The following is a 144,179-nucleotide window of genomic DNA, read 5'->3' as shown; positions in this document are numbered from 1 at the left end:
CTCCACCACCACTACCTTCGACTTCTACTCCCGTAGCCCATCGGACACGTAAATCCGTTTCTAAACCACCCTTTCGACCCACCCAAAGTAGCATCACCGAAGAGTGGGTGACTTATTAAAACACCAACCAACACAAAAAATGGAAAAAGTCTTAGCCAGCATTTACTACGATCCCTCCCATCCTGCAGGTTACGCAGGAGTTCAAAAATTGTATCGTGCTGCCAAAAGTCGACTGAAAAGTCTCCGTTTACCTCAAGTGCAAGGATGGTTACAAAAACAAGCTACCTACACTTTACACAGACCCATTCGACGCAAGTTTGCCAGAAGTCGCACCCGAGTGGAAGGCATCGATCATCAATGGCAAGCCGATTTAGCCGATGTCTCTCATTTGGCCAGCTACAATCGTGGCTACAAATATTTGTTTTGCGTCATCGACGTCTTTTCCAAATTTGCCTGGGTCGTGCCCATGACTTCCAAATCCAGCAGCGAGTTAGTGCGAGCCCTGCAACGGGTGTTGAAACAAAGCGGTCGTCACCCTCTTCGATGGCAAACGGACAAAGGCACCGAATTTCTGAACCAAGCTTTCCAAAAAGAATTAAAGAAACGTGACATTCATTTTTTTACCACCGAGAATCCCGAAACCAAAGCCAGCATCGTGGAACGTTTTCAACGCACTTTGAAAGAACGCATGTGGAAATATTTTACGCATCACCACACTCTGAAGTACATCGACATCTTACCGCACCTGGTGCAAGCGTACAACCAATCTTACCATCGAAGCATCGGACGTGCCCCGTTAGAAGTGACTCCCGAGAACGAAGTGCTGGTGTTTGAGCGCCTGTTTGGTACGTCCCCAACGAGGGCTGTCCCCAAGAAAAGTGGAATGTTGGCCGTAGGAGATTGGGTGCGCATTGGCAAAACCAAACGCACTTTCGATAAAGGTTACTTAGCTAACTGGACGATCGAATTGTTTCGCGTCACTGGACGAGTGCATGGTCGACATCCTACCGTCTATAAATTGGAAGACATGAACGGAGAAGTGCTCAAAGGAACGTTTTATTTGCCCGAGTTACAACGTGTCACCAAAAAAGAAGACGACGTGTACGACATCGAAAGCATTCTCGAACGTAGAACCCGTAAAGTGGGCAAACGACGTGTCAAAGAAGTCAAAGTACGTTGGAAAGGATATCCACCCAGTTTTGATTCTTGGATCGACGCTTCGCAAGTCATCGACTAAAAAAGAAGTGACCATCATGCCCTTTCACACAGACGCAGCTACGTCGACCACTCCTTCACCCAGTTCTTCTGTGCAAGATTTACAAAAACAACCTTTGTGGGTGTGGTGCGGAGAACGTGTGCCTAAAACGCAAATCGTCTTTTTCTGCCAAATCTTCGTGGTGTATTGTGTCATCGGGGCAGCCATCGCCAATTTGAGTTTGCAACAAGGAGACAAACAATTGTGGACCATTTTATTGAGCAGTTGCATCGGTTACCTGCTTCCCAATCCCTCCCTGAAATTCTCTTCCAACGGGAACCTTGTGTCCAGTGACAGTGCCAGTCACCACTCCAACAACAACAACAACCCCATTTTGAGCGGAGACACGCCTCTGACGTCCAGTAACCCCTCGGACAGCCACAGAACTCTGGAATTATGAGTCACCAAAACCAATTTTACTTAACCTTACCCAGTGACAGTTCCATGGAGGTGTTTCCCCACAACACGTTGTGCTGTTACACGGCCAAATTACCTCAGGGCATCCCCTTAGATCACGAAGCCCATTGGGAAGTGGCTTTAGTGGAAATCATTCACCCGACCCAAGTCCTCAATGTCCTTCCCAATCAAAATTTTTTAGATGTGGAAGTTCATGAGGAGGAATTGCAACAGTTCTTGGATACCCATGTCAAATATGACAAGAAAACCCGTACACAAAATCAAAAGTACACCACCTATCACTTGTTCATTCCCCCAGGTTATTATTTTAGTGGTCAGCATTTGGTCAGCACCATAGCCACCAGGTTTAATGGCGTGTTTCTTAGAGCTTTGGAGCATGTCAACAAAAGTGTCACCATGGAGTACCACAAAGCAGCTCGTCGCTTCTCGATGAAATTTGAACGGAGTAAAATCATGTCCATTTTATTTTGTCCTGAATTGTTTGACATGTTGGGCGGAGACATGAACATGAGAATGGCCATGATGAAGAAAAACGAATTACCCATCGTTTACGACAACGAGTCTTTTAGCAAGTTATTTCGTACCCCAGTAGAACTGAATCAAGGACTGAATTTGATGTTCGTGTATTCCGATGTGGTGGAGTACAACGTGGTGGGACACACCTCTGTGCGATTACTGCGTGTCATTCCTTTCAAAGTGGATTCTGCCACGAACTCTGACGAGGAAGGTGGAAACACTTACCAGGTCCACCGCGAATTTGTCCATCCTCACTATTTGCCCGTCAGCAAATCGTATTTGGACACGGTCAACATTCCTATAAAAGGAGATTTGGGACAAAATAGTCCATTCACCAAAGGAAAAGTCACGGTGAAACTCCATTTTCGAAAACGGTTTTCTCACGACTCTTAAGTCATGTATCCAGTGTACCGAGGGGTTGCTCGACAGCGAGGACACGGTTTAGGAGATATGTTAAAATCGGCCTTTCCTTCGGTGGCCCCGGTGTTGAAACCGATGGTGACACGCGGATTGCACGCCTTGAAAGATGCGGCACTGACGCAAGGCAAAGAATTTCTCCAAAATGTCATCATCGACAAACAAAACCCTAAAGAAGCCTTCATGAAGGCAGGCAAAAATGTCTTGCTGCAAACGGGTAAAGACATTTTAGGCCGACGCGACACACCTATAAATGCCCTGCACGCTACCGAATCAGGCATTCAGCAAGGACAAGGCAGAAAGAGACGACGAAGAAAACACCCTTTCACCAGACTTCAAGCTAGAAAGGCCAAGAAAAGAAGAACCGTTCGAGACTTAGACGTTTTCGATTATTGAGACACAGAAAAAAAATGATGCACCGAGAGTTATGTGCTTGTTCCAAGTCGGAACTGGATCTGTTTGCCATGCCCCCCACCATGATGACGATGCAAGAATCCCAGTGGGTGGAATTTCATCCCGTCTCCTCATTGACCGATTCCGCTCCCATCGAGTTTGAAATCAAAGGACAGCCCGAAGATTACATCGATCTGAATAGCAGTTACCTATACTTGAAAGTGAAAGTGATCGAACCCAACGCTAACATAGACGCTGATGAAGCAGTAGCTCCCGTCAATAATTTCATGCATTCCTTGTTCAGCGAAGTGGACTTGTACTTGAATAACAAACTGGTCAGCAGCAGCATGGATACTTACCCTTATCGAGCCTACCTGGAAAATCTCTTGACGTACGGAAAAGAAGCCAAGAACACTCATCTGGATGCTTGCCTGGTATGGAAACCTGACCAAACGACTAGGTTCAACGGCATTACACTTGCTGGGGATGCTCAAAATTTATCGGGATTTGTAGAACGACAAAAGAAAATTGCTTGAAGTCGTAGTTTAGAACTAATGGATCGCTTGCATTTGGACATGTGGTTACAAGAAAAGTATTTGCTGAACGGGGTGGATATCCGCTTGAGACTGAATCGCAGTAGTGCTGCTTTCCATTTGATTGCTGCTCATGATGCCACTTACAAAACCAAAATCGAAGAAGCCAGACTATACGTGCGACGTGTGGAAGTGTTGCCTAAAGTAGGTAACGACATCAGTCAGACGTTGAGCAGAACGACCGCCAAGTATCCGATACATCGCGTGGAAGTGAAAACCTTCACCATTCCTGCTGGACAGCGATCCATGATCGAAGATCATCTGTTCCAAGGACAGTTACCCAAACGTTTGATTGTTGGTATCGTCAAGAATTCAGCTTTCAATGGAGCCTAGCATGAAAATCCTTTCTACTTTAATCATTACAATGTGTCCAAGATTGAAGTCAGTCGCGATGGCAAGACCTTGTGTACCCGACCCTTTGAGCCTAACTTTGGTGCCGCGAAGAATTATTTGAGATCGTACTTGTCCCTGTACGAAGCTGCCGGACAGTTAGGAACCAACACCAGTCACGGCATTACGTACGACGATTATGCAGGAGGCTACGCTTTGTGGGCTTTCGATTTCACTCCAGACCAAGGCAGCGACGAGGGACATTTCCACCCTATAAAATCCGGCCAAATTCGTGTGGAAATTCAGTTTGCGAGTCCACTGGATGCAGGGAACACAGTGAACGTCATCCTGTATGCAGAATTCGATAATACGATAGAAATCAACAGTTTGAGAGAAGTCATCCTAGATTACTAGAAACCATGGAAGACTTATCCCTCTTTACCTAGTAGAGAAACTTTGAAGATGAAATGTGAGGAAACTGTGGAAGAAGAATCCCAAGACAAAGACGAAGAAGATATCATGATGAAGTCAAGATGGCCAGAACAAGAAGCCCATTTAGTCTCCTGTTTTGCCAAACGCTTGGTCGAAAAAATGACGGAATTGATCAAGAAAAATTGTTATGGATGTCAAAACGATCATCCCAGTCAAATTCAACACGATAAATGCCTGATGTTGAGTCAAGAAGAAAAATTGGACGAGTATCTGGACGAGGCTTGGAGTCTCATCTCGGACGAAGACGTGTGGCACCAGTGGTATAACGACTTGCGTGAACATTCTTGTCCACCATTAACCACTCAAGAGATCCATCGTATCGAAGCTCTCCTGAATCAGAGTGAGGAGACGAAACGAAGAAACGGTTATTTGTCAGACATTTTCAAACAAAAAGTCAGGACCGAATTGACGACTTATCATTACCTGTGAAGAAAAAAGAACCACACAAATGGATACCTGGGAACTTTATTACCTTTTGAACCACAGTTCGTATACGGCTTCTTGGAATCCTGTCGTCTGTGTTAAAGATGAACTCCCTCATCGCAAACCTCAAGACCATCTAGCTTATGTGATCAACACGGACGACAGTCATCTCCCAGGAACCCACTGGGTAGCCGTCTACTTTCCTCAAGAAGGATGTGTGGAATATTTCGATTCGTACGGATTGCCCCCTTTGGAAGACGATATCATTGACTTTATGAGAAGAAATGCTCAGACCACCCGATTCAATAATGTGAAATTACAAGGCACAGATTCCTTGGTGTATGGACAGTACTGTGTGTATTTTCTGCATCATCGCAGCCTGGGCTATTCCTTAGAACATTTAGTGACTCATTTTGATCCTCGTTCTTCTTCAAGAAATGATGTGAAAGTAGATCGATGGTTTTGTGACCATTATGTTTATCTTTTGTCTCAAGCTAGGAAACGTAGTGTCCATCAATGGCCTAATGACTTCCAACAGTGGAAATCACAATTTCATTCACAACGTTGTCAGCCCTGTTTAAAGTAGAGTGTGAATTGAAGAAAAAATGTTTGTGATTTGAAAAAAATGTTTGATGTTATAGTGTTGGATTATTGTTAAAAATGTTAGAGTTGTTGTCATTAGTGTTAAGTGATTTCTGAATAAAAAAATGTTGTGTTTTGAAAAAAATGCCTTTGTCTTTTGTTTAGCTATAAGAATGTTTGATTGATGCTCTTTAATTTCTTACTATCCCTCTCATGACACTCATTGAACGTTGCGACTCGAAAACCGTGTGGGGGATGTTTTCCTTCACGTCCGCGCTTTGACTTTAAGAACCGGGGTTGTTTCCAGTCTAACCATCCATTGTCGACTCATCCTCCTACGAAGATGTGCTCCAAACTAGCAAAGCTCAACGAAGCCTAAGTGAATTTGCATAGGGTCAGACACAGTCTGATACCGAAGCCAGAAGAAATAGAGAATGTGAGAATGTTAAAAGTCACTGAAGAACTGATAGAAGAGCTCTTCAGAGAAGAAGTGAACAGGGAGAAAGAAGAATGGACAGAGAAGTACAGACTTCAGAGACAGCAGCAACAGCAGCAGCAACAACAACAACAACAACAGCAGCAACAACAACCTGAACCTGACAGAGGCTTTGTCGATTGTCGTATCGACACCAAAGAGTTCTTCTTCTCTTTCCGAACAAGCAGACCTATCGCCAGAAAGTCTATCCTCAGAGGACATCGCATTCTTAGAAACTAAAAGATTGCCATAGCAAAAAAAACACAAAAATCAGCCCTTTTCAGGGCTACCCCAATACTCTAGAAAAGAAATAAGCATCAATTTGCCAATGTGTGTAGGTAGAGTAGTGTGAATATAAACACTAATTCTTTTTTATAGTGTGAGGGTATGTGTTTGTGTATAGGATTGTGTGTTAGTAAGTGCTCACGTACGTTGGTATGGATAGTAGATTAAGATCATGTCTTTTTTAGGTGTTTGAGGTGTATATTTGGGGTTAGATTGGATTGCTTTGCGTATGTGGATAGTCTATTGAAGTGGTTAATAACAAAAAAAATTTAGAATAGTAATGGGTAGCATAAAAAGTGAGTGAGTGTTTCTTTTAGGTCCGCGCGTTGTTTTTTTTTTGGTCATGATCTAGGTAAGATCAATTTTATGTTTTAGGGGGATGTTTTCCATCACGTCCGCGCTTTCAGTATAAATTGAAACTCGCTCGGCAGTCTAGCTACCCTTGTTGATTGATCAACACCACCAGAAGAATGAACACCAGAATTGTGAAACTGCTAGAACTCCGGATGCACCTGGAATATGCCAGGCGCATAGTAAATGAACTATCCGCGGAAGCCATAGGAGAAGAGGCAAGAATAAATAAGGAAGAGGAGGAGAGAAGAGAGAGGGAAGAGGAGGAAAAGAAAGTAGAAGAGAGGATGACTTACAAGATACCAGAGACAGAGGATTGGGGTGCTGAAGCCAATCATCCCGCCTCTGCACTCCCAAGAAGAAAGGTGAAAGGAGACTGGGGAAAAAGATGCGTGTGTGGCGCCAGGCCAGGAAGGTGCCATCATTAGATAGGTGCATCTGGAGTTGAAAAAAAACCAACAGCCCTTTTCAGGGCTACTCAATACTCTAGAAAGGAAATAACTATAGATTTGCCAATGTGTGTGTAGGTAGTGTGAATATAAACACTAACTCTTTTTTTAATAATGCGAGTGTATGTGTTTGTGTGTTAGTGATTGTGTTTGTAACTGCTCACGTAAGTTTGTGTGAATAGTAGATTATGGGTTTCTTTATTGTTTCTTAGCGTATGTGGAGAGTATAGTTTGGGTTTTATTATATGAAATGAGAAAAGTGGGGATGTTTTCCTTCACGTCCGCTCGTTGTTTGGTCATGATCTAGCTAAGATCAATTTTATGTTTTAGGGGGATGTTTTCCTTCACGTCCGCGCTTTCACTATAAGAACCCACAAAGTTTGATGTTGGAACCATTCTAAGGAATAACTGAGACAAAATGACTCAAGTATCAGTTCTATTTAATCTATTGAGAGACATCTATTTTTGGATAATGGATGTAGAATATGTTGTAGGAAGAATAGAAGAGGAATGGAGGCATGGAGATATGAAAGACTTTGTAACCAGTCAAGTTCAAGGCCTAAAGACAGCAAGAGATATCATAGCAGGGATGACTGAAGAAGAAGTCAATAAGTCAACAGGCTTCATTAACCCACCTTACTTCAGAGTGGGAAGTTTGAAGGAAGCACTGGATCATGTCATCCAAGTCCGGTGCTTCCAAGAAAAGATATTGTACTGGACAGAGTGGAGGAATGTAAAATGGGGGTTGGACAAGGTGAAGAAAGGGGAAGATCTGATGAGAAAAGTAATGGAGGAAGAAGTAGAGAAGATTAAAGAGAAATGGAGGGAAGAAAGAAAAGATGTGGAAAACAAAAAGAAAAAGGAAGAGTTTGAGCGGCTTAACAACAATTGGATGAAAATCCAAAACAAGTTCCGAGCCATGGGTCACCCGGACTGGATGCCGGAAACAGAAAAGAAGAAGAAAGGAATGATGGAAAAAATAAGAGGATGGTGGAAGAAGTTAAGGAGTTAGAAGAAGAAGAAGAAAAACCCAAAGGCCCTTTTCAGGGCCACCCATATTTCGCGAAAAGAGAATGACTTTCCATTGCCTACCCCCTTTTTTTAAAAAAAAAATTTAAAAAAAAAAAAAAATCCCATATTTAATTCCCCTTGTCCCTAGACAGACCCAAACTCTATTGATCATGTTCAATTTCCCTTGTCCCTAGACAGACCCAAACTCTATTCCCGTGTAATGCTAATTCCCCTTGTCCCTAGAGTTGCCCACGATTTTTCTCCATGTTAAATTTACATAGTCCCCAGATTTGCCCAGGGGTGTCTGTAATGGTAATTCCCATTGTCCCTAGGGTGCCCCTATTAACTACTCACGATATGTCCTAGAAATGTTACACTACCACGGCAGACTTCACTTTTGAGTAAATTTATTGCCAATCTTGCTTCAGTGAATCTGTCAAAGAATTTCCGATTTGTCGCTAAATGTCCTTTCAATGTGTCATTCTAACTGATGACATCATCGATGGAAGAATCACAATTGTCCAGACCAGAGGTGATCATATTCATGAGACGTTAAAAAGTACTTGGCGAACCTTTCATCCCAAATGGCCGAAATTTCCTTTGCACGTTCCGTCAGTGGAATTTGAAAAAATCCTTTCAGAAGGTAAACCTTTGTAACATACTTCGCATTTCCGATTTTATCAATTCAGTCATCGATTCTTGGTAATGGAAATGAATCTGTTTTTGTCACTGTTCGCCTTCCTATAATCAATGCACATACGGAAAGTTTTATCTGGTTTAGGAACAAGTATACAGTCACATTTACTGTACTCAATGAAATCATTCTCCAGCAAATAGTTAATTTCGTTTCTCCAGTATTCCTGTTTGATAGCGTTCAACCTGTACGGGTGTTGTTTCACAGGTTTGAAATTTACGAATTCAACATCACGGAAAAATATTCTTAAATATTCACTGAGTGGGACAGGTACAACAAAATTAATTGCATGTTTAAACAAGCTATCTCTCTCAATATACTCCTTTAATATCTTTATGTGGCAAAGTTGTCTTTGTTTTCGCCTCCCATGAGTATTTATGATGTAATGTAAATCATTTACTTTCTTTTCAACTGTGTAGGGACCATAATATATGGCCTAAAGAGGATTTTGTGGCATGGGCAAGAGAGCCAGAACTTTATCACCAGGCTGAAAGCTCCATTCCTCTGAGTTTTTTTGCATACCTTAATTTCATTTTTGACTGAGTAGAGTGCAGATTCGCTCTTGAAACCTTACAAGCCTTTGACAACTTTTACCTAAAATTGGAAACATAATCGAGAAGATTAATTTCAGTATCTTCATCATAAAGAAGTTTCTCTTTCAACAACTGCAATGGTCTACGCACGGTGTAACCAAAATCCAGTTAAAACGGACTGAATCCAAAAGATTCTTGAACTGATTCCCTGACAGCAAACATTAGTAAATCCATGCCTTCATCCAAATCTTTACCCTTATCAAAACAATATGGGTGATTGGTAGAATATTTGAATTGATGGATGCTTAACTCATAATGACTTAATGGGTGCATTTTGATGACGTCACCAAATTTGAATATTCCTTTTAATCTGTTTTGCATCGACATTGCACATTAATTACAAATTTAACCATTCCTTGTCAATTTTTAAAACTTTCCAAAACCCTTGTTAACTCATTAACCCCTGGCACAGCGCATATGTGGCAGAGGGTGATATCCTAAAGCCGAGCTCTGTAGCGTCAAGGTCATGTGTGATACATTAAAGTGGGTGATATTATAGAAACGTAGACAGATGTCGCTCTACAATGATATCAAATAATCTGGACGTTTAAGTTGCACTACAAAATACTGAGGGGAAAAAATTCATTTTTGGACCCGTTTTTTCACCCAAAATTAGCCCGTGGTCGGAATACGATTTAATAAAATAACACACAGGTACTTCAGTTTCACTAATCGCCCTTTGAAACAAACAGGAGATCTCAGGATCTTTTTCCCGTTCGGGGACAAGTGGTTTTCGTGTGTCACCCTGATTAGAATAAAGAGAATGAGTAGTTAAAAGAGGATCACTGTTATCAATACCTTCTGATTGATCCAAACAAGTGACCTCAACAAAAGCCTGACGGATACATATGTCAGCTAAGGGGAATACGTTCCTGGTCAACATCATTCTCAAGAGCATTCTGTGCTATAGTTCTAATAACTGCACAAGCTGGGCATAAATCAGTGAATTTGTTTTCAATTGGATCGACTTTCCGATCCAAGCAAGGTTTGTCAGTTGCAAGTGGATTAACCACAGCCTTGTATCCAGCAAGGTCGTTGCCCAGTAATAAATGAATGCCATCAACAGGTAAAGAACACACTTTTCCGACTGTCACGGGTCCTGAGACTAAGTCTGATGACAATTTTACACAATGGAGAAGAACATTAACAAAGCCACACTCTACTCCCTGAATACGAACACTTTCCTTAGAAAAAGATTTTTCAGAAAAGGCAAAGTACCTGATAATGAAAGACTCTAAGAAGATCCTGTGTCCCTTACAATTTTAATATGGATAGAGTTGACCGAATCAACCAAGAGTGATATAGAACCCTTCGACATGAATGATTCAGAATTCTCCATAATAAAATCAGACTGGGGTTTATGTGACCCAACGAATGTATTGATTTCAATACACGACCGTGACCTTGATCTCAGAATTAAAAGCATTTGGCATAGGGCTGTCTTAATTCAGATTCTTTTTTCAATTTGTAGCAGTCATAAGTAACGCGTCCTTGCTTCGTGCCATAGGTACAAGTAGAAAGAGACATGAATGTTTTATCAGGCTTATCAGAAGTTTGATATTTAAAAGTTGTGCCAGATTGCGATTCTGAAGGGTATATATTAGGCTGAAATATTTTTCAGGCAGAAGACTACTGAATGGAAGATATGCCTACAAAAGGATTTTTTAAAGCTAAAGAATACTCGTCAGCAGCATTATTGTGATAATGAAAAGATTGTTAACGTAGTACAACATTCAGGACCATTGGCGCATTAGCACATTCGAGATTACAGGCACATCAACGAATTCATTCTCAGAAGTTTTTGGAACACCACTGGAATTATATTGGAAATCTATACATTTGGACCTGTGATAGAACGTTTAGGACTATTTGGTATTTCATTCACAAATTTGCAAGTTCATTTTAAACTTTCACATAGTATTCAAGGGAAATATTTTGAAAAAATTAGTATCATCGACGAGCCCTCAATTTTTTCGACCCTAATGCCTTAAACTAAGTAACTGAAAAAGTATAAACAACAAATTTGGCAAAATTGAACAAACAATTTATTTGCCTAAAATACAAAGTGAAAATTTAAAAGTAACCAACGACAGCGTTGATACATTTAACGAAACTACTGTTCAGGCACTGTCGTCTGCATCCCCGAAACTGGAAGGAGTGTGGAAAAAACATACCGTCCCCTGGTGGATCAAAGAATATAATCAGGCCATAAAGGAGGGAAAAAAGGCTCTAAATGAGTTCAGGGATACCAGCATTTCCAAAATGTCCTTGCTTACAAGGAAAAGGAGCAATAGTGAAAAACGCCATCTTTATAACAAAATAGAACCCATGAAAAGAGTTTTCCTCATCATTAAATCATGACGCAAATTCTAAACAAGTATGGTCTAAGATTTTACAAAATTAGGGACAAAGCCCCTTTTCCGGCCACAAAACTCTCCGGACTCACCACGGATGAGGAGAAAGCGAACAAATTAGACATACATTTTGCCAGAATGAGTAGTAATTCTAACCACAATGAGGAATTTCCAAAGATATATAAATAAAGTAGAGAAAGAACACTCCCAATTGTTAACTGATTTTTTAAAAAATCAATCAGTCCCCTTCCACTCATATAAAAGGGTCTAAAGCATCACATGGTTTTTACTGGTGCTCCAATCCTGAGTCAGTGGAAAAGCTTAAAGAAGACATCATCGAGGATGCTGGTAAATTTAACACTTTAGTTCTGCTCCAGCATATTCTGTAAAAGAGAATACTGTTAGCCGCCTCTGTGTATTCTTCCAAAACTTTACTGTGCATGAGTGGCGTAAAGCACTATATAGGGGAAAAAATATCTCGCCTGATGAGGATATGCTTGGCTGCTATGAAATTTACTTTTTCATAAAAAGATCTCACATAAAATACTGAACTTATGTTATTGGATATGTTGAATCTAATTTGGCAATAGGGAGATATACCGGCAGGATGGAAACCGGGAAATGATTCTGCGTAAATCACTTCGTACAGGCCAATCTCTTTCACTAACAATACTTGTGAAATCATGGAGACGATAATAAAGAATAGGTTGAGGCACCATCTTGAAAGCAAGAACTGATATCTCAAAATCAAAGCAGATTCCGCAACAAGCGATCTACGTTACATCAATTAAAACGCTTGGAATCAAGCAAAAGACTGGCTTTCACTGCAAGAAAAGGAAATGCGACCGTACCCTTATCGCAATCTTCCTTGACATTAAAAAGGCAAATGATCTTATACGGACAAAAAGCGTAATTAAAACATTTTGGTATTTAAAAAATGGCCGTATGTATAACCTCTTTCGGTAACCTCGTTAACTGCAATTTCTTTCCGAACTCTTTAGCGTAAGAAGGTTACGCTAGAAACATTTTTGGTAGGTATCGCCGCTGGTCGACATTCACTGATTGCAAAATAGAATGAAGTGAATGAAATTATCTTTCTCGCCATATGCAAACTTAAAATTATACGTCCTAAATAAAAGTGCAATAAAGTAATTAACGGATAATTGTAAGGCACAAGGGATACTATCATATATTAAAGAGTATGTGTAATAACCTGTGCTGATATTTGAATGTGAATTTATTTTTATGTAGAAGAAGATAATTTGGGAATAATAAGGAACACACAATTCATTGGCGATTCAAAAACAATAAAAATACAAGCATATAAAAACAAAACAAACGAATTACATTTAAACTGAATGTCGAAAGTTGCATTTTATTTAAGTAAGTGAAATATGGTCGTGTTCTTTATTATGCCAAACGCTTAGAATATACATCTGATGATGAAATCATTCACTAAACTTTCCTTAATTAAAACAAAATCATTTTAAAACAAAATAATTTCCACTGCATCCTTTGTTTCCATTGCCCTAAAGCTGTATAATATCATTAACTCCGGCAATGAACATTATTTAATGTTATAGTTTCCATTTCTATACGACGATTGCATTCTTTCTCAAAAGAGCACATTTCATACAATTATTACCGTCAGTTTTGAAAATTAGTTATACTTTCTTTTGTGCAGTTCAAAAATATGTATGCATTTGCTGATTGAAAACTTCTTTTGATTTCTTTTATAAGAAATAAAAACAACAAAAAATCGTATCCTTTGCAATTTTATTTCTATTGACGTTCCATTCCATTGGGTTCCAGTTTTCAGTGCGTATTTTAGTCATACCGATCTATAATCCACTGATCACGCTCCACAAGAGTTAGACCGTTTATCAAAGTTATATACAAACGGTGAACTGTATACTGTTTTGCCTGTGGACACTTCTACGACCTTTAGCTATCATAAGCTATCGGCATTTAAAGTGCCGGCCCCCCAGCCATCCGAATATTGTAAGTTTTTATCCCCCATAATGTATTTGTTTTGCTTTCTATAATGAATCAAAAGAATTTGGAAGAAAAAAGTATTTATTATTCTTGTTTAAGGGTTGCTCTTTGCTATTTGCATTTTATTATTTTCGGTGCGTCATGCCTACAAAGTCCCTTTGTTTACTTCCCGGTTTATTTCTTTATGACATGTACTTCCCTCCTCAGACACAAAGTCTTGTGGCTGGTTTATATGGACATAGTACACAATTAATTTTACTATATGTTCTCTACATTTGTTTCTCAGTACTGACCTTTCCACTGTGTGACAATCAATGCAAATGATATGTTAATCTAAAATACCTTCAAAGATGACTTCACGGTGAAGTTCTTGTCAAAGGTTGACCTGCTCTTTTTTTAGATGATTGACTGTCAACATAGAAGCATGTAAACAGAACACAGATTTCACTTCCGGATCATCACCAAGGCCTTATTACTCACTGTACACTGTCGCCAAAATACATACAGACAACAACACCCTGAGCTCATATTATCAAGAATAAACAGTTACCTTTAAATCCCTACCAAAAATGCATAAATAAAACTCTTCTGCCACCACCAAAATGAGAGAGGAAAAAATGTTCTAAAAATAGACTAGAACTACATTCGTGGGTACTGAACTGGAAGTGTTAATTGTGATGTAATTCCTGACAGGCTCCATGTTTTATGTCAATTTTAGTCAAACTTTTATATTTGCATGCTATACCTATTTCAACTTTATACATGAAGTCTTTTTGAATTTCCTTGCAAACAAAACATGTGACACCTGTCAGAAAGTATGCAGTGCTGGTGTTTCACAGGGTGCAAGTTCTGGTCCAAGTGCTCTTGAGAAACCAAAACTAAATTTGCTATATCTTCCTTAATTATAGGAATTTGTCAATGCAGTAAAAACCTAATTGTGATACAAGATAAGCCCTGTCTGAAAATATGTTTGAAAGTTACAAATGTTGATAAATTAAATTTTAATGGCAAATTAAATAAACATTTAAATTTTAAAAACTAAATTTTATTCAAAACTTAAATTTTTATACAAGTTTTAAAACACAGTTTGACAAATTTTAGACAGAAAAGTTGACTAATGAATGGTATTTAAAACAAATGGTAGTTTGGGTCTGTATAACTGATAACATTTTCCCCAGGGTTAATGAAGCATCATAGCTCATAGTGATCTTGGCAGCAAACCGCAATATGCCTGTCCAGATGCATATAGGTGTACACACTAAAGAAACACTGACAGGTGCTATGTTCCACATTTATTGTGTCAGGTACTTAGGCAGTTGTTTCCATAACTAATAGCACATTCAGATTTAAAGTTCTGATGGGACCACTACCATGTTTTATAGCAAAAATGCATTCCATTTCAATGTCGATAACAACAAAAGGTGGCAATGGGATAGGAAAATAGTTTCTAGGGAGGTTCTACCTTCCTGAAAAATGGTGCTGATCTCTCTCGTGAAAACCTAAGCCATGTCTTTGAGGTGCCATATATCAGTGTGGTGATTTGAACTAATCTTGGTCACTTATGGCAGTACACTGCACATGCCCTTATGAAACCATGCTATTACCACCAGACTACTGGAGAGCTTCCAAGCTGATCCAACTCTAACACTTTGTTCCAGATACCAGGCTAGACCTGAAAAGATAAAATATGTTTCACTTAATTCTAGAAAACAGTAAGATCTATGTAAATGAAGTTAAAATGTGTTAGATATGGTGATTTCAAATTAACATTAAGGTTGCAAGCATGGGGGAAAATATTAAACTTGACAGAGTGACACTCAGAAATGTGAAGCAATGGTCATGTATTAAAGTGATAAATTCATCCTAAAAATATATGAGGTTTCTAGAAGCACATTTAGCCATTTACAAGTTAAATAACTAATCAGGTAGACTATGTATAATAAAGTTTAAGGCAATGTTGGGGCGGTGAGGTTTGATCATTGGTGCAAACATTAGTACATACCAGTATACAGGAAAGTCAAGTGACAATGTACTAAATTAGAATATGTTACTATAAGCAATCTTATTCATGAGGGAAATAACAATTTCGGATATTGCAAGTGAATACAGCCAAATGTGGTCATACAAATCAACTATAGGTACCAATAAATCCTATATCATCAGCTAAATGTGAAATTCTGATCCCCAAAACTTGTAAACAAGGATGGAAATTTGCATATGTGGGACATAGACAATGTACTTGTTAAGATCAAATGTGCAAACATAATTCAAATGATCTATTTGAACATTTATATTGTATTTTTAAGAGTATTGGTTATCAATTATTAAGCTCATTGATTGAATGGAATCAGATATCAGCTGATGCTTCAATACCGCACTCTGTCAAAGTACTAAATTGAAATATGTCACCATACATAGGCATATTCATGATGAAAATAACATTTTGGGATATTTTCAGTGCACATAGCCATAAATGTGCCTTACAGATTCACTATAGGTACAATGTCAGCCTATATGATGTACTGAATGTGAACTTTTGATCCCAAACATTCTAAAATGGATGGATATTTGTACATGTGGGATATGTAACCATGTACAAAGCTAAATTCAAATAGTTTGTTTGAATACTTCTTATGTAATCTTTAGAGTGTCAGTTAACAAATAGTATTAGTAATTAATAATGCATAAAGCAAGATGGATCATTAGAATTCCCATAACATCATATAGGCCACAATGCTGCACTACACCAATCAATATCTTAACCCAACTGAACAATAAAATGGAATGCATTTTGTGTTCAACTTACATCATTTTGCTTTATTCTTACATTCAAGGGTAAATATACCTGGGGGCAAGCATATTTTATCCCTCTGACCTGTATTTCATTCTCAGACAGTTTAAAATGATTTAGTAGAGAACTTGAGTAGGTTCTAGTATAAAGTTTTCATCGCTGTCCTCTCACTAAATACCTTATAACTATGTTTATAAACAATTACTGAAGGCTATGCAAGCAGATGTGTGTTACTCAGAAAGTGACCCCATCATAAACACATAAATTAACTGCTTGGACCCCTAAAGGGTACTGAACTGGAAGTATTAATTGTGATGTAATTCCATATATAATGGTCGCTAAATTTTAGTGATCTTGGCCAAGGATCAAACTAATGCATTGTGTGTGTGTTATATGTGTATGCTATATTGTTTTAATCATGTTATATCGTGTTTGTGTTATGAGGTGTCAATTTATATATTGAATTTGTATTATATTATTTTATTTAGGTACAAAAAAGAAAAAAATGCTTTAAGATATAATAGTTATATAAAAGTATGTGTTGTGATGGTTGTCCGGCTTCGGTCAAGTTATTACTTTTTAAATAGTGACGAAACTGGAGTTTATATATATATATATATATATATATATATATATATATATATATATATATATATATATATATATATAATGTGAAATCATGGATGACATGTAACAAGCTACAGATTAATGATGATAAAACTGAGGCCATTTTGATCACAACACAAAGACTTTCTCAGTCACATCCTTTACCTCAAACAATAAATATCAGTAACACCAACATTAAATTCACACAGTCAATACGAAACCTATGTGTCACTCTGGACAGTACTCTTACGTTGCACCAGCATGTCATGAACATATGCAAGGCTGCATATCTTGAGCTGAGAGCATCAGCTCCATTCGCAAATATCTTTCAGTTGACGCCACTAAAACACTTGTATGTTGATTAGTACTTTCAAGACTGGACTATTGCAACTCATTTATGTCTGGTTCACTCAGTATCTACTTAAGAAACTTCAAAACGTTCAAACCACAGCTGTTCGGTTCATACTTAGAGTACCACGATCAGAGCACACCTCCCCGCTGCTCTGTACCCTACACTGGCTATCCATTCGATCCAGAATCAAACACAAAATTTGTTCTCTGTGCTACTTTTCACTGACGGACTCCAGTCCAACATACCTATCCGACCTCACCCATGTGTAAACACCAGCAAGATACTTACGCTCCTCTTCTGACAATCGTATACTCATTATCCCCACTGCGAAAACGAAGTCATATGGACAACGTTCTATTTTTTTAACAGGGCCCAGCAACCTGGAATGAATTGCCTACTGAACTGAGACACAAAGACACAGTGATCCCATTGAAGAGTGCTCTTAAAACTCACTTATTTCGACTGCAAGAACAAACTTAAAGACCAAATAATGTTTCCTACCTTAAATATTCTCAGCATCTTTTTTTATGTTTTCCAATTTCATAGTGTTTGTTTTTCTGTAATAATATCATTATATATGTTTGTTTTTTATGTTAGAGGTGTTGTCTAATGTTGTAAAGCGCTTAGAGCTTCTAAAGATTAGGCGCTTTACAAAGTCATTATTATTATTATTATTATATACACATGTATTTGGCCAGTCCTTTCTGTAATTGTACACTGTGAGTGTGGTTAGAAATCTCTTAGCACTGTATTATGTTAACGTTAGCAAATACAAAACACTTAACATAGATGGGTTCCTAAGCGATGATATCAGTTAACTTCTTAATTATCTAACGGACCTAGTAAATACCTGATGCGAGAGGGAGATAACTATATTACAAAAAGGGTTTGATGGAAATTGAATTTCCTTTCAGGTCGAAAAATCGAAACCAGAGTGGGGCAACACTTACTCTGAATTGCTTGAGCTAGAAAATGGTAACCCTCAAGGCAGTCTACTAAATCCCACCCTGTTCAATATAATGGTAAACAAACTAAATCGACTAGTCAACCCTACCTATATAGAGCTATCGCAATTAGCTGACGACTGCGGAATCATTCAATCTGAAACGCGGGAAACCCATCCAGTGCAACTGTGCTCAGACAATTGCAGGGCGGCATTGAGTGGGATTGGGAATTTGACAGATAGGTGGGGCTTCAAAGTCTGTCCCGGTCAAACAGTAGAAATAGTGTTTACACTTTTGTTTTGCTAAATAACACAAACAATGGAGCAGCAGAAGGGGTGAACAGACCTTTGCCTGAAAGGCGTCGAAACGTCGAAAATAAACCTTCCTACGAACGATTGAAAAATAAAAAGCGTCGACAGAGTTTAAAAAAGCGTCGACACTTTACTGAGAAAATCTCTGGAATTTTTCTAATTAATATTACTCCATTGTCGTTGGTGATTTTTTCTAGTTTATTATGCATGCTGTTTACGCAATTACGCCTTCGCTGAGGTCATCACCCCCTCTGCTGCTATTAATTTATGTAAATTTACCACCATACCAAGTTTGATGAATATTTCTCAACACGTTCTCGTTGTCGTTTCTCCTCATCTGTTTCATCTTTATTTGTTTCATCTTTATTTGTTTTATGTTTCAAGTAATATTCAAGTTCTGATGGTGGTTTTTCTATTTTTGGATTTATGTTTTTTCTTTTTTTGTAATATATCATTAAACTTCTGTATCGATCTCCACCGCAATTTTTGCAAATCTGATATGATCCTCTAACGCCGTTGTTACATCCAACACAACTTCGTGGACCAGCATGAGGGTTTTTCTTTATAAGATAATTATGTTTTTTGCAATATTCTCCACGACATTTTTTATCACATTTATTAGTGGTTCCTTGACGCAGCCACGCACAATTGTTCATTATATTAATCATATCTTTTTAATTCAGTTTAATTTTATCATCACCCCTTCTGCTGCTATAATTAAATCATTATGTTATAATAAAATGGTACATCCGGAATCTCATACTGCAAGAATAGCTCGAGAACGATTAGAAGCAATCAAAAAATTTCTTCCTGTTAGAGATTCATTTAGAAAAAATCTACAAGCGCAGCAAGAAGCACAAACTGAGTACGAAGAAGACACTAAAAAACTGTTTAAGCCCGTTACTGCAGCTACTGAGAAAGTTACAACAGTCATCAAGGAAGATCTTCTTCCGGTATCAAAACAAACAGCAGAACAAACCGAAAAAATAACAGCGAGAACTAAAAAAACAAAGAAGATTTTACGAGATCTTCCACCTGACATAGCCAGGGAAATAGCTGCAGCTCAGCCTCCACATGTCGGTGAAGAAATACTTGAAGGCATTGGAAAACTTCGTACTGAAGTCGCCGACGTGAGAAAAAAACATGCATCTGAATCCAAACCAGCAGGAGAAAACTTAGAATTGATTGCAAGATTTAACGAAGGAATTGTTGAAGATATTAGAAATACTGAAAAAGAAAAATTACCTGAAATGATATTATCTGGTATATTTAATAAATCTAGTATTTTAAAAACTGGTCATGAAAAAGTAAATGATGATAATTTTATTAAATGGATATATCGCGTATATTACAACAAAAAACAAGCTAGAGGTCCAGAATACGAAAGTCTTCATGAAGAAGTAAAAAGACTTTATAAAGAGAGAATGAAACAACTAAAACAGGAACAACTCTCTCAGTATCAACTTCATCCACCTCTGCAACAGATGGAACAACAACAGTCTTCTTTGCCGAAACTTAAAGAGAAGTATCTTAAAAGAGCAAAAAGATCCTTATCTAAAGACACAGAGACAACAGAGGAAAGAGATCCTGACGATGATCCTCCTGGCGCTGTAGGAAGTGGTTTTTTGACTGCATCAGGAGAAAATAATTTTGTTTGTCCTGATAATATCCTCAATGACGTGTCACGGTTAGAAGTTCTCATAGGGGGAAAACGTGCCGGAAATAATTCACCAGAAATAACCAATGAAGTAGCTGATATTTGTCGGCAATTATTTCAAGGTGGTATCATGGATATTGGCGTTTACCGAGAGCTTATTGATGAGCTCGTTGATGATTAGTCACCGCGATTAGATAAATGGTAAATAAAATAAGATGATCATACACAATAATCATCGTAAATCCGTATCGGTCAGAGCGGTGAACTCGCGATTACCAATCTACAGAGCTACTTACGGAGATGGACTTGGTGATGTTGTGCGGGGATTATTTACAAGGATAGCTCCAAAAGCAGCACCTATTGCAAAACAATTATCGATGAAAGCTATCGATATTGTTCGTGATAAAGCTCCTGGAGCAATTGTCAATGTTGCTGGTAAGGCATTCTCGGCGATCAAAGAAAGACTAGCACGATTATTGCGACGAAAACAACAACCACCAGTAAAACTGGCAAGTACTGAAATTATGCCCGCAGACGTGAGTAAAATAATAAATCAAGCTGCAAATCAAAAACTAGAAGCGTTAGCAGATCGGGGACTCGGTGAATCGGGAAATAATATTTCAAGTTTAATATCAGGAAGTGGAACTTCCCGAAGTGGAACTTCCCGAGGTGGAATTTTCCGAACGCGGTAATCAACGTGTTAGACGAAAATAATTATAATAAAATGTTCAAGCGCGTATCCGACACAGCATTTGACATGGAAGTACCTGTCCTTAAAGATGAATCGGTACGTGATTATCAGTTTTATTCTTATCACGCACGAACACCAGATCAACGTGGAAGAATTGAACTACAAGTTCATGACACAAGTAGATATTTTCTACCCGCTGAGGCTTTTATTGAGGTAGAAGGTACAATCATAAAAACGGATAATACTAATTACTTAGATCAAGTAAAAGTTGGTTTCGTCAACAACGGGATCATGGCATTATTTGATAGCGCCACGTATATGATTGATGGAAAAAATATTGAATCGATTGAGAAGGATGTAGACGTTGCTACAACAATAATAGGGCTGGCAAGAAGGTCTGATGATTATACAAGATCAGCAGGTCCCACAATGATGTTTGTGAAAGATAATTCTAATAACCCTGAAAGCGATCCGTATAATATAAGACGACCAAGAAATTTTGCCAATAACAATGATGCTGATGTGTGGCCGGTGGTTCATGGTTCTGGTGAAAATTTCAACTTGGGATTTGCAGCGCGTAGAAATATGTTGCTAGGAGACAATAAAAGATTTTCATGTACAATTCCACTATCGCATATTTTTGGATTTTGTAGGAATGTTAAAAAGGTTATTTTTGGAGCTAGACACACGGTTGTTCTTGTAAGAAAGGGTGATGATAATGATGCTCTGTGGAGACCCGCTGGTGATGCTGGTAAAGTAGTATTATCGAAACTTTCACTGTGGATGCCGGTAATGACTCCAACGATCGCAGAAGAACAGAAATTAATTTCTTTCATGGACACAGGTGGTAAATCCTTGTTGTCATGGTTAACAACAAACACAGATAGTATGCAAACTAACGTTAACGGTCAGTTTACATGGCATATAGCATCACAACAAGGTGTTTCTGCACCACGGCATATTTTTATTGCGTTTCAAAACCATAATCGTTTAGATAATCAAGTTCACTCTCACATGATATTTGACCAACTGGGTTTTACAAATATTTCCTTGCGGATAAACGGACAACAAGAACCAACAAAGAATATACAACTAAATTATGCACTAAATCACATAGGACGTGCATATCATCGTTTGATGTCATTCATGGGACATGATCAAAATGTAGATACTGGGTTGCAAATATCACAATATGATTTCAGGACGTTGTATCCGATTTATTATTTTTCACTGGAGCATCTTGATCTATCAAAACAATCTGTCGTTGATATACATCTTAAAGCAACATTAAATACAGGTGGTGTTGATTACAGAGCAATCGCGGTTATACTTAGCGATAAAGCCATGTTACTTGAAGGCGGTAGTGGTCGAATGAGGGTCGTTGATGCACCAGTGGAAAATCTTTAATTATTATTTGGAGCGTGGTAAGTATTTATCATAAAATGCCATATCATCACGTTAGTGTCAGTCTGACTCCTGGTCAGATTAAAAACCTTCAATCAAATTCAGCAAAAAACTGTGGAATGAAAATATCACTAAAGCGAGAACAGGTTACGGGTGGTCAAAATAAACTATCATTATCAGAACGCCAACTTAAACATTTCAATGGCGCTAAACAATCAAAAACAGGCGTCAAACTCAATCTCTCTGCGGGTGCGATTAAGGACTCAGTTAAAACCGGTGGTATTTTTCCACTTCTCGCGGCTATACCAGCATTAATAGCTGCTGTCGCGCCAGCCGTAGCAAAAGCAGCCGCGTTAGGTGCTGTTGCAACAGCTGCTGGAATGGCTCTAAAGAAAGCAACAGGGCAAGGATACAAAAAAAAGGGACGCGGCTTAAGATTGCCAGGATCTCGTTGGGGAAAGGGTCTGAGGCTTCCACGTTAGACGCTCCAGCATCAAATTTTGATTTACTTGATGCTGCTAAACGATTAAAAATAAAAAACTTTAGAGGTGTTTTCATGCGAGATCAATTACCAAAACAACCAAACAAACTCGAAACAGGTATTATTAATCTCGATGAACGTTCTGGACCTGGTACTCATTGGGTATCATACGCGGCTGATCCACGTGGAATCGTTTATTTTGATTCGTACGGGTTAGCTCCACCAGTTGAATTTATCAACTATGTCGCACCACTCCACGCAACAACCAGAGTTTGGTATTCAACGTTACCCACACAAACAATGACAGATCCGCCAATATGCGGCCGTGAAGTAATTAATGTACTTAACGCTATATCAAAATCATCCAAACCACCACATAAAGTCGTGCATGATTATACAAGCAACCGCTTCGTTGCGCATAAAGCGTTTTAAACAGCAGGTCTTATTATAATGGTTGATATTTATGGAAGATCTTCTTCACGCGTTAAGAGAAAATCCGGCGATGTTGATTTGTCAAAGTACGCGACTAAGGATGACCTCGCTGACGTTATGAACCTCGCTGGAGTTGACCCAGATGAGGTTGTTATTTTTCAAGATCGACATGGTAAACTAAAAACAAGCAATATCAAATGGAATGATATAATTCGACGAGTACTTGGTGCAGTTACGGATAATATTCCTGTGTTTACTGACAGCGGCAAAATCAGGGATTCAAGTATGTCACTTAAAACCATCAGAGATGAAATTGCAAAAAGTGTTGCTAATCGCGTAAAAAATACCGGTGACATAATGACAGGTGAACTTAGCATGAACGGAAATAAAATAGTAGTTTTAAGAGATCCAACATCCGACGAAGACGCAGCAACAAAAAAATACGTCGACACCGTAGACGGTAAATTATCCACGTTACGGGCCGAGTATGATGTTCACGCAGGCGCTTTTGGAAGATTTCGAAGAAATTTTCAAAAAACCGATGATGCCATAGATAAATTCTTCGGCACTCCGCACGCCATTGACATGAAACTCGTTGATATCAAAACTAACCTAGACACGATTAAACAAACACAGCAAGACATCGTAGCGGGGATTCCTGAGATCGTCAATAAAACCAGTCTGATTAAAATCCTAGCCGGAATAACTCCCGGACATATCACAAACATCGTATACACAGTATCATCGGGATTTGCAACATGGTCGCAGCAAAATAATACAATCAAATATGCCGCAACAGTCACTGGCGTGTACAGGTTGTCCGTGTTCAGTGCTGCGCGATTTGAGATCTTCACAACGTATCCATGGCGTCATTCCACCGACAGGTTTTCCGGGGTTGCATCTGTTATATTAAATAACGGAACTGAAGAAATATTTATTCTGGAAGCAGCTGATAAGAAATTAACCGCAACATCTTCCTGGTGGTGTTTGGAATTTGTAGCTGAAACACCTCAATTGGTTACTGCATAAAAATATATATGGACGGTGCACAATACAGATACAATCAAGCGCGTGAATGGCAGGCGGCGCTAAAAGATCAAGTCGATCAATATACAGTAAAAGTAAAAAAATATCGACGACGATTGGTTATCGTTGATGTGATTGTTTATTCAGTATCCGCTGTTGTTGCTGGAACCGGTGTTATATTATCAGCGTTGACAATGATGGCACCAGTAGCTGTAACTATTTGTATTTCAGCATCAACAACTATTGCAGGTGTGCTTAATATCATCGCAAAAAAAATATGTACTTGCACGAACGAAAAATTATCCTGTTACATAATAAAATTACACACAGCGACGGTAGCATACTCGAAATTATCCTCGTTGTTGTCAGCGAGTCTCAGTGATGGAATTATATCTGATTTCGAATTTTCAATGATGACCAAAATATACGACGAAGGTATCGGTATTAAAGATACGAGTATCAATAATGACGGAATTACTCCGGCAGATCGTGACTAACACAACCCCGCACAAGACAACGATGATCTCGGTAAGCTCGATTAATCCTGAATTTAATATCAATTTTCCAACTGCAATTCACGCTAATGAAATTGCACTAGCGCAATTACGGGTATATTACAGCTGGCCAAATATCAAATCAAAGTCATTTAATGGTACACCAGCAAATAATTCGCTCGTATTTGCTAATAAAAACAAACCCGATGGAACACCTGACTGGGTTGTTGTTGGAATACCCACTGGTAGTTATGAGGTCGAGGAGATCAATGATGAATTTCAACGTAGAATAAAATCAATAACAGGAAAGGAAGCAAAAATATCGATTAATATTCATGAGCCGACGCTGTCCTCGACGGTAGAGATATATTCTCCTGATTATGCCGTTGATATTTATCAATCTTCAATCAGATCCGTACTAGGTTGGCCTGATGTTTCCCCGGTACATGAAGGACCACCAGAACCAAAATTAATTGAATTTCTTACTGACGAAGCCAGGTTTATAACAACTCCAGAATACCGAGATTCGTATCCATGGGGGTGGGTGGGTAATTATTACATTTTTAGAGAGGGTAAAAGATATCCTTTACCACCGTTTTCTATCTATGATTTTGATGCAAAAATTTCAACTAATATCGTTTTTGAAAGACATTTCAGATTTCATGCTGACAGAATTAGAACTGAATACACAACTACATTAACGACACTAGCACAGTTGTTTAAAAACTATATCCTGGAGTATCCTAATGACGATCTAAGATATCAGATCATTGCAACGATACAACATTTAAATCAAATTGTATTAGATCTTAAATATTTTAATCGGACCATTATTGAGATAATAAATGCTCATGATTATATAGATACAAGAGAAAAAAATAATATCAAACAAGCATACACTGATCATTATAAAATAACTGAAGCTGAATTATTAGATTTTACACTACCAGGATTTGAAACCGGCGAATTGATAAGATCACTCAACGATCTTATCACGGAAAATTTTTCTGAAATACTCGATGCATGGAGAAAAATAGCCCACCAGCAACTGTTCTTAGATATAATAATGATCCACTCGGCGGTGGAAGACACGTATCTCCGGGAATCGTTAATATAACATCGACAATCGCGGTTAATCTAGTTTGTGACGTAATCGAAGGCAGTTATCAAATAGATCTTGGAAAATCAAATCAAGCTCAACAAGGCTATATTTTATATACATTTACACCACAAGTTCCCCCTGGGGATTTGATCGTGCAAGTACCAACCAATCCTGTTTATTTACGCACGCATAATCAGTATTTGTCACGAATAAATTTCAAACTCACAGACCACCTTAATCGCTTAATTGACCTACGTGGAGAAGAGCTTGTGATAAATTTATATGTAAAGTCTTAGATTTCTGACTTTTATCATAATGATAGATCTTTTATCAGAAATATTTTTATTTTATTTTATCAGAAATATTTTTATTTTATTTTATCAGAAATATTTTTATTTTATTTTATTTTATCCGAAATATTTCAACATTTTTAGTCAAATTTGTTATTTTTTCAGCTATTTTAGTCGATTTGTCAAGGAAAATTTGTCAAATTACAGTTTTTCGTTAGGTCAAACCTCAAGCGGTTTTCTAATTGATTTATCGATAAATCGTTAAAATCCTCATTTATTTTCGAAAATTACCAGAAAAATTAACGAAAATCGCATGAAAAATCTCATTTTTGAGCTAATTTTACTGTTTTTTAACGATTTATCGATAAATCAATTAGAAAACCGCTTGAGGTTTGACCTAACGAAAAACTGTAATTTGACAAATTTTCCTTGACAAATCGACTAAAAATGTTGAAATATTTTATTTTTTTCTGAAAATTTGATCATTTGACATAAATAAGAATCTTCGATTCTAAGTACCAACTAACACATCAAATTCAGAATAAATAATAATGATTCAGAAATAAATAATAATTCAGAATAAATCGAGTACCAACTAACCCATCAAAATTATAAATTTGATCATTTTACATAAATAAGAATCTTCGATTCTAAGTACCAACTAACCCATCGAGTTATAAATTTGATCATTTCATATAAATAAAAATCTTCGATTCTAAGTACCAACTAACCCATCGACTTATAAATAAATAATAATAATTCAGAAATAAATAATAATTCAGAAATAAATAATAATAATTCAGAAATAAATAATAATAATTCAGAAATAAATCTAAGTACCAACTAACCCATCGAGTTATAAATTTGATCGATTTGCATAAATAAGAATCTTCGATTCTAAGTACCAACTAACCCATCAAGTTATACATTTGATCGATTTGCATAAATAAGAATCTTCGATTCCAAGTACCAACTAGCCCATCAAGTTATACATTTGGTCATTTTACGTAAATAAATAATAATTCAGAATAAATAAATAATAATTCAGAAATAAATAATAATTCAGAAATAAATAATAATTCAGAAATAAATAATAATTCAGAATAAATAAATAATAATTCAGAAAAAATAATAAATCTAAGTACCAACTAACCCATCAGAATTGCAAATTTGATTGATTTGCATAAATCTAAGTACCAACTAACCCATCAGAATTACAAATTTGATTGATTTGCATAAATCTAAGTACCAACTAACCCATCAAAATTACAAATTTGATCTTTTCACATAAATCTAAGTACCAACTAACCCATCAGAATTACAAATTTGATTGATTTGCATAAATCTAAGTACCAACTAACCCATCAAAATTACAAAATAAATATAATTTCAGAAAAAATATAATTTCAGAAATAAATATAATTTCAGAAAAAATATAATTTCAGAAATAAATATAATTTCAGAAATAAATATAATTTCAGAAATAAATATAATCTCAGAAATAAATATAATCTCAGAAATAAATATAATTTCAGAAATAAATATAATCTCAGAAATAAATATAATCTCAGAAATAAATATAATCTGCATGTGGTCGGAGCGAGTTATTTTCACCAGAATTATTACTTTGGACGGGGTTGCTCGCTAACATAATTTTTCTCAATAGTCTTATGCGAGTACTAATTGTTTTCTTTTCCTCGTACTCGTGGGATAACAACGATCTAATTCTTTCTACGGCGGCAGAGAGAGGAATGAATTCCTTCACCTGATTATCTTCTACGGTAGCTAGCGACTGAAACATTGCCGCCTGAATCCGTTTCATGAGCTTGTATTCAGATGATAGTGTGTGTATTCCCTGGTTTTTTACGTTCTTGTAAAATCTCAAAATCAGAAACTATTTTTTCAGGATTTAGTTCATTAGATATATTAACTCCGTTTTCCTCTAGTATTTTGATAGCAACAGTTACATCATTGATATTTTCATGGTTCATTATTTAGTATATAAATCTTTAAAATAAAAAAAAATTATCCCTAGAACCCCTATCGAGTCTTTAGCGAGTTCGTCGGGATGTTTCAAGGACAACAATGAATGAAGAGCTCCTATCGAGTGTATTAGCGAGCTCAGATTATGAATGAAGAGCCCCTATCGAGTGTATTAGCGAGCTCAGATTATGCATTGGACGGCACAAACATATTACTTAATTAAGGAAATGAATATATACAATGATGGATATATATAATGAAATGGATATATACAATGAATGAAGGACGGTACAAACATATACGCTCAGCAAAATCCCACCCACAATAATTAATCCAGTGGGTGATACGAAAATATGTATCAACCACCAGTCAATATGATGGTTGAATTTTGCTGAGCGGGGGGTTTTTGCGGTTCCCCCATTATTATAAAAATCGCAATTATGCGCACCACCGACAAATTGTCAGCCATGGGGATTCGATCCTGGACCGCGAGCATCACAGTCCAATCCCATACTGATTGAGCTATCGAACCTTGTTACGAACATATGTTTCGGAAGTTAATATATAGCTAAGGAACCAATACAATTCTGAGTTCAAGAAATACGTTTTCACCAAACAAGTTAATTTATAAAAGCTGGATTATTTACTATACCATGCCATCTAACTGTTAGATGTTTTCATCCTTCCTATAATATAACTGTTAGATGTTTTCATCCTTCCTGTGACTATACGAGATTTTCAGTCCTCTCTGTAACTGTTCAATGGAGAAATATATTTACGAGATTTTCCACTCGTAAATCCGTGTCATAGTCAAGGGAGTATTTAGTTGCTAATATTACTCGAACCACACATACGCATAAATACACACGTACACAATCTCGCATTATATTTCTGCACTGAACAAGGAAAATGCAACTGATTTTTAATTCCAAATACTATATGCACGTATTTCTGTAATCGAGTAAATGCACGCAGGATCCCTGTGCTGTACTGTAGATCTAAAAATAACCCCACGATCGATACAGACTAGACGCTGGATTCTGCACTCAGTAAGCTGGAATATACATGCACATGTATTCTACGTGCTGCGCTGTTCTAAATATTTCACGAAAAGAACAGAAAAATACACGAACTGTACATTTTTGTAAGTTAGAAATCATAAACGGGTAGGCATCACAGACCTTGGATGTTGTATATGATTACCTCTCTTCATGAACCAAAAAATAAGTAGTATAATAATGATAATTTCTGACCCCCCAAAAATAGATCTTATTCGAAGTAGATGATAATTATTGATACTGAAAGGTGATTTTCTGTTTATATTTTTTCGAGAAAGCAGATCTGGTTATATTTTCTGCTACTTTTTGTACTGAAGACGGATTAATATCAAAGTATTTCGCAGCAGAACACATCGAACGAAATATAATTTCTTCGCTAGTTTCTCTGTTCGCAGAATTTACCACCCTTCTAGAAACTGTCTTACATCTTCCAGTATTACCACGTGCACAGTTTTCGCTATATGTAATAATCTGAAGGTTGGATAAATTATTGTTTTGAGTATCCCCGTCAGTATGATCGATCACAAGACCGTTTTTGATTACTCCAAAGAAACATTCGTAGATGAAACGATGACAATGATAATGTTTTCTCTTCCCAACAGTAAACATTAGATAACCAGCATTAGTAATATAACCAACCGGTTTTTTTTAACTTACAGTGTCTAATGACACCGTTAATATTTGATTCATAGTTTGTTATGACAGGATGTGGGACAAATTTATTTTGCTCCATTATAATAATGTTATTTGTTTAAATCATTGTTTGTCTGAAATCTTGATATATAATCCTCCACGGATTTTATAGCATTTTCACTATTATTATTTTTTTGGTCATAATATCTTTTAAGCTCTCTGTATCGTTTACCACCGCACTTTCCACATAATTCTGTTTTTCCTCGCACTCCAGCACCACATCGCAGACATGGTATTGGTCCTAAGCTTCCACGGTTAACGCACTGCATGTGTTGTCCGCAAAATTCCTTTTTGCAAGATTTATTACAACGAGTTAGTGAACCCACCATGAGCCATTTGCATTGAGACATTGTATACATATATTCTTTATTTAAATATTTGTTTGAAATATATGAACGAATTCGATAGATTATCCCGAATAAAACCCTTAAGTGGAAATAGATTTAATCTTGACAGAATATCTCCTGGCCTACCGATGAAATATTTGGTTGATCCGAAAAACAGAGGTCTGATTAATAAAATTCACGACGCCAAGAAGGAATTTCACACAGATGGTGCATCTCATGCCTGGTCAACGTTCAAGATTATACGCAACAAAAATATTATTAACGCTATGATGAACGACAAACGAGCAGCAATTATCATTAACTATCTTGATAATCGCAAGTATCTTTTCAGAATAAAATTCGTCGTGTTGACAGAAACAGATGATTGGATTATCCGTGACAAATATGATCCTGTCCACGGTAATAAAAAAACTGTCGTACTAAGTAGAAATTCCAAACCAGGTCTATTGACTGGCATTGACAAACCGTATTATGAACGAGCATATCCTGTGACCGCGGTTATTTATGGAATCTATGTGATAAATGAAAAACCCAGCGTTGATAAACTATCACCGATGAAACTTTCAAAAATAAATTGTGTGGCTGAACGAGTAACAGAACATTTTACCATTTCGACTCGTGGAAACGGTCTAACGGATAAAAGGCGTAAAATAATAAACACGTGGGGAGATATGGTTAAAGATACCGGTGCGTCTATCAAAGATGTAGCTGGGTTAGGAAAAATATTAAAATTTCCAATAACCGTAGCGACGATAACAGGGGAGATTTTGTATGAATCAAAATATAAATCAAAAGGAGCCTCAATTACAATTATTGATCATAACGCACACGCGTGGACTAACGCAGTAACAGTGTTTCCACGAAATCGAACTGTTAAATGTTATCCCGGAGGTATGTTTCATTTTATTAACGAAATAAGTAAAAACGATCCTGTGTCAGTATGGTTATTTCAGAGTTCTAACGACGAATCAGATATGAAATTTGATCAGTTTGTGAGACCAAATGGCGTTATTTATCGAACAAATCCTCTTCACGAAAAAATGAAAAATCTTGCACTGCAATATACTGATGACGCTGACGAATTATTGAGCAGCTGCTTTACTGTTCCGTCAGTTGCGGCTCATTTTGCTAGAAAGAAAAATTCGTGGAAACCAACTCGGTTTGATTTTCTCAATGACATAGTATCCAGTTGTGTCGAATATGGACACGGCGGATTGTGGAATACTAAATACGATCACAGAGATGTTATTTCAGTTGATATGGTTGCGTGTTATCCCGGAAGTTTTCTTGGATACGGAGATTGTTCTGTGTATTTTGAGCGATTCGGTCATCCGACGCACGAAATGACGCGAGTATCGATAAATGGACCATTACCGGATTTTGACCTAACTGGATTCGCTCGTATCGAATCATTCGAGTTTGCTATGGGACTTCATCCAATTTGTTATGTTTGGTTTGGAAAACATTTTTCAGAAAAAATGTCGACACCAATAGTACTATTACGGTATATGCTTGATTATACGATATTAACACCGTTGATTGTAAGTGAAGCAATTATATCATATCGAAAACAAACCGAGGTTTGGTTACCACATTCGGACGAAACCGATTCGAAGGATCTTAGTAGAAAAATAATTGGCAAGTTTACACAAGGAGCAGCATATGATCACAGACGACATTGTGCAAGATTGATCATGGACGATACTGAGTTAGATTTTATAATCGTTGATACAACGAACAAGAACACGTTTATAAGTCGAGAAACAGTTTTCTTGTCAAATGGAAATAAACTATGTACAATTGTGAGCTACATGGACGGTGAGTCACCTCAGTATACTCATTTAAGATCATCGATGCTCGCGTATGTTTCAATAAATCTATTATCGATGATAAATAAGGTTTCTACGCATGCCGTCAAAGTTGCTACTGATTCGTTTTATATAAATAAAAAACATTCAACACTGTTAGAAGGATTAAACACAGGCACTCATACATCGTGGGGTTCGTGGAGACTAAAAAATGAATATATGCTCGATTATTCCGAATCCGCTGATGTTGCGGTTAAGGATATTTACTGTAAAAAATGTCAAACGTTGACAACTTCGTTGTTACCATCGGTATACGATCCAATAACTAGACACAAAACGGTTTATCTAAATGGACCTAGAGGTTCTGGTAAAACCACTCGAGCTATCGAACTATTTCAGAATTCAGATATGATTGTACTAACACCTACACATAGACTAGCGAGAGAGATGAAACAACACGGTGTTAATTCCTGTACTTATCACAGCTTTTTTCGATGGAAGGGTGATGCATGGACATCTTTAAGGATGGGAGAGAAATACATTCCAAGGATCATAATATGGGATGAAATATGCACTGTACCGCTAGAAACATTAAAAACATTTCTTGATTGGTTGTTAACAAGAAATACTGCCGTGATAATGTTCGGCGATCATGGTCAACCACCACCTGTAGCTGGACCATCTCCACATGATTGGCTGAAAAATGTCGTTGACCACGCTGAAGAAGTATCTGATGATCATAGAGCACTTGATGCAGCGTTGAAGGAATTTAAAAAGTTAATCAGACTACAACCGAATAAAATTCAATGTGAAATAATGCGTGAAATAATTTCAGAAACACCCATGAAAGACTTTCTGCAAACGTGGCGACCAAACGATTTGACAGTTGCAAGCAGAAAGATAGTTCGTGATAAACTTCAACTGGAATTGTTTCAGTTACAACGAGAAAAGTTTCCAACGTTGTCAGTTCCGTTATGTTATCGACCAGCGGATACGCGACGGCAAAATATCGACGTTGATATACCAGGAAAGTCAAAGAGGAAACAGAATCTTGTATTGAATGATATTGTTGCAGTTGATGTTGATGTTGTTGAAGATGCTCTACGTGCTGATAAATCCCCGTGGACGCTTGGATACGCGATGACGATTCATTCATCTCAGGGATTCACTATTACTGATACAGTTGTTTGGATCGTTGATGATCACATCGAATGGTCGAACTTGGTTTATCTCGCAGTGTCTCGAGTTAGAAAAATATCTCAATTGAGACGAATCGTCATGGACTCGTCAGTGATTAGTGATGATGTTGTTGACGATGATATAATAAGAAAAAAATTATCTGGTTATGAACAGTGTGATAAAAAAAAAATAAACGCAATTTTGATCTTGATGTTGATTTTATTAATGCGCTGAAACAACAACAGAATAATCGTTGCGCAAGTTGTAATTGTATAATGCTATGGCGGTATCTGAAAAATGATCCAAGACAATTTACCGTAGATAGAAAAAATAACAATCTTGGTCATACACGAGAAAATATAATGTTGACCTGTCTTGAATGTAATCGACGTAGAGGCGCCAGCGCCTTGGGTGCTAGTTAAGTGATCGAAATCACCGAAGTGATTTTGGTGGTAATTGTGTGTTATCGGGAATTATCTGTAATTGTTCACGCACAAATCTACGTTGAGGAGCAGCCGAATCCAGTCTGTAGATTGCGGGTCTACCTGAGGATCTCGTCACGGTGGATATCTTATGTGTGGTAACGCTCCAAATAGGATCAGTTGCTCTTTTTTTTACCGCCTTCAAGTTCACCGGGCTCGTATAAATACCTAACAGTGATATTACCTAATAATGGTTGTGTTGAAAAATCACGTTGTTGTGTAGGTATGTGCGCGCTTGTAATTGCATTAATAGGTTTCATGTTGGTCGTTCGAGTAATCTCATTATTTAATGCAGCTATCACACTTGGTAATCTTGCCACCCACCATTCACGAGATCTCGTATCCTGAATAAATTCCTTCGCGTATTGATATCCAAATAACCGCTCAGCAAGTGTTCGATTAAATCGCTCAACAATTGCCTGATCACGATGAATTGCAGTATGTCCTCGTCGTATTTTGGTATTATGTTGTTTCATCAACGATGATACTGGACCAAGAAATTCCTTGCCAGGATCAACCTGTAGCAGCTGTGGCCATCGTAGACCACTTTGTGATCCACCACCTCGTTGATAAATTCGTTTAAACGCGTCGGCTACCTCAGTTGCTGTTTTAGTCGTTAACGGTTCTGCATCTTTATATCTACTTGCAACATCAACAACAGTTAGCGCGTATTTGTACGTTTTTCTACGTACAGTATCATGTGGTAAAAACAGAATATCAGCTTGATGAACCTCATTAGGAACACTGACACTAAAATGAGCATAATTTGCTTAGGACGTGGTAGATAAATTTGCCATATTGCCTGCCTGGATAACCACGCTTTAGCAGTAGAATGTTTAACCGCTGCTGCATCAGCGAGTTTACTAATTGCTGCTTTACCCTTCCAGTATCCAACTGGTGAATAATAAATCGATTCCATTTATATATTACCAGCCCCCAGCGCTAATTTACCTTTCATCGCGGATTTTACTAACCAATTAGCTAATTTTTCTTTGATATTATTATTTTTTATAGCATTTAACGCATGAATTAATTTCACATCTGCAATATGCCTATTTTGTAGATTTTTACTCTTATAAGCTACATCATGAACATGACAAGCTCGATCAATAGCGTTTATTGGTTCCTCGCCTGGTTTTGGTTGATCCTGATTATCAAGCCTGATATCGAGTCGAGTACCAGGACCGCAATAATTATATCCTGGTAGATGTTTTTCTCCTGGGTATTTAGCCCATGGAGTACCTGGAAACTTTGACATCAAATTAGCAATATCACCACCGCGCCTATTAGGTAAAAACGAAAATTTCTTTCTACCGCATATAGAACATTTTCCACCATATGCTATTTTTTTATTTTTTGTTAAAACCGTAGCTAAATCAGTAGTTGGAGTTTTAACTTTACAGCTTAAGCAATATAAATCCATAGATATTTTATACAACATGGATATAATTGATTTCTCAGCGACAAGAAGACAAGAACCTGTCAAGCACCATCCTGCGTTACCAAATTCCATCAGAATGATAATAATAGGACCATCTGGAAGTGGAAAGACACAGTTGTTACTTAATCTTATAATGAGATGGTTAAAATGGGATAAATTATATTTGGTAGCCCCGTCAGTTGATGATCAGCGATGTTATAATGTACTTAAGGATTTTAATGAAAACGCTAACGACGTTATCGAGTTTATAACCGATATTGATGAAGCACCATCAGTTGATTCCATAGACGGACTTATTAATAATTTAGTTGTATACGATGATGTGATGCTGGACAAACAATCAAACCTAGCCAGGATTTTTTCTCGAGGTAGACATAAAAATACCGACGTTATTTATGTTACTCAACGATACACACAAATACCAAAAGTGATCAGAGATAACTGTAATATTTTAGTTGTGTTTAATGGCGTAGACACACATACGTTGCGAAATATTCATCAAACCTGGTGCAGCGGTGACATGGATATAATTAAATTCAGAAATTTCTTTTTACGAGCGCAAGCTACTCCGCATGGGTTTATAACAATAAATTTACACGATCCTAGAACAAGATATCGTATTGGACTTGATAAAATATTTGGATAAATTAATAGCAGCAGAGGGGGTCATGACCTCAGCGAAGGCGTAATTGCGTAAACAGCATGCATAATAAACTAGAAAAAATCACCAATGACAATGGAGTAATATTAATTAGAAAAATTCCAGAGATTTTCTCAGTAAAGTGTCGACGCTTTTTTAAACTCTGTCGACGCTTTTTATTTTTCAATCGTTCGTAGGAAGGTTTATTTTCGACGTTTCGACGCCTTTCAGGCAAAGGTCTGTTCACCCCCTCTGCTGCTAATGGTTTAGTCTAACTACTTTACTGACTGGATTACAACTGACCAAAACAGAGGAAACACACACTAGTTTTTCACGCTGATGTTATCATAAGTCATATAGGGTTACAACTGGAGCTGACTTCAGGTGGCCTGTAACTGTCAGCTCTTTTGTAGTACAAAAAAATAAATTTTAATACCGTATATTACCACATAAACGACAGGCAAAATGAAAGAAATATCATCCAAAGCTGAATCTAAAATGAAGTAGAAGTGAAATTTGTTCCATTTCTTAGCGATGCTATTCTATGAGTACATAACCTAGAGTAACCATGTAAGATAGCTTATATTATTATTATGATACTTTCCACCAGGCGTCTCATGATATTCACAGAATACATTTCAGAAAGTAATACGTAGCAGGATTACGTCACAGGATTGTACGTCCCACTGCACTTCTCTCTATACTTCTCAGTATACGTATCAGGATAACGTCACAGTATACGTCTCAGGATAACGTCACAGTATACGTCTCAGGAGCTAGTTTCTCCCTTTGCTTTCAACGTTCCTCTCTCTATTCGCAACATTTGTTGGTCAGTTTCTTTCGACAACAGTCCCCTTTTGACAACAGTTCTTTTACGAGGAAATTTCTTGCAAATCCCATCGGAGTCCTACTTTTGGGCCCTCATCACAGAAAAGCTTAGACTGATTAAAAATTTCGATGTGGCGATATTAAAACCTAGGAAATTTAGTGCGGGAAACACGCCCAGCAGCAGAGAGGGTGAACAGACCACTTAGGGGAATGGTCACCCTTGTGTTTGACCAAAAAAAAATAGTGACCACTCATAGAGGTCAATTACCACGTCTACGATTATTGTTTGTCCCAAACAGAACCGTAGACGCCCCTCTCTGCTGCTATCAATATTGGGAATCATCATCTGAATCATGGGAATCTTCATCTGAATCATCTTTATTTGTTTCATCTTTATTTGTTCTATGTTTCAAGTAATATTCAAGTTCTGATGGTGGTTTTTCTATTTTGGGATTTATGTTCTTTCTTTTTCTGTAATAGTTCATCAAACTTCGATATCGATCTCCACCGCAATTTTTGCAAATCTGATATAATCCTCTAACACCGTTGTTACAACCAACACATCTTCGTGGACCAGCATGAGGGTTTTTCTTTATAAGATAATTATGTTTCTTGCAATATTCTCCACGGCACCTTTTGTTGCATTTATCTGTTGTTCCTTGACGCAGCCACGCACAGTTGTTCATTATATTAATGATATCTGTTTAATTAAATTTAATTTTATCATCACCCCTGTTACCCAAATATTTTATCAATACCCACACGATATCTTGTTCTTGGATCATGTAAATTTATTGTTATAAATCCATGCGGGGTAGCTTGCGCTCGTGAGAAGAAATTTTTGAATTTAATTATACCCATGTCACCACCACACCAGGTTTGATGAATATTTCGCAACGTGTGTGTGTCTACGCCATTAAACACAACTGAAATGTTGTAGTTGTCTCTGATCACCTTCGGAATTTGTGTATATCGTTGAGTAACATAGATCACGTCTGTATTTTTATGTCTTCCTCGGGAAAATATTCTGGCTGGATTTGATTGTTTATCTAGCATCACATCGTCGTATACAACTAAATTATTAATAAATCCGTCTATGGAATCTACGGATGGTGCTTCATCAATATCGGTTATAAACTCTATAACATCATTATCCTCATCCAGTAATCGCGCGTTTTCATTGAAATCTTTAAGTACATCATAACATCGCTGATCATCAACGGATGGTGCTACTAAATACAACTTATCCCATTTCAACCATCTCATTATCAGATTAAGTAATAATTGCGTCTTACCCGATCCAGATGGTCCTATGATAATCATTCTGATGGAGTTCGGTAGCGCAGGATGATGCTTAACTGGCTCTCGCTGCCGAGTTGCTGAGAAATCAATTATATCCATATATGTTATAACATGAATTTATATTGTTTACGCTGTAAAGTTAAAACTCCAACTATTGATTTAGCTACGGTTACAACAAAAAATAAAAAAATAGTGTACGGTGGAAAATGTTCTGTATGCTGTAGAAAGAAATTTTCATTTTTACCTAATAAGCGCGGTGGTGATATTGCTAATTTGATGTCAAAGTTTCCAGGTGCTCCATGGGCTAAATACAGCGGAGAAAAACATCTACCAGGATATAATTATTGCGGTCCTGGTACCAGACTTGATATCAGGCTCGATGATCAAGATCAACCAAAACCAGGCGAGGAACCAATAAACGCTATTGATCGAGCTTGTCATGCTCATGATGTAGCTTATAAAAGTCAAAATCTACAAGATAGGCATATTGCAGATGTAAAATTAATTCATTCATTAAATTCTATAAAAAATAAAAATATTAGAGAATCATTAGCTAATTGGTTAGTAAGATCCTCGATGAAAGGTAAATTAGCGATTGGGGCTGGTAATTAATAATGGAATCAATTTATTATTCACCGAGAGGATACTGGAGAGGCAAAGCAGCAATTGGTAAACTCGCTGATGCAGCATCGGTTAAACATTCTACTGCTAAAACGTGGTTATCTAAACAAGCAATATGGCAAATTTATCTACCACGTCCTAAACAAATTCAGTACGCGTATTTCGATGTCAGTGTTCCTAATGAAGTTCATCAAGCTGATATTCTGTTTTTACCGCATGATACTGTGCGTGGAAAAACGTACAAGTACGCGCTAACCGTAGTTGATGTTGCAAGTAGATATAAAGAAGCAGAACCGCTATCAGCGAAAACATCATCTGAAGTAGCCGATGCGTTTGAACGAATTTATCAACGAGGTGGTGGACCACGAGGTGGTCTACGATGGCCACAGCTACTACAGGTTGATCCTGGTAGGGAATTTCTTGGTCCAGTATCATCGCTGATGAAACGACATAATACCAAAATACGACGAGGTCATACCGCAATTCACCGTGATCAAGCAATTGTTGAGCGATTTAATCGAACACTCGCTGAGCGGTTATTTGGATATCAATACGCGAGGGAATTTATTCAGGATAAGAGATCTCGTGAATGGGTTGCAAGATTACCAATCGTGATAGCTGCATTAAATAATGAAATCACACGAACAACCAACATGAAACCCATTAGCGCGGTCACAAAAAAAAATATACCAACACAACGGAAAGATGCTGGAAAACAAAAAATATTAGGTGATGTCACAGTCAGATATTTATATGAGCCTGGTGAACTTGAAGGTGGTAGCGCGAGAGCAACTGATCCTATTTGGAGTGTTACCACACACAAAATATCTACCGTGACAAGATCCACTGGAAGAAATGTAGGCGTTTCCAGACCTGCAATCTACAGATTAGATTCTGCTGCTCGTCAACGTGGATTTACACGTGAACAACTACAAATAATTCCCGAGGATACACAACTACCGCCGCGATCACTTCGGTGATTTCGATCACTTAACTAGCGCCAAGGGTGCCAGCACCCCGACGTCGATTACACTCAAGACAGGTTAACATGGTATTTTCTCGTGTATGACCGCGACTATTATCTTTTCTATCTACGGTGAATTGTCTTGAATCATTACTTGAATATCGCCATAACATTATACAATTACAACTGGTGCAATGATTGTTCTGCTGCTGTTTTAACTCAATAATAAATTCAACATCAAGATCAAAGTCACGTTTATTTTTTTGTCAGATTGTTTGTATCCGATTAATTTTTTTCTTATTATATCATCATCGATGATGTTAAATTTATCAACGATTTCAGGAATTATGATTCTACGTAATTGAGATATATTTCTGACCCTCGATACCGCTAAATAAACTAAATTTGACCACTCGATTCGATCGTCTACAATCCAGACTCGTGTATCAGAAATAGTTAATCCCTGAGACGAGTGGATCGTCATAGCGTATCCTAACACCCATGGAGATTTGTCAGCGCGTAATGCATCTTCGACCACACTGATATCAACGGCGACAATATCATTTAATACGAGATTCTGTTTCCTTGACTCTGTCTGTCCTGGAATATCAACATTAATATTCTGTTTTCGTGTATCTGATGGTCTATAACACAACGGTACGGGTAGTTCTGAATATTGTTCTTTATGTAGCTGAAATAACTGTTGTTGTAAAGCGTCTCTGATTATTTTTCTACTTGCTACGATCAAATCGGTGGGTCTCCATGAGTTCAAAAAATCACTCATTGATGTCTCTGAGATCACTCCACGTATTATTTCACACTATTAATTTTTTAAACTCTTTCAAATTTGCATCAAGAGCTCTATGATCATCATCTATTTCTTCGTAATAATCAACGAAATTTTTTAACCAATCATGTGGAGATGGTCCAACAAAGGGCGGCGGTTGACCATGATCGCCACACATTATTATGGCGGTATTTTTCGTCAACAACCAATCAAGAAACTTTTTTAATGTATCCAATGAGACCGTGCATATCTCATCCCAAATAATTATTTTAGGTATATATTTTTCCCCCATCCGTTCAGAAGTCCATGTATCCCCGCGCCATCGGAAGAAACTATGATACGTGCACGATTGTACTTGCCGCTGTTTCATCTCACGTGCAAGTCTATGTGTGGGTGTCAGCACGATTATATCTGAATTTCTAAAAACATTAATCGTTCGAGTTGTTTTGCCGCATCCACCAGGTCCATTGAGATATACTGTCTTATATCTGGTTATTGGATCACTCAACGATGGTGCTTTCGACATTTCTGATATTTTATTACCCTCACGATAAACATCTCTCACTGGAACATCTGCTGATTCTGTGTAATTGTGTAATAGTTCCTTTTTTATTCTCCACGAACCCCATCGTTCATCATTACTTGTAAATTTCATAACAGGTTCTAAATATTTACTTGAAATATAAAACGAATCTGTTGCGACTCTGACTGCGGTCTCAGGAAATCTATTAATCATCGATAATAAATTTATAGAAACATAAGCCAACATGGAAGATCTTAGATGAGTATATTGCATGGATACGTCATTTATGTAACTAACGATCGTACCTAATTTTGTTCCGTCGGATAAATAAACACTCTCTCGATTTACAAATGTATTTTTCGCCGTTGTATCAGCGATTATAAAATCGTACTCGGCATCATCTAAAATTAATCGTGCGTGATGTCTTTTATAATCATATACACCACCTTGAGTAAATTTACCTATAATTTTTCTACCGAGATCTTTTGCGGTTTTGAGTTTAATCTCGAGAATTTTAGGAATATCATCTTCGGAAACATCAGGATATTTTTCCTTAAACTCGCTGATAACTTCAGAATCTGACATGGGCAACCAAACTTTGGTCTGTGCATGATATGATATAATTGCCTCACTGACCACCAACGATGTCAGTATCATACAATCTAGCATATATCGCAACAAAACTATAGGTGCCCAACGTTTTTCACAAAAATGTCTGCCAAACCAAACATAACAAATCTTGTGAAGATTTTCGTTAAACTCGAACGACTCAATACAGGCGAATCCAGTCAGATCAAAATCAGGTAATGGTCCATTAATTGCCACTCGCGTCATCTCGTTTGTAGGGTGACCAAATCTTTCAAAGTACACAGAACAGTCTCCGTATCCCAGAAAACTTCCTGGATAACATGCAACCATATCAACCGAAATAACATCATTGTAATTGTATTTGGTATTCCATAATCCGCCATGTCCATATTCGACGCAACTTGCGCGTACGTCCTCGAGTAAATCAAATCGTGTTGGTTTCCATGAATTTCGTTCTCTGGCGAAATGAGCCGCAACAGATGGAACGGTAAAACAATTAGTTAGTAATTTGTCAGTATTTTCCGCGTGTTTGCACTGTAAAAACGTCGCAAGATTTTTCATCTCGTCATGGAGGGATTCTGTGCGATATATTTCACCGTTCGGTTTGACAAACTGATCAAATTCACCCTCCTCATTACTTTTGAATAACCATACCGATACAGGATCGGTTTTACTTATTTCGTTAATAAAATCAAACATACTCATATCTGCCACAGCCATATCTGTGGGGTAAAATCTAACAGTTCGATCACGTGGAAATATTGTTACTGCGTTAGTCCATGCGTGCGCGTTATGATCGATAATATTTATTGGAGCTCCTTTCGATTTATATTTCGACTGGTACAGTACTTCTCCCGTTATTGTCGCCACAGTTATTGGAAATTTTAATATTTTTCCTAACTCAGCAACATCTTTTATTGTAGCACCAGTATCCCTAACTGAATCAGCCCACGAGTTTATTTTTTCACGCCTTAAATCGGTTAATCCATTTCCACGCATCGCGTTTGTAAAGTGTTCTATTACTCGTTCAGCCACACAATTTAGCCTTGACAAGGTCAAGGATGATAATTTCATCGGCGCTAGTTTATCAACGTTAGGTTTTTTATTTATCTCATAAATTCCATAAATAACTGCTGTTACAGGATACGCTCGCTCATAATACGGTTTATCAATACCAGTCAATAGACCCGGTCTGGAATTTTTACTTAATATGATAGTTTTATTATTATTAAGGACAGGATCATATTTGTCACGGATAATCCAACTACCTGTTTCTGTTAATACAATAAATTTTACTCTGAAGAAATATTTTTGATTGCCCTCGTATTCAGCGATGTAGTTAATGATAGTTGCCGCTCGCTTGTCATTCATTGTAGCGTCCGTGACAAAGTCAGTGTTTCGTATGATCTTGAACGTTGACCATGTATGAGATGCACCATCCGTGTAAAATTCTTTCTTAGCGTCATGAATTTTCGAGATCAAACTTTTATTTTTCGGATCAACCAGATCTCGTACTGGCAAGTCAGAAGATAATCTGTCAAGGTTGAATTTATACTTAACAGGCCTAGTTTGGGATAATCTCTCAAACTCGTTCATATAATTAAAACAAATATTTAAATAAAGAAAATTATATATATATATACAATGTCCCAATGCAGATGGTTGATGATCGGCTCAGTAAATCGATGCAACAAATCCTGTAGAAAGGAATTTTGTTGGATGCACTCACAAAACATACGACGAGGAAGTCTAGGACCAATACCATGTCTACGGTGTGGTATTGGAGTACGTGGAAAGACAGAATTATGTGGAAAGTGCGGCGGGAAACGGTTCAGAGAACTTAAAAGATATTATGACAAAAAAAATAATAGCGGTGAAAACGCTATAAAATCCGTGAAGGATTATATATCACGATTTCAGACAAACAATGATTTAAACATATAATATTATTATAATTGAGCAAAATATATTTGTCCCACATCCTGTCATAACAAACTATGAATCAAATATTAATGGTATCATCAGACACTGCAAGTTGAAGAAACAAGTTGGTTGTATTAATAATGTTGGTTATCTTAGATTTACAGTTGGAAAGAAACATTATTTCTGTCATAGATTTACGTATGAATGTTTCTTCGGAGTGATCAATGACGGTCTTGTTATTGATCATATTGATGGAAATCCTCAAAACAATAATTTATCCAACCTTCGTGTTGTCACATACAGCGAGAATAATACACGTGGAAATACAGGAAGATGTAAGACAGTTTCTAGAAGGGTAGTAATTTCCACAAACATGGAAACTGGTGAAGAAATTATGTTTCGTTCGATGCGTTCAGCGGCGAAATATTTTGATATTCACCCGCAATCAGTACAAAGAGTGGCAGAAAATATATATAAAACAGCTTTATCGAAAAAATATAAACAGAAAATTACATTTCAGTATCAATAACTATCATCACCACATTATTAACTATCATCACCACATTGAATTAATTTTTTTAATTTATGTCACAGTAGGTCTTCCATACACTACTGAATTTTTGATTTAAGGGGAGATTACTTTGTAATATATAGTTTTCTTCGTAGATGGTTGGTTTTTTATGATCGTAATTAGTCAGTTTAACTAATTACGTCGTAACTAATTACATCGTAACTAATTACTCGTAGAAGTATTATTTATGTTTTTTAAATATTTTCCCATCATACAACACATGATCCGTAGGAAGCTGTGTGTGAAACAGAAACCGTTACTCATTGTAATTGACCTGCAGTTGTGTGTTCACTGAACTTACACTCTGGAAAGTTCTTTGACTGGTGCATTAATGCTACTGTTATTATTGATTTTCGGTCTGCTTAGGAAACCCGCTACAAATACAGAAACTATTATTCAGAAACTGTTATAAATACAGAAACTATTATTCAGAAACTGTTATAAATACAGAAACTGTTATTATTCAGAAACTGTTATAAATACAGAAACTATTATTCAGAAACTGTTATAAATACAGAAACTGTTAAATACAGAAACCGTTATTATTCAGAAACCGCTGTTTAGTGTAAATATTGGTTCCTTAGCTATATATTAACTTCCGAAACATATGTTCGTAACAATGTTTGATAGCTCGATCAGTATGGTATTGGACTGTGGCGCTCGCGGTCCAGGATCGAATCCCCATGGCTGACAATTTGTCGGTGGTGCGCATAATTGCGATTTTTATAATAGTGGGGGGAACCGCAAGAACCCCTCCGCTCAGCAAATTCACAACCACAATATTGACTTGTGGTTGATACATATTTTCGTATCACCCACTGGATTAATTATTGTGGGTGTGATTTTGCTGAGCGTATATGTTTGTACTGTCCTTAGTTAGTGCCGTTTCATTCATAATCTGAGCTCGCTAATACACTCGATAGGGGCTCTTCATTCATTGTATATAACCATTTCATTGTATGTATGTCCGATAAACTTGGTAGATTGCGGTGGCAAGCTACAAGTTTAATGAGGACTGTGCTGTCCTTAGTTAGTTATATGTTATGTGTATATCCTCTAAACTTGGTAGATTGCGGTGGCAAGCTACGAGTTTAATGAGGGTTGTGCCGTCCTCCCTCTTGGGCCTCTAGACCGTTGTTTGGCGGGTTAGGGGCTCTCGTAGAGGGAATATTTGCCTAATGAACTTGGTAGATTGCGGTGGCAAGCTACAAGTTCTTGGCTGTGCTGTCCCTGAAACATCCCGACGAACTCGCTAATACACTCGATAGGTGTTCTAGGGATATTTTTTTATTTTAAAGATTTATATATTATATAATGAACCATGAAAATATGAATGATGTAATTGTCGCTATTAAAAAATTAAAAAAAGATGGAATTAATATATCTGATGAACTTAATCCTGAAAAAATAGTTTCTGACTTTGAGATTTTACAAGAACGTAAAACCATGGGGACACACACACTATCATCTGAATACAGTCTCATGAAACGGATTCAATCGGCAATGTTTCAGTCGCTAGCTACCGTAGAAGATGATCATGTGAAGGAGTTCGTTCCTCTTTCTACCGCCGTAGAAAGAATTAAGTCGTTATTATCCCACGAGTATGAGGCGAAGAAAACGATTAGTACCCGTATAAGACTATTAAGAAAAATAATGTCAGCGAGTAACTTCGTTACTGGTGAAACGATCCAAGGTAACTTCGTTACTGGTGAAACGATCCAAGGTAACCTCGTTACTGGTGAAACGATCCAAGGTAACCTCGTTACTGATGATAATGAAAATGAAAGTTTTGGTAACTGGGGTCCATGTCAACGCTGACCACGTGTATTGGTAGTCAAAATCAAGTAGTTCTAACCTTGTCAAATTGTTCCTAACAAATTTTATTTATTAATAATATTATTTTTACTGAGGATTTATTTTTTTTTTACTAAAATCAAGAAAAATGCACAAATTACTTGATTCTGACGGGGTAGTTGGTAGTCAAAATCAAAGAAAAATGCACGAACTACTTGATTTCTGACGGGGTAGTTGGTAGTCAAAATCAGGAAAATTGAGCAATTTCGTTGTATTTTAGTAAAAACAAAAAAAAAATCTCAGTAAAAATAATATTATTAATAAATAAAATTTGTTAGGAACAATTTGACAAGGTTAGAACTTTCTTGATTTTGACGGGGTAGTTGGTAGTCAAAATCAAGTAGTTCGTGCATTTTTATGTTTCTGAGGGGGTAGTTGGTAGTCAAAATCAAGTAATTCGTGCATTTTTATATTTCTGAGGGGGTAGTTGGTAGTCAAAATCAAGTAATTTGTAAAATCAGGAAAATTAATAAATATTATTTTTTTTAAGTTGATCGAATTTGATTCTGATCTCTGTTACAAATGTTCTTCTAACTGTTAAGAAATCCTCGCGTGTAAAACCCTCCTCCACATGAAGATCTACGACAAAAGTCCTTACGACGGAAGTCCTTACGACGGAAGTCTTTACGACTTTACATACAGATTTATTACAAGCTCTTCTTCACGTATGTCAATCAAGCGATTAAGGTGGTCTGTGAGTTTAAAATTGATTCGTGTTAACATATTATTGTGACACCGCAAATACACGGGATTAGTTGGTTCTTGCACGATTAAATTTCCAGGGGGAACTTGTGGTGTGAACGTGTACAGGATGTATCCTTGTTGAGCTTGATTTGATCTTCCGAGATCTATTTGATAGCTGCCATCGATTACGTCACAAACCAGATTGACCGCGACCGTCGGTGTTATATTAACGATCCGCGGAGATACGTGTCTTCCGCCGCCGTGTGGATCATTATCATATCTGAGAACAACTGCTAATGGTGCTAGTTTTTTCCACGCATCGAGTATTTTAGGAAAAAACTCATCAATGACATCATTGACAGATTTTCTTAATTTATCCGGATTATAATCAGGAAACTTAAACGTTACAATGTCAGCTTCGGGTATTTTGTACTTGGCTGCGAAGGATTTTTTATAATCGCTTGATGACTTAAGAACCATATCTCTAATTCTGTTATAGATAACTTCAGAAGAATTAACTATATAATTTAAAACTTCTATGTACCTAATAATATTATCGCGCGCGGATGTTGAATCAAATAAATACTCTTGAAAACTATCACGTAAATTATTTACCTGTATTTCATGGTCTAAGTTTATTGAAGCAAATATAGAATCAATATTCAAAGCAATAACACGTTCATTAAGATTATACAAAAGAGCTCTAGGATCATATACAGGTGTTCCCCCCCCCTCCATCCTGGTTTTACTTCTATGTAATCTAGCCATTCTGAATTCATTTTAATATCATGACGAAGACTGGTCTTTGACGTAAAATCATCCCGAGTTGGTTCTGGTGGTCCTTTATGCACCGGGGGAATTTCAGGCCATCCTAGCACGGATCTGATTGAAGATTGATAAATATCAACGGCATAATCAGGCGAGTTTATTTCAACCGTCGAGGACAACGTCGGCTCATGAACATTAATTGATATTTTTGATTCCTTTCCCGTTATTGATTTTATTCTACGCGCAAATTCCTCACTGATTTGTTCGATCTCATAACTGCCGGTTGGTATTTCAACAACAACCCAGTCAGGTGTTCCATCGGATTTGTTCTTGTTAGTAAATACAAGCGAATTATTTGCTGGTGTACCATTAAATGATTTTGATCTGATATTGGGCCAGCTGTAATATACTCGTAATTGTGCTAGTGCTATTTCTTTTACTGGAATTGCAGTAGGAAAATTAACACTAAATTCAGGATTAGTTGAACTTACCGAGATCATCGTTATCTTTGGCGGAGTTGTGTTGGTCACGATCTGCTGGAGTAATTCTGTCATTATTAATACTTGTATCTTTAATACCGTCATCGTATATTTTGGTCATCATTGAAAATTCGAAATCAGATATAATTCCATCACTGAGACTCGCTGATAACAACGAGGATAATTTCGAGTATGCTACCGTCGCTGTATGTAATTTTATTGTGTAATCGGATAATTTTTCGTTCGTACAAGTACATATTTTTTTTGTGATGATACCAAGCACACCTGCAATAGTTGTTGCTGCTGAAATACAAACAGTTACAGCTACTGGTGCCATCGTTGTCAACGCTGATAATATTACACCGGTTCCAGCAACAACAGCGGATACTGAATAAACAATTACATCAACGATAACCAATCGTCGTCGATATTTTTTTACTTTTACTGTATATTGATCGACTTGATCTTTTAGCGCAGCCTGCCATTCACGCGCTTGATTGTATCTGTATTGTGCACCGTCCATATATATTTATGCAGTAAACAATTGAGGTGTTTCAGCTACAAATTCCAAACACCACCAGTAAGATGTTGCGGTTAATTCCTTATCAGCTGCTTCCAGCATAAATACTTCTTCGGTTCCGCTATTTAATACAACAGATACAACCCCGGGAAACCTGTCGGTGGAATGACGCCATGGAAACGTTGTAAATATGTAAAATTTTGCAGCACTAAACACAGACAGCCTGTACACGCGAGTGACTGTTGCGGTATATTTGATGGTATTATTTTGTTTTGACCATGTTGCAAATCCCGATGATACCGTGCATACGATGTTTGTGATATGCCCGGGAGTTATTTCAGCTGGAATTTTAATCAGATTGGTTTTATTGATAATCTCAGGAATTCCCGCTACGATGTCTAGTTGTGTTCGTTTGATCGTGTCTAGGTTACTTTTGATATCAGAAAGTTTCATGTCAATGACGGAAGGATTTCCAAAGAACTTATTTATGGCATCATCGGTTTTCTGAAAATTTCTTCGAAGCCTTGTAAACGTGCCCGTGTGAACGTCATACTCGGCCCGTAGCGTGGATAGTTTTCCATCCACGTCGTCGACGTATTGTTTGTTTGCGACGTCGTTGTCAGATTTTGGAGCTGTTACAGCTACTATTTTGTTCCCGCTCATGTTGAGTTCACCTGTCATTGTGTCACCGGTGTTTCTCACGCGATTAGCAACACTTTTTGCAATTTCATCTCTGATGGTTTTAAGTGACATACTTGAATCTCTGATTCTACCACCGTCAGTAAACACGGGAATATTATCCGTAACTGCACCAAGTACTCGCCGGACTATATCATTCCATCTGATATTGCTGGTTTTTAGTTTACCATATCGATCTTGAAAAATAACAACTTCATCTGGGTCAACTCCAGCAAGGTTCATAATATCAGCGAGGTCATCTTTAGTCGCATACTTTGACAGATCAACGTCGGATTTTATTTTCTTACCAGTAGAAGATCTTCCGTAAATGTCAACCATTATAATAAGATCCGTTGTTTAAAATGCTTTACGCGCAACATATCGGTTGCTTGTATAATCGTGCACGACTTTATGTGGCGGCTTGGATGATTTTGATATTGCGTCGAGTACATTAATTACTTCACGGCCGCATATTGGCGGATCTGTCATTGTTTGTGTGGGTAGCGTTGAATACCAAACTTTATAAACGCTAGTTGTTGCGTGGAGTGGTGCGACATACTTGATAAATTCAACAGGTGGAGCTAACCCGTACGAGTCAAAATAAACAATTCCACGCGGATCAATCGCGTATGATACCCAATGAGTACCAGGTCCGGAACGTTTGTCGAGATTAATAATACCTGTTTCTAGTTTGTTTGGTTGTTTCGGTAATTGATCTCGCATAAAAACACCTCTAAAGGCAGATATTTTTAATTTTTTAGCAGCATCAAGTAAATCAAAATTTGATGATGGAACGTTTAACGAAATGACCCTGGAAGCCTTAGGCCTCTCCCCCAACGAGATCCCGGTAATCTTAGACCGCGTCCCTTTTTTTTGTATCCCCGCCCTGTTGCTTTCTTTAGTGCCATTCCAGCGGCTGTTCCAACAGCACCTAACGCGGCCGCTTTTGCTACGGCTGGAGCAGCTGCAGCTATTAATGCCGGAATGGCCGCAAGAAGTGGAAATATACCACCTGTTTTAACCATGTCTTTGATGGCGCTCGGGGAGAGATGGAATTGAACTCCAGTTTTTGATTCTAGGGCTTTATTGAAATGTTTAATCTGATTATTTGTCAACGATAATTTGTTTGGACCACCACCAATCTGATCTCGTTTTAGTGATATTTTAGTTCCGCATTTGTTGGCGGTTTTTGATTGAAGCTTTTTTACCTGACCCGGGGTCAGAGTAACATTAACATGACTATACGACATTTTTATATAAAATATATTTTTCTAAATAACACGATTAAAGATTTTCCACCGGTGCATCAACGACCCTCATTCGACCACTGCCACCTTCAAGTAGCATGGCCTTGTCGCTAAGTATGACCGCGATCGCTCTGTAGAAGCCGGGAACAACTGGTGGACCGGGTATATCAGGAGGAGGGTTAGTAACATGGGCTCGAAAGTGTATATCAACAACAGATTGTTTGGATAAATCAAGATGTTCTAGTGAAAAATAATAAATCGGATATAGACCTGTAAAATCTAGTTGTGATATTTGCAACCCGGTATCTATATTTTGATCACGTCCCATGAATGACATTAAACGATGATATGCGCGCGCTACATGATTTTGAACAAAATTTAGTTGTATATCCTCGGCTGGTTCTTGATGTCCATTTATCCGTAAAGAAACTTCATTAACTCCAAGGTTGTCAAATATCATATGTGAACGTTGTTGATTATTTATCCGGTTAATATTTTGTAATGCAATAAAAATATGTCGTGGTGCAGAAACACCCTGTTGTGATGCTATATGCCATGTAAATAAACCATTAATATTGCTTTGAGCAGCATCTGTGGTTACTGTTAACCATGATAGCAATGATTTACCACCTTGATCCATAAAAGATAGTAATTTTTGTTCCTCAGTAATAGATGGAGTCATTACTGGCATCCACAATGAAAGTTTTGATATATTTACTTTACCCTCGGCAATACCAGCACCTCGCCAAATTGCATCATTATCATTACCTTTTCTTACGAGCACAATTGTGTGTTTAGCTCCAAAGATGACTTTTCTAACATTTCTGCAAAATCCAAAGATATGAGATAATGGAATTGCACACGAAAAATTTCTATTATCTCCTGACAGCGCCGCTTGGCGTGTTGCAAATCCTAAGTTGAAAGTCGCGCTATCACCTTTTACAATATCAAAAGCAGCAGCTGGTCTGGTTGCGTGTTCAAAGTCAACTGGTTGTGGATCAACTGCAGTATCTTGCGGTGTCCGTATTTTAGCATACCTGATATGATCAGCGTTGTCGGTGATATCTTTAGCGAACATCATTGTTGGACCAGCTGATCTTGTAAAGTCGTCAGAATATCTGGCTAGACCAATTATTGTTGTAGCAACATCGACATCCTTCTGAATTGATTCAATATTTTTTCCATCAATCATGTATGTGGCGCTATCAAACAGTGCCATAATCCCGTTGTTGACAAAACCAACACGCAAATTAGCATCATATGGCGTATTAGCTACAACATTCGTTACAAGTCTACCTTCTACTTCAATAAACGCCTCAGCGGGCAAGAAATATCTACTTGTATCATGAACCTGTAATTCGATTCTCCCCTGATGATTTGGTTGTATTGCGTCATAAGAATAAAACTGATAATCACGTACTGACTCGTACTTAAGGACAGGTGCCTCCATATCAAATGCTGGGTCTGATTCGCGCCTGAACATTTTTATTATAGTTACCATTTTTCCAAATGATAATCATCGTCGACGAAGACCGCTTCCTGCTATTAAATTTGCTGTTATATTTTTTTCTGCTTCTTCAGATATCGCCGCTAGTTTTTGATTTGCAGCTTGATTTATTATTTTACTAACATCTGCGGGCATCACCTCAGTACTTGCCAGTTTCACCGGTGGTTGTTGTTTTCGTCGCAATAATCGTGATAATCTTTCTTTGATCGCCGAGAACGCCTTACCAGCAACATTGACAATTGCACCAGGAGCTTTATCACGAACAATATCAATAGCCTTCATCGATAATTGTTTTGCAACAGGTGCTACTTTTGGAGCTATCCTCGTGAATAATCCTCGAATGACATCACCAAGTCCATTTCCGTAAATTGCTTCATAGATTGGTAATCGTGAGTTTACCGCTCTAACCTGTGTGGGTTTACGATGATTATCATGCACAATCATCTTATTTTATTTACCATTTATCTAACAACTAGTCATCAACGAGCTCATCAATAAGTTCTCGGTAAACGCCAATATCCATGATACCACCTTGAAATAGTCGCCGACAAATATCAGCTGCTTCATTAGTTATTTCTGGTGAATTATTTCCGGCACGTTTTCCTCCTATGAGAACTTCTAACCGTGACACGTCATTGATGATATTATCAGGACATAAACCAGATCCTGTTTTAGGTTCATCTTGGGGTGGTGGTTGCATTACCGAAGTAAGTACTTCAGCGGTGTCCGGGGGTGAACCTTCTCGAAATCCATGTGGTGAACCTGTCGGTGTAAATGTCATTTTCGGTGCAGGAATTTTCTTCGAGAAGGGTGATTTAAGTGACTCTTTAGCCTTTTTAATTTCCGACATCAACCTTTGTTGTGGCGAAGAAGATTGTTGTTGTTCTATTTGTTGCAGAGGTGGAGGAAGCTGATACTGGGAGGACTCTCCTTGTTCTAGTTGTTCCCGTCTCCCTCTAAGTCTTTTTACTTCTTCTTTAAGTCTTTCAAATTCTTGACCTCTAGCTTGTTTTTTATTGTAATATACGCGATATATCCATTTAATGAAATTATCATCATTTGTTTTTTCATGACCGGGTTTTAAAATACTAGATTTATTAGATATATTTTTTGATATCATCTCAGGTAATCTCTCTCTTTCAGTGTTTCTAATTTCCTCAACAACTCCTTCGTTAAATCTTGCAATTAATCTTAAGCTCTCTTCTGCTGTTTTGGGTTCAGATGCAAGTTTTTTTCTCACATCGGCGACTTCAGCACGAAGTTCTTCAATACCTTCAAGTATTTCCTCATCAACAGGTGGAGGCTGAGCCGCAGCTATGTCAGTTGGAAGGTCTCGTAAAATCTTCTTTGTTTGTTTGGTTCTTCTTGCTGTTTTTTCAGCCTGTACTGCAGTTTGTTCTAATACCGGAAAAATACCCTTTTTCCTCTTCTCATCTTTCTCCGCAATATCTCCCCATATAGTTTTTTCAACAGCCGCTGTAGCTTTCTTAGTAGCTACAGTGACGGGTTTAAATAGTTTTTTAGTGTCTTCTTCGTACTCAACTTTTGATTCTTGCTGCGCTTGCAGATTTTTTCTAAATGAGTCTCTGACAGGAAGAAATTTTTTAATTGTTTCTAATCGTTCTCGAGCTGTTCTTGCAGTATGAGATTCTGGATGTACCATTTTTATTATAACATAATAATTTAATTAATATCAGCAGAAGAGGAGCAGCAGAGAGGGGTGATGATAAAATTAAATTTAATTAAATAGATATCATTAATATAATGAACAACTGTGCGTGGCTGCGTCAAGGAACCACTAACAATTGTAATAAAAAATGCCGTGGAGAATATTGCAAGAAACATAATTATTTTATAAAGAAAAATCCTCATGCTGGTCCACGAAGATGTGTTGGATGTAACAACGGCGTTAGAGGATTATATCAGATTTGCAAAAATTGCGGTGGAGATCGATATCGAAGTTTGATGAACTATTACAGAAAAAGAAAGAACATAAATCCCAAAATAGAAAAACCACCATCAGAACTTGAATATTACTTGAAACATAGAACAAATAAAGATGAAACAAATAAAGATGATTCAGATGAAGATTCCCATGATTCAGATGATGATTCCCAATATTGATAGCAGCAGAGAGGGGCGTCTACGGTTCTGTTTGGGACAAACAATAATCGTAGACGTGGTAATTGACCTCTATGAGTGGTCACTATTTTTTTTTGGTCAAACACAAGGGTGACCATTCCCCTAAGTGGTCTGTTCACCCTCTCTGCTGCTCGCCCCTTGTTAACGTAACTAATCAAAATCAACTATCTCTGCCGCCTTTTTCAGAGGCGCCAAAGTTTCTGCGATTTTTCAATTGTGACAACTTCACCATGAAAATAAAGTTTACCGTGTCCCTATTAGTCCGTCTGACTGCTGTATAAACAAATGCTTAGTTAAGAATAAAATTCTCCCTCTAAAAGACATTACGGGACATGGTAGTATGGTAATATGATACGCGCCTGTCTCCATAAATCTAATTAATTGTTCTCTGGTTTTCAGCTAATGTATTTTTCTAAGATCGCCAGAATTTTGCCCCTTCACACATAGTAAATCGGATTTTCTGGGTTACCGGTTCAAGCACAGGGTTCATTACAAAGAAAATTTGGAGTATCCGTTCATGGATCAAGAGATGGGGGTTCTAACCTGTAACAATATAACACAAAGACCTCCATCCCTTGATTAATGGACGGATACTCCAAATTTTCTTTATAACGAACCCCTGTGTGTTCAAGAAGGTCATGGAGTGGGAATTCATGTTGATATTTTAGAAATCACATTTTCATACGCATTTCGAGTCGAAATGCGGGATATATTTTTACACTTTATGAATATCACTTTCCTTAATTCAAGTAGATCGTTCTTCCTTGATAAAAATTTGATTTTTTAACAAAAATAACACGGGTTTAATGTTTACAGAAATGACGTATCGTTGCGCAGAATTATCCGACGCACAGAAATAGCCGACATGGTGGTAATTGGTTATCAAATTTTAATTTTAAAACAAACATAGCAGGCTAGAAGGATTTTCTTCTCTATCAAACACAAGGGTCTAAAAAGATAAATTCTCATTCAGTTACCTACTCGAATGTGTCAGATATCGGTGTTTGTTTGGTTGATTTCCAACTATAATGTCCTGCCGAAAGTATCAATTGCGGGTCAGGTCAGACCCTCTCTTTACGCTATGCAAGACAATCATTGACTATGGGTACCAAGTATTTGTCTACATCAGTGAAACTTAATAGCTAAGCACTACATGTGTGTGCTGACCCCCACCCACCCCGAAAAAAGTTCTCAGAGCGCCCCTGTGCGCTTGTAAATTGTAGTCCTCCAGAATAATACACGAATCAGAGTAATTTGTATCAAACATTTCCGCAACGAGACGTTTATTTCGCTCCTTGCATCTATTAGTAGAGGGAGAATTTATTATTGATATTTGATATAGAAGAAATAGTTTAACAGTCAAAGCCATTTAGTCATTTCATCACTTGGTTTCATTTTGAATTTTTATAAATTAAATTGTATAAAATTTGAAGTGTTATTCCTTAAAAGATAGTGTAAAATGTATGTTGATATTTTACTGATACAATTAGAACTCCCCAATAGGTAAGCTTCAGGGGCTCGTATCGTTGTTTACAATTTACCTGTCATACATGATCTATATATATTACATAGTTCATGTGTGATAGGTCATTTGTTAGCAACGATACGTGCCCCTGTGAGTTAAGCCAAATTATAAAAAATATGAAAAAAATATTGTGATCTGGATGAATAAGACTTTTTAGCAAAAATTGCCAGGCTGCCCGGCTTAACAAAACTCAATACTCAGATTTTATCTTACAATACTCTGGAAAGCTGATTTAAAAAGACAAAAAAAATCATGTGGCGAAATGAAACAATCTTCGTATACATGTTCTCCGTTCAATTACATCAACTCCCGTGATAGCTCAGTTGGTAGAGCGGAGGACTGTAGAGTTAAATGACTGTAATCCTTAGGTCACCGGTTCAAATCCGGTTCGCGGGAGATTCTTTTTTTTTTTTTTTTTAGCAGTTTTACTGAAAATGATGTTCATGACATGTACGGCAACCATTTTCAGTCTTATGAAACAAACAATTCGAAAATATTAAAACAAACATCATGTGAGTAAACAAGCGAAAAGGCACGTCATTTTCAATATATTTAGTCCCAGAAAAACGACCAGAAATTTGTCGATGTCGCAGCAACGAGGAGAAAGCGGATTTATTAAGCAGAGATCACCTATCAACACGCTATTCTGTTCGCACCAGGCGGCTCGCATAGTGACAAGTCATCTCCACTCAGTTAATCGGGGACTAGACGTGGAGGTGGTGTTCTGTACCCTACTTTGTCAACGGGCTGAGACTACGACATCGTGTCTTGGAATATTAAACGTTTATTTAATATTTACATTTTTTTTTTTTTTGTACAAGATTCAAAATTTTTTCTATCGTTTATAATAACACGTGACTGTTGGACCTTTGATATCAATCATTGATATTCGAGATTCGGGTACTCAAATGACCATCAGTGCAAATAGCGGATATCATAGAACTAATTATTTTCCTTAGACCTAATGCTATTTTTTTATTTTTTTAAATGAAATAAATGCAGCTTCCATTCTACTGCAGCACGCTTGGTTATAGGTTTAGCGAGACAATCTCGAATGACGATGTACTTCGAGGACTCACGGTACTAATTCCACTCCAATGGTAAACATATGGAAACACTATCATATTCAAAATTCAATAACTTAAAATTTATGGGTGCTGATAATGACACCTATAATTTTTCGTGCACATCTAACCTTGGTGCAAGCTTATATGTGGAGAACACCATATGACCCGCGGCAATTTGTTTACATACATGTGCATGAAACACGTGTTATTGATTCTGCACCAAATGAATCAGGTGCTACTTTCAGTATTGAGTACCCCTGAGTCAAGCCTGAAAAAATGCTAAAATTGCATCAGTAGAAATTTGTCAATATTTTTTTTACATTACATATAGGATAAGCTCTCGAAAGATATTTTTCCTAAAATTTTAATTTTCATTATTAACCAATTATGGACCACCAAACCTGTAAATACTCTATTATTTCTTTAGACATTTCTAGACTGGTTCACAGTTCTTCCGTATAATTAGTACCGTGTGTCCTCGAAGCACTTAAGAGAGATAACTCTTCTAGAACTTTAGAAGGGGGAGAGTGATGTAGTCACCCAATATTATCTACATGTGAATACCGCAATCTCTCACGCAACTAAAAGTCTCAAGTTTGTGTTGGTGGTGTTTTTATAATTGTTTTTGTTATTTTATTTTTTATAGAGCTTAACAGAAACTATACACGTAATGCACAATTCACAGCTAATTTTGCTTATTAAACGATAAGCTCCTTCCCCATCCCATCCGAGCTTGTACAACTGTTACCGTTATACCCACAGGTGCTCGACGCGAGCTTGATGTTGAGAAAAAATCCTAATAATCTAAAGAAAAAAATGTTATACAGAATGACAAAAATAATTCAGATTACCCACATGACCCGTTCTGACATGGGACCCTGTCTATCATACTATTTAAAAGAGAACTTCCAAATACTTCGTTCCACCCGTGACCCTCGATTTCCTGCTGTTGTTTCCACCTCTGAAAGCACACGACCATACTCTATGGCTTGTTTTGCTCCTGAAATATTTTTCTATTCATCAAGCCGTAATTGACTTTTCTGCGGTGCACCAAACTGAAGTTACGGGCTCCGAAACGTGCGAATTTTGCCTTCCGAGACAACGTTACGCTCAGGTGAAAACAGGTGAAAAAGAATTTTATATATACCATGTTAGCGACTCTACGATACATCCCTGCTTTGATGTGGGTCCATGGTTCAATGGAGCGCTTGAATAGTTACACAAAACTTCAAATTGCTGTTTAACCCGTGTTGGGTTTGGTATGGTTGGGGTGGGGTGCTCACAATAGTATTTAAATTACTATCCCACCCAGGCTCGATGTTGTAGGAAGTGAAATAAGTGATATAGAGAGGTAAAGCTCCGAGCCGCCAGTCAGCAATGCCGACAGTTAAATTATTGAGAACACAAAGGTGAAATTCAAAAGAATAACAATTTTAATAAATTCAATATTCAAATGATAATAATTTCCCAATCAATCTTCTCCCTCTCGACCAATTGATAGCTCCAACCGGTGTATCGAACGGGCAATTTTATCCGCGTTGTATAGTGCACACGACAGTACAGATGATCCTCAACAATACAAACGACATATAGGGAAACTTGAGTCTTGAAACATAGAATTCTGTCGAGGTTACGGCGAAATCAATCCGACAAAAGCTTTCATCGCCCGTGGATATAATCATACCCCGCGATGACCTTAGCGAATATTTCGCGGCGACTCATTGCTGAATCTGTGATGGTACGTTTGACATCAATGGTGGAGCTGAACGCTCTAAAGTTCGCAATTCCCCCTGTCCTACTTAAAGATCCGACAGTGTCCGCTTAGGTTTTAAACGCTTGGGAAAATCATTTATATCTAACATAAAAAGAGATGGCCTAGAACTGATCCCTATGGGACACAGAAGTTGAACTCGTACGAATGAAAAGGTCAAATATTCGGATGCTAAAACTAACCCATATGTCCAGCTTCTTACTAGGTAAGAGAAACGTCGAATGCCCCCCCCCCAAAAAAAAAAAAAAAACACACACACACACACACACACTATCTTAAAATAACTACGAGACGATTATGGACAGCAAGACCTCACTGCATATTTTTATTGAACATTCGTGTTAAACATAAGAAGCATTCTGGATACTGCTGAACATAAAATCCCACCACCACCATAAATTATATTTTAGCAAGTATCAATGTTATTATTCATGCGAATAAATAAGTAAATATCTATATAAATATCTAAATAAATAAATGTGTAAATCATGATCGAGCAGGTTTTGGGTTTACTTCACTGCACATATTTTACCCAAGTGAAAAATATCTTTGAAAATAATGCAAAATAAATAAATAAATAAATAAATAAATAAATAAATAAATAAATAATGTCACATCATAGTAAATAATAATGATTTCCAAATGCATGCTATTTTCTGAATTTGCCTGACTACATATTTATATTAATTATACTTCAATTACAAGACTCCGCACAGGAAATAAATCTCACGTACGGTATTTTACCCAGTGACGGGTATCCTGCATGCCGAAGAGTGATTCCTGAGAGGTCAACCCAAGGTAAGAACAGGTGCTATTCACCTTAAAATTTACTCACTATCGATCTGTGTATTACCTTGTCTTTTATAACCTAGACTTGACGTTGAGCTACTTAAATAGGTTATATACAATTTATTTAACAACCATGTTTCAATGAGAGTGGAGTGCTTAAACAATAACTTGAGGGTTGAAGCTTAGCACTGCATCAATGACTACGATGCCCCTACTTTCGCTAACTAGGCTGGGTTACTAATATTGATTACTATAAGGACCGACTATTACTGTAAGGACCGTCATGTTTGCTGGTTACTGATTCGGCAACACACCTGGGTCACCGGATTAACTCAAAGCTGACGTCGCATGACGCAATATTCGATTCATGCAAGAAAGGAAAAAAGTCTTTTCATGGTTTGTTTGGTATTGGCATTAAACCGAATGGTTTAAATCCTTTGGTTGCTGCAAATGTAATTAAAACAGGTAATTTTCCCTTGAATGTTTTATGGAAGTGAATTATGGTGTAACATTTCAAAAAGTGACCTCGCTTTATTGGATAAAACTGAGGTATTTTGCCAAACATTTACAAGGTTTTCCAGTACATACAAGATCAGACATCGCCCTGGGAATGCTAAGATGGACATCAGCGCAGTCCGAAATTGATATAAGAAAATTGATGTTTTTACACAGATTGTGTTTGATGCCTAACAATGTACATACTAAACGTGTGTTTAACGTTGCGTTATTTCACTTCATTTTGAGCGGATGCATGTCAAGCTACGGGTTAATTTCAAATTTATATTATACCTCAAAGAAGCTTGACTTGCTCGGGTATCTAACTGATTATTTGCATCATTCTGAAATTCCTGATAAACATAATTGGAAAGAAATTGTTGGTCTTGAAAATATCCTCTGGAGAGTTCGTATGTCTAATCAAGCAGATTTTGATAGATTCTCTTCGATACACGAATACTTACGACCTGCCTCAGTGTGGCAGTCGGCTAAAACCAGACAACACACTAAGGTATTTACATCTGTAGCTAAACTGGGCTGCTGTTCCTCAAACACAACTTGATATGTGTATTAGATGTGGGAATGTTTATACAGACTTCATACTTCATTGTTGTGTTAGTTGTCCTTATATGTCGAATTTTAGAAACTCTTTCTGGGATTTCCTTACTGATAAATGTCCGCTGAGCCTGCACATTACGTTATTTAATACAGAAGATGAGCTGCAACTACAATATCTTCTAGGTAAAAGGTTACCAACAGGTGTAATCGACAAAGAAAACTCCAAGCTATTCGTCCTGTATGCAGCATACTTTGTCATGCAGTGTGCAGCTATCTTCTGTAAATAAGGTACTGAAACTTGCAACTTATGCAGTTGACGAACACTTTGTTGACTGATATACTATAAGAATAACTAGTTTTCTTTTCATACATTCACTCAAGTGTTTACACAGAGGAGCACAATACATAGTACAGGAATAAGATTTGAATAATCTAATTTTGATATGCAATGAACAGTTCTTAAATTTTCGTAGAAGCATGTTTATTCGAGTACACAAAAATCGGTAATGTCTCATCATATCTTCATTATCTGACCGATTGGATTTCAAAATATGACCCAAATATGTATAACTGTTGAGATATGTAAGCGCATTGTCGTTATAATGTACAAGGGGAGGAGATGGTAATTTGAAAGAAGTTTGCTGGAAGACCATGCATACCGATTATTTTTATTTTTTTAAATTATAGATGATATCATTTTCAAATGCATATTGTTCACATATGGTTAATAATTTCCTTAAACTTGTGATTGAAGGACTTATCAATGACATATCATCAGCAAAACTAAAATTGTTAAGAAACAACACATTTGGTGACAGACGTAACCAAACGTAACACTGACCCAGCTTAGGATTTAAGTCATATATACCCCACTGCATCACTCCATTGGTTTCACGGAAAGCCCTGGATATTACACTTCCTCATCTTACATAATACTCTGTTTGCCATACTACTTAACTAAATTATGTACTATGAAGACAGGTATTTTAATATCAATCAACTTTTAAATAGTGTCCAATGATTGACCCTATCAAATGCCTAACTAGCGTCTGAAAGGCATGCAAGCACTGGGCTGCCATGTTCTACATAATAGCTGATAGTTTCCTTAAAGGCGAATAGGCATAAATCTGTTGAATGTTGCTTTTTTTTAAACCAAACTGATTATCGGACATTGTGACTCCACATATTTGCAGTATGATGCATTCAAATGTTTTTGAAATAGTAGTCGTAAGAGCTATAAGTCTGTAGTTATTTTTGTCCGCCAGGTTACCAATGTTGCTTTTTAGTAGCGTTATAATTGTAAATTTTGTGAAATCATCTGGTACAAAGTTATGCATAAACATACAGTTAAATAAAATCATCAATAGCACATTGAGTCTAGTATCTGAAAAGTTGTTGTTGTTGTTCTAGGGTTTAACGCCATTTTTCAGCACAAGATAGGCTATACATGGCGGCCAGTTTAACTGGTGGAGGAAGAACCCTGGAAAACCCAGGGAAGAACCACTGACCCACGATAAGCTACTGGCAGGCTTTCCCACGTACCTACGCTAGTCGAGCCTTGGACTCGAACCCACGCAGACAGAGGTGAGATGGCAGTGATCCGGAACGGTCAGCGCTTTAGACCACTCGGCCACTCGGGGCCCCTATCTGAAAAGTTTAAATGTTCCACATATAAAAAATCTGATCCTGGACATTTACCACCTTTTTGTCTTGCTATTTCACTACGGATCTCACATACTGTGATTACCGTACCTCAATACAAGCAGAAGGTGTATTAAATGCTGAAAGCACATGCTTCTTATTCAATTCATTTGTAACACTATTGAGTAAGTCTTCAAAATGATTTTTCCACATGTTGCATTTATTATTCTGACCATGGTTCACATCAATGCAAATTGGTAGTTTAATGGAAGTTGTCGTAGTATGTTGTTTAACTTACTTCCAGAATTCACGTTGGTCGACATTTTCAAATTGCTGTGCTTGTGAGTCTGCTCTGTTTTACTTTCTCCTACTTACATAATCTAAGTACATGCTTAAATTGTGTTCTTGTTTGGCGCATTTGGTTACTGTGATGGACATGAGGTTTACCGTTGTCACGCCACATAAGGTAGGCATTTCGTGCAAAGTCGTGTAATTCTTGGACACATTCATTCCAGCCTGGTATAACCCGGTGACCACGTTTGGATACACTAGTCAAGCTATTACCTGAGTTCGACAAAGCTTTTACTGTATCAGTGAATAATCCATTTATCCGTTTCATGTGCACCTGATTAGTGCAGCCGTTGTCTTTACAGTTCGCAACACAATGTGGGATCTCAATCTTGTTTAATAAGAATGCAGATGCCTGAGTATAATTCAGTTTTTCGTCCGAAGTAAGGTCTGACCAGTTGATATTGTATTCCAAATTTAAGAGTTCATTGGGGCAAGAATCAAATCTGGGAAGTAGGTCCGTCCTAATAGTCATTAAAGTAGGACGTTTGTCGGATCCTGCTAGCATGTGTAGTAATCTCATATCACTTATAGCGGAATGATCACACGGAGTAAGACACACTGATCCAACCAAGACACTGTATTGTGTGAATCACTGACGTAAGTAAAATTTGTTGTGTGGTCTACTATTAGTTCTAAGTCCGGTATGATACAACCATATTCGTCTTCTTTATAGGGAGTGAATTTTATCGTATTAGCATTCCAATCTCCTACTACATAAGCATTTAGAGTATTGGCATTTTCTACAATAGAATTAATTTTGTCCAAATAATCTACAAATTCCCCTAAATTTTCCGCAGGATCACAAGGTAAATAGATATTGACAAAAAGCAAAGAGGAATCACCCATATGGATAGTAATACCTATTATTCTGGGATCATCGAGGTGTTGTACTTTTATAATACTTGCGAGAGATCTACGGTATAGTAACCCGACACCTATATAAGGTCTACCTGTATGAATATCGTTAGAAGATTCCCCTGGTCCGTAGAACTCGTCGTGTACTAATGAGATATAGTCTAACTCACTGTCAAGAAGCCACAATTCTTGTAAGAAACAAACATCGGAAATATACATAAAGTTCTTACATTTTGTATATTTCTTGTTAACCTCCATATTTAATTATAACATTTACAGTTTTTTTGGATATGACATTTCTCGTTACTTCCCATGTACTGTACGTTTAGACATTAAAAACTAAGGACATCAACTCCAATTTTAAGGGAGTTAATGTCTTTCTTCTGTATGGAAATTCAAATACGAAATAATGTTAGACTGTTTATCTTACATTGCCAGTTCTGCGATGAAATATTTGTAAAGCAATTCATTCACCATTCTGCAAAATTGAAATAGTTTACTTCGTTTTGTTGAAGTAAACAATTTCAATTTTGCCCGATGATGAAATTACTAACATTGAGAAAAAAATCGCAAAACACGGCCTAGGTGCTCTCTCTCTCTCTCTCTCTCTCTCTCTCTCTCTGTAATTCTGTCAAATTATGAATTTGTTAGTACAATATATGTATGTAGCATATATCTATATTCTGCCAATCTTGTCGATCATGTATTAAGTATAACATTGAAAATGATAAGGAAATAAAAACGGTGGTGTTATTTCTATTGAAAGATTAATCTAGTCGCTTAAAGTACTTCATGTTAATTTTTTCCTTTAATTTATAATAAATCATTTAATTGTATGCAAATTACAAACACAGAGTTATTTTGACATCATATTGTCACCATCTGTTTAATACCTTTTTCATCAGTATGCCCATTGTTTTATGGCAAGTAAATGAAAGCCAAATAACAGATTTAGTTATGTGTGAATTATTATATACAATTTACGGGTTATGATTATTTTATTAGACTTCTACAACCTACAATAGAAATTGTTGGAGGAGGGGGAAAGGGGCGGGGGGCACATCATAAAGCTATCCAACAATGAAACTATAGGGCTGTCATGCCTACCCTCTATCATATGAAGGGGGGGGGGGCATGAAACTATCCAATGAAACCATAGGGCTTTCATGAATTTCATGATTAACATCAGTGCTACCACGCACAGCCGACAGCAAAAGATATGGTAACTGAAAATGTATCTACAATAGCACTGTTTAGAAATGAAAATGGTTTCCCATTGTTTCGTTCTAATTAAGCTCAGTTACGATGTCGAGGCAAAGGTAGAGGTATAAAAATAGTTGTAAACTATGTTCATTTCAAGATGTATTGTAAAACTGATTCCATTATGAAACCTTGTTCATGAGATAATGTGTCTCGAAAAATGCATGGAAGTTTATCCTGTCACTAAAACCCGGGTGTGAATTTAGCAAGCATTTACTGATTTCTACAGACCTCTCCGGTGGCCTAAGTGGTTAGATCAAGAACCCGCCTCGGATGCGTTAGATCGTGGGGTTGAGCCTCGGCTGAGTCGTACCAAAGACTTATAAAAAAGCAATCGATAAATCAACCCCCCAAATCTGTGTTGATACCTGAAAATCAACATCACCACAGGCGATGGGCTGATTTATCGACCTAATAAAATGGTACTAACAACTGCCACGCTTGACGCTCAGCATTGAGAAGTTAGTGTTAGTCTTTTAGGACTGGTCGGCCCAATGTCAGGATAATTTGACATGGTGCTATATATTAACATGATAATGAAAAATATACTTTTAAACTAATCAGTATAAATCAGCATAAATTTTGATCTGTACAATGCTTAGTCAGCAGCTTGTATCTTTGCTCACAGGCTCCTGAAGTAAGAAAATGACAAAATCCCAAGGGGGGGGGGGGGACTATATATATATATATATATATATATATAGAGAGAGAGAGAGAGAGAGAGAGAGAGAAAAGACAAGGTTGGCAACAGTTTTTCTTAATGGGCAAGTGGTGCACAGTATAAATTTATCATTTTTTTTGCGATGCAATTCAAAATATTTTTACAAATCATTATTTGTATAAAGGAAATGAATGCTAGTCATCTTCTCACCGTGGTAGCATGACTGTAAGGTCAGTAGTTCCGAAGTAATCCAGAGAATAAAATCGTTATAAATTCAACATAACCAAAATTAAGTGTGACTTCGTTTTAAAAGTTCATCTGTGCAAAAAGTGGAGAACGTATGTTCAAACAATCCAATACGTCCCTCACATGAGATTAAAGACCAAAGAACCATGTTCAGAATTCACAAGGGAGGCTACCAATATGGATAGAACTTCATACTTCTTTCCCATGTTTCCAGTGGAAAGACCATCAGATTAATAGAATACTATCCAACTTAAGTGACAAGGTGTGAAATGGTCATTATGTTGGGGTCTGTCCCAGATGTGTTTGGTTCCAAGATAAATCATTTTGTAAAGATACCACCAGCATGAATTGTTTTCTTCATATTTATAAAATAATAAAAAATTCCCATGCCTCATCAATTTCGAAAAGAATTTGTTTTTAAAATAAAGGTGACTTTTGGTTCACCTTAGGCTGATTGACCAGGTATTGAGGATTTTGCCAAGAATAAGCAGTACTGTAAATAGGACAATATTTAAAAATGTCACGTTGCCTGACCGCGATTACGTTACGTCAAAATCAAATGAATTGGTTAGAAGCCATGTGTATAAGTTAGACCCCGTGGCTATAGTGGTCCTGTTCGCAATTGTTACGAGAGCCAGCTTTGTTGGGTGTCAAAAATTACATGTGGACGTTGAAAGCTTTGTTCAAGTACAAATGACCTTTATTGGCGTCGTAAATCTCACCACGTTGACAGACGACTGGAGCATTGTCTGCTAAGTTGAATAAAATAGGGTAGAATCGATGTCCAGTCGGAACTGAGAGAGGGTGTGGTCACCATTTCAATCCGAATTTAATTGAGTAATTTGGACTAGAAGCTTCAGTAATTGTAAAACATTGTGCTAGAAAGTTAAAGCAATAACTCGGGGAAAGCCACTGGTAAATTGGCTGGAAAACTTAGGAAATTCTAAGGAAAGACAAAGCTTCGTAAAGGTCAGTGAGTTATTTGCTCGATTGTTGCAGAATAATACGGCATTGTAGTTGTACTGATGCGCAGTATGTATACTTCATTGCTAGAATAGTTATTACGTAGAATTACCTTTGTATTGTTTAATTTAAATAAGATATTAGGAGCACCCCTCCCCAACTCTACCAAATGCCACAAAAAAAATAATGAGTATTTTAAATTAACTCCATATGATATGATTAATTATCATTATCAGTTATAGAAAGCTTTGAGAATCTTCCTACATCAAATCATGCTGAATAACCTGTATTTTATATATATATATATATATATATATATATATATATATATATATATATATATATATATATATATATATATATATATATATATCAGGAATAAAAGTTCACATTTTCATAGATCATGTAGACTCTTGTCTTGTAAACTTAACTCAGTTCATGCAAGTTGAAGGAGGGTGGTTATATTTGATATGATAGTCTGGGAGAATTAGTGAATGACACTGTAAAGATTTTGAATCCTTAATACAGATGGGGGGGATGGGGTCCTCGAAGAACTGTATGTACTGTATTATTGATTCCAAGACATCAGTTTCTTGTTGTTTAATTTCAGTTCTCAATGTTTAGATTTAATGATATATATATATATACCTGTTGTATTCTTTTGTTTGAAAAACGTGGCCATGAACTTATGCATTTAAATAATTCAAGATAGCTTTGGGAGTGGCTTAGTAGATGAATATGTGCATGGCCATTGAAAAATGAAAAGAGTATGATGATTGGCATGACTTCCATTTCTAATTAAGCGCTTCCAAAAACATCAATTTTTGTTTTGGGGCAGGGTCTTTCATCCATCATGGATATATTGTCCATCATCAATCATCCTTTTCTCAGTATTGGCTGTTCTCCAATATATAATTGCATGATGTTGATTATCAAATTTGCTATAATTGTTCAAGGGACAATGAAATAACCTGTATTTTTAAATTTACGATGATCCAAAATGAAAGGTAAAGTCCAACTTTAGTGTTATGATACATATTATCATCACACACAGTGCTTCTAAACAGATAATGTTGAAGGTATCACAGGATATAATCACAAGCTGTGTAAACCCATGTGGCAAGTTTGTATTGTTAATACATACTGAGATATCAAATAACAGCTTGGTAATGTTACATGTCTACATTGCAAAGGCTCTTTGTCTCTTTGTTCACAGTGGGTGTATATAGATATATATATCTATATATGACATTTCAGGTCCTGCATGCAGCCCCAGACAATGATGAGGCAGGAATTAAAGTTCACATTTCCATGATAAAACATTGCCTCTTGTTTTGTAACCTAATTCAGTTTATGCCAGTTGAGAGAGGGTACTCATATTTGATATGATGTTTTGAAAGGATTCATGAATGACAAGTTTTTGAATTATGAATACAGAATGGGGGGGTGGGGCATGTTGATAAGATCTGTATGTATTAAGTGTTCTGATTTGAAGACATTACATTTTTGGTTGTTGACTTTTAATTTTAAAAGTCTGGGCCACAGCTTCATGAGTTATATGTCTGCCATAATTTCTTTGTTTAGAGAAATGCAGCCATGGACTTCTGCTTTTAAAATCATTTTGAAGAGCTGTTGGGATTGGCTTAGCAGATGGATGGGTGGGTGGGTGGGTGGGCATTTCTCAGTATTTGCTGTTCTCGATTTCTTCCTTAAAAGTGGCTGAGCCAATTTGAATCATACCTGGCAGAAATGATGCATAGGTATCCTCTTTAAAAACTGTGTCTCTGATATCTTTACTAACAATGAAGTGCAGCTTCTCCAGAATGTCAAGGCCAGTTTTAATTAAACTTGGCAGAGCTGTTTCTTAGGTTTTTCTCTGCTGGAAGTATATTGTCCAACATGACTTCACTAGCCATGGTGTGCTTTCCATAGCAACCAGGTGGGAAACCTACTTTTCAAGTTGTTCTTCAGAATGACTGAATAAACATGAAATAAACTTAGCAGAGATATTTTTTATGTCATCATCATTGAAGACTGTGTTTGTGGTGATTGTCATAGCATAGTTTTGACTTTTGTTACAAGGTGGAAAGCTTGTTTCAGGAAAACTTATTATTCATTTTATTTTGCCAAATAAATGAGCCAGTTTGTATTATATTTAGAAAAAATGTTTCTTAGGGCACTTGTTAAAAATGTCTGGGGTGGCTTCCATTTTAGGAACAGTAAGGCTTTAACAGCAACTCTTTATTCTTATTTTGTCATGTTAAAGTTAACATCCATTTTTACAATGTGTCTGTCAGTTCTACTTGACTATGTTTTTTTATGATATCTGGTGTATTAATGCAGCTACTTGTGATCACACAATATTTACTTGCAAGTAGTTTGAATTTACAGCTCTAAGCAAACTAAATTTATAATGCTTCAGTACTTCCCCTTTCATAGTAAATTTTTTAGCCAACTGAGTGGTATCAAGCCAGCTGTGTTTTGTTGCAAAGTGAGTTTTACTGATCACAAAAAATATAAGCAAAGCCAATATTTAGATGCCATATAATGAAAAACATTAGCATTATGGGTGAAATTATTATTCAATATATCATTGTATTAATATTTTTTCCTTATCTGTATCCATATTGATACAAGAGGTGTTAGAATTCATACAGAACAGTGCTTCCTGAAATAAGTTACATTAATCTTCAGCAGTTGTGAATAATTATTAGTCATTTGCTATTTTATTCTTTAAATTGTGAATTTATCTGAGACAGACCAAAGCAGTGCAGAATTTGCATTTATTTATGTCATTAACAATGAAAAACTATTGACAACACCCACTCACCTTCTACAAACCAGCAAAACATAAGGTGATTATAGTTTGAAATCTGCCCCCTCTCCCCCCTCAATTCCTTGCTGATTATTTTATCCCATCATGCAGCATGCTCAGCCACTGATAAAATATATCACTGTAATGGAGACATTTAACATTTATTTCCATGTATGATTGAAGTACTTTTATGACCATTTAATAAACACTTTTTTATTAAGTTCTGCTGTTGCTTAACATATTGTCTATTTGTATTGACAATGAGGCCAGGCCCGGCTACACTTTTTTAATCATGCAGTCTGATATATTACATATAGTTCTGAATGATGGTTATTGTTTGTTTAAGTGCAGGGTAAACAGTACCAACCAGCTGTAACTAACTGTAGCTTATTCACTGTGTAACACACCAGAAGTACTGGCATCCAAGCTTAGTCTAAGTATATACAAGCAACAGAGAAACTTCACACAAAAGTGGCTATTAAAATGATATAAAGTACTTAAATCGGACCTGTCGGAACATGTTAATTGGAATGTCTACTTTGATGCTGATATATGTAATCAGCAGCTGAACATGCTAGTGGGATTTTAAAAATCAGCAATGTGTTAGATTCCAAACCACACCAGCTATAGTCTCCTTGTTGATTTGTAGTAAAGTTAAGTGGGTGTTATCAATAATTTCCTCTTTCACTCACAGAAACAAGTGTCTGTATCCACAGCAGTTGTTTTGCATCTGCAGGAGGTATAATGTGAATGATATGGTTGTTAGTCTGATCTCAACTCCCATACTCAGACTTGTTCTAGATAAGATTATCCTTGCACAAGGAAATATCACTATTTCTTCTGTTTTGAAGAGACTTAAAGCACAGTACAGTAATGCCTTCCAATTTTAAGTAAATAAAATGTTTTAAAAGCATTCACGCAGTACAAAATAAATGGCATGGTGACCAAGATGGCACCTGATCAAATGGAGAAGTCTGAAATGCCCAAACCTCACTGACACATAACAGGCAGTCTGTTTTGGAAGTATTTATTTTATCTTGTCATGGATGAAAATGGCATATGAACAAATGATAAGTCTGTGTTAGTCTGCAATCTGTATGCTATAAATAAAGTATAAATTTACTCTGTCATACATTATAATTTTACCAAAGTACAATGCAATAATAGTCACACAATAGTCAAGTCACAGTGACTCAAAGTCAAGTTCATTACTGGGGAAAAGTCACTAGACAGCTATAATGTGCAGTGAGACAGTCATAAGGCAGGCTGGTTATCATGTAAAATTATTACTGGGATGGTCACATTCCCTTTACTCCACCTGTTAATTCTATGCCAATACCTGTTATTATGCATACCGTATGAACTCAGTTATAAGTTGAGTCAAACTACAAACAAAAACAACAAAGATCCTGACCTGCCATAACATTATACTCATGCAGATCAGGTTCTTTGTTGTTCGTTCTACTAATTACTCCTAGCAAACTGCACAGACCTAGATCTGCTGGTGCATTATGCAGTGGCAGATCTGAGTCTGTGCAATTTGCAGTTGGATTCATCTTATAATCAAGTGTATATGGTACTACGTTTATCAGATGACAACTCCATATATGCTTATAAGCCTGCCACTATCTTTACAATACTTGTTTTCTACTAAGAACAAATTGGTCTGATAATCAGTTTACTCTACTTTCTGACAAATTATTTAAAGCTGACCCAAAAGGTATATTGCATAATTAGTTTGTGCAAATTTGCCTCAATTAACATTCAGTCAAAATTGAGAACCATAAGATAAAATCTACCATGAGTAATATACATCGTGTACAAAGTTTCTTTATGGGAAGCACAGTTGACAAGTTGAAAGTGTGATACAAGGAATTTTTTCAAAAGACAATGCAATGTTTTTTACTCTTCCTTACAGTGAGGAAGATTTTGGACAGCAATCAAACCGGGAAACAATATCATTTCTTTTTCTTAATTTTCCTGCTTCTAAGTTAAACAGGATATTGTAGATTTTCATGTCTTAAGATTTATGATACATTAAAGGAAGTTAATGATGAACTACTGTGAACCACATGTACATGCCAGAATATGTCATAATGTCATGCAAATGACATTAAGTTTTTACTCCCATGTGCACATGAAAGGGTTGTGTTTTTAAAAAGTCAATTTTCTGATATCTCCGGGAAAAGCAAGAGAGACCAGCATATCTCTATAACCTGTAGACTGTATCAACAGTAATCAGTAATTTTGTACACTCGTGGAGAATTACCACATTGGGAGAAATTTGAACATTAGATTGTCATAGAGACATTAAAAGGTAAGTTGTCAGATGTAAATAGCCACCATTGCACAGATTACTTAATTGACATGATGGTATGTTAAGTGTCCTTAATCACTGCTGTGGGCTCATTGACAGCTAATTAGCATTGGTAAAGTAAGTAAAGTGGAACAGTCAATTCATTTGAAGTTAGGTCAATCAAAGAGATGGGTGTAGTACAAGTATATGTTAGGGAAAGATCATTTAATTTGGAAGGGGATGGCTTGTTTTTTATTTAAATTCGGGTCCCCAAATAATTTATAAAAATATTCTTGCTGCTATGATTTGGGTAAATTTAAAACTATTTAGATCCATTTCTTGCAATCAAGAATGCGTTAAAAAATATCCTAAGTTCTGCGAGAAAGTTAAATGTTACTGACTTTGTTGTCTTGAATGATAATATGCATGCCATCTTTTTTAAAGATTATTGGCTAGTTCTTGATCAGCGGTAGTGTTCATTTTGAAGTCATATTGTACTCCAGATTTAATGTGCGAAACACGATTATTTCTGTAGTGGTAATATTATTGAAGTGGGAATCATTTTTTTAAAGCAGAATGTCAGAAAGAAGCTGTGCTAAGGGATAGGCTGAATAATCAATGTTGCAAGAAAAACCCAGCAAAACTCAATTTTAGAACTCATTGACATAGTTTGACTTTGTGAAGCACAGCAGTAAGATTGAGTGTTTTAGTCATTACATTAGCGGCTGATTTGTCTGCCTACTGTAAAAAATAATAGTATTAATTTACTTACCTTGCCGTATGAACTAAATATTGGTTCTGGACACATTAAAATAAAATGTGGCTGCTTGTGAGGGGTAATTTTTTATTGGCGTGGGTTTTTTGTTTGTTACATTTTTGCACTAATATGCTGGCCGTGTTGGAGGGGTGTCTGTTTTTTTAAAGGATTTTTAAGCACAAACTCGTCAGTGCAGTGGGTTCTGTCTGTAAAGAGTGGGTGGCTGCTGGATGAAGTTGGGGTGCATTCATGAGAACCACAGTAAATGAAATCTCCATTTGTATGAAATTCAGAGCATTTCATAATTTATTGATGCTAGACAATTTTCCTGCCTGAATTACTGCTAGCCCTTACCACCATAGCGGGAGCACCCCATAACTCCTGTTAGCATTTTAAAAAATCTTATCAGTTTCTTCCAATTTGATGGAATGCCATGCACAATGAAAGACCTAATTTGACAACAGATGCAGATAACGCATCAAGATAGATTGTACGACATCAATGTTATGATAAAGCCTATGGTAATGAGAACCTATGCTGCTTTCAGGACTCCAGTTTCAGGGCCAGGATTCAGACACCATAAAATCATTTTATTTTACATGGATATCAATTTTAATGGCTTTTCCCAAAATGTCATTTTTATCATAATTTAAAGAAGTGATCGTTTTGTTTCCATTGAAGCATCATGGCATAGTGGGACTTAAAATTAGTGGTTTATTTTCAGCAATCACAAAATAAAGTAAACTTGGTCCTTTATCTAACTCTGGCCATATTGTGGCCAGTTTGAACATCATACACATCAGAGATGACATTGACTTGTACATGTATCGGAGAATTGTAAAGACGTTAACGATAATTTTTTTGTTACAAAATTCTGTTATTTAAACAATTTGTTTGTGTAATACAGTCTGTATCTTGTAGTTTGTTCCAGATTTTTGTATGTTAATTGGTATCTGTATTATATTATATTTAGATAGTCCATATACCTTGTATTGTTATTTTCAGTATGTACTCTATATAGGTTTAAAAGAGTACCAGTATACATAATTGGAAATACTTACCATTGAAATCGTTTGGTGCAGGACAATGCTTATTGTACTTGATGAATGTGTGGGTATGTGTGTGTGTATGTGTCATTTGTTTTATAGGGAATCACTGTTTTTTGAGTCAATTCCTATATTTATCAGTGGCCATATATAGTTTGTGCATGTATGAAGTGTCCTTTTTAGGAAATACATGTATTGATGAGATATATATGTGTACACATACAGTGAGTAATTACTGACCTTAAGGATGTAAGTCATGCTTTGACTTAATGGTCACTGTGATGATGAGTGGTCTGTGTCCTGTTGATATTTAAATCCTGTTTCCTACAAACATTTGTATTTGGTCATGGTTGACAAGTCAGTACACACAGTATTTGTTATAAAATGATAATTGTTCTCACTTTTATGGTTCATTGTCAATTTCAGTAGACGTAGTCCACATTCATACAGATACAAGCCCAAAGCAAGATGGCAGGTAAGTGACATACATACATACATACATACTCTGACAGACAACTTTCCTCTCAGGATTAGCCTTGGGAACCCATTTTTGTAAATATTTTATAGATAAAAAATGGGTTGTGGGTTGCTTTTTACTATAGGCAAAAGGCTTTTCTTATAATACTGTACCTAATTTACTTTATTAGTAAATGTCGAGAATGGTTTATTATTGAGTGTAGGTTTATTATAAAATATTATGAAACATGCATAGAGACACATTCTGATAGACTGACATAATTTAATTTCTTTCAGGATTAACCCAGGGAGTTCATATTTATTTAATAGAGTGGGTTGTGGGTCATGTCTTCTTATAATCTTAAAAAAGATTTTTTTCTCATTTTACGAAAATTGCCAGGATTGGAAAATATTGAGAATGGATTTGGTTTTATTGTCAGAAATAATGAAACATATGTAACATGCATGTATGCATACATACATACATACATACATACGTATGTATGTACATACATACAGACACTTCTTGGAAGCAGGGATGACTTTGTCGTCAATTGACAATGATGTATGGGATAGACTCATATTGGTGACGACAAACAGCTAAGCTTCATTCTTCAATAAAATGTATGCCCTCCTATCAACCAACATGTCCAAACATAACAGCAATATTAAGTATTAAATTATCATTAAAAAAAAATTTAAAGACCAATGTCTTGTCTATGCTGTACTGTCTCATAATCTTATGTTGTATAATCCGTATTTTTTTAAACCCGATTAACCTGTAATCATTGTTGAAGATGTAATGAAGTTAGTGAGATAGTCAGTCATAGATAAATGCATGCATACATGCATATGCGCATACAAGTACATGTATATATATGCATAAGCACGTGTCATGTAGAAAGAACTACTTATATAATTACGCTGGTATAAGTTTTCCATTTCCATTTCGTTAATATTTCAAAGTTATTGTTAAGCACATAACAATATAGACATATTAACTTTTCAAAATATTTTCATCATCAAGCAATTGTTAAAAGTTTAGCACCATGCTCATCCAAATGATCACAAATTTGCATAATTGCGGGTATTGAGATATTTTGTTTTGACAATACGGTAGCTGACACAGTATTACTATTGTATTTTTGTCACTTTTCTGTTCTATTTTATGATATTGAATTATCCTGAATTTGATTAATCTGATGTAATCTCTGTTGAAGGGGAAATAAAGTCATACATACATACATACATGCATACATACATACATACATACATACAGGATGCTGTGCATTCAATATAAACAACTCCATTTAATTGCATACCAAAAAGAGTGTTCGTAACCAGACAGCAACCATTTAAATCCTATGATACAGATGCAAAACCAAATTTAATGACATAAATATGTATTCATCCCCCAAAAATTAAGCAAATTCAAAGGAGTCTCTTTTGATTATTGTCCAAAGACCAAATGGAATAGAAAAGAATTTATTTTGAGAAAATGTCTCTACAGTTAATATTCATAGTCCAAATGTTCACATTGAATAAAGTATAGATGGATCTTTAACTTAATAAGCATATTCCCTCCAAGAACTGGAATAAATAAAAAATATAACTTACATATGCATAGTTCTAAGAAAATGACATTTCCAAATAGAGTGTCTTTGTTTCCTGATCATTGATTTAGTCCAGTAATTTTAAGAAAGTTTTATGTGAGCACATTTCAAGTTCATTTGAAACATTGGGGGTTCTTCTGTTAGCATAATAAACACCTGACATGTAAATACTGTATTTTCAGGAAAACAGCTTTCATGTTAATCAGCACACAGGTCAACCTACCTGTGCATTGTATGCACAATGGCTTTGGAGAATCACCCACTTCAGTTTAATTAAACGCATTTTGTACTGTAACTGTAGGCACAGTCACTTTTACTGTTACGTGCTGATCAATAAGAAAGGTTAAAAGGTTACGGGTCACTCTGATCTTTTGACTCTGGCATATTCCTACCAGAACAAATTGACGGATTATCTTTCATTGAGAAACTCTCCATCATCAATATCTCCTTTTAATATTATCCAGGTCTTGAGAAATGCATTGAGATGATTAACAAGTATCACCCCAAAACTTGCCATCAAACAACCAATAGGATGCTGTTTGACATAACCACCCCACTGATATAATGGGTCATTGCTGATTATTCACCCTTTCGATAGGTCCACTTTGGCTTGATTGGTAGCTCTAGATTATAAAAAGAGTAAAATGACCGGTTGATATTGTATGCAGATATAAAATAAATCAAATGGCTGGTTGATGTTATACAGAAATATAAAATGAATACAACCACAGGTTGATATTGTATAGAAATATAAAATACATCAAACAGCCAAGGTGGATATTGTATAGAAATATAAGTCAAATAGCAGGACAATATTGTATACAAAATATAAAATATATCAAATGGCAGGTTGAGGTTGTATAGAAATATAAGTCAAATAGCAGGTTGATATTGTATACAAAATATAAAATATATCAAATGGTAGGTTGATATGGTATACAAAATATAAAATATATCAAATGGTAGGTTGATATTGTATAGCCTTTAAATACCCTCATGATGTACTGCTGATCCCACATTGATAGACCAATATGTATTGAATAGGTTTAACATTGTAAATGTTACTCATATTTTGCATTAATACTTGAAAATGCATGCTTGAAGAACCATGTCATTAATTTTCTCCAAACAGTCTTTACATAAAAGCTATGTTATATTACAAATACAGCCATCGTGATAGCACAAACTTTAACTTTACTAAACAGAATACAGTATACAGATTCTTCACAAGCCTTCTTCAGTATCAACCCAGGCATCACCCAATTCATTGTTGAATTTCAATCTGGCACCCAGCTGATCAGCTAAAAGACGGAAAGTTTGTAGAAAAGCTCTTACTTGTGGTCGAAACTAGTCAAACCAAATACTATCTTGACCAATTTCTGCTGGAATACTACCATTTTCTTCTAATCATTACAGAATTGTTATTACAGTTTATGACTATTAGATGGCTGTTATACACATGTGCCTGCGAAACCCATCCTAAGATGGCACATTAGGTGCATCACAATGTCACAAATGACATCGCATCATGAAGCAGTCATTATTTGGATTCCTAATAACAAAGCTGCAATCTCCTCCATGCCCCCAACCCCATTCACTTCTAGTCATGTTTAAAATTTGGCCTACATCTGTAAAACTTAGTAGCTGATCACTACTTGTTTGCCCACTCCCACCCACCCACCCCAAAATAATTCTTCATGTGCCCCAGGCTTTTTATTTTATTCAAATTTTATGTCTTGTAACCCTCTTGGCACCACATGCTTTGCATGTTGCAGCTGTAATGAAGAGGTATCTGAGCATCTGACCAGATACACACCATTGATTATTATCACTATTTTGAAAGTCTGCTGTAATGTTTGATTCATTGAAAATGTCAGTGAAAAACATGTTCATGTTTGTTTCATTACCTATCCTCTATTTGCTTTTAACCCAGGAGTAACATAGAAGTGGGAATTTCACTCAATATAAGCAATATATTTCTAGATAAAACAAATGCATATCAATGAAATTTTGAAACAATGGCATAACTTTTAGATCAGTAAGGCTTCATTCATATCCAGATACATGTATATATGTATATGTATGCATATTCCTGTCAGCACTTTCAGCCCCTGATAACCATGTGTGAACATTAAGGAAACATTCCATACTTATGTATGACGTGAATTCTTTACTGATCTGATTTAATAACAATACATGCTGCTTCATATCCTGTCTACTTGGATTTCATTTTAGAAGGCTATACACTTCTTTTGTGTCATTATTCTGTCTACCTGGATTTCTGATTTTTGAAGGTAATACACTTCTTTTGTGTCATTACAGTAAAACCTGTCTTGAGAGACCACTGCTATGAGAGACCACCTGTCTTGAGAGACCAGGTTCTCCATGTACAGATTTAGAGATTATATAGTGTTATAACCTGTTATGAGAGACCACCTGTCATGAGAGACCATTATGTTTTGGCAGAAGAGGTGGTCTTTCAAGACACTAGGTTCCACTGTATTCTGTCTACTTGGATTTCATTTTTGAAGGCTTTACACTTCTGATGTGTAATGCTGCAAAATATATTACATTCAGTTCATACTGATGGTTATCGTCTTTCAAGTTCAGAGCGAAACAGTAACCATCAATTAATACTAATTTTAGCTTATTCACTGCATGACAAGCCAGAAGACTTGCATCAAAACTTATTTCAAATAGTACAAAGCAACAGATAAGCTTCATGAGATAGTCACTATTTAATGATCTGCATTACAATTGTATACTGGGAACAAGTTTGGAATGTCTTTATTACAGTGATATATGTAATTAGTGACTGACTGTGCCAACTAGATATAAAAAAATTAGCACGGAATTGGTCATAACTCATTTCCCATAATCAGAGCATAAATATCATAAGAACTTGAAATTTGTGTCAATATCACACTGCTTAAATCATCAGTGACCAAAATGTTGATCATATGATTTATAATGGTCATCTGATGTGAGGAGACTGATGTAGAGATTTGCTGTTAACTTCCTCTCATATTTCAATTGCCTCCTTCACCATCCTTTTTCATATGTTTTCCTCTAACGTGATGACCTTGGTCTAATTGGGAATAAAGGAATGTCCCATATTGATAAAATGTTCATGTATAAACCACACCACATTTTTCGAATTTCCTGTTCAGTCCTTCCGATGTGTAAGTTGTTCCCTAAAGAGTTGTATGGTTTGTGCTATGTTATTTGGAGGATATGATAAGATTTATCTTCTTTTCCTTCAATCAAGCAGTATAGTTATAAAAGGTACTGACTAAAAGTGCCCCCCAAAAAAATTTGGATGTAAATTTGAGCTTAAAAGCTGCATGTATATCCTTGGAAATAGGTGATTCTTAGAAAAATATAGTATTGGATGATACAAAGGTGTTTGATTCAATTAAATGCTTTGGAATGTACCACAGATTATGATATTTTTGGGTACAGCACTACTGAAATCTGGGGGACTAGCAATTCTTTAACCTACTCTAATTCCCTGGGTTTATAAACAAATTTTGCAGGCACCAATCTCTGACTTTTTTTTATAGCCCTAAAATATAAAAGTAGATGTGCTATAATACAAGCATGAATTTCAAATTTTGTGTAGTCTACTTGCAGAGGAATTTTCAATTCACTGCAGCTCACATGCCTCAGTTGTCTGCTTGACCAAGCAGAAATATTCAAAAAAGTGTTTCATAGTCTTAATACATTAAAGTAAGTACATAGGAAAAATGATATTTAAACAAATGTATGCATTTTTTAATGGAATTTAAACTATGTTTAACTTGTTATTGTATATCTGCCCGTATAGGTTTGCGCAAAGCCAAGAACTATGACTGGAAGGATTCCAACCTTGCCCTGTTTGGGTCTGATGTGGAGAAACAGGTCAAAAGTATGTCCACTGTATTGAGCCTTTCAGATCATGATGGTTTACCTAAAATGTTTATTTGAAAAGCCTTACAGATCATGATGGTTTATCTAATATGTTTATTTGAAAAGCCTTTCAGATAGACATGATGGTTTACTAATATGTTTATTTGAAAAGCCTTTCAAATAATGATGGTTTATCTAATATGTTTATTTGAAAAGCCTTACAGATCATGATGGTTTACCTAATATGTTTTTTTGAAAAGCCTTTCAGATCATGATGGTTTATCTAATATGTTTATTTGAAAAGCCTTACAGATCATGATGGTTTACCTAATGTTTTTTTGAAAAGGTTAAGTATATCATTCATAATTCATGTTGAAGAATTTTTGAACCAAAGTCATTTCATCTGTTTTTCAAACATTTAATTGTGTTGAAACAGTAGTATTAATCCATTCTTGTTAAATTTGAAAGTAAAATGTCTCTATTTATCTTGGTCTCAAAAGACAGCAATGAATTAAATAAATTAAAACAAACTTGTTTGCAGTATGGAGAGATTGATCACAAATATACAACTACAGCAATATTATTTGATTAGTCATGATGGAGACAGAAAGAAAGAAAAACAATCATTTTCTAGTTGAAAACAACATTATCCAATCAAACAACATGCATGTACATAGCTCCAATGTATGTTTTCACCACAGTAATGTCTTTATGTTTACTTCAGAGGGCGCTGCCGATACTGAACCAGCATGGAAAAAAGCTGGCAAAGCACCAGGTCTGCAGATTTGGAGAATTGTGGTATGTTACAGTCCCTTTCATGATAACTTGATTTGACATGGCGGGGGGGGGGGCAGTTGTCTCACTTGTGGCAAATTGGCAATGTTTAAGGGTCCTGTGATAAAGTTTATCCAAAGTCTTACAACTTCACATCAGTCCCAGCATGAGAATTAACAGGTTTGCATCAGTTACTTTTTCAAGTCAGTGAAAGTATATGTATCCTATCATTCAACACAACTTGATTGATTGGAGAATGCATGCATTCAAATTATATCCCCAGACAAACTGTTAATTATTTCTTGCGATTCATGTAAGTCTGCTTAAACATTGAAACTCAAAAATGTTTTTAGTGCTCAAAAATATGGACATTTTATTTATATCTCAGCATGAAACAAATATTTGTGCTTTTTTTAGAGTAGATATATTTATTTAACCACATTTCAACTGTAATGGCCAATTAGTATTTGGAATAACTCAGGTCATTGTGATTCATTGTTTATATTTCCAGAAATTCAAGGTCACAGAGTGGCCCAAGGATCAATATGGGCAGTTCTATAATGGAGATTCTTACATTATATTGAATGTAAGTTCAGAAACATATTTTATTCACCTGTTGTAATTCCAATCCTACTGTTATAAAGTCCATCCATTCTCTCCATGTGTCTGTAATGGAGAGTCTTACATTGTACTGAATACTGTTATAAAGTCCATCCATTATCTTCATATGTCTAAAATGCAGAGTCTTACATTGTACTGAATACTGTTATAAAATCCATCCATTCTCTCCATGTGTTTATAATGGAGAGTCTTACATTGTACTGAATACTGTTATAAAGTCCATCCATTCTCTTCATATGTCTATAATGGAGAGTCTTACATTGTACTGAATACTGTTATAAAGTCCATCCATTCTCTTCATATGTCTAAAATGCAGAGTCTTACATTGTACTGAATACTGTTATAAAATCCATCCATTCTCTAAATGTGTTTATAATGGAGAGTCTTACATTGTACTGAATACTGTTATAAAGTCCATCCATTCTCTAAATGTGTTTATAATGGAGAGTCTTACATTGTACTGAATACTGTTATAAAATCCATCCATTCTCTCCATGTGTCTATAATGGAGAGTCTTACATTGTACTGAATACTGTTATAAAGTCCATCCATTCTCTTCATATGTCTATAATGGAGAGTCTTACATTGTACTGAATACTGTTATAAAGTCCATCCATTCTCTTCATATGTCTAAAATGCAGAGTCTTACATTGTACTGAATACTGTTATAAAATCCATCCATTCTCTCCATGTGTCTATAATGGATAGTCTTACATTGTACTGAATACTGTTATAAAGTCCATCCATTCTCTCCATGTGTTTATAATGGATAGTCTTACATTGTACTGAATACTGTTATAAAGTCCATCCATTCTCTCCATGTGTCTATAATGGACAGTCTTACATTGTACTGAATACTGTTATAAAGTCCATCCATTCTCTCCATGTGTATATAATGGATAGTCTTACATTGTACTGAATACTGTTATAAAGTCCATCCATTCTCTCCATGTGTTTATAATGGAGAGTCTTACATTGTACTGAATACTGTTATAAAGTCCATCCATTCTCTCCATGTGTTTATAATGGAGAGTCTTACATTGTACTGAATACTGTTATAAAGTCCATCCATTCTCTAAATGTGTTTATAATGGAGAGTCTTACATTGTACTGAATACTGTTATAAAATCCATCCATTCTCTCCATGTGTTTATAATGGATAGTCTTACATTGTACTGAATACTGTTATAAAGTCCATCCATTCTCTCCATGTGTCTATAATGGATAGTCTTACATTGTACTTAATACTGTTATAAAGTCCATCCATTCTCTCCATGTGTTTATAATGGATAGTCTTACATTGTACTTAATACTGTTATAAAGTCCATCCATTCTCTTCATATGTCTATAATGGAGAGTCTTACATTGTACTGAATACTGTTATAAAGTCCATCCATTCTCTTCATATGTCTAAAATGCAGAGTCTTACATTGTACTGAATACTGTTATAAAATCCATCCATTCTCTCCATGTGTCTATAATGGATAGTCTTACATTGTACTTAATACTGTTATAAAGTCCATCCATTCTCTCCATGTGTTTATAATGGATAGTCTTACATTGTACTGAATACTGTTATAAAGTCCATCCATTCTCTCCATGTGTTTATAATGGAGAGTCTTACATTGTACTGAATACTGTTATAAAGTCCATCCATTCTCTCCATGTGTTTATAATGGAGAGTCTTACATTGTACTGAATACTGTTATAAAGTCCATCCATTCTCTAAATGTGTTTATAATGGAGAGTCTTACATTGTACTGAATACTGTTATAAAATCCATCCATTCTCTCCATGTGTTTATAATGGAGAGTCTTACATTGTACTGAATACTGTTATAAAGTCCATCCATTCTCTCCATGTGTCTATAATGGATAGTCTTACATTGTACTTAATACTGTTATAAAGTCCATCCATTCTCTCCATGTGTTTATAATGGATAGTCTTACATTGTACTTAATACTGTTATAAAGTCCATCCATTCTCTTCATATGTCTATAATGGAGAGTCTTACATTGTACTGAATACTGTTATAAAGTCCATCCATTCTCTTCATATGTCTAAAATGCAGAGTCTTACATTGTACTGAATACTGTTATAAAATCCATCCATTCTCTAAATGTGTTTATAATGGAGAGTCTTACATTGTACTGAATACTGTTATAAAGTCCATCCATTCTCTAAATGTGTTTATAATGGAGAGTCTTACATTGTACTGAATACTGTTATAAAATCCATCCATTCTCTCCATGTGTCTATAATGGAGAGTCTTACATTGTACTGAATACTGTTATAAAGTCCATCCATTCTCTTCATATGTCTATAATGGAGAGTCTTACATTGTACTGAATACTGTTATAAAGTCCATCCATTCTCTTCATATGTCTAAAATGCAGAGTCTTACATTGTACTGAATACTGTTATAAAATCCATCCATTCTCTCCATGTGTCTATAATGGATAGTCTTACATTGTACTGAATACTGTTATAAAGTCCATCCATTCTCTCCATGTGTTTATAATGGATAGTCTTACATTGTACTGAATACTGTTATAAAGTCCATCCATTCTCTCCATGTGTCTATAATGGATAGTCTTACATTGTACTGAATACTGTTATAAAGTCCATCCATTCTCTCCATGTGTATATAATGGATAGTCTTACATTGTACTGAATACTGTTATAAAGTCCATCCATTCTCTCCATGTGTTTATAATGGAGAGTCTTACATTGTACTGAATACTGTTATAAAGTCCATCCATTCTCTAAATGTGTTTATAATGGAGAGTCTTACATTGTACTGAATACTGTTATAAAGTCCATCCATTCTCTCCATGTGTCTGTAATGGAGAGTCTTACATTGTACTGAATACTGTTATAAAATCCATCCATTCTCTCCATGTGTTTATAATGGAGAGTCTTACATTGTACTGAATACTGTTATAAAGTCCATCCATTCTCTCCATGTGTCTATAATGGATAGTCTTACATTGTACTTAATACTGTTATAAAGTCCATCCATTCTCTCCATGTGTTTATAATGGATAGTCTTACATTGTACTGAATACTGTTATAAAATCCATCCATTCTCTCCATGTGTTTATAATGGATAGTCTTACATTGTACTTAATACTGTTATAAAGTCCATCCATTCTCTCCATGTGTTTATAATGGAGAGTCTTACATTGTACTGAATACTGTTATAAAATCCATCTATTCTCTCCATATGTCTATAATGGAGAGTCTTACATTGTACTGAATACTGTTATAAAGAGTCCATCCATTCTCTCCATGTGTCTATAATGGATAGTCTTACATTGTACTGAATACTGTTATAAAGTCCATCCATTCTCTCCATGTGTCTATAATGGATAGTCTTACATTGTACTGAATACTGTTATAAAGTCCATCCATTCTCTCCATATGTCTATAATGGATAGTCTTACATTGTACTGAATACTGTTATAAAGTCCATCCATTCTCTCCATGTGTTTATAATGGAGAGTCTTACATTGTACTGAATACTGTTATAAAGTCCATCCATTCTCTCCATATGTCTATAATGGATAGTCTTACATTGTACTGAATACTGTTATAAAGTCCATCCATTCTCTCCATGTGTCTATAATGGATAGTCTTACATTGTACTGAATACTGTTATAAAATCCATCCATTCTCTCCATGTGTTTATAATGGAGAGTCTTACATTGTACTGAATACTGTTATAAAATCCATCCATTCTCTCCATGTGTCTATAATGGATAGTCTTGCATTGTACTGAATACTGTTATAAAGTCCATCCATTCTCTCCATGTGTCTATAATGGATAGTCTTACATTGTACTGAATACTGTTATAAAGTCCACCCATTCTCTCCATATGTCTATAATGGAGAGTCTTACATTGTACTGAATGTAAGTTCAAGAGTCTTTTTCTTTTGCCTGCTTTGAAGCAAATCATATTAAGTTATGAAGTTGGCCATGAACCTGTCTGTTCATGTGTCTGTTTAGATTAATGATTCATACATTATACTGGATGCAAATTCACTGTCCTTTTTTATATACCCACCATAATACAGGACATTTTATGATGTTGGTATGTCCACTTGCCCATCTGTACATTTGTTTATAATGGAGATTCTTGCATTATATGGAATGCAAGTTCAGAACACATTTTCTTAAGGAAGAAACTCAAATTAAAAAACATCAAAACTGCATATCATATCTGGAGTAAACATTTTTGTCAGATTTTACTGCTGCACATTTTGATGTGTGTCCAATCAGAAAGAATGTTACAGTGGCATTTGCATTACATTTTTTTTTGATGTTGACAAATGAGAGAGCATGTTATATTAGCATTTGTGCTGCAATATATTTATATGCAGTCATAAATAGCCTAAATTGAGCTGTTACAAGTCTCTTTCCGTAATATATATAATTTTCCTTTTACATAGATATAAGGATGAGGAAACATTGACAAGAGGCAAAGTCAAAGGTGACAATACAAAAACTGTTTCCACTTCATGAGTGAAGCATTTCCTTATATCTTCCAAAGTGAAACTTTGATTTTATTTTTATTTTTTAGATTTAAATGCAAACACCATCAACTTGCATGTTTTTTCCTCGTTCAGTACCAGTGCAGTTGACAACTGTAGAACTAAGTGGCAATAGAAAGAAGTTCCAAAGCTTTCCAATAATTGTAGACAGTGATTTTTTACATTTATTTCCAGCATTTAATGATTTCTTGTTGTTTATTTGTAAAATTAATGACTGTTTTCTTATGAATAATGAACAGATTTGTTTTGGGTGGGGTGTTAACACATTTCTTGTATGGACTGATATAGTAAACATTGTTGAGGTGCTGATAGAATCATCGTCGAGCATTCAGATATGGCAGACTCCGAACATAATAGTTTTATACTAAAGACTGTGAATTGGGTTTTGATGTTTATTTCTGCATTCTTGTGTGAATTCTGTAGCCTTGATATTAAATTTCAGTTTTGCAATCAACAATACAGTTTAATCCTTGATTTTTCCATGGTTTTGAAACATGGTTAGGAATGAGATGGGAGCTAAGATTGCAATTAATTTTTTGTTTTATATTTCATCCTGAGTTTTGCCTGAGAAATTTAATTTTGCAGTTTGCCATAGAGTGTAGCAGATATGATTGACAATGAATATTGAAGAGAAATTGGCCATACAATGACAGTTTGCACAATTCATGTGGAAAACTAGTTTTAAAAAGTTTAAGTTTTAAATCTAATTATATTTGTGAGGAGTTTGATTTAATCTTATTTTTAATAGCTCTTTATTGCTCACATACAGTGTTGGTATATTTTAAGATTTGTTCATCCTGTTGGAGAGAGAGAAAAATTATGAGATAAAGAATCAGAAAGGGAGGAAAACAAATGAATTGGGCAAAAGTATGCAAATGAAATGCAAATAAATGAAGATATATTTCATAAATGAAAGTAGTTCAAAGGGGTATTACTGCTACAATGGTAATAGCACATTTATCACCACTATGACAATATAAAATTTTGTTCCACTGTTAAATTTTAGTATCTAATTGCAAAATATGTAGGGAACCTGAGTGGCTGAGTGGCCTAAAGTGCTCACCTTTACAGATCACTGCCATCTCACCTCTGTCTGTATGGGTTCGAGTCTCAGATTTGACCATTGTGGGTATGTGAGAAAGCTTGCCAGTAGCTTCTCATGGGTCAGTTATTCTTTCTGGGGTTTTCCCGGGTTCTTCCTCCACCATTAATTCTGGCTGCCATGTATAGCCTATTTTGTGCTAAAAAATGGCATTAAACCATACAACAATGACAACAACAAAATATATAGTAAACTCTTTTTCAGTTATCCTTAAGTTAAATTCCATTCTTGTGGTTTCTTATTATTTTGGTTCCATAGAATAACCGGTGCAGTGCCATATCCAAGGTTCCATGAAACTGTTGACTGCATATATTATTTGCATATCATGTACGTATAAATGCTAATCTGTATAGAATAATGAAGCTTTGTGAGGGAATGCATATTGATGAGCATTGCTTCCTCATTCGATAAGTAGGTATTTATTTTTATGCTTTATGGACATGGGTGGGGTGTGAATACATTTGTTGTTCAGCGTTCATTTCTCAGACACTATTGATGCTAGAATCATTGTAAAATTTATGATGATACGCATCAGCTTTTGCTAATTTTTCTACATAACCCTTACAGCAAGAGATACTCCTTGTGACTAATATTTCATTGTTACTGATATACGAGAGTATTCAAATAACCCCAGAACTCATGTGGTCAAGAGCTAAACATAAAACAGCTAACCTAGATCCATGAAACTTGTTTAATGGAAGCATTTTGATAATTACTACACCTTTTTCAGAAAATAGAGGTATCTGTGACCTATATTATTAAGTGACTTTGTTAAGAATTTGTTTTACGATCAGTTATTGAGTTCTGTTTCTGTTAGAATCATAAAAAATGATCATTTTGAGGCATTTCTGCTAGAACCCATACAACAAAAGAAGGTTGCTGTGACCTAAATTTTTAGGATTTTCTTTGATATGTTAAATATCTCCATTTAGTTCATGAATATATTTCCATGCAGAGGAGATAAAATTAAATATGTTTTTCAGGGGTGAGTTTCCCATATTAATGGCTATATATTTTAGAGCTCGGTACAACAAATTTTTTTTCTTCTGCTGTATACAATTGTATTATTTAATACCATGATATGTACCATGGTATACCATAAATATATTAGTCATCAACAACTGACATTTTCTGTGGCAGGGGTATGGGATTTTTTTCTTTTCATTTTCGTCTCAGCTGAAAAGAATATCTTGATCTGATTCAGTGAAAAATAATACTATATTTTATCCATTATATTATCTTGAGATAATCTTGAGACAAAGGAAAATAAACTATCTTGGCTAAAAATATATCACAGCACCCCCACTCCCAACTTAAATGGTCAGTACCTTATACCTAAGCAGATTAATTGGCTATGTGTATTGTTAATTGTTGGATAAGTTGTCATCTAAAACACGTACCTAAAGTGGGATGATTAAGCTTACACTATTGTTGACAATTTGCCTGAGGCATTGTGCTGAGATAAGAAAGCATGTTGATAAAAATTGGAAGAGTAGACACAATTGACTAGCTACACTATCAGTAATAGGCAGGGCAACTTAAGGTGGATGCTAACACTCAGGGCATTATGTTTATCAGTAATAGGCAGGGCAACTTAGGGTGGATGCTAACACTCAGGGCATGATGTTTATCAGTAATAGACAGGGCAACTTAAGGTGGATGCTAATCACACTCAGGGCATGATGTTTATCAGTAATAGGCAGGGCAACTTAAGTGGCATGCTAACACTCAGGGCATGATGTTTATCAGTAATAGGCAGGGCAACTTAAGTGGCATGCTAACACTAAGGGCATAATGTTTATCAGTAATAGGCAGGACAACTTAAGTGAGATGCTAACACTCAGGGCATTATGTTTATCAGTAATAGGCAGGGCAACTTAAGTAGGATGCTAACACTCGGGGAATGATGTTTATCAGTAATAGGCAGGGCACCTTAAGGTGGATGCTAACACTCGGGGCATGGTGTTTATCAGAGAGACAAGTCAGTAAACATTAAACACACTGACTCAACAAATAAGAAAATATTTAGTGGACTCGAAAAATTACAGAAAATTCAAACATAAAACAACTGCTTTCCTGAAAAGCCTAGGATGATTATTGATCTTACAAAGGAATACTTGTACTTACATATTTAGCATACAGTAGTAAATAATGAAACAAAATGAAATTTGAAAAAAGTCTTTTTCTAATCCAAAATTTGTTCAAACATTGGATTTTGCCAGAATATCTTTCATACATACCATTCAGCCACCATGTTGGAATATTAGACACATGTCAGACTTGATTAAATATTCATAAATATATTATATTTGTAATATTCTAAATTATTTTGTGACAAATGCTGTTATTATTGTTAGTGTGAAAACTTCATTTTATCATATACAGCTATTGATTAGAACACCTAGAGAGAGACAGGTGTTGAAATCCATCTGCATGCTATTAGACATTTGACACTATCTCTATTACAGAGATGGGTGTTGAAATCCATCTGCATGCTATCAGACAAGACATTACCTCTAATACTGATGATGAGAATTCATCTTAGTGCCTGTGCTTAGGTTTACAAATGACCTTGCAACACAGCAACTATCTGCACACATGGGGGCAGTTTGTTTTCATTGGTATGAAAAGCCATTGGGAGATCTTAATGCAATAATTTATGCAAATTTAACTGTAAATTAGATTATTGCACACTGTATATTTGATAACTAGATCAATAATTTATGCAAATTTAACTGTAAATTTGATTATTGCACACTGTATATTTGATAACTAGATCAATAATTTATGCAAATTTAACTGTAAATTTGATTATTGACCTGTGTATATTTGATAACTAGATCAATAATTTATGCAAATTTAACTGTAAATTAGATTATTGCACACTATATATTTGATAACTAGATCAATAATTTATGCAAATTTAACTGTAAATTAGATTATTGCACACTGTATATTTGATAACTAGATCAATAATTTATGCAAATTTAACTGTAAATTAGATTATTGCACACTGTATATTTGATAACTAGATCAATAATTTATGCAAATTTAACTGTAAATTCGATTATTGCACACTGTATATTTGATAACTAGATCAATAATTTATGCAAATTTAACTGTAAATTAGATTATTGCACACTGTATATTTGATAACTAGATCAATAATTTATGCAAATTTAACTGTAAATTAGATTATTGACCTGTGTTTATTTGATAACTAGATCAATAATTTATGCAAATTTAACTGTAAATTAGATTATTGCACACTGTATATTTGATAACTAGATCAATAATTTATGCAAATTTAACTGTAAATTAGATTATTGCACACTGTATATTTGATAACTAGATCAATAATTTATGACATATGGACATTAGTAATGGTAATCTTTTCAACAAGAGGTTAATGTGTCCAACTCAGTTACCCCATGTCCATCACAGTATCAACTTTAATGCTCAAAGTAATTTGACTTAAAGCCCATTGAATTCACAAAATGTCACAATTTCATGTTCAGTTGGGCTCCGAAAATCTTACCTTCAATGTTCCCATCCATTTTTACCAAACAAAATGTCATTTGGGTCCAGATTATTTTGATGGACTTAAATTTTTAAAAAAAAAATTTTTATATGCTACCCATTTGTCTTCTGTATGTATGGTTCAAAATATTAGCCCCTCTTCCACGTATGAAATCAGCTGCTATAACTCTAATTGGCAAGCATATATCAGGTCACTTAGAATAGTCCTTGTCATTATGTAGACATGTATTCAGACCATGACAATTTGGAATAGTCCTTGTTATAATGTAGACATGCAGGCAGACCATGACAATTTGGAATAGTCCTTGTCATAATGTAGACATGTACTCAGACCATGACAGTTTGGAATAGTCCTTGTCATAATGTAGACATGTAATCAGACCAAGACAGTTTGGAATAGTCCTTGTCATAATGTAGACATGTACTCAGACCATGACAATTTGGAATAGCCCTTGTCATAATGTAGACATGCATACAGACCATGACAGCTTAGAATAATACTTGTCATAATGTAGAAATGTACTCAGATGATGACATTTTTACTAGACATGCACTCAGACCAAAACTATTTGGAATAGTCCTTGCAATAGTGTAGACATGCATATAGACCATGACAATTTAGAATAATGCTTGTCATAATGTAAACATGTACTCAAATAATTATATTTTTACTATACTTTTTTCTCCATTTCAGACCTACAAGGACAAAGATTCTGAGCAACTGCTGTATGATGTTCATTTCTGGATTGGAAAAGAAAGCACACAGGTGTGCAAAATGTTTTATTTGCTATCCTTTTATACCATTGTCTGATGTCTGGCTTGATATCTCAGTGTTATATTAAAGCTTTATACCTGGGATTATATCTCAGTGTTGTATTAGTGCTCTGTACCTGACATTATGTTTCATTGTTATTTATTAGTGTTTTATACATGACATTATACCTCACTGTTATATTGTTGTTCTATACCTAACATTATTTCTCAGTGTTATTTTAGTTATCTATACCTGACATTATATCTCAGTGTTATAAAAGTGGCCGAGTGGTCTAAAGCACTCTCCGTTACGGATCACTGCCATCTCACCTCTGTCTGCATGGGTTCGAGTCTCGGATTCAGCCAGTGTGGGTATGTGACAAAGCTTGCCAGTAGCTTCTTGTGGGTTGGTAGTTCTTTCCGGGCTTTTCCCGGGTTCTTCCTCCACCATTAATACTGGCTGCCATTTATAGCCTATTGTGTGCTGGAAAAGGGCATTAAATCTACAACAACAACAACAACAACAAAACTCTCTATACCTGACATTATATCTCAGTGTTATATAGTGCTCACTGCCTGATGTTATATCTCAAGTGTTATATTAGAGCTATATACCTGATATTATATCTCGGTGTTATTTCTAGTGCTCTATGCCTGACATTACATGTATATCTCATGATTATGTTAGTGTCTATACCTGACTCTATATCTCAGTGTTATATTAATGCTTAATAACTGACATTATATCTCAGTGTTATATTATTCACAATCACTGGAAAAAGCATAAACATTGTAAATATTTCACAATTGATAAACAATTTAGACTATATTTTAAAGTTTTTATCCTTTATTGTTTAAAGCCTTTACCTTTTCACTTTTTTCTCATATGACTGTATATTTACATATATTTTGAGGCATTTATCTTCATACAGGTTCTATTTGCTATTTTTTATGATCACATTTTTGTAAAACTTCTCCTCGTGGGCAGAGCAGAGGGTTGGGGTGTACATGCTGAAGATGTTGGCTAGGCCTGAGGATGTTGACAGCCAGAGGGCAAGGATCCTCACAGCGCCTGATGATGGAGGCTCAACAAAGGTGACAAGCATGTTCTTTACAGTGAAGCTGACACCATGCTGCCTTGGTTCATCTGAGGGCTTCCCTTGCCAAAAGAAGGTGTAGTTGGCTTCCCTTATGGTGCTGCTGTCAGCCATTCAGGTCTCCTGAAAGCAGGCAATGTTGATGTTCATTTGGGAGAGTTCTTTGTCAATGATGGCAGTCTTCCATGCATCATCGATCTGCTGCAGGTCAGCGGTGAATCCAGGACACATGGGCGAGATGTTCAAGCTTGTGAAATGAAGAACTGGAGTCTTCTTTTGTCATCTTTGAGTTTTGCCTGGTGCGGAGTTTGTAGCCCACTTGTTGAGATGTTTCTCTATGCTCCACACACCCAGTGAAGCAGGCAGGCCATGGCAGCACAGCACCTTACTGACTGGGGACTGCCCAGTTTGAGGTGGGCAGTAGCTGTCCAGTAAGACATGGTGATCTCTCTCACTGGAACATCAGAAGCAACCCCTGGCACCAAGCTCTGTGCCAATCAAACTCTGACTTAGAACTGGTAAATTGCTGCTTCCCATGTTGTGCCAACACCTTACGATGATGCTGGAGTGTCCTCTCCAGTAGTGCTACAAAGCCTGGGCAGGGTGGTATGGAGCATCCACTGCTGCCCATGCAGTAGATCCCCCCTCTCCACACAGCTGGTGGACCCAAGGGAACAATGCATGCTGATACAGCTTGGCACAAATGGCATCGCAGGAGTTGCCAGAATGACATTGAAGTCAATGTCAGACCACCTTAGGGACTCTGTCTCCAAATTTTCTGTTGGGGTTTACTCCATTAGCCTTTTCCATGAGTGAGTATAGCTGCACGTCAGCAGAGATTTGGAATTTGAGTTTTCCTTCTCCTAGATGAGCTACCATCCAAGGTTTATGAGTCCCATCTACCCGAAGCAAATGGTTTTAAGATGCCAGTGGCCCACCTTCACCCCTTCTCCTGTTAGTGAAAACATAGTCTGCTAGACTTAGAAGCTAAACCACTTGCGAAGACCAGGGGCTGGATTTTAGTTGACAGAGGCAATCAGAGATGCAAGCCATTAGAGTTAGGATTAGGGCTAGGGTTAGAAATGCTAGCATGTAATGTATGCATATTTACCCTTATCAGTAATGTCTGTTTTGTTTTTGTTTTGAAGTCACTCAGCACTGATTTCTATTTAACAGTTTGAACCCAGTCATATTGCTTTGCTTGCATGTTTAACAATATCTGCCCATGGTATGGATTTTTAATACTTGTTTCTGTTTAACTTTTGGTTTGGTTTTATTTTCAGTGCGCAAAAAATGTGGATATTTTATGCTTGAGCTAGTTGTACTAGAATTATACCTCATGATTCACCCATGTCAGATTGAGAAATGAGTGATACACTATCTCTATAACGATCCTTAAATAACAAGTTTATATCTGTTGCCTGCATGTATGCAGATTGAAACAAAACATTCATAGAATTGAAATATGTCATGTCTGTGTTTACATCGTTATTAATTATATCTAAGTTCATATCTTTGATCAATTTGTACTGTTGTGCTTGTCGCAATATTTTATGCCTTTATTCTAACAACTGCACAGGACGAATATGGTACAGCTGCCTACAAGACAGTGGAGTTAGACACCTACTTGAATGACGTTCCAATACAGCATCGAGAAGTCCAGGACCATGAGTCAGACCTATTCCTCAGTTACTTCAAAAAGATCACGTATGTATAGGAAATTAAATAATATATTAAGTTCTTAAATCTTTGATTTGATTTTTTAATTACATTATCTAAATGAACAGTTGTATTTATTGAGAGATCCTTGTTAATTACCCTAGCCCTTTTTTCAGTCTCATCTCAAGTAAGAATTGTAAGTTTAAAAAATGTATTTATCTGAAACAATTTTCTTAATTTTAACTGCAAAAAAAATTGAAATTCTGTAGTCTGAATTAAAGGTACTTTACACTGGCCAAAATGTTATGCATATATTTGAAGTATTTATATCTGTCATAGCTTGTACGTTTTATCATTCAACTTTGAATTTCGTTTTGAAAATCCAGTGGTATTTGATTGACCATTAACTACTATTGTTCATTGTCCATTAGAGCAGACCACATTCAGTTTACTTGATAAAGTTAAGTGGTCAGTTCCTACCAGAGGCAATGGTAATTATTGCCCTGCACTGAGAAATCAGCAGTCACTTTTTCAGTCTGTCATTTTGTCAGTCCATTCATACTTTCTGTAACCAGCATTGCTCTGTGACACTAACACATAATTGGATAACAATTGGTACCATTGCTCTGTGACACTAACACATAATTGGATAACAATTGGTACCATTGCTCTGTGACACTAACACATAATTGGATAACAATTGGTACCATTGCTCTGTGACACTAATTGGATAACAATTGGTACCATTTGTTCTCGCTTAAAAGTCAAGTCAGACTGCAAACAAAATAGATCCTGATCTGCAATAGCATCAAGCACCAGGTCTATGCTGCTTGTTCTACTGATTACTCCAAAGAAATTGTACAGACCCAGATCTGCAGGCACATTATGTTACAGCAGACCTGGATCTGTGCAGTTTGCAGTTGGACTTGTCTTATAAGTGAGTATATAAGGTACAGTAATTAATTGTCTGTTGGATATAAATATGCCTTTTAAAGGTTTTAGATTTTAGACCCAACTTTTGACTGTTATTTCCTTTATTCCATCAGTAATACTTCTCCACAATAGCAGATACTTATTATGGACATAGCTCAAGAACCATTCAACGTATTCTGATGCGTACATTTAGTGTATACATTGGTCATAGACCAAGATGATGGTGTTGTCTAATCAACTCTGTTTTGAGTTATGGCCCAAGACAGTTAATTTCATATCTTGATTTGGAATGTTGCTTGTAACCAGCAAGACCTTACACATATCTGGATGACATTTGATATATTGAATAGCCATCTTTTGATGCCCAGTTTTTGTTTCCTTTTTCTAGTTACATTTGATTTTACCACTGACCACTACTTTCATTATTTATTGTCCATTATAGCAAACCATATTCAATTTTCTTCATAAAATTACATGGCTACTTCTACCACAGGATGTGACCATAAGAAACCCACATAGAAATGCATGTCCTTTTAGTAATCACTTTTCTGTTGGCTTATCTGTTTAGCCATTCACTTTTCTTGCAACCAGCATAGCTCTGCAACCGTTGCACATAATTGCATAACATTTGGTACATGAATTGACTATTACGTACAGATATGCCTACAGAGGTTAAAGGTTTTGTATTTTCAGCTCTACTTTGAATAGAGTTATTGGCCTAGACAGTTAACCTCATCTTGATATAGGATGTTGTTTGCAATGAGCATACTCAGCAGCCCTTACACTTAATTGGGATGCCATTTGGTACATAAATCAGACAATACATGTGCCTTCTAAAGGTTTTGTTTTTCAAGTGCAATTTTGACACCATCAGCATTGTATCTCCACAACCGCAAGTCCTGGTAATCTGTATAATTCAGGAACCATTCAACATATTGGGCGATTTGACATGAACATTATCTCATGGACTTCTATATGCCATTCATGGTTATAGTCTCATTTAAAAGATTTATGGTTATATTTGGTTTCTGCAAGATAATTTCACTATAAAAAAAATTCAGCCAAATTTTGCATGAGGTATTACATTGATGCCACTTTGAATGAATCTGTTTCTAGCTTTCAGCAAAATTATTATGGTCTGTGATTGCCCATCCTGCTTTCTTTGACTTCCATGACATAACTTTTTATGGCTTTGTTGCTTTCCAACCAGATTTGATCTGCAGCTTTATATTGATCAGATCTTGCATTATTTCCAGCACTTCACATTATCATTTACAGGAATTGTGGCCCCTGATTGTCCATCCTCATGACTTTGGTTTCCAAAGCCAAACTTTCGGAGCTTTGATGGATTTTAACTAAATTTGGCATGCAACTTTATATTGATGAAATCACAATTGAATTAAATATTAGATTTTCACTTTCTCATTTAAAAGAGTTATGGCCCCTGATTGCAGGTCCTACTGACTTTATTTTCCATAGTAGAATTTTGAAAAGGAATCTTGCATTGCAGCAAACATTATCATGCATATTTATATTGAAGATACTTTGAGTTGGATATCAAGCACTCCACTTTATCATTTAGAAGAGTTAGTGTCCCAAAATGTCCATCTTGTCTCAGCTTTGGTTTTCCAAGCAAACTGTAGAGAAGGTATATTTCTCCAGTGCACTGATCACTACTACCTCTAGTTTTCATTGAAATTAAGCAAATTATTCAAGTTTCATATGATCAAGTAAGTTTAGATTTCTGTGTATTTATATGTAAATTGTTTTTGCAATCAGCTGTGCTTGTGCATTCATGTTGAACAACAGTTTTTAAAAAAATATAAAAGTCAGTATGTGCTATCTAGGAGGACACTTGCCATGGATGTTTAATTTAAATTTACTGACTTTCAGAATCCTGAAGGGTGGTGCAGACTCAGGATTCTACCATGTCAAACCAGAAGAGTACATTCCACGCCTATTCCATTTCTCAGGTGACAGAAAACAAGTGGCAGTGAAAGAGGTTAGTCTCTACATTTTAAAGATAACTCTGCATACCTTTGTACCAGCTCCTCCCTGTCATACTTTTTTATTATCTCCCCTCCACCACATTCTTATAGATAGTATAAAATGCTACACATTTCTTTCTCTGCAAGTCTGTAGCATCATTTACCTGAAAATGCTATTGGTCCTGTCCTTAACCAATTAGTGCTGCATTTCATCATCCAAGCAAATTACAAATTAAGGTGGGCATTTGGAATAAATTGTGGTCTCCATACGAAAATGATGGGTCCAAATGTCTTTCCTGCGCACATTTCAGGCGAAAACAACAAAAACCTCTGGGGCCAAACGAGTTATATAAACTTTTTATTTCCATGAATTTTTTTCTTTTTAATATTAACCAATGTTGATTTCAACAGTAAAACTTGAGTTGATACGTAGTCTAAAATGAAGCGATCAGATTGACTGGAATTTAAGTCTGACTTTAAAATTGACCATTAAAATTCAGTATTTATGTTGGCAAAATAGGGGCCTGGAGAAGGTGCATGCTCTTCACATTTCTGTTACTTAGCTCATCTTAGGATCCAATAAATCTTGTGCTCAGACCCCATGGGTTACCATAATGTCATATCTGGGCTACAACTTGTTAAACTCAGGAACTAGCAGAATATTGGGTCTGGGCTATCACATATTCAATTTTGGTCGTCCAGAAGCTAGGAGAATACCATCTCTGGGCTACGTCCACATATTTAAGTAAGATCATTTAGCAGTTTTCAGAAATTCAGGTCTGTGATACCACATATTAAAGTCCATGGAGCATCAGAATGCTGAATCTGGGACACCTCATGTTAAAATATGTTAGCCCACTGGGCTACCGGAATGTCAGGTCTGGACTACAATGTGCTCACATCAGGATGCTCAGGAGCTATCAGAATTCCATGATTGGGCTACTACATGTTCAATTTAAGTACTTCTGTATTGGATCATGAATTTTTACATTTTTTTCGTCATTACCAATAATAAATGTGTCTACAGGATACAGATGACCCTTTTGCTTGAATGAGTGGTACGTATAGACAATAACAATATTGCTGACAGAATGTATGCATATATTTTGAACATGTGAAGGAACTCTCACAATTGATAAATAGAAAAACAAAACTCTGGACAATCATTGGAGCATCACAACACATGTTTGTCTAATATCAGTAATATCTGCCAGGTTTCAAGGCAGTTCATCAAAATCTGTGGGACTAGTTGCACAAACAAAAATTGTCAAATATTGCACATACATGCACGTTTGATACCTACAAAAAGCATAATGCTGAAAAAATGATCACAGCATAATGTGGAATGATATGTACATGTTGGCCTTGTATCAGTAATGTTTGCTTAGTTTCAGAGCAATTTATCTAAAGCTGTGGGTCTAATTGCATGCACAACAATTATTGAATGTTTTCTGTTACAAATTTGAACAAAGTGTCAGCACATGATGATTGGTTTTGTTTAGGTCATTTACACCAAAGAAATACAAGTAGCTGTTTTACCACTAAGGCATTTGGAAGTAAAGTGGATTGCCCAAGGACACACCACATTAGCTGACTTGGGCTAATTCAATGGTAATATTTGATGCCCACCTTTTTGGGCATGAGGCTGGCATGCAAACCACTGAGCCACCGTGACTTCTGCATCATTCGTAATATCTTATGAAGAAGTGTACGTCAAGCCTATTCTATGTCTCTAAGCTTGCAGAAAGCCAGTCATGATGTCGAAATGATATACATGTGTTGTCTTTATGCCTACAGAGAGCCAGACATGATGTCAAAATGATATACATGTGTTGTCTTTATGCCTGCAGATAGCCAGATATGATGTCAAAATGATATACATGTGTTGTCTTTATGCCTGCATATAGCCAGACATGATGTCAAAATGATATGCATGTGTTTGTCTTTATGCCTGCAGATAGCCAGACATGATGTCAAAATGATATGTATGTGATGACAAAATTATATGCATGTATTGACTTTATGCCCATAATACTGGCCATGTTTCATGGGAATTCTCAACAAGCTGTGGGACTAGTTCCACACACAGGAATTATCATATACATGTACTTTTAACACCAATAAAGGAACATAACTCTGCAAAAATTCATTGAAGTTGCACACATGGCATATGACAAACATACAAGCCTGAAGGGATATACACATACTTTATCAAGAATATAAACATAGACGGAGAGTGTTGGAGCTAACAGTTATATATTGATGTACACTTTTTGGGCTGCTGAATTTATGCTGGGTGCCCTGGTGCATTTCCTGGTTGTCCAGTGGTCTATTCTAAGTTTTATCTAATTTTAAAATGGTTCAGATCATGTTTCTTGTGGAGAGATAAGTGGTTTTTGCCACTTCTCTTCATGCCACCATCTGTAATTTTGTTTACATGCACATATTAGACCTACAATTTAATAACAAACTGGCAGTAATTCTTGTTTGTATAGTTATTAACATTACTGCATATTATTTTTTTTCTCTGCAAAATTTATATCCTTATGTCTGATTAATTATCTTTGCAGGTGGCTCGCTCCAAGTCATCACTGAACTCTGGAGATGTGTTTATCCTTGATCTCGGCCTACAGATCTTCCAGTGGAATGGCCGTGGCTCCAACAAGGATGAAAGGTTTAAGGTAGGAGAGGTTCATAGTAGATATTTATGGTAAAATATAAATGTAGTGTAAGGTTAGTGTATGCTGATTGCCCAATATGATTCAAATACTCATTTGTATTGTTGTTTAATATGCCATGAGTATGCACTGCTTCAGTGTGGTGGGGCAAGTGGTGTTCACTATGCCATGAGTATGCTCTGCTTCAGTGTGGTGGGGGCAAGTGGTGTTCACTATGCCATGAGTACGACCTGCTTCAGTGTGGTGGGACAAGTGGTGTTCACTAAGCCATGGGTATGCCCTGCTTCAGTGTAATGGGACAAGTGGTGTTACTCTTGTCTGTCCTTCCATCTATCTGTACATCCATCACATTTGGTTAAATTTTGTGTTCATATAAGGGATTTGATATATTGTTAGCAACCAGATTAAAGGGCATTCTTATAAATATTGGTTAAACAAAAGAAAGAAGATGCATAAATAAATCAGTTGAATTAAATAGCCATGCCTATCATACACAACATTGATGCTGGGGAGATTTGATATCTTAGACTTTGTTTTCACAGATGTATGCATTTATTCTCGCAACGAAAATATGTGAAGGCAGATTTGTACTTTTTTCCATGTACTCATATTTCATGTATGTGCTTAATATTCAGAGTATGTCTAACAGATGTGTAACATAATTATAGTCAACTCTGCTTGTGTAGGCAAGGGAAGATATTTTGAGGTTACATATTAGAAAATGTATAGTGGCATATAACTTAAGGATTAACTGAAGTTAGACTGTTTTACCTTAATTACCTCAACTGTATCCCCAGGCATTAAAAGGTAATTTTATGAATGTATAATCTAATGACCAGGACTGTGTGTTACAACTTCTCTTTTTTGATCCTACAGGCTATGCAGTACCTGTTAGAATTGAAGAATGAGAGATCAGGAAAGGCACAGTCTGAAGCACTAGATGAGGACTCCACTGATCCAGCTGTTAGTATCTACTTTTTTGTACTCATAATATATAAACCAGACAGTCAGAGATACCAGCAAACAGACAGACAGACATACATAGGCCATTGTATACAGTTGAGACCCAGTTAAAAACCCTGAAACTTCCAGGTTTTAACAGATGCAGATGTAGTACCTGTGTGGAATGTATACAGCAAGAGATAAACATACTAACATAATAGACTTTCATACCACTGACATGCAAGATCTGGGGACAGTCTGAACATCTAAATGAGGACTCTGCTAGTACAAGTGTCAGCATTTGTGCTACTGACAGATGTACACTCAAGACAACAGAGTAGCTAAAGGAAAGTTTTATGAGACAAGGAAAAGTACAGTTCAAAATCTTGGATTTGGACCCATATAACACAGAATACAAGTACCCACATTTACTCCAAATACTTTACAATCATAAATATTCATGGAGGATATAATTTTGATTTTTGTTGTACTCCAAAACATCAGTATTGGGGGCATATAGTGTTAGGATTGTCCATTCTAACATCTGTCTGTCATGCCATGGCTAAGGGTTGCATTGAGGTCATTTCAGGCACTGTAGTGGAGAGCCATTCATTTTATAAACTGATTTCTAGTGGTACAGAACTTAATGAGGACTCTTCTGATCCATATATGATTTCTTTTACTCATGCAGCTGTCCAAATTGATTATAAAATTGTGACATTTGCAAATAAAAGTTCAGAATTGGCAAGTGAAGATTGTCAGCTGGTTGGCAGTCTTACGAATCATAATGGAGGTACTAAAAATTTCAATCCATACTATCTGATGAAAATTTTTATAGGACATTTTATGCACACACAAATCATATTTGGTAGGGGAAATTTAATTAATATCCAGCATAATCCCTTTTTTATTGTGAAACTTGTTTCCTACATTAAGTTGCCCTTGCCAGTAGCTTCTGGAGGGTCGGTGGCTCTTTCCCGGGATTTCCTGGTTTCTTCCTCCACCAATAATACTGGCCACCATGTATAGCCTATCTTGTGCTGAAAAATGGCGTTAAACCCTACAACAACAACAACAACAACAACATTAAGTTGCCATCTTTATATGTGACTAGTCTGGATTAAGTGACCAGTCAACCTCAGCTAATTACACAGATTTTTAAAAAGGCTTGACATGGAGACAAATTTCTAGTTTAGTAAGCAGTGAAATTACTATCAGACAAACTACCTAAAACACAGGTATGGCTAAGCACTTATTTATATAAACCATCAACAGATTTGAAGGTTAAAGACCTTTGCCAAGTAAAATGAGGCCAGGCAGTACAGTGTACCCCCCTATATCTCCACTCCTTTTGTATACAGTGTACCCCCTTACAGCTACACTCCTTTTGTGTACAGTGTACCCCCTTATATTTCCACTTCTTTTGTGTACAGTGTACCCCCTTATATCTCCACTCCTTTTGCATCATGAAAATGGCCACAAAAGATGGGTGGGGGTTATATTTGATAATTATGTGTATGGTATATGTGTATGTGGTATGAAAGCTTCATATAACTTCAAAGCATTGAACATCTTCATTTCAATGTAGCATTAATTATTAAAACATTCTTCTCATCTTAGGAACAGACTTATTTCAAGTTAACATAAAATTAATAGTTCTTATTCTTAAGTGTGAAATGTGAGTGGGGTATTGTTGGCATGTGCATTGCATAACCATTCAAAATTGTCATTTAAATCTTGGTACATAGATTGCTTGGCATTTAAAATAATTCCTTTTCCTTTTACTACATTTTCCCACTGCTGCAAAATATTCTCCTTATCTGTTATGGTTTTGTTTGATTTGATTTTTCTGAACAAAAATATTTTGGCAAAAAGTCTTGAACTCTCTTCATTGCTGTCAATTTGATTATTTTTTACATTTTTTCTAAAGTGTAAATTCTCCATTTATGTGATGATTAACTTTTACATTTTCTTCTAAGGTGTAAATTCTCCATTTATGTGATGACATGTTTAAGTTCTATAATGATTTATTCTTATGTTGCTAATTGTACAGTAATGCAATTTAATTATTCAGACAAAACTTGTGTAGAGTACACAAAGTGCATTGTTTATAAAGTGATAGTGTATTGTCACATGATTTATTTTTTATTTTGTGTGGTACCCTATTTCATTCAAGGTTAATATCTCTGTTTATTAATCCACAAACTCAATATTTAGCCTATGCTGGCCATGTTATGATCTTGACAATTATGTGTGGTCAAACTCATTAAAAAAACTCAACCACTGTGTGAATACTAAAACTCTATCAAAACATTGTGGACCCCATTTGTAGTAAACTTTGACATTCGTAGATAATGATATAAAATAACCTTAGTGGTAAATGTACATTAGCCAACAGTTCTTTCAGTAATGAAAACCTGACATCAGAATACAGACGTTGTAAGGGGTAAATTTTACAGTTTTGCACTAATATGCAGGCCGCTTGTCACATTAGAAGAGTAGTCTTACTTGAGGAGTACATTTGAAGACAAACTCATCGGCATAGAGGGATTCTGCCTGAAAAAATGGGAGGGCACTGGTCAGGGTGCCATTCATGTTGGGGACCACTGTACTTAGAGATGCCCTTTAAAAACTCCAAATAAAATATTGTACGGCTAGCAAGAGGTTGAATCAGATAATGACAGTTGTGTCCGACAGATCTACTAATATACTATTAAAAATAGTTTTATGGTTCTTTTATAATTACATTGGAACCCTGCTATAGCTCAGTGATCGGGATCCACAGAACTATATGGTGCTATGTACCAGATTGTGCTATAGGCAAACAAGTCAGTTAACTGAAGAAATATTGCACATGTATCCTCTTAGCTATACAAAACAAGAGGAAGTACACAACTATGGACTGCATTGATATTCTCTATTTTGTCTTACAGATTTAGACTCTGGCAAGACCCAGCTTTGTAAGCATTGGAAACACAGGACTGCCAACCACTCTACATATGTATCTTGCTCCTTTTCCAGTCTATGACTACATGTCAGATTTGCAAATCATTAATTGAAAGTCAATGGGCTGAAGTACAGGTAGTACTAAAGGGAAAGGTGCAGAAGCAAACCTTGATGGATGAAGATGTCATCAGCTATCCAAGCTTTCATGGTCAATGACAGCTCTGGCTCCTCCCTTTCCACCACATTATGATACATTTTTCTTGGTGGAACGAGTAGGCCATACTGTCTTGCACTTCAGGTCTAGGGACTAGCTATGTGGATCACATATCCTGTATCCCATCACAACATAATAAACTGGACATCATGACCCTGTTCCACAATGGCCCCACTTTGCCATATGGCTCTGATTGTAGCTGGTGACCACCACAGTTGATTATATATTGTAAGCCAAAAGACAGAAGACTTTTATCAACTGAATTTCAAGCATTTGCCACTCAAAGAATCACTTGCTTAGTGATTGTTTGGAGTAATTGTATCCAACACAGTGCAAGTACTGACTAGTTTTTTAGCATACATATCCCATAATCCACTACAGCATAAGGATTTTGACATTGTTATGGAAGATATAATGACCCTGTTCCTGCGTGATCAGACTCTACAATGTGTATCAGATCACACCAGGTCAGTACTTACGATCTTGTCTATTAGGTGGAATGATGGGCCCAACTACACTGTTCACTGTTGTATAGTGCCACAATGGACCAAACTTGCTTCATGGCCATTTGTGTTACAGTACCTTGTTAATATGAGCTTTTCTGGAGGAAACAGTCCTGCAGATCCAGTACAAGTTCAAAGCCGTGGTTCTCAAGAATCACTCTGGATAAGTCAAGAAAGAATCATTCCACATCAATACCAGACCCTATCTAGCTGTGATATATTCCTGAGAGAACTACTTATGATCTAATATCATGTATTCTGCCTCTACATCTGCACACAGACCCTCACTAGTAAAATACATCCAGTTGATGCAGACAGTACCACAAAGATTCCATGCCACTCTATTAGTGTGTTTGAGCCCAGTTGCTATTACAGATTCAGGGAAACCAATAGCTATGATAAGCCTCAAATGACAAATTTTTATACAGCCTTTATTCATGACTAAGGGGAATGGTGATAGGCATCAAGTGTCCTCCCTGGCACCATAACATTAGCTTCCACAGTGCAGTCACATGGTCTCTACCCAGTACTGGCTCCATATGACCACTCTGTCTTTGTGCTGATCATTTCAAACCGGAGCTTTAATCCTTGCAAAAATTGCATTTCAGTTGGATGTCAATCCCATAGGAACATGCATTGAAGTCACTTCAGTGGGGCTCCAATTAAAAAAATTGTCTCTCAGCCCAAGGATCCTCCACCAACAGGGTTTACTGTATGAAAAAGCAGACATTATTGTCCTAGGTCACCTATTTATGAGAACACATCAGTACCTCAAATAGCTAACTTCGGACTATGGCTATTTGACAAGAAACAGTTATCTCCAATAAAAATCAAATGCTACCATTCTATGCTCTCCAAAAGTTGCTATGTGATCATGGAAGTCAAGTTGTCTGAAAAAACAATGACATATCTGATCTACTGTCAGTTCACATGTCCATAGGGTTTGGTTCTGAATAAGACACCCATTTGAATCACTCTTCATTGGTTCACCTCTCACATAAGACATGCTTCCTGCTTCCACTAATGGTGGCAGGCAGATTTAGTGAAATACATGCTCTGTCAGTTGATCTTAACTTGCAGTTCCAACAAGATGGGTCAGTGTCAGTCATGATTACTCCTGCTTTTATTGCCAAGAACAGGCTCCCATTCATGGGGAATGAGACTTTTGTCGTGAAGTCCCTGTTTGCTATGGACACTTCATCTCAAGATTGTCTAAAGGACCCTGTGCACTGACATAGTTCATGAAAAGGAACAGAGCTGGCACAATGAGGGACATCCTGCATCATTTTACCCTCAAAGAAGGAAAGGATGAGATATCAGCACAGGGAATTTTGTCCTGGATAAAATGGCTTTTTCGCTAAGCTAACTTAAGTTAACTTAATATGGTTTTCTCTTTTCATTTTTAAGTGTATTTTTTTCTTCAGTTTTATTTGAATTTATTTCAGACTTAGTATAGTTCTAATTTTATGTTGAAAGTGCAGTGGTGAATCATGAATTTTGGTGTCATGAGTTTGGTTCTAGGAACCATCACATATTATCCACTGGTCCAAGTTCAATGATTTCCCTTTGGCTTTTAGGACAAATTCTCATGCAACCAATAGGACAGTTTTGCTAGAACTTGCTCTTCTAGCAATTTAGTGACTTGAAACTAATAAAGTTTCAGTTTTATTCTTTTAATTGCTTTTTAAATGGTGCAATATTAATTTACATTCTTTTGCTTTGTGTTTTGCAGCACGAGTTCTACCAGAACCTGAATGAGGAAGGGCAAGAGGAGGATAACAAATATGAGGCAGCTGACAGGATCAAGGAATTGTATAGACTTTCTGATGCCACTGGCAGCATGACCTTCAAACTAGAAAAGAAAGGGCAAATTGCCAAAAGGGACTTTGACAGCAAGGTAAAATTTCTGTGTGCCATTTGTAGTAAGATTTTTTTTTATATTATGGACTATAAACTGCTTTTAAATATTTTTGTTTTTGATATGGTGCGGGTTCTAAGCTTACCATCAACTCAGCTTGCACTGGCAGCTGAGGTGTGTCTTTGGGTAAAGTACTTACCAGTTACTTTCACACTAAATAACCTCCCTTTATTCTTGTGACAAGTACATGAACTCCTGATTAACATAGTGCAGGTTAAGAAACTGTATGGTTGAACCTAAGCAGTTAAAGAAAATAACATAGTTTCATCTTGGATTTTAAGGGGGAAAATGCAGGTCAGTTGAACATCAGATCCTTTGGGCAGCTTGCTTTTTAGTGCCATGATTAAATTCAAATAGTGCATTTTCATATGTAGCTTTGCTAGAAATGTGTGATTATTGTATTCTTTTCATTTTTATCATCTGTAGGATGTGTTTTTATTTGACACAAAGACAGCCCTGTTTGTATGGATTGGGTTGGACACCTCTAAAGATGAGAAGAAGAATGCTATGGCATATGCACATGTAAGTTTCCTTGATCAGTTCAGTTGTTTTATACAAGTATCTTTCAGTTCCAGTGATTTATTTATGACCCTTCATAACTCAAAACCACTTTGTAATTTATGTGACTCCTAGAGTGGCATATATCTTACACCACAGATATCTCCAGAATCTAACATGAATGTCTATACATGTCATAAACTATTGGACTAGATGATTGCCATATCTGTCCAGAATCTAACATGTCTAGACATGTCATAAGGGACTTAGAGGATTGCCATATCTCTCCAAAATCTAACATTAACGTCTATACCTTTCATAAGGGCTAGTGAAATTTTGACTTGGGCTTTCTATTTGACACAAATAATTAGCAAGGAAAGTCATGTTTCTTTTGTACCCTGGTACACGAGTGCAGTTTTAATAATAATAACTAAATCATACCTGCTGCATAGTGTAAAATACTTGTATCAGTTTGAAAGATGAGAAATGAAAATATCAATTAGTGACTTTATCTCAGAATATGATGCAAGTTGGATATTCTTGAATCTTAAATGTATTTTCTTCCACTTTATTATCAAGCCTACATTTAATAAACAGCAGAATATTTATATCAGTTTTCGGCAGTGACAGAAGTGGCATCAGGTACTGTGTTTAACTTCTGATGTTGATATATAACTTTTACTTTATACACTTTTTTTTACCAAAACTTTTGTTACAGTATAACAATGCCTTAAGCTCTTTTCCTCATATGCTGGGATTCTTGTCTTGCATGCATTTCAGTGTTCTTTTACATGCGAGACTTACTGTAGTAATGGAACCCTTGTTTAAAAATTGCACAATCAAAAGAAGAAAACTCTCATTGGTTGAATGTAAATTCAGAAAATAACAAAATAGTTATTTATGCAAAAATTGTGACAACACTGTAGTCATATTGTTTCAGATTTGCAGTCAATTCATGGATAGAATATCATATTAACATTATTGCAGCTCAAAATTATTTAATCTTGCTTTTCTGACTTCCCCATTGTTTTGATCATGTTTTGATTTTTGTGAATTTACTGTTACCATATACTTGATTATAAGACAAGTCCAACTGCAAACTGCAAAGACCTAGTTCTGCTGTCACATAATGCAATCATGGCAGATCTGGTTCAGTGCAGTTCGTTAGGAGTAATTAGTAGAAGAAACAATATAGACCCTTAATTGCTGGATTGTTATGATGTGGCAGGTCAGGATTTTTATTTTTGCAATTTGTGTTGACTTATAAGCAAGTATATATGGTACATTTCTAATACATCTTCCATTCTAGAAATATGCAACTCTTTTGACTGGTCCAACGTATATAACTATCTTAAGAACATTTAATTTCATTTGATATTATGACAAAATCAGTGAATGAAATTGTTACTGTTATTATGAACCCAATATTTGTGTTCCAGTAACTTTCTTCTCTACATTTTTCAGCAATACCTGATGCGAAGTGACCACCCCTTGGTGCCAGTCACCTGTCTACAGGAAGGCGGTCGATCCTTCTCACAGTTTGAGACTGCACTAGCTGCTTAAACTAGACCTGCACCAGACTCTCTCAATATCTGGATCTTCAGCATTTTTAATATTTTTTGTCAGTTTAATATCACAGCATTATTTATCCTAGATGCTAATTAACCAATTTACTAAATCATTATTTTGTAAGCTATTTTGAAGTCCTGTTGTTTTTGACAGTATTAAACAACAGCTACTGTTTTAATCAATGTCTGCTGTTGAATAACTGCCAGATCTAGATATGTGCAGTTTGTTAGTAGTAATCAGTAGAACAAACAGCATAGACCCTGATCTGCAGGTGCATTATGCTATGCAGATCAGGATCTTTTGTGGTTTGCAGTTTGACTTGATTTATAAGCAAGACAGTTATTGTTCTTTTCTTAATAGCTTCAATCCTTTGTCTGTGTAATCCAGCATTTTCTGTATATTATTTACATTGTAAACATACTGTTACTGATTTTCCCATCTGAACCAGGGATCTTGTACCATGACCAACATCCATCTCTCCATATTTTGTAAAAGAATATTTTTCAATCCTTCTCTGAAGTGATTTGTTTTACTGCATTTTGCTAATGATTCCCTTTTTACCTCTTTCACTTGAATCCAAACTTATTCAGATATTCGCATGTTTGTTCTACACATAATCTACTTGATCAGTCCTATTTCTAATGTTAAATTTAGGTTTTGGTTCAAATATAATACTGCGACCAAAATTTAAATTTTCAAAAACTACTCTCATAACAAGAGACCTTAGTAAGTTTGTGCTGATCCTATTTGGATCATCCAGACAGTATGCTTGGCTCATTATATAAGATTTTAAAGAAAGAACTTGCAATTTTGAAATCATTTTAATGTGTGCGAAAAGATGTATTCATTTCAATTACCATTGTTAGCTTTTTAAAAAACACGAGAAGATTTTGTCATTAACTTGTGTTCAGTTCTGCAATATTAATGTCCAACACTACTCAGGGAGTCACATTGCTTTCGCATGTCAATTGTTCATTAAAGAAAAACATATTTCATTTGCAGAAATATATTGTGTCAGACCAATTATTGTTGCATATATTATTATTTTGTCAGATTTTATTTGTTCCTTGATGTTGATGAGACTAATTATTCATATGGGGTGCAAAGTTGAGAAAACCAGGTTTTTTTTTTTTTTATGTGCAAGTTGACTAGACCAATCATTCATATGGTGTGCAATACTAACGAGATCGGGGCCCTGAGTGGCCGAGTGGTCTAAAGCGCTCTTCGTTACGGATCACTGCCATCTCACCTCTGTCTGCAGCGGTTCGAGTCTAAGATTCAGCCAATGTGGGTATGTGAGAAAGCTTGCCAGTAGCTTCTCGAGGGTCGGTGGTTCTTTCCGGGGTTTTCCCGGGTTCTTCCTCCATCATTAATACTGGCCGCCATGTATAGCCTATCGTGTGCTGAAAAATGGCGTTAAACCCCACCACAACAACAACAACAACTAACGAGACCAATTATTCATATATGGTATGCATACATCAGTTGCTAATATGTAAAAAGGGTCATATTCTTTTGTCTGTTTCATTAACAGTTAATGCCTGTGTATGAATAATTTGAAGTTAAGAACTATTTTAACTGTCTTTCAGAATCTTAACTGCATGTACATATTTCAGCTTTTTCTAAGTTTTATTGAGTTTATTCTTTCCACTATTGGTATTCTTACTCGAACAGTCATCAAGTTATAGCCACAGATAGGAACATGCTAATACTTGTAGTTCAGGCACCTCATTAGATTTGATGACAAATTCTCAATCACCAGATGAGAATCAAGTGAGAAATGGACATCATTGATTTCACCCACATGGAACTTTAGAACAAACTGTACAGGTTGTTCATCAGCTTAAATTACATATTAATTTTCAAATTATACAAAATTACTTCCAAATATTGAATTTTTGTTTCATGGAAAAGACCAGGAGTCTAAAATATAATTTCAGACATTATTTAGAAAAAGTATATCATTGTAAACTAACCTGTATAATGGTGAAATATAAATTTAGGTGTTATTTTTCAGGGTTTTGACACCATGACCCCAATAAACTCCAGTAACAAAAAGCTTTTGTCTTTAATTGCATTAAATTATGAATGTTTTCATTTGCTCAGTAGTTTAAATACTTCACAATCCTTATGAAATAGAAAATGAAAAATGATTTGGTTCCAGGGAACATTCATTTTTTTCTATAACTGTTGAAACAATCTTTTACCTATGTATGTGTGTATAAATAAATATATATATATATATATATATATATATATATATATATATATATATATATATACATATATATATTACAAGTTTATGCCTAAGAAAGATACTAATATTTTTTATTGCAATCAATGTTCCCCCATGTTTTTGACATATACATATCAGTGATCAATTTTAACAGTACTAACCTTGCTCATATGATCAGAGTCATTACTGTAATAAACTTTTCTACACAAAACTTTAAGTTATGTTTTTGTTGGCATCCAGTTATTAGTTCTACTCGTCTTAGACAAACAGCACTCATGGGATGGTCTGTTGCCTGTTCATTAACACAAGTTTGTTATTTCTACTCCTCCTAAACTATGATTGTCATGAAACGATACACCCACTCATCCATGATCTTGTTGGTTCTAAATGAAAATGATGCTGCTTGAAATTCTTACCACTACTACTCCTGAATGACAACTCATATAGACTTTTCATGATGTCTAGTTGGTCCTAGGTGAAAATGGTGCAAATCTGATGTCCAATATCATCGCCATAGCAGCCATCTTGAAAATTTTGCTATTTGCAGCTTCTGCTTAATGGAAGGTCATATCAACGTGGGGTTTTCAATAAATGACTTCTGATGCCTCATTAGTCCTGAATGAAAATGGTGCCAATCAGACATATGGCTGTCATCTTGAAAAAAAAATGTATTGCTGGAAAATCATATTAACTAAACAACTTTTGACAGCTTATTGTTCCTAGAGAAAATGGCACTGATGTGATGCCCATTATGGCTGCCATCTTGAAAAGCTTGTTATTACTACTATTCCTGAATGGAAAGTCAAATCAACATGGGGCTTCACAAAACGATTTCTTCTAGTTGGTCCTAAATGAAAAAAGTGCTGATATGATGCCCAATATGGTTGGCATGGGGACCATCTTGAAAATCATTACTCCTGAACAGAAAGCCATATTAACATGGGGTAAACACCTGAAGACTCTTTATTATGGCCATCTGGTCCTAAATGAAAAGGGCACTGATTGGACATCAATCTGGCCTCCATGACAGCCATCTTGAAACTCTTATATCTTCTAAACAACAAGACATATCAGCATAGGATTTTCACCAGAAGATTCTTAAAATGACTTCTTGGTCCTAAATAAAAATGGTGCTAACCTGACTTCCAATATTGCCACTATGGCAGCCATTTTAAAAATTGCAATCACTATTTCTCTTCAATGGAAAGTCATATGGACATGGGGTTTCTACCAGAAGATTCCTTATAATATTTAGTGGGCTCATAAGTAAAATGTTCCCTATCTGACCTCCAATATGGCTACCATTGTGGCCATTTTGAAGATTTGTTTTATTGCTACTCCTAGATGGATAGTTCTACTGACATGTTGTTTTCTGAAGTGCATACAATCAGTGTTGCTTGATGTTGTGCAAGACTAGTAATTAATAAGATGAAATGTGATAATTACAATAATGATCATGATAATGATGTCTGTTTAGATAAATAAAGAGTCTGACTGTTCACAACAGAAAATTATTCTACCTTCTACATTGTAGACCTTATAAATTCTGGAAGTTTTTAGATGTATCTGGATATACCATATTTGATGAAATACCCATGCTATGCACTTGATATTGTTACGAGTCTAGGCTCTTACAAAAAGTAACAGAAAAGAGTGAAGAGAACAAACTTTGTAAAAGTTAACAAATTATTTTATTTCCTTAGAATATCAAGTGAAAAATGAGAAAAAGGAACTTAAGGTTTTATAAATCAAATCCAAAAGTAATCCAAGAATTAAAAAAATAAAGTCCTAGCAATAAAAAGTCCTGAATGAAATTGAGTGTGAATCCCAATGAAATCCAAAATGGAAGATGATGACATCATTAATTGTCAGCAAAGTGCTGCAGTGTCAAGAATCTCTTGCTGAATCACAGAAAATATTCCAGTTTTTGAATTCTGTATAAATTTCGATAAATGTCCTTGTCCAAGAATTTAGAGCACTAGTATTTCTAGGGAAAACGATCACTTGAATTCAAAATAATTTGAGAACAATAAAATAATTAGCCCAAACTGGACACAACATAAAGTCCATGATGTCTCAAGTGTTAAGGCACAGCTGAGAATTCTTTCTTAATACATCAGTAATAAGTCTAACTAAGATGCAAAACAGATTCCCAGATGTGGGTTAACCTTCTTGAAAATTCAGAAGTTTGTAACAATAAATACATGTTTCATATCACATACTCCAGGTATGGCCTTAACTTAACTTAATAATTCTTACTCTGAGAATGAATTTTAAAATTTTTAAAAACAGTTGTTTACCAAAAACTATCACTGGCTCTGAATCAAATTCAGAAACTAGATACAGTGTTTCTATTATTAGTTGTTTACGTCAAAAATAAAAAATAAGTCAGAACTGAACTCTATTCTAGACAACATTACAATAGCATGTAACAGAATTTTAAAAAGTTGAAAAACTAACAAACAAATAAATTAAATATACATAATATATTCTCATTTATTTAATTCCATAAAGTTAAAACTGGTCACACTAAGCACACATCTAGAAAAATAATCAGTGCCCTCATTACTAGAAGCGTTTGCTCCCATTCGTTGTATTAAGGCCTTTTCACTTAGACAGATTTTTGCAGCTAATTCCATCTCTTGAGGAATGCTGGCTTTGAGATATATCTATATACACTGCCCTTTTCATTCTCACAACATACATGTAGAATGGCAAAGGATGAATTGGAAAGGTAAACACTGGAAAAATAAAGAAAATGGTCACTGCTATGAGAGGTGTTAATGACTTTTTCAGTTGCCATGCAAATATTTACTTTCCTTTTATTTTTACCTTGACCTTTGACTTCGACTCTCTATGTTTCTTCAAGACTTCAAAACAAGCCCTCACTTAAAAAGCTTGGTTTGTGGAAGAAGTGTAAATATATAATGCACAATCATTAATTTATCAAGAAAACTTTCCTTCTTCTGCATAACCTGAAATCCCCTCTCAATAGGTTTTTGCTTAGCAATACACAACCTATGAGAGAAATGGGTGACCCTGAATTTAAAAGTGACTTTAGAAGAAAACTTTCATGATTGATCTGAAACTCTATGGTTAATGTATTTCTGACAGGCATGATAATACAAGCATCAAGTGCAATGCAGTATTCATCTAAAGCTCTATGATCATCGGCTGTATCCATTACTCTTATTAAGGTAGAAAATATCATCTGACACTTGCTCTATACAAATTGTAGGAAAAACCAAGCTGCAGTTTCCCACTATACATATGCAAGAAATATAAGTCATACTAAAATGTAATACTAACATATTTTAACTAATATCTATTCAATTCTGATTGCTGAATAACCAGCATCTTAAATGTCATAAAATAAACTTTCAAATGAAAATTATTGATTGCTATGAACTTTTACAATGGTAGCCAGGCACTAAACTGAGTCATGAAAGATGTCAGACCTACTGTAACAGATAACAGGTTAGTACAAATTTATTTTCAATATATGCTGCTTTCAAAGTGACACTGCAGTGCATAACAGTCAATCCGGTTGTATTGGATCAGGGGCACCGAGTGGCCGAGTGAACTAAAGCGCTCTCCGTTACAGATCACTGCCATCTCACCTCTGTCTGCGTAGGTTTGAGTCTCGGATTTGGCCAATATGGGTATGTGAGAAAGCTTGCCAATAGCTTCTTGAGGGTCGGTGGTTCTTTCCAGGGTTTTCCCGGGTTCTTCCTCCACCATTAATACTGGCCGCCATGTATAGCCTATCATGTGCTGAAAAATGGCCTTAAACCCTACAACAACAACAGGTATTGGATCACACCTTTAGGTTGACCTCGTTTGAAAATGTTCCTGTAAGTTAACACTCATTTTGCCATATGTACTTCTTCCGGTGTGTAAATAACGATCTTCCAATGGAATATGGATGTACAAGGATCTAAATAAAATGAATAATTACCATGTGTAATCAAATTCTACAAAAATAACATCAATTACTGAAACGGCTGGTTCTGAATGGTTACATGCCTTGTATGATTTTCACTATAATAATGTAGTTTGCTGTATAAGTAACACAAACAGCTGTATCTTATGAACATCCACAGAGAATTTTGGTAGGTACAGAGATGTATTTAAGAATATCTTTCTATCCATCTCTCTCTCTCTATATATATATATATATATATATATATATATATATATATATATATATATATATATATATATATATATATATCCCAATCAAAAGGAGTGCTGGGATATTCAGACTCTTTTTGCATACTGTATTTGCATATGTGGTGTATATAAATTAGTAATCTGGTTAATAAGATCTACAAAAATGATGATATCACTAGTGTGCTGTATTACTGCAATGACTTTTAAGTTTTGGAACATGAAAAGGTAACTATGTTTTATGTTCCAAAAGTAACAGGATATTAGGATATAAAATTTTCATTGTCCCAACATCTATAGGTGTAAAAATGTCATGACAATAATCATGGCAGGATTGCTATATGTAACACAGAAGTGACCAGCTCTTGTCTAGTTACCATCGTATTAAACTAAACTATTAGGATTGTTTTTATGTTATTTATTCTAAATAAAGACATCATAATTCAAAAGCCACTTAAAGTTTACTGGGGGACCTGTAGTATAGTGTACAGTACTTAGTGCATATTGTGCTTTGCATCACTTAAATTCTTGTTGATTCCTAAAAATATCAGATTCAGATTTTGCTTTACGTGTAGTTTTTACCAAATCTCATTCTTCCAGATCAAATTTTTGCTATATGTCTATCGCTGTTTTATTTACTTTGTTTCACATGCTCAAGATTTGCCATTTTTCAGTGATATAAGCAACTCTGCAGTGATGTAATCTATATGAAAAGACATATGTTTTATGAATGTTTATAAACATATTAGGTACATAACCTGCATATATTCAATAACGGTCAAATACTTAATAAAGAATGACCATAATATAGGTTGAAATTCTGAATATAGATCAACAAGAACAAGACTGATCCAGTCATATTTTTTAGCTTAAAAGAAAATTTTAATTTTTTAATCATTATTCCTTACGATTTTGCCAACCTGGTAGTTTCAATGTCTCCTTTTGATTGTAACTGGTGGGTTTGTCTTTTGTTTTTCTACAGAAATCCAGGTGAGTTAACTGTTTAAACTCTAAAGCTTGCATATATAAAGAGGGAATTTTGTCTGATGGCAATGCTGGTACCCCATTCTTCTACAACAGTGATCCATTTATTGCATTTTATTACATAATATTAGCATGGTTACCATAGCTGAGTAAACAGGTAACTCACGTCAAAGAAAACTGCAATTGCATTATTATCACAATTATTTTTAAAACATTATTTCTGAGACTTCTTTATCATATTTTAGAGATAATAATAAGTTCAGTGCAGTGGTGCCTGTCATTCCACAACCGAAAGATCTACTTCATGCAGTGCAAGTTAAAATCTTCAATGGTCATGTCGTAAGGCCATGATATAAACAAGGTAATGATAAATATTAGCGATGAACCAAACATTATTTTGGTTGTTTTCATCCTGGCACCACATTTTAATGAATTAGGTATTTAAATTTTGAAGACAGAAAATGTAATTAATGGTGAAGTTTGAACATTATAGTACATTCATGCACAAAACTGACACCAGTAAACTAGAGCAAAAACTGGAGAAGTTACTGTTAATATGGTTAAAATATTGCTAATACATCATTCAATGAAATTATATGTATCTGAAGTATATAGAAATGTTAATACAAAAAAATAATTTATTGATTATTCAAAGAAACTATATCAATTTACATTTCCATCTAATAATTTATAATCATAGTCCCTTAACAACTGCAAAGTCATTATTTGTTTGCTGCAAATAATGCTATGATCTGTAAAATACACCAAGCAAATAGTAGAAAATAATTATAAGGTGTCCCAAGGCATATAGTACATGAATATTTTTTTTATATCTCATGTCAAAACTTTTATAGCTCATAAAAAAAAATATTTTTGAAAATAACTGAGGGTGTCTCAATACTTATTGGCAATACAGTATACTAATTTCATAAATGTAGCAAGTTTCCTTTGAACAATTTTACAATTCACTTATTTCATGGAAAGAAAATAGCAAATTGATAAATATCAAAATGTACTTACTGGTTGGCTGATACTAATAATAATACACATATTGCAGAAAGTATTTCACATTAAGAGCGCAATTGTCTTTGAAACAGTAAATTTATATTTTTACACAATCACATATATTGCTCCATTTAAATAAATTACACTAATCAACCAATTTGCACAATCTGATCATTATATTTATTACATAATTATTTTCTATATTAAACAGCATGAAAGCATTGAAAATGAACTTTCCTACACAATTGATAGCATACATCAATTTACCTTTACAGTAAATAATAAATGAACCAAGAACATGAACCAAAAACTTTTCAAAAATCAGTCACATCTTCAATACAATAATATATGAGTAATTGCTTAAATATAACTAAAAATGAGATCAAGGTAACAAAGCTACCACAATACTACAGAATTCGTTTGAGAGGAATCAAAATAAAACCCATTCATGTACATGATTGTGATGATATATAAAGTGGTTTACTATATAAAAGATCAGTAGTATGGTATAATGACACTAGCAAACCACACTGCTCCCTCAATAACTCGTACCCAGATAATTTGTGAACCTGTTTATAACATAGTCACTGACATGGATCCTGTTTGTTTACTTTTTAAAAAAAATGTTTAAAAAATTGGCTCCCATGTGTTGAATGTGACAAAAGTCACGATCAAAACTAGGAAATGAAACCGTGACATATTGTTCGTTTTATAATAAAAAATGGCAGTTAGTGCCCAACATGTTAGAATCAACATAACGAGATTCACAAGTTTAATGGACCACTCCAGTGGCCTAGTGGTTAGAGCGTCTGCCTCGGATGCGGGAGGTCATGGGTTCAATCCCCACCTGAGTCATACCAAAGACTTACAAAAATAGTACTAACAGCAGCCTCGCTTGGTGCTCAGCATTAAGAGGTTAGTGTTAGGAATGGTCAGCCTGGTGTCAGGATAATGTGACTGGGTGGGACATCATGCTACATGTCTGCAGCATCATGCCCCATTGCATCACTATAAACTGTCACACTGCAGACATCATAGCTAGCTGACTGAAAAATTGTTAAAGTTATGTTAAAAATCCAAAGCACACACACACAAGTTTTATTATGAAATCATATATTTTGTTAGATTTTATTGGACAAATATTTTAACAATACACTGTAAATAATAATATATGGTGAAATGGCAATAATGAAAAATTCTGGTAAATGCTAACAGATGGCAACAGTGATAAAAAATTAACACCAATTAAATAATGTCTTGTCAGGTGAAATTCATGTCTTAAGCTTTTAATTCTGTTTCAATGAAAACAGTATAATCATGGCATTTTCTCTTCTATTACAACTTTGGGAAGCGTTTGCTGCATTGTACAAAAAAATAATCAAAATAGACACGTGTTGTTTCATCATGTTAAGTATGTCTTTTGAATCAAATAAACTGAAGTACAATAAAATGTTTCATGCAAATCCTACCTGCATAAACTCTTGTGGTCGCTTTTGTCTCAAAATCAATCCATTTTATTTGACTGAATGAACATGGCTTAAAATATTATGCACTTAAGAAAATTATATATATATATATATAATATGTCCTAATCATTTGTATATGCAATCATGGAAAGCAAAGGAAAAAAGTGAAAGGTATGTTCAGTGAATGAAAAGCTTTGTATCAATAATAGGGCTCATAATGGTGAAGCAAGATTGAAAGTTTTAAGTGTAATGCAAATTTTACACTCAGAGGTTAGCTCAAGGATGAGCAGAATTTTTGGAATTATTTGCATTATGTTGATTCACCGCTCCCATGGCCTAGTGGTCAGAGCATCCGCCTTGGATGCGGTAGGTCATGGGTTCGATCCCTGGCTGAATCATACCAAAGACTTATAAAAATGTTACTAACAGATGCCTCACTTGGCGCTCAGCATTAAGAGGTTATTGTTAGGACTGGATGGGCTGGTGTCAGGATAATGGGACTTGGTGGGACATCATGCTACATGTGTGTAGCATGATGCCCCAGTGCTCAACATCACTATAAACTACCACACTGCAGACATCGTAGCGATATGACTGAAATTTTGTTAAGGCTACATTAAAAATCCAAATCACACACACACATTATGTTGATTCCACTGCTGGATTGAAACAAAAATGGGCATGGGCTGCAAATGATACAGAATTAGATGTTGCTGTGTACACCTGGTTCACACAGCAACACCAACAAGGTGTTTGTATCTCTAGAACAAATCTCAAGGTCCAGGCAAAGAAAACAGCAGAATGTATGGATAATGACTCTGATTTCATTTCAAGTCATGGATGGCTTTGCTAATCCAGCAGAGACATAGAATAAAATAAAATGTATTGTTGGCAAATCAGGCAGTAAAATGTAAAGTGATATTTGTCAAGTGTGTCACAAACTGTAAATATTATCACGTTCTCATTTGCTTTTTCAAAATAATTTTTTTAATACCCATTAAATTCATGTCTGCTAATGATTAATCTTTTTAAGTTTTTTACATTTAACTAAATCTATATAGCTATCTGTCTCTCTATCTATCTACCAATTTATCTATCAAATGACAAGAATAAAAAGTTAAAACAACACAAGTTTGGCTGTTTCTCCAAAATTAATATCAATTTTTTTTTTTATTTTGTTTAGTTTTTAACAAACAATGACACTAGAATGTTCCAAATTAACACAAATTGCAGTGACATAATACACAATATGCTTAGTGGTACACCTGTTAAGTGTACAAAAACCATGTGAAACAATGTTTTTAATGATCTTTTCCATATAGTTTATCCTAAAATGAAAGGTAATTCAGAAAGAAAAAAATAAACAGTTAAAAAGAGATATTTATTCAGTACATGTAATTTCAACACCAATAATAAAATGAACAATCAACAAAGTAGCTTGCCTCACTCCCCTTACTTCTGCCTCCTGCTGATCTCCATCCCATTATTAGCTATTGGAATGGTCTCTTGAAACTCACACCTTTATTTACAATACGGTCAATGTCATTAGACCCTGTTATGCACACATTATCGAGGGAGTGGTGAATGTTGTTTTTAAGCTTATAAATTAGAAACCACAGAAAAGTCATAACTATATTAAATTTTACTCATAAAATCTATAGTTTTTCAACATGTGATGATCATCAAGCCATAAGTTGTTTTTTTATTTTTGAAATATTTTTTTCTCAAAATCCTAAAATCAAGCTAAAAGAATATGAATAAAAAGACATTTTAAAAAAAGGTAGCAAGCAATATTAGTATGCCTCATATGCAAAGAACATATAAAAAGGTGCACTTCATTTTCTTGAATTATCTTTTATTTTAGTCCCTGATTTCATTTTTTAAAAACGCCCAATACTTTTTTATAATATTTTCCATCTAATTATTTAGAATAAATGATACATAACACTGATTGAGGTCCTTTGTGACAATTGATATTCTCTATCTTGGTGAGATTTTAAATATGTCCTCCACCTTGTTTTGATCAACATTTGCCTGTTTACAGGCCTCGACCAAAAAACAAACTTTTCCTTCAACTGTTCCATAATATTTATTTCTCCAGGTTCTTAATGCTTGATAACACCTTTCCAATGCACTTTTATAATCCTCCTTGATCCGTTCAACTTCTGCATCATCCAGACGGAGTTCTTTAGCAAGTGGCCACCAATCTCCCACACACCTAGAGAGTCTAAAAAGTTCCTCATCTTTTGGGGCTCTGTTCAAAATTTCCCCTGAAAACAGACCATAAATGCTTTGACTCATCCATATATGTAACACTGTGAAATTATAGATGGAAAATATTTTAAGGAGATGTATTTTTAAAATTCTACTCCAACTATCAATGTATTTATTATTTACATTATTAACTTATCAAGCACTGGAGAGAATTGTTACATTGTATTTCAAGCTCTACAGTAAAGACCGAGAAGTATAAAGTATGCATTCCACATGATGTACACGTGGACTAATGTAAAAAAAGCAAATTTTTAAATTAGGTTTCTCTGAGAACACTTACCCAATCACATTACATAAGGAATTTTATCCTGCTACCTCACTAATCTAGCCCCATTAAAGACGAAAAACGTCTTATTCTGTTTGTTTTTAGATAGACAAAGGGCAGTAACTCTTGCCCATTACCTCCCCTTGATACAACCAGCTGTTGCCAGTTTTTAGCTAAGCAAGAGACTAATGCAGATGGTCGCAGAGCGGGAAGGTTGGAAGGGTTTTTAAATAATGTGATTGGGTAAGTATTCTCAGAGAAACAAAATTTACTTAAAAATTTGCTTTCTCCTTCAAATACATTTCCCAATCATAATACACGAGGACAATAAGTAATAGGAGGAGAGATGCTGAGCATCTGACCTCTACCTCAGTTATCCTTCTGGAGGATGAGTGTTTGGATTCCCCAGATGAAGGATAACCGATTCTCCTAATAGCACAAGCAACACAGCCTGGGATTCCTTGATCTAATACTCTTATATGGTTGAGAAGATGAAGTTGAAGTCTTCTCACCTACAAAATATTTCCCTGGCGAAGCTAACAGGCTGTGATGATTGATTTAGTTGGGTCTGGTGGCCATCTGTGCTGCTGCCACCAGCTCTACAAGATCAAACATTTGTCTCTGCGGTGTTAAATCTAAGGTAAAAACTTGAGAAGGTAGACTCTGCATGCCAGCCAACAGATTCTATAATACCTCAGATTGAGACATTGTGTTCAAAAGTGGGGCTCACAGAAATTACTCTAATCTCGTGAGCTGTAATCCTCAGGAAGCAACTCTAATCTAGGGAGATCTCAGAGTACACCAAGAATATAACCCACTACAGTCACAAAGCAAAGGCTTGAGGGGTGATGTCTTGTTTTCCAGCCTTGACTGGTAGGAAGAGAAGTTTGCGCATGCCATAACTTGTCTCTGTTTGTCTCAAGTAGTGCTTGAGGGCGAAGACAGTATACTGCATGGCCACTGCTCTCTGCATCTCTATGGAAGAGAGAGGATGAATGATGATGCATTGGTTACCTATGGACGGCAACCAGTTCTTGCCAACTAAGCCTGGTTGTGTAAGGAGGACTACCACACCATCTGAACTGAACTAAAGATAGCTTGGATCTGCTGAAAGGGCATGTAGCTCTGACCCTGCATGCTGAAGCTAAAGATATCAGGAAGCATGTCTTGTATGACAGGAACCTTAGTGAAGCATGAGCGAGAGCTTCAAACTTGCTTGAGTTGAGCCAAACTAGGACCCAAGACAAATTCCATTTTGGAAACAATGTTATGGATTCTGGTCACTGGAGATCGAAATTATCTAACAGATCTGAGAGATTGTTATCATGCCCAATGTCACATCTACCATAATGTCGGAATGTGTCCGAGATCATAGATTCTTGAAAGCGTAAACATGGTCTTGCACAGATGCTGTACTCAACCTGGCTATGGAAGAGAGTGAACAGGAACACTTGTTTAACTACAGACAGACTGTAATCTGTTCTGTGCTACAAAGCCCAATGGTACCATAAGATGAGAACCACCAAACCCTCTGATCTGAACTGAAGGGAAATCAGACGAACATACAGTGGGGATGCAGCCCTCTTACTCTGCATGCAGAAGCTAAACCTATCAGTAGACATGGTCTGTATGATAGTGCCTTTAACAATGTGTACCAGTAGGCTAGAAGTTCAAATGGGTTCAAATCAAGCCATGTTAGAACCACAGATTTTATCACTTTGGAGACAAAAAAGGGATATTGGTCAAAGAGACCAATATTGTCTAAAATATCTGATTTGTCTCCATGTTGCCATGATGCCGGAATATGTCCAATATTATGAGGTGGTAGCCTTTGATAGTGATTTGGGTCTAACTGTTTCTTCTCCAATAACAGAGCCTGAGAAAGTCAGCCAGTTGAGAGATTGAGACACACAGATGGACAATACAGTTGATTACTTTCAATATTCTCCCCACAAATGAAGGTTTGAACTGTCAGACTCTTAAGGCTGTCCTGGTATGAGCTGAGGATGTAGAAGAAGAGGGCAGTCGATTCAGGTTGGCCAGAATCTTCCTGGATGTATTATCATTAGGAAAAGTAGATTGGTGATACAGGGTTTGTGCACGCAAAGAAGGGATATCAGAATCATCTTGCCATTCTGACACAATAACTTTAGCACCATAGAAGGGGCAGCAGAGGCCCACAACCACTCCCGAATGGCTGACATTGTATCCCACAAACCAAGCTGTTGTGTCTGGAACTACGGAGACGATGATCTAGAAGAGAAGGAAGATCGTTCCGGCCTTAAAGTAGGGTAGAACTTACCATTTTTTTCAGTAGGATGCTGCTCAGGTATGCTGCCTTCAATGTAGATGACATCACCCAGAACAGGCAGATGATGCAATCCATAGTATGAGTGAAAGCCCAGGGCTGATGCTGTGGTCAAAGGGAAGAAATGTGAATTGATAACGGTGTGGCAGTAAGCAAAATGGGAAAACTAGCAATAGACAGGGTGGATAGGGATGTGAGTGAATGTGTCTGTCAGATCAAGACTGATGGCATACTTACCCCATCTGATGGAGAGGCAGAATGACCTCGCCATCCCCATCTTGAATACAGAAAGGGGACTCCAGTTGACGATGGGCCTCCACCTGCTGTTTGCATTTCAAAAAGCAACAGTCCTGAATAAAAGGCTGGGGAATATGGTCTTAGTACAAACTCCCAAGCCTTTTATGAATGACCGTATCCTCGGTTGTCGAAAGGCATCTATCTCCTAGTTTGACAGTTTATTCATGTAGAGGGGTGAGGAGATTGTTGATGAATGAAACCTGAAACCCTCCAACTGACCTGGATCACCTGCCCCTTTCTGAGCAAATGGGTGTACAGTGAGCTCAAAATCGGTTTCATACTGCAACTGTACTATTGCATCATATAGATCAATGTGGGTGCACAATGTGACTAAGGAGATCCTCTGACTTGAGGCCGCTGAACATTCCTTCACACATACGGGGACTGAGTGGTTCCAAACACCCGTGTGAGTGGAGCAGCGAGAAGGAGGGGCAGTACCTGAACTGCCTGCCTCCAATCTCCCTCTAGTCTTCCTCCAGAGCTATGGGGACCTGAACAGGATCACCCTGAAAGGGAGAGTAAGATATGGTAGAGCACTTTGGACCACCCACATGTGAAATGTTGTATAGAGAAGAGACTGTCCAGACCCATCAAAGAGTTGGCCATGGTATGGTGAGCAGGCCTGGTCAAATATACCAGCAAACCTGGTTGTCGCCTCTCAAGTATGGGTGTTCAGTAAGTCCCTTTCTTCCTCCTCAATGAGATCTACTGATTCTTTAGAGCAGCAGCAAGGATTCAGAAGTATCCAGCACCTGAAAAAAGAAATTGTCCTCGATGGCAGCTGGAGAGCCAACTTCAGTCAATTCCATGGTGGATTTGATGCAGTTCCGATGCACACACTATGTGACAAGGCTTAACTTGGTCTACTTGTAGCACTAGATGAGACATAATAGGTGGCATGAAGACTCAATACAATCCCCAGTAAAAGAATGGTTTGTCAGTGACTCATCACCCTCATTGTGTGCCGCATCCTCATCAAGCTCGACACAAGTTATGCCGGGTGGCCTTGATGGCTCTACTCAGTTGTATCTAAGAATAAGCCATGAGCAATCTAATATCCGGCATTGCCAGCAAATCCGGCTTTTCCTGCACTGCAGGCATCGCTGGCAATATTGGCCTTTCCAGCACTGACACCTGGGTACTAAACAGTGTAAGGTTGGCCTGAAAGACTTGGCTTGATGGTTACGGTTTAGATTTAATGTATCTGGTGTGAATGGCATGGTTGGCTCTGGTACTGTCAGTATACAAATTGTCCGCCAATCGCCGGCGTTGGCTGCAACAAAGGCATGGTTGCATGGATAGATGTCTCATTGAAATCTCCTGTACGGTAATGATAAGATACCAACATATGATAAAGGTACCAATAGCTTGGCTAGACAGATGGATCTATCACAAAGATTCCTGTATGAACAATTTGGCTGGGTTGCCGGTGTTGGCTGACTACTGGTGCCAGCTGGGCTGCCTGTGTTGGCTGGATGGTTGGTAATGTGATGACAACTGGTTTTGGTGCGGTAGTATTATTATTATGGATCCAATGCAAGCAGAAACTAATAATGTGTTGAAATTGCTAGGTAACTAGCAGATCAGTGAAGTGTCATATCAGAAACCTATGGCCAGTATAAAATTTATGCTGCATGCTTAGCTAATAATTAAACCATAATTCTATCAAAACAGCATGAAATATGAATAAACTAAGCATACTTATCAAGCAATATTACAGAATTTTGTTATTAACGGCTCCATAACAGACAGAAAAAGCAAATAAAGTCAAATGTACCCTAACTCGTAATGATCTTGTGTAATGTCAACTTTAGCACAGAGGGATGGTGGATCTACAAGACGAAGTCCCAACAAGTGATAAATCTCTCAAAATATTGGCAGAAATTGTAAAATAAAGCATTATACAACCTGCAGTAGATTGATAAATCCACACCATAAATGCAAAATGAATGTTGGATGGATGAAAAAAGGGCTGGATTGTAGGAGGCTTTTGCACTGCCTGCATACAGCAAAGCTACAAACTGGTAAACAAATTCTTGTGATTATCTTCTCACTGGTAATAACCAAGATTCGAAATTTTATTTAAGGAAGGATTTTCCCCTTAAAAACAGACCATACTTATCAAAAATACCAAGAAGAGATTTTACTTTTTCAGTATAAAGTATAATAAAGGGCTCCGACCAGGATGCAAATATCCAGTAGTACAGTGTTCACATACCAAGATCCTGCTGAGAAACATTTGTCATTTTGTCTGGTAGAGCAATGTTGTTGACACTGTTTGCAATTATGTACGCTTGTTGTTGACAAGTGATCGCAGGAACTTGACAGGATAATTCTGCTGACAAGTGATCACAGGAACTGTACAGGATGTATCTGCTGACAAGCGATCACTGGAGCTGGATAGGATTGATCTGCTGACAAGCGATCACTGGAGCTGGACAGGATGGATCTCTGCTGATGCTATAAGATTTAAAAATCTTTTAACTACAGCGTTAATCAAGTCTTGCATTCTTCATTGTTTCAACTGATTCACTGGTAACTGGGGTATGAAACATATTTTATATCAAACGGTATTTATGCAAATTTGATATGTGTGACATAGGTTTTCTTTATTATTTAATTTTGGTTTCTTTTTCTGTCTTTATGAAACATTCAACCAGTCATTAGTTATTCATTACTTATCCATCTAAACAAGTCATATCTGACAAATTATGATACTATGCTCTTAAATTTAAAAACAAATTAGAAAACAATACATGTTAATATCATGAAATGAATTTTACTTGGACTGTCAATGTTTACTATTCAATTCAAAACATCAAGCTCCAAATATAACCAGAGTTGGGGTATAAGTGTACATTTATAAGTTCTTGTCATACCTGCTAATGATCTTGTTTCTTATTGGTAGCCCACTTTCATGCTGTAAGATAGGACAAAGTTTTGTAAGAGCTGCAGTTGCTCAGTGAATTGCATACCAGATGTGTGATTGAAACGATATGGGTTCAAATCCTATTAGCTTAGGCTGGCTACCATTGTTCATCCTTAGGCACATCACCTTACTCCAAATAACCCACCTGTATTGATGTGTCACATATGTCTATTTAATTTGTATGTTACTTTTTTCTCCATAATGATATGTTATGTATAATTGTATTTTGGACTTAACTTTGTCAATTGTGTACCTGACCAGTAACTTTTAATCCATAAACAACAAATAATACAGAGTTAATATTTCTTTATGAGTGTGGGTTAGATATCATGATCATTATCAAAGAGGTAAATATGTTTATTTGGGTCTGGGTCTTGAACACTGGTATTCCCCATTGATAAACCTGTTGTACCTGCTGTTTATGATATTCTTTATTATAATTTTCTTAATAGACCCTGTCTTGTTGACAACTCGGACTGTTCTAGAATGGAAAATTCCATTAAGTGACAGTATTTCCAAAAAATGGTAATTGTATCCTAGGTCAAGCAGACAGGTTTATAATCATTACCTGAGAAATTTCTCATTCTTGCATTCAAAGTGAGGCAGAATCAGTCTTATTGTTGTCTTCAGTATTATTTATTCAAATTATTATTCACTGAATATACAAAAGTGCTCATCAATAATATTCTTGGACAGAAACATTAATTTGGAACTATAGTGAATTCAAGAAAGGACATCTGGGATAATATTATTGTGATCCATCAAAAGACTGTAAGCACATTTCCATGTTCCAGGCCACTACAGGCAAATCAACACATTCAGAGTTGTATCTTATTTTGAATACCACTGGAATTTAATTAGAACTTTATTCATTAGGACTGGTGATAAACTGTTTTTGACTATTTTAGGATTTATTTCATGATACTCTAAGTTCTTTTTCAAATTTTCACTTTGTATTATGAATAAATAAATTATTTGTTCAATTATACCAAACTTGCTGGTTTTCAGTCTTTCTATTACTTAGCTGAAGACCATAGAATCAGAATACACAAAACACCAAGCCAAACCAAGCCCTTATTTATGAAAAACATATGAAGTTGGAATCTACCAGTCAGTAAGTTTTCTTAGCATCATATCTAAAATCCTAGAAAAGACAATCTACATCCAATTGGAAACACATTTAGTTTAAAGCAGTATACTGTATGACTATCAGCCTAATTTAAAAAATTAATACTCTAAGGAAATGTCCCTAATTTATTTTACATAATACATTTTTAAAAAAAAGACTTCTAAAGGTTTATACAATGGTATGATCATTGCTAGATTTAGATAGACTCTCAATCCAAATTGTTACAATAAATGAAACAATGCCTGAATCCATGACTGTAACCTGTGGTGTACTTCAGAGTATTATCTTGTGGCACATTCATTTGCTTTGTTATACAAATAATCTGGATATGAGCCTCAATATGGATTGTAAATTAATTCTTTATGATGATGATAATTTCATCTCTTAAAAACTGGGATCAAAACTTGAATTATTTACTCAGTGGCTAGTTAATATTAAACTATGACTTAGATCATATAATCACTTCACCATGGTAACACAGAATGTATTCTGTTTGGCTCAAAACACAAAACTAAAAAAACAAACAAGATTTCTCTCTCAAAACTAATGGTCATGTCATCAAGCCACAAAAATCACTAATATATTTTGGGACCAAAGATTACATTTTTGGGTTGGGGAGGAGGGACTGGGACTTTAATCTGAGCAAGAATATTTTTATTTTATTTTACCTCAAGATAATTTTTCTTCAATGAATATAAGATACAACAGGTTGGAGTGTTAAAAAAAGCAAGAATGTTTTTCAACTATCTCAGAGGTAGAAATTTGTTTTCCCAAAAATCTCAGCCAACACCCCTACCCACCACAATTTACTGATCAATCCCTTAGGTCTTACTTTGGATCAATATTTATTTAATGAGACAATGATAAATGGTATTGTGAAAAATGTTAGTAATAGGCTTCTTTCAATAGGCATGTTTATCTGCTTAAAAGAAAACTTTTAAACAATCTGTGTTCTGCATTGATTTAATGTCCTCTGAATTATTCTTGTTTCTTGTGTATTTCTCGACTCTGTATTGGAAAGACAAAGCAGATTGCTGAAAATAAAAAATTCCAATTTATAGAAAGAAAATTGTAAACGAAGATAAGTTACTCATCAATGTGTGCTTTCAATAGTTAAATAGTGGAAAATAGTTAAACAACTGAGGGTTAACCCTGTATATAACATTGTCGACAACAGTGGTCCAGTATACTGACACAATATCTTCCTTCAAGTATCAGACCATCACCTTTCCAATATTTGAGGCAGTAATCAAAACTCTGTAGTACAAAGACTATACAGCTTATCCTCTTCAAACTTTTCATTTAATTCAATTAATGACTAATGGAACAATTTACTACAAAATTACAAAAGAAGCATATTTAAATCTGCAGTAAAGCCTTGCTTAACCAAACAAGTTAAAATACTGAATAAAGGAAATTTTTATGTTTTACTGACTTCACATAATTTCTCTGTTTAAATAAAACACTTCCATTTTGTTTTTCCCCAACAAGTTATAAATTTATGATACCTATTCTTATTCAAGGAACACTGTTATTCATGGTCCATCCCATTACCTTAACATTAACATTATTTTCTAAATTTGAAAAGTAGATGTTGTTTTATTTATTGCAACTTAATCATTATTTTGTTCATAATTTTTTTTACTATTGTTTTAATCTGCTTATTTGTCATGTCATTCTTAAAGATTTTATCCCTTATATCTTGACCATGTTGAAAATAAGCACATTAAAATCTTACAGGATAATCCTAGATCTAACCAATTTGCTTGCCTTGTTTTTCGTGTGATATATGTACCTTTATAATATATAAATATCTGCATGTATTATTGTACTTGTATTATATTAAATGTTATATGTGCCTTTTATACTGTTTTATGTATTTACTGTATCATTTAGGTCTTTTATCAAAATTTGTGTGTATTTGGTCACCCTGGTAAACAATATGCTACAAATTATCAGAATTAACAAATTGCACAATGCTTATTTTTCTATATTTTTCTCCAAATTCTTCAAGTCTGTTTAATCCAACCTGAATCGTGCAACATGAGGTTTATTAAGAACAGCTTTATAAAATGCATTAAGGACCTCATGAACCGGAGTTTACATTCAAACTCAATTATGAATTCCTAATGGTAAGAATGAATTTACTTGATAACATTTCGAATATTAAAACTGATTTAGAATGAAAATATTCTCAAACATAAGTAGTTTGCTTCAAAAAAGTTTCACAAATTATATTTGGGAATATAGTCAAACAATGAAGCAATACTGTAGTTCGAGCTGGCACTTAAGTTACGTTTTGCTCATAATGGACCCGAGTATCAAGAAAACATCAGATAGTAGTTTACCAACCACAGCAAACTCGAATTCAACCAACATCACACTGGGACCCCAAATTCTGGTCTCAAACACAGACCAAACAAACCACAAACCAGCAGACATAATTAACACCCCCCCACCCCACCAACAGAAACTACTAAAAATACAAAACTACACTCCAGGGAACAATATAAATACAATGCCAATACAATCGCCAATCCTCTTCAAGGAAGCGGAAAAACCAAACACAAATGAAGATATAGACACCACTATTCCAAACCTAACAAATGAATTTGACAGTAACCTACATACCTTAAACTCCCCACAATTAGACCACATAACCATAACCAGCACCCCAAAATTCACCAAAAATGAAATAACCAATTCTAGAAGCATGCAAACAAACCAACAACAGGAAATCAAGCAAACACCAATAAATCAAAACATTAGGAAAGAAACTAGACATTCAAGCCAAACTCCTGGACCATCTGGGATAATAACAGCAAGGGAACCACCAACCTATGGGAACAAATCCAATGAATTAGACACTACAAAACGACCCAGCAGCATCACTAATATGGCAACCCAAAGACCCCAAGCAACCCAAAACACATACCTAGGTAATGGCAAGGGCCCGCTAAAACCCCAAAACAACCCAAAAAAACCCACAAGTAAGGTTAACTCAAAACAGGAAATAAAACAACAACGTAACCCCAAAACAAAATGTACAGTTATCATTCCATCGAACACACCATATACATAAGCAGCAGGTGCAACAGAATTACTAATCTAAGTACCAATAGTATTATGACAGCACTGGCCAAAATTCACACTGGACAATTCAAACTGATAAGACCAAGGCGAAACTACCTCATTGTCCAATGCAGCACAATTCAACAGGTGGAAAAATTCATCCAAATTGAAAATATAGGCCCAATAAAGATCAAAGTAGAGAGACACCATAGCACTCAGAGGAAACCACGAGTCACTTCGAACTCCAAACACAGTGAAACCACAACTAATCTGGCTGAACCCACTAAAACCACTATCTTTAAAAAAGTAATAGCACTAAACAGATACAACAAGGATATAAGCAACGAACTCCTACTTCATAAACTCACAGCAAATGGAACACAGACCACCAAAGTATATCGTCTTAAAAATCACATGGGACAAGGAACAAACAAAGCAGTTATAGAGGCTACCGAGCCAATACCCTCAAAAATAAAACTAGGACAGTCAGGAGTGTACCATAAGCTGGAAAACTACATAAATAGGCCAAGATTTTGCACCAAATGCCTGCACTGGGGACACAATGCCCTCAGATGTAGATTCAAACCAAGATGTAAGTACTGTGGAGGTCAACACAAAGGAGAATGCCACACAATTAAACAAAAATGTGCTAACTGTAAAGAAAACCATTATCCTAGATCGGCAGAATGCAGATTTGCAATAAAAGAGAAACAAATAGTGGACTTAATGAACGAAAAACACCTCACCTACCAGTCTGCCAAAAACATTATTTGTAAAAACAACTCCAACACACCAAAATCTACCTCTGAAACAATCAATGAGCACCAAAACTCTCCACGCAGAATCAGAAGGGAAAACATTGCACCACAAAACATACCCTCGAATCAGGAAACAAAAGAACCAAAATCTACAACCCACATTGTAACAAACCATGACCACCCTGATAACACTCCAGATACAAACAAAACTGTCACCCCAAACATCCCCAAATCTAACACACACACTAACACAGAATTAATACAGGAAGTAATGAACCTAACAACACGAACCATAATGCAAGATCTCAGTAGCATAATCAGAACTCTCAAAACCATTTTCACCATACTAGCTGATTGGACCACAAGACTAACAGATAAAGACAACGTCAAAAATGAATAGTACAAAAAATAATAAAATCACCATCTGGCAATGGAACTGCAGAGGAATCTTTAAAAACCTATCAGAACTGCAGAACAAACTGAATAATACGGCCATAAAACCAGACGTAATCTGCCTACAGGAAACCCTCATAACACAAGAACACAAACGCCTGCCCAAACTACAAGGCTATACCCAGGGAATCTTTAAAAACAGACCCATGGGGCAGAAAGGGGGTGGACTAGCAATTTTTTTAATAGATACACTAATCTACTATGAAGTAATAGAAGTACCCCCTAACCTAAACATCAATAATAGCATCGAAATAATGTCAGTAATGATAAATATAGGAACCACAAACATTCAAATAATAAACGCATACGACCCAGGGGTTACCTTCTGCCCTACCAACCTAATCTCACTAAAGGCAATCACTAATAACAACAACAACAATCTAATGATCTGTGGCGACTTCAACGCACACAGTGAATTATGGGGAGGTAAAAAGAAAGATCAAAGAGGAAAAATGGTTGAAAAATGGATAACTGAGAACAATCTGGTCATCTTAAATGACGGGTCGAACACTAGATTAAACCCTGAGGATGGCGCTCTCTCAGCCATAGACCTAACCATCACTACCCCAAAATTGGCTCAAATCACAAATTGGTGGGTGGATCAGGAAGATACGTTAGGAAGTGACCATTTTCCCATCACAATCAATATTCAAACAAAAACTCAACACATTCCTAACGAAACCCCACCTAAATGGAGGTACCAACAGGCAGACTGGGACCAATTCCAATTATTACTAGCTAGAGCAAATCCAGATAACTTAGAAAGCCCAAGTATTGACATGTATTATGATAACATAACAGACACAATTATAGAAGCAGCTAGCCGATGCATACCAAAGACAACTAATATCCAAAATAAAAACCCTGTACCATGGTGGACTAAACAGTGCACTATAGCACATAAAGACAAAAAAAGGGCCTTAAATAAATATAAACGCACCAAAAATTCTATCTACTTCCAGCAATATAAAGACAAAAAAAAAGCACTAAAACAACTATAAAAACTGCTAAAATTAATCTATGGCAAACCTTTTGCTCTAAACTGAGTCTAAAATCAAACTCAAAACAAATATGGGACAAGATAAAAGCCATAAAAGGGAAAGCAACTACCTCAGCCCCAAAAATTAAAAATGCCATAACAAATAAAGGTAAGGCAGACCTCCTAGCGAAGCATTTTTTGAACATGAGTAGCAACAATAATCACACCAAAAACTTTCAAGAACACAAAAAACTAATGGAGGGAACCCAACCTCAAATGTTTCAAGACCAAGGAACGAAAGAATCTCACCTAAATAGCGACATCACAGTACATGAATGGAAGATAGCCCTACGATCCAAAAATGAAACATCCCCTGGTAAGGATCAGTTAGGTTACATTATCTACAAAAAACTACTTATCAATATAACAATAGCCATAATCAAACTCTTTAATAGGATATGGGATAAAGGCCAACTACCCACCAAATGGAAACAGGCCATAGTAATACCAATCCCCAAGCTAGGTAAAGATCCCAACAACATAAATTCGTACTGACCCATCTCCCTTACAAACAATATTTGCAAAATAATGGAGACAATAATCGCAAATAGGTTAAAACACCACCTAGAAACCAATAACCTACTCTCCATAAATCAATGTGGCTTTCGGAACAAACGGTCCACAACTGACCAACTTCTCAGATTGGAAACAGACATCAAACTCGCTTTTAACGCACATAGGAAAACCGATCGCAACCTCATAGCGGTTTTTTTAGACCTAGAAAAAGCATTCGACCTAGTATGGACCAATGGACTAATGGCCAAATTAAACCAATTTGGAATAACTGGACGCTTGTTCAACTGGATTGGCGATTTCCTCACAGGATGGAAAATTACCACAAGAATAGGCAACACCCATTCGGAAGAATTTTCACTTGAAAATGGAACACCGCAAGGCAGTGTAATAAGTCCGTTACTATTTAACCTGATGGTAAACGACCTTGACCTCAATGTAGCCTCCACAAAAATAAACTTGTCACAATTTGCAGATGATAGTGGCATATGGAGGAATGGAAATCCTGCCAATAACACAGTAGTTAAAGAAATCCAGCAGAGCCTAGACAACATAGGGAGATGGGCGGACAAATGGGGTTTCAAAATATCTCATAAAAAAACTGTGGCAATCATATTCACCCCCAAACGAAATAACAACCTAGTCTATCCAAACTTCTATATATAAAATCAATTAATCAAATACGTAACAGTAGTAAGATTCCTAGGAATGTTCTTTGACAACCACCTCACATGGAAACAGCACACTGAACAACTCACCCAGAATTGTAACAAAGATCTCAATTTACTCAGGAACATCACAGGGACTGACTGGGGATCCAACCAGGAAACCCTCCTCACGATATATAAAAGCCTAATTAGATCAAAACTGGATTACGGTTGCCAAGCATATAACTCAGCTAAGCAGCCTGTACTACAAAAACTTGACACTATCCAGAGAAAAGCCTTGCTATTATGCACAGGAACACTCCCCTCAACATCATTAGAAGAACTACAAACACTAACAGGATAACTACCCTTAAAATTACGTAGGCAAGAACTGCTCCTCCGATACTCCATTCGATTAGATACCCACCCAGACAACCATCCCACCAAAACAGCTATAAATAAGTGTAAAGTTATCTTCAAACCCAAAATCATACCTATCACACCAAGTGGCAAAGTAATCCTTGAACTAAGAGAAAAGATACCTCTACTAAAAAAACAGGTAACAAACAATACAGACCAGAACAAATCACCATGGTTACAAAAACCACCAAGAATTAACATTGAAGCTACCAAATTAGGCAACAAAGAAGGACAAGAAAACTTACTAAAACCTGTACTGGTAAACGAAATCAACCAAAAAAACCCGGACTATGTTAAAATATATACCGATGGATCAAAAACAAACAACCCACCAAGAACAGCAGCAGCAATAGTCATCCCTGAATTCAATATACAAACGGGATCCAGATTACCTGACTATTGCTCCATTTACACCACTGAATTCTGGGCTATACTTGAATCACTACAATGGATCAAAGACAACCAAATACCTAAAGCAGTCATTATAAGCGATTCCCTAAGTGTTATCAAATCGATCCAAAATCGCAATACACACTCTAGGGAACAATTCCTCGACAGAGCATGCCAATTAATCGACGATATCACCACAGCACATCAATTAGTCGAGCTCATGTGGATACCGTCGCACATTGGAATCTCTGGCAACGAAACAGCAGACAAAGTTGCAAAAACCAAACTAGGAGATCAAAACTCTATCAAGCTTAACTATAGCTCTACAGAAGCAATAAGCTTCGCACAAACATATACATGTATAGACCAAACATGGCAAGATTTTTGGAACTCCTCCACAAAAGGGAAAAATCACCATGAAACCCAAAAAAACGTAGATAGGAACATACAGCTACCTAAGGGTACCTATTTAGAACAGAAAACCATATACAGGATAATAACTGGAAAAACTAAACTAGCAAGCAGTTTTGGAAGGTTTATAGGACCCAAACCAGCAACCATTAACTGCTTTAACTGCCACACCACCGAACATCTACACCACGTATTCAATATATGCCCAAAATATCAACCCACTCGGAAAATATTTATCAAAAACCAAAAAGAGATTGGATTACCACACACATACCCAGAGTTACTTATGGACTCTAATAAAAATAAACAATCAGCATATAAAAATATAAATCAATTCATAGACTCAGCAGGACTTAGGAACAAAATATAATTACTATCCCCACAAAACCAAAAGACCCAGTAACTAGCTAAATAAATGTAGAAGCCACCACATAAAAAACCATAACATATCATTCAATTTTATAAAAGTATTAATAAATAATTCACTTACGAAGCACCTATAAAAAACTAAGGAAACCGCAAAATCGGATGTCCTAGATGTCCTTAACGAACCGAGTAATCAGCTAGGATTCCTGTCCTAGATGTCCTTAACGAACCGTGTGATCGGCTAGGACTCCGGTCTCTTGCTAAATAAAGTATAAATAACATTCAATCTCTAAAAACATCAATTAATAAATAACTTAAAGAGGTAATATCTAAAAACTTATAAATAACATAACGTAGGAAACACACCCTAAACACCTCGACTAGTAATACCATAATAACCTTGAAAATCTCTCTTCATACATGATATTTACTAAGAACCTCTATAAACAGCATAGAACATCCCCCCTCCTTTAGAACATTTTGAAGAAGAAAAAAAAAAAATCTCGAAAAAAAAAAAAAAAAAAAGGCAAATGCAACAAGAAACCAGCGATGTAAAGCAAGCAGGACCGTTCCCGAGCTCTCCTTCCCACTAATGACAGCCAACCATTCAACTGTAGGGACCTTTATGGACCCACAGATTGAGGCCAAACTATCAGGGTTCCTTGAGGTGGCACCATCCCCTTCCCCAGGAACAACTAGCAGGCTGCGGTGCAGTCAGAAAAAAGTGGCACATGCACAATTGTGCGAACGCTACTATAATTAAACTCAACAACAACAACAACGGATAACACCCACTCCCTTTCAAACGCAGACTATAGTATTTAAATAAAATGAAACGTATCTCATACCTGTACATCACAGGCACTTTGTTAATTGGTGAGTGTAAACATTAACGACCCCTGAATCAAACGTCTACGCTGTACATCGGTAACTTAAACTTGTTTCGATATTAATAAGGGGGGTAACTCTACCAAGTATATAACCATGTACATATAAAAACCACTTTCACTTTGATTCGAGTTTGGGTCAGAGATTACTTTTATTTTTTGCTTTTACGAATATCCTATATGATTTAAATAGACTGATTATATAAAAAAAACACCTTAAAAAACAAATAAATAAACAAAACAACAACAACAGTAACATCAGACCCTGAACCTTGCTGGCTAATGTAAAATGGAAATAGCTTCGATATGAAGGAGGCCTACCTAATATAAAATAAACTGCTGTACATTCACCAGACGCCTAGATTTTCGGTCAGTCTGCGGGCCCACAACACCTATAGCTACCCAAAATCTTACCCACCCACCCCCAGCCTAGACAGGCGGATTCTCATTGGTTGATTCCGCAATAACTAGAACTGCAGTCCCGCTTATGCTTAAGGAAAAATAATAATATAAATTGTCTGGGATTTAAATGTGACATTTAAATTTGTTTTTAAAGATGATGCATTTTGCACACCAGGGCCCGGCAACGTGGAATGAATTGCCCACTGAACTTAAACACAAAGACACAGTGATCCCATTCAAGAGTGCTCTCAAAACTCACTTATTTCGACGGCAAGAACAAACTTAAAGACCTAACAATGTTTCTTACCTTAAATATTCTCAGCATGTTTGTTTATGTTTTCTAATTTCATGGTGTTTGTTTTTGTAATCATATCATTATATGTTTTTTATCTTATCGGTGTTGTCTAATGTTGTAAAGCGCTTAGCGCTGCTAAAGATTAGGCGCTATACCAAGTCCTCATTATTATGATATTGATATTTTCTCAAGTACGTTGAGCAGTTCAAATATCTATTTATGTAACAAAACCCCAATAGTACGCGTGATAACGGGGTAGTTACAATGCTGTCTGGCATTTCATCGCACCTAAGGTTTCCGTCTCCAATAATGAAGCAAAACTCTTACCGAATTCGACCGATTGACGAAAATAAAATACTGCAATGCTTAGGTGGCGATCGCAATTTTGTATTTTGCAAAAGAGTAAGAATTTAAAGAAAACGAATTTCCCCTGCTTTCCTCACTGGTTATACTGGCTATTTAAAAAAAGACCTTGTATATCTTAGGTATAATTCAAAGAACCTTTAATTCTTTTTTTTTTTTTTTTGGGGGGGGGGGGTCTGATTGATGGGTGTAATATGTGTTATAGAGTATACAGCTTGACCTTACTCCAGTTGTGCATCTTTCAAAAAAGTGCTAGCTCTACTTGGTCATTTTCACTTCCTGAACCTCAGAGGTAAATTGTATTTAAAAAAAAGAGCCGATAACTTTTTTTTTACATTTTATATATTTCGTAATTCATTCATTGCACTTTCAGAAGCTGGTATTGTCTAGTCTTTAATGGCTGCTATGGATAGTGTACTTTAGACTAATTCAGGCTTATTTTTTAGCACAAGGGAGCAGTCATTTTAGTTAGCAGTGTCCTTATATCATGTACAATTTCCAAAAGTACAATATCCAAAGAAATATCATCCACATTACATTCATGTAGCATAGAGGTATGCCAACATTCTCTCCATTGTGCATGTTTTAAATGCAAACAACTTCACCTTACATACGTCACTCTCATGTGTTACATACGTCACTCAAATGTTGTCCAGATAGATGTGTTCCGTCAGCAATTGCGGGTGCCCTGCGGGAAAGTGATAATATTTGCACACGTAAGAATAATAATAATAATAATAATAATGAGGACTTTGTATAGCGCATAATCTTTAGAAGCTCTAAGCGCTTACAACATTAGACAACACCTATAAGATAAGAAACATAATAATATTATTACAAAAACAAACAACACGGAATTAGAAAAACATTAAAAAATAAAAATAAAAAAACATGCTGAGAATATTTCAGGTAGGAAACATTATTAGGTCTTTACGTTTGTTCTTGCAGTCGAAATAAGTGAGTTTTGAGAGCACTCTTCAATGGGATCACTGTGTCTGTGTCTAAGTTCAGTGGGCAATTCATTCCACGTTGCTGGGCCCTGGTATGCAAAAGAACGCTGTCCATATGACTTTGTTTTCATAGTGGGAATAATGAGTTTACGATTGTCAGAAGAGGAGCGTAAGTATCTTGCTCGTGTGTACACATGGGTGAGGTCAGATAGGTATGTTGGACTAGAGTCCGACAGTGAAATGTAGCACAAAGAACAAATTTTGTGTTTGATTCTGGATCGAATGGATAGCCAGTGTAGGGTACAGAGCAGCGGGGAGGTGTGCTCTGATCGTGGTACTCTAAGTATGATCCAAGCAGCTGTGTTTTGAACTTTTTGAAGTTTCTGGAGCAGATATTGAGATGAACCAGACAGAATTGAGTTACAATAGTCCAGTCTTGAAAGTACTAATGAACACACAAGTGTTTTAGTGGCATCAACTGAAAGATATTTGCGAACTGAGCTGATGTGTCTCAGCTCAAGATATGCAGCCTTGCATATGTTCATGACATGTTGGTGCAATGTGAGAGTACTGTCCAGAGTAACACCTAGGTTTCCTACTGATTGTGTGAATTTAATGTTGGCGTTGCTGATATTTATTGTTTGAGGTAAAGGATGCGAATGAGAAAGTCTTTGTGTTGTGATCAGAATGGCCTCAGTTTTATCATCATTCATCTGCAGCTTGTTACAAGTCATCCATGATTTCACATCAGAAATGCACCTCTCTACACATTGGATGGTGGCATCAACTTCAGTTGTGTGGCTAGATTTGTATATTTGGGTGTCATCAGCGTACAATTGGTGAGACACTGGATGATGATCTATGACGCTTGAGAGCGACTGAGTGTACAGAATGAAGAGAATAGGTCCAAGAACAGACCCCTGTGGAACAGCACAACATAGATCAACTGGGCTGGAGTGTATTCCATTTGCAGATACAATTTGTGTCCTGTTGAACAAGTAGGACTTGAACCACAGTAAGGCTGTATCATGAATGCCAAATACATGCTGGAGACGGTGAAGTAATATATCATGGTCTATTGTGTCAAATGCTGCAGACAAATCAAGGAGGGTGAGGACTGTAATCTTTTCGCTATCCAACGCAGAGAGAATGTCATTAACTACTTTTAGAAGAGTTGTTTCAGTACTGTGGCAAGGGCGATATGCAGATTGTACATTGCTAAAAAGACTATTTGAATTTAGATGAGATACAAGCTGGGATAGAACAACCTTTTCTAAGATTTCTGACATGAATGGGAGATTAGAAACTGGGCGGTAGTTCTTTAAATCGTTATGGTCTAGTGTTGGTTTCTTCAGCAGAGGCTTTACAATGGAAGTTTTGAAAAATGATGGGAATTCCCCAGATGAGACAGAGGTATTAATAACATCAGTTAGTGAAGGCAATACTGGATCTAAGCACTCAAGCAGCAGTGATGTTGAAATTGGATCAAGTTCACATGACTTTGGTGCACTCTTTATCACGATTGTACGTACGAAATCCATAGAGATAGGTTCAAATGCTGCTAATGGTTGCCGCTCAAATTATGCATCCCAACTGTATGGTGACGACGAGTCAACTGAAATTGTGGTGTCAAGCTTATCTCTAATGGTTTGTACTTTGTCACGGAAGAAATTTGCAAACATGTCCGGAAGGTCGACTGGAGAGAAGGTAGTTGGAAATGGTGTTGATTTGTTCCTTGACATTAGCTTGTTAGTAATCTCGAAGAGCTCTTTGCAGCTGGAACTTTCCATGATCTTAGTATTGTAGTGGGCCGATTTCGCTGCATGGACTATATTTGTGACATTCTTCTTAGCGACTTCATAGATTTGCTTATGAATAGTGAGTCTAGTGGAAAGCCAGAGCCTCTCAGCTTTACGGCGGTCTCTTTTAGCAGTGCGAAGCTGGTCCCTAACACTACTATACCATGGAGAACACTAATAAGGATACAGCGAACACACGTCCAAGTATCTGATTTCTTCTCCTTTCTCCTCGTCGGTTTGGTACAGCAAACAGGTGGCATTTGTCTTTCCTCCGTACAAACTGTCCCGTGGGTTAAGTGGGTGCACCAACTTGTAACTTAAATATATCTTCTCACAAGAGAATGCAAAGGTAATTTTCCACTTTACTCCACAAATTTAGATTACAACTTGACAGCAAAGGTATGTGTCTCAGTTCTTACAATATTTTCATCACAATATGAAAAAGAAATGGCAAGAAATTCGCATGCACTATATATATATATATATATATATATATATATATATATATATATATATATATATATAATTAAAAAAATAGCAGACAATGACTCGATTCACTCTGATCCTAATTTCTTATAGTAATAATGAAATTATTACTATCTATATATGATTTTGTTCTATATTTGCTCAGACTCTATTACTCGAATGAAAATGTTCTGATCCCGGACGAGCCCCACCCCACCCCACCCTTGCAAAGGTGCTGGTGAGTGTCCCGCTTAATTTGGTTTTCGTTATCTAGAGGTTGACAGCTCTCGATGTTATTGCTCGGTTCGGGTAAATATATAAGTGGTGAAAACTTATAAGTGAAATAGATAGAGATCTCAACAGGTATATAGAACAAACCAACACGAGCCCCCGTACATGTAAACAAACAATTTAATCAATTACATAAAACAACTGTGAGAATTCATTACATCAGGAATATAGTCTGCTTTTAGAAACAAAACTTTCACCAAATTACAAAGGAAAAAAAAAAACAACAAAAGGATTTAAATAAAGTAGCCGATCTGTTTACTGATAGATTTAGTTCATCATAGGATCGAGTGAACAGTCGAAGTCAACGCCTTGTACGATTGCATAACCTGTTCGTCCAGTTCACTCCACTTCCACTGTAACTGTTCAGACCCCTGGATCTCAGGATGATAATGTTCACAATACGTCTCAGGATACTCTTAGAACTGTTACGTCGCAGAATTACGTCACAGAATTGTACGTCCCACTACACTTCTCTCTATACTTCTCAGTATACGTCTCAGACTTGATACGTCGCGTCTCAGGAGCTGTTTTCTCCATTTTAAATAAATATAAATCGAGACAACCTAAATTTCCTTTTATTTATGATACAGAAGATTTTGCATTATCCCACTCCCACCCCCCGTTATCAGATCTTCCTATCGGTGCTAAACAGATGCTAAGGCTATCAGTCGACTCCACATGTCCTATACTGACCCTAGTTAGTCGAATGGCTAATTCGTCACGCATTAACGTCACACATTAACTCACCACACGAGGCCTAGCCTCAATTTACACAAGCGAATAAATGAGATACATTACATGAATTACTATGTCATTTCAGTCAATACACACTCTTAATCATACGTGAAATCTTCTAAATTCGGTGAATTCACACGGATTCTCGTAATCATATTAAGTAATGTAATGCATTAAATTCTTAGAACCTAATTCTTATGCAAACAAGACGACAAATTCAAACAATTCGTCAAACTTATCTAAAGATTAATGTACAACATCCTATGCATAAACTCAACACAGTTATACTTCATAAAGAAAATTATTATACGAATGTAGAACAAAGATACTTGCAAATACAAGTAAATAAATTCAGCAAAGCATTATATATGGCATCAACAAATTACATGGAACTGGCACAACTACCTTTGCTTTCAACGTTCCTCCCTCTAATCGCCAAATTAGTTCGTCAGTTTCTTCCGATGACAGTCCCCTTTGGACAACAGTTTTTACGAGGGAATTTCTTGCAAATTCCCCGAAGTCTTTCTGGTGTTTCCTCTTGCAGGAAAAGCTTAGGCTGATTAAAATTTTCGATGTGGCGATATTAAAACCTAGGAAATTTAGTGTGGGAACACGCCCCTTATTTAGCATAACCAATCAGAATCAAATATCTCTGCCGCCTTTTCCAGAGGCGCTAAAGTCGGGGTCAGCTTGACCTGGCAGTTTGAGTAACAGAGTTTCTGTGATCTTTCAATTGTGACAGTTTTACCATGAAGTCAAAGTTGACCATGTTCTTAATAGTCCGTCTGGCTGCTGTATAAACAAATGCTTAATTAGGAACAAAATTCTCCCTCGAAAAGACATTACTGATCATGGCAGTATGACGATTTGATACGCGCCTGTCTCCATAAATCTAATTAATTGTTCTCTGGTCTCAACTAATGTATTCTTCTTAGATCGCCAGAAATTTGCCCCTTTAGACCAGTAGCAAGCGTAGAAAGCTTCTCGTTGTTCAGTACGCATGCTGTCGGGATCATAGTAGTGAGCCTCAGGCAAATTAGGTAGAACGGCATGTTGATTGGCTTCGGTATTGAAAAAGTGCGGAAATAACCTTTGGCCATTTCTGTCATTCCAAATATTTTAGGCATTCGACTCAATGGCACGGTCAAGTAACTCACCGAATCTTTAAACTGAACTTGACCCACTTTCATGGAAATGATTTTGGCTCCATTCAGTGTCACTTTCGGTAGTTTGTTCCATATAGTATCTAAGAAGAAATTGCTCATCGTATCCCAAGAAATTGTGAGCCATCACTGTGACATGGCAATGACAATCTCCGTAACGTTTGATGTCCTCTTGGCTTCACGTCTCGTCGATGCAGTCTAAGATCCATTGGGTGAAATCGGCTAACGTGTTCAGTCCCTGAAAGATTTTTTTTTCACGTCCTCCAGGAATCTTGCAGCGGTGAGGGTAATGATAGGCTCTTGGATGCACTTCTTGCACGCTCGATGAGCCACACAGAAATTAGGAATGTGAATGCCAGCCTCTTGCATGCATTTGAAATCGAAAAAGATGAAATTCCGTTTCTTCTGGTCATCTTCCTCCTTTTGTTTGGAATGGTATTTTTGAATGTAGCATTCGTGTTCCAAGTCCACGATTTGGCGACAAATGTGACATAGTTTCTTTCCTCGGCAAACGCGTAACTTGGCACTATTGGCACGTATGCCTTGTCCACAAGTAGGGCACAATCTCAGAAGCTGACTAGCACTTTTCTGCTGTGAACCTTGCGTCTTTAGATGTTGTTGGTAACAGGTTGGACTGACAAAAGTTCGTTGATGAGCAGGGTAATGCACTCGTTTTTGTTCTTTGGCCAGTCAGGCTTGAGAGGCCAAACATCCTGAGCATTTCGATCCACAATGTTTGTGTTGCTATCGATTGTTATAGCCATAGTCACATTTCTTACAGTAATAACTGTATCCCAGGAATAGGGCGATACTGGTAATGGCATCGAAATGTTCATTGTGATGATAGACGTGAATGTATTTTCCATCTTTGAAATCTTTGCCTCGAAACAACAAAGATCAGCGCACTTCTTGAGAGTGCACTTTCAGTGTGTAGCTTGGAGCCAAGACGTCTTGCAAATTTTGCATTTCAGGAATGCCAAGGGTGTGTCGTTGGATAGCCCCACTTGCTGTAACAGAAGCTATGCTTCACTTCGTAGTTTAGCTCAGTCTGATTGTTGAATGTTCTCCCAGGCTCTTTTCCATTCTGCCGTATCACTCTTGTCGGCATATGTTCGTCCCACCACGATGGCATGGGCTAAACACATCTGGTCTTGAGTGTTATTAATTTGAACAAGGCACTTTTTGGTGCTGCGAAGTTCGTCCACCAATAACACCTTTTTGCATCCTGCCCCTTGAGGAAAAGAAATGTGGGTCATGAACAGTTGCTTTTCCATTGGTGATGTGAAACTTATCGTTGGATTGTTGCACGTGTTGAATCTTGTCGATGACTTTGGAAGATGTCAATTCTGCAGAGCTGCTAAGCCCGATCCAAAGGGGGACTTCAAACTGTCGTGATGAATGGAAAGTCTTAAACGATGGTTTTCTTTGGCTTCACATTGCTGTTTCAGTGTGGTTAACAAAGAATCCCACACCTCGTTGATGAATCACACTGCTTTCTCCACTGGTATGTCGGACCTGAAATCTTTAAACTTCGCCGTGTACGTGTAGGCCGTGGTTCTAAATTTTATAGAGGAGCGCTTTTCCGTCTCTCGAATGTGGTATTACTTTTCAGGGTTTAGTGGTGGTGGTGGTGGACTTTGGTCTGGAATAGGCTCTCTCGGTCTGGTCAAAGATGTGGAAGGTGATGGTTCAGGTTCACTCATGTTTTCGATTTGATCGAACACTTCTTTTCATGTGTGAGACGATATGTCACGTCGCTGCCTCTTACCTTCTTCTCTCTCACTGAAATCGTGCGATCGTTTGATCTTGATTGCTGATTCAGAAATGATTTAACCAAGTTCGTTCTCTCTCTATACATATCCCTCTCTATCTCTTTTACAATCACTTGGTATATTTCACAAGGGCAAGTGAAAGTCCAACAGTTAGAAACCCGGGCTGACTTACACGAACAACAATGGTGCGTCTTAAACACATCATGCATCTTGATGACCCTTCTATTCCAACCCTACCAAGAAATAAAAAAGTTGCAAGAAAAAACACCAGACAGTTGGTGTTATCAAAGAGAACTAGAGACGGTAATATGCCGTTCGGACACATACTCCAGAAAACCACACTGCTTGGCAAGTGCGTTGTGAAGTTAACTGGAGGCATCTACACAACAACTGTCAAACCCCCTATGTTCTACCTCTTGTTGTGACAATGACTTGTGATACTTTACATTATCTAAAGTAGAAATGTTTACAAACCGTACAAAGTTACGTGACTTTGGCTTTTGACACTTGCACAGACTCTTCACTTTATAAGTGTCACGAGAAAATGTATATCCAATTTTTACCATTTTCCAAGACACGCACACACTTGCAACGTGACCAGAAATCTGTACATCTTTATTTGTGAATATCCCACAGACCCGTCCAAGAATATAGAACTGATTAAGAACGTTAGGAATATGCTCTCATTTTTTTCAGAAATATTAAAGCTTTATGTGTATTTTCCCCTTTTCCACCCTTTATTAGTGCTTAGGTATGTTCC

At 36.2% G+C, this 144,179-nt stretch overlaps 2 protein-coding genes, 1 long non-coding RNA gene and 1 other non-coding gene across 10 annotated transcripts; 2 read left to right on the top strand and 2 right to left on the bottom strand.

Moving 5' to 3' along the window:
• Positions 1-14,904: 14,904 nt before the first annotated feature.
• Positions 14,905-18,657, bottom strand: LOC149788433 (uncharacterized). The gene is made up of 2 exons (XR_016424143.1): positions 18,429-18,657; positions 14,905-15,297 (listed from the first exon to the last, which is right to left on the bottom strand). It is a non-coding gene; the product is annotated as an uncharacterized LOC149788433 (long non-coding RNA).
• Positions 18,658-55,656: 36,999 nt separating this feature from the next.
• Positions 55,657-55,744, top strand: Trnay-gua (transfer RNA tyrosine (anticodon GUA)). The gene is given in 2 exon segments: positions 55,657-55,693; positions 55,709-55,744. It is a non-coding gene; the product is annotated as a tRNA-Tyr (tRNA).
• A 3,222-nt stretch (positions 55,745-58,966) lies between these two features.
• LOC149788431 (gelsolin-like protein 2) lies at positions 58,967-109,612 on the top strand. 4 transcript variants are annotated; one of them, XM_089974419.1, is made up of 13 exons: positions 58,967-58,984; positions 73,346-73,394; positions 78,815-78,895; positions 79,601-79,674; positions 80,162-80,236; positions 90,162-90,233; positions 92,897-93,024; positions 95,803-95,911; positions 98,468-98,578; positions 99,452-99,538; positions 104,913-105,077; positions 105,525-105,620; positions 107,061-109,612. In XM_089974419.1, the coding sequence occupies exons 2-13, from the start codon at positions 73,388-73,390 to the stop codon at positions 107,157-107,159; spliced, it is 1,104 nt and encodes a 367-aa protein (XP_089830545.1). In that variant the 5' UTR covers positions 58,967-58,984; positions 73,346-73,387; the 3' UTR covers positions 107,160-109,612. The 4 variants fall into 4 exon arrangements, with proteins under 4 accessions (XP_089830545.1, XP_089830543.1, XP_089830544.1 ...); XM_089974417.1 differs by lacking the exon at positions 58,967-58,984 and adding an exon at positions 62,540-62,617; XM_089974418.1 differs by lacking the exon at positions 58,967-58,984 and adding an exon at positions 70,739-71,137 and having other exon boundaries at positions 73,349-73,394.
• Positions 109,613-111,872: 2,260 nt separating this feature from the next.
• LOC149788430 (uncharacterized) lies at positions 111,873-135,245 on the bottom strand. Of its 4 annotated transcripts, none has more exons than XM_089974421.1 (4): positions 135,146-135,245; positions 125,050-125,090; positions 124,389-124,630; positions 111,873-119,296 (listed from the first exon to the last, which is right to left on the bottom strand). In XM_089974421.1, exons 3-4 carry the CDS (start codon positions 124,414-124,416, stop codon positions 119,007-119,009), a joined length of 318 nt encoding a protein of 105 aa, XP_089830547.1. In that variant the 5' UTR covers positions 124,417-124,630; positions 125,050-125,090; positions 135,146-135,245; the 3' UTR covers positions 111,873-119,006. The 4 variants fall into 4 exon arrangements, with proteins under 4 accessions (XP_089830547.1, XP_089830549.1, XP_089830550.1 ...); XM_089974423.1 differs by having other exon boundaries at positions 124,389-124,624; XM_089974424.1 differs by having other exon boundaries at positions 124,389-124,621; positions 135,146-135,233.
• Positions 135,246-144,179: the final 8,934 nt, after the last annotated feature.

The sequence above is a fragment of the Sinohyriopsis cumingii genome, chromosome 11, assembly GCF_028554795.1.
Source record: "Sinohyriopsis cumingii isolate HCF-2022 chromosome 11, ASM2855479v2, whole genome shotgun sequence".
In the NCBI taxonomy this organism is placed as follows: Eukaryota; Metazoa; Mollusca; class Bivalvia; order Unionida; family Unionidae; genus Sinohyriopsis; species Sinohyriopsis cumingii.
This window is presented reverse-complemented; position numbering and strand designations above follow the sequence as displayed.

What these genes read in the sequence shown, in the direction of transcription:
- LOC149788430 (XM_089974421.1), bottom strand. Translation starts at nt 124,416, where the DNA reads ATGACAAATGTTTCTCAGCAGGATCTTG. An exon ending in TGTTTCTCAGCAGGATCTTG is followed by an intron (nt 119,297 to 124,388) that starts GTATGTGAACAC and finishes GTCTGTTTTCAG; the next exon opens with GGGAAATTTTGAACAGAGCC.
- LOC149788431 (XM_089974419.1), top strand. An exon ending in AGTTACTTCAAAAAGATCAC is followed by an intron (nt 93,025 to 95,802) that starts GTATGTATAGGA and finishes ACTGACTTTCAG; the next exon opens with AATCCTGAAGGGTGGTGCAG. An exon ending in AAAGGGACTTTGACAGCAAG is followed by an intron (nt 105,078 to 105,524) that starts GTAAAATTTCTG and finishes TATCATCTGTAG; the next exon opens with GATGTGTTTTTATTTGACAC.